The 141,608-nt window shown below is 39.0% G+C and overlaps 15 protein-coding genes, 1 long non-coding RNA gene, 1 other non-coding gene and 1 pseudogene across 25 annotated transcripts; 8 read left to right on the top strand and 10 right to left on the bottom strand.

Annotated features, from left to right (window-relative positions):
* Positions 1-5,285: 5,285 nt before the first annotated feature.
* LOC121746646 (chaperone protein DnaJ-like) lies at positions 5,286-12,196 on the top strand. Its single transcript, XM_042140555.1, has 11 exons — positions 5,286-5,812; positions 6,082-6,150; positions 7,041-7,130; positions 7,646-7,770; positions 8,018-8,213; positions 8,389-8,564; positions 9,297-9,426; positions 10,144-10,304; positions 10,930-11,021; positions 11,297-11,393; positions 11,841-12,196. The coding sequence occupies exons 1-11, from the start codon at positions 5,498-5,500 to the stop codon at positions 11,884-11,886; spliced, it is 1,497 nt and encodes a 498-aa protein (XP_041996489.1). The 5' UTR covers positions 5,286-5,497; the 3' UTR covers positions 11,887-12,196.
* Positions 12,197-12,799: 603 nt separating this feature from the next.
* On the top strand, positions 12,800-16,052 carry LOC121747108 (zinc finger BED domain-containing protein DAYSLEEPER-like). Its single transcript, XM_042141095.1, has 2 exons — positions 12,800-12,921; positions 13,919-16,052. The coding sequence occupies exon 2, from the start codon at positions 13,920-13,922 to the stop codon at positions 15,945-15,947; it is 2,028 nt and encodes a 675-aa protein (XP_041997029.1). The 5' UTR covers positions 12,800-12,921; position 13,919; the 3' UTR covers positions 15,948-16,052.
* Positions 16,053-18,193: 2,141 nt separating this feature from the next.
* Positions 18,194-18,838, bottom strand: LOC121747652 (VQ motif-containing protein 11-like). Its single transcript, XM_042141729.1, has one exon. The coding sequence runs from the start codon at positions 18,791-18,793 to the stop codon at positions 18,386-18,388; it is 408 nt and encodes a 135-aa protein (XP_041997663.1). The 5' UTR covers positions 18,794-18,838; the 3' UTR covers positions 18,194-18,385.
* Positions 18,839-19,627: 789 nt separating this feature from the next.
* On the bottom strand, positions 19,628-22,639 carry LOC121746806 (glycerol kinase-like). The gene is made up of 4 exons (XM_042140737.1): positions 22,409-22,639; positions 21,931-22,152; positions 20,578-21,544; positions 19,628-20,034 (listed from the first exon to the last, which is right to left on the bottom strand). Exons 1-4 carry the CDS (start codon positions 22,543-22,545, stop codon positions 19,789-19,791), a joined length of 1,572 nt encoding a protein of 523 aa, XP_041996671.1. The 5' UTR covers positions 22,546-22,639; the 3' UTR covers positions 19,628-19,788.
* A 34,891-nt stretch (positions 22,640-57,530) lies between these two features.
* Positions 57,531-62,145, top strand: LOC121746977 (pyrophosphate-energized vacuolar membrane proton pump-like). Its single transcript, XM_042140949.1, has 8 exons — positions 57,531-57,903; positions 59,083-59,657; positions 59,732-60,111; positions 60,331-60,417; positions 60,508-60,838; positions 60,960-61,370; positions 61,453-61,512; positions 61,599-62,145. The coding sequence occupies exons 1-8, from the start codon at positions 57,657-57,659 to the stop codon at positions 61,803-61,805; spliced, it is 2,298 nt and encodes a 765-aa protein (XP_041996883.1). The 5' UTR covers positions 57,531-57,656; the 3' UTR covers positions 61,806-62,145.
* A 305-nt stretch (positions 62,146-62,450) lies between these two features.
* LOC121746978 lies at positions 62,451-64,140 on the top strand (annotated as a pseudogene).
* A 136-nt stretch (positions 64,141-64,276) lies between these two features.
* Positions 64,277-67,105, bottom strand: LOC121746979 (prostatic spermine-binding protein-like). 2 transcript variants are annotated; one of them, XM_042140951.1, is made up of 4 exons: positions 66,878-67,105; positions 65,729-65,833; positions 64,886-64,938; positions 64,277-64,802 (listed from the first exon to the last, which is right to left on the bottom strand). In XM_042140951.1, the coding sequence occupies exons 2-4, from the start codon at positions 65,816-65,818 to the stop codon at positions 64,469-64,471; spliced, it is 477 nt and encodes a 158-aa protein (XP_041996885.1). In that variant the 5' UTR covers positions 65,819-65,833; positions 66,878-67,105; the 3' UTR covers positions 64,277-64,468. The 2 variants fall into 2 exon arrangements, with proteins under 2 accessions (XP_041996885.1, XP_041996884.1); XM_042140950.1 differs by having other exon boundaries at positions 65,729-65,856; positions 66,878-67,104.
* A 2,243-nt stretch (positions 67,106-69,348) lies between these two features.
* Positions 69,349-77,102, bottom strand: LOC121747551 (topless-related protein 1-like). Of its 4 annotated transcripts, XM_042141604.1 has the most exons (27): positions 76,969-77,094; positions 76,564-76,675; positions 76,221-76,359; positions 75,945-76,124; positions 75,738-75,851; positions 75,506-75,664; positions 75,099-75,276; positions 74,893-75,013; positions 74,365-74,471; positions 74,097-74,271; positions 73,890-73,999; positions 73,726-73,795; positions 73,566-73,639; positions 73,384-73,479; positions 73,213-73,308; positions 72,931-73,058; positions 72,617-72,851; positions 72,348-72,506; positions 72,169-72,243; positions 71,847-71,996; positions 71,652-71,762; positions 71,392-71,571; positions 71,171-71,299; positions 70,983-71,078; positions 70,655-70,843; positions 70,401-70,567; positions 69,349-69,806 (listed from the first exon to the last, which is right to left on the bottom strand). In XM_042141604.1, exons 3-27 carry the CDS (start codon positions 76,298-76,300, stop codon positions 69,596-69,598), a joined length of 3,390 nt encoding a protein of 1,129 aa, XP_041997538.1. In that variant the 5' UTR covers positions 76,301-76,359; positions 76,564-76,675; positions 76,969-77,094; the 3' UTR covers positions 69,349-69,595. The 4 variants fall into 4 exon arrangements, with proteins under 4 accessions (XP_041997538.1, XP_041997537.1, XP_041997539.1 ...); XM_042141603.1 differs by having other exon boundaries at positions 76,564-77,102; XM_042141605.1 differs by lacking the exon at positions 76,564-76,675 and having other exon boundaries at positions 76,969-77,096.
* Positions 77,103-81,193: 4,091 nt separating this feature from the next.
* On the bottom strand, positions 81,194-81,265 carry TRNAM-CAU. The gene has a single exon. It is a non-coding gene; the product is annotated as a tRNA-Met (tRNA).
* A 7,562-nt stretch (positions 81,266-88,827) lies between these two features.
* LOC121748581 (amino acid transporter AVT6E-like) lies at positions 88,828-91,062 on the top strand. The gene has a single exon (XM_042143032.1). It carries the CDS (start codon positions 89,185-89,187, stop codon positions 90,619-90,621), a length of 1,437 nt encoding a protein of 478 aa, XP_041998966.1. The 5' UTR covers positions 88,828-89,184; the 3' UTR covers positions 90,622-91,062.
* A 3,984-nt stretch (positions 91,063-95,046) lies between these two features.
* On the top strand, positions 95,047-96,139 carry LOC121748509. Its single transcript, XM_042142910.1, has one exon. It carries the CDS (start codon positions 95,216-95,218, stop codon positions 95,987-95,989), a length of 774 nt encoding a protein of 257 aa, XP_041998844.1. The 5' UTR covers positions 95,047-95,215; the 3' UTR covers positions 95,990-96,139.
* Positions 96,140-99,916, bottom strand: LOC121748508 (probable GTP-binding protein OBGM, mitochondrial). Of its 5 annotated transcripts, none has more exons than XM_042142907.1 (7): positions 99,760-99,907; positions 99,397-99,510; positions 98,847-99,085; positions 98,388-98,496; positions 97,753-97,835; positions 97,593-97,655; positions 96,140-97,491 (listed from the first exon to the last, which is right to left on the bottom strand). In XM_042142907.1, exons 3-7 carry the CDS (start codon positions 98,976-98,978, stop codon positions 96,310-96,312), a joined length of 1,569 nt encoding a protein of 522 aa, XP_041998841.1. In that variant the 5' UTR covers positions 98,979-99,085; positions 99,397-99,510; positions 99,760-99,907; the 3' UTR covers positions 96,140-96,309. The 5 variants fall into 5 exon arrangements, with proteins under 5 accessions (XP_041998841.1, XP_041998843.1, XP_041998838.1 ...); XM_042142909.1 differs by having other exon boundaries at positions 98,847-99,061; XM_042142904.1 differs by lacking the exon at positions 99,397-99,510 and having other exon boundaries at positions 99,760-99,916.
* A 670-nt stretch (positions 99,917-100,586) lies between these two features.
* LOC121749176 (putative UPF0481 protein At3g02645) lies at positions 100,587-101,553 on the bottom strand. The gene is made up of 2 exons (XM_042143768.1): positions 101,271-101,553; positions 100,587-101,218 (listed from the first exon to the last, which is right to left on the bottom strand). Exons 1-2 carry the CDS (start codon positions 101,551-101,553, stop codon positions 100,587-100,589), a joined length of 915 nt encoding a protein of 304 aa, XP_041999702.1.
* An 8,632-nt stretch (positions 101,554-110,185) lies between these two features.
* Positions 110,186-110,794, bottom strand: LOC121749175 (putative UPF0481 protein At3g02645). Its single transcript, XM_042143767.1, has one exon. It carries the CDS (start codon positions 110,792-110,794, stop codon positions 110,186-110,188), a length of 609 nt encoding a protein of 202 aa, XP_041999701.1.
* A 268-nt stretch (positions 110,795-111,062) lies between these two features.
* Positions 111,063-115,400, top strand: LOC121747242 (BRAP2 RING ZnF UBP domain-containing protein 2-like). Its single transcript, XM_042141247.1, has 12 exons — positions 111,063-111,330; positions 111,942-112,057; positions 112,150-112,258; positions 112,338-112,452; positions 112,653-112,750; positions 113,151-113,257; positions 113,373-113,604; positions 113,704-113,757; positions 114,000-114,149; positions 114,286-114,350; positions 114,859-114,913; positions 115,046-115,400. The coding sequence occupies exons 1-12, from the start codon at positions 111,118-111,120 to the stop codon at positions 115,208-115,210; spliced, it is 1,479 nt and encodes a 492-aa protein (XP_041997181.1). The 5' UTR covers positions 111,063-111,117; the 3' UTR covers positions 115,211-115,400.
* LOC121747244 lies at positions 115,352-116,077 on the bottom strand. Its single transcript, XR_006039161.1, has 2 exons — positions 115,781-116,077; positions 115,352-115,682 (listed from the first exon to the last, which is right to left on the bottom strand). It is a non-coding gene; the product is annotated as an uncharacterized LOC121747244 (long non-coding RNA).
* Positions 116,078-128,671: 12,594 nt separating this feature from the next.
* Positions 128,672-129,507, top strand: LOC121747792 (ethylene-responsive transcription factor ERF084-like). The gene has a single exon (XM_042141915.1). It carries the CDS (start codon positions 128,709-128,711, stop codon positions 129,294-129,296), a length of 588 nt encoding a protein of 195 aa, XP_041997849.1. The 5' UTR covers positions 128,672-128,708; the 3' UTR covers positions 129,297-129,507.
* Positions 129,508-131,438: 1,931 nt separating this feature from the next.
* On the bottom strand, positions 131,439-135,826 carry LOC121747831. Its single transcript, XM_042141964.1, has 5 exons — positions 135,310-135,826; positions 133,232-133,282; positions 132,876-132,938; positions 132,704-132,772; positions 131,439-132,193 (listed from the first exon to the last, which is right to left on the bottom strand). The coding sequence occupies exons 1-5, from the start codon at positions 135,622-135,624 to the stop codon at positions 131,942-131,944; spliced, it is 750 nt and encodes a 249-aa protein (XP_041997898.1). The 5' UTR covers positions 135,625-135,826; the 3' UTR covers positions 131,439-131,941.
* Between the last annotated feature and the right edge of the window lie 5,782 nt (positions 135,827-141,608).

Below are 141,608 nucleotides of genomic sequence, written 5' to 3'. Positions count from 1 at the left end.
TTTCGACGAGTACCTTCACATCGGGGAGACAACAGGCCAGGAGTGCTTGAAGAGATTTTGTAAAGGAGTTGTGGAGGCCTACGGCGACACATATTTGCGCAAGCCGACTGCCGCTGATTGCCTGGGCCTGATGAAGATGCACGAGACGGCGCACGGATTTCCTGGGATGCTAGGGAGCATCGACTGTATGCACTGGGAGTGGAAGAATTGTCTGAAGGCGTGGAGAGGCCAATTCACTAGTGGATACAAGGGCAGCCACCCGACTTTGATCCTCGAAGCCGTCACTGATCATCGGCTCTGGATCTGGCATGCGTACTTTGGCGTAGCCGGGTCGAACAACGACATCAACGTCCTCAACTCTTCCACCCTCTTCGCCGAGCAATGCAACGGCAACGGCCCGGCCATCGAGTTCACTGCAAACAGGCACCGATACCACATGGGGTACTACTTGGCCGATGACATATACCCACGATGGCCTGTTTTTCTGAAGACGATCAGCTGCTCAATGGGTGAGAAGAGGGTTTTATTTGCGCAAAAGCAGGAGTCAGTGCGGAAGGATGTCGAGCGGGCATTTGGTGTGCTCCGATCACGGTGGGCCGTTGTGAGAGGGTCGGCTCGTCATTGGTTCAAGGAAATCATCGCTGACGTCATGTATGCGTGCATTATCATGCACAACATGATAGTCGAGCATGAAGGTGGAAGCATCACCGAGTGGAACAATGATGACGGTGCATCTAGCTCGTATAGCACGGCGACCGAGCCCCCCGCTAGAGGATTACCGTTGGACTTCGACGAGGTTATAGCTAGACAAGCCTCAATGCGCAACCAACAAGACCATGCGCAACTCATGAACGACATGATTGAAGAAGTGTGGGCCCGTAACCGTCGTCGTTGAGTTTGCGTATTGTTTTTAATTCGTATTGTAATGTATTAATTTTTATATATGAAATGAAGTATTTTCCCAATTTTTTGTTATTTAAATATTCAAATAAAATAAAATGCATAGTGCGCGCCTTAGGGCGCCCCATTGCAGGTGGGGGTAGGAGGATAAAATTGTTGACGTGGCGCGCCATAGAGCGCGCCTTAGGGCGCCCCATTGTGGATGCCCTTAGGCCATTAGCAATGGGGCGCCCTATGGCGCGCCACGTCATCAGTTTTATCCTCCTACCCCCCACCTGCAATGTGGCGCCCTATGAATTTTCATTTTATTTGAATATTTAAATAACAACAAAAATTGGGAAAAACTTCATCTCATTTACAGAAATTAATACATTACAATACGAATTAAAAAAATACGCAAACTCTGCGACGGCGGTTATTCTTCAATCATTGCCCACTGTGCTTGGAGCACACCAAATGCCCGCTCGACATCTTTCCGCGCCGACTCTTGCTTTTGCGCAAATAAAGCCCTCTTCTCACCAATTGGGCAGTTGATCGTCTTCACAAAAACAGGCCACCGTGGGTATATGCCATCGGCCAAGTAGTACCCCATGTGGTATTGGCGGCGGTTGGCAGTGAACTCGATGGCCGGGCCGTTGTCATTGCATTGCTCAGTGAAGAGGGTGGATGAGTCGAGGGCGTTAATGTCGTTGTTCGACCCGGCTACGTCGAAGTAAGCATGCCAAATCCAGAGCCGATGGTCAGCGACGGCTTCGAGGATCATCGTCGAGTGGCTGCCCTTGTATCCACTTGTGAATTGGCCTCTCCACGCCGTCGGACAATTCTTCCACTGCCAGTGCATACAGTCGATGCTCCCTAGCATCCCAGGAAAGTCGTGCGCCGTCTCGTGCATCTTCATCAGGCCCTGGCAATCAGCGGCAGTCGGCTTACGCAAATATGTGTCGTCGTAGGCCTCCACAACTCCCCTACAAAATCTCTTCAGACACTCCCGGCCTATTGTCTCCTCGACGTTGAGGTACTCGTCGAAAATGTCCGCCGTGGTGCCGTTGGCCAACTGACGGAGTGCAACCGTTCACTTTTGCAACGATGTAAGGCTGGGTCTGCCGACGTCGTCTTCCCGATACGTGAAGTATTTATCTCGTGATGACAACGTCCGGACAATGCTGAGAAAAAAATGTTCTAAACTGACGGCGGAAAACAGCCTGTCCCCACTGTGGTTGATCGGCAAAATAGTCTGCAATCAGACGTTCGTGAGTTGCCGCGTGGTTGCGTCGGACAGACCTCCGACGTCGAATATGCCTATGGATCTGCTCCGCCGCCGCCGCCGCATCGCGCTGCAGTTGGGCTAAGCATTCCGCCATGGCCTCTTCAACGGCTGCATCTAAGGCTTCCGAGGTGGCCGAGGTCGAACTACCCGACTCCGAGGAGCTAGAACTAGTGACGTCATCGTCGTGGTTCATTCTGGTGTTTGAGAGAGGTAGAAATGTGACAGATGAGCGAAATAAGAGAGGTGCGATGTTCGTACGAACAAGAAAATAAGAAATGAGGTTTAAATAGCCATCCAAAACGCGTGCCATCGTCCGCGACCATCGTGTGCCGATCCCGCAATGGGGCGCCCGATGGCGCGGACGATGGCCTATCGTCCGCGCCATCGTCCGCCGATCCCACAATGGTGCGGACGATAGGCCATCGTCCGTGACGTAGGGCGCAGACGATGGCGGCCACACACAATGTGGGCATCGTCCGCGCCCGAGGACGATGGACGACATCGGGCGTGCCATCGACGCCTCATTGCGGGTGGCCTTACCCTTTACATGCTTGGAGGTTAAGTAATTTTGTTTTAATATTTTTTCAATTAATAAAATTCATAGATGGAAAAGTAGTCCTTATTTTTCCTTCTATTAAACTAATATTTTAATTATAGTTAATTTCCTTTTTAGTTATTTCTTTTCAAATAATTTTTATAAGTTTAGAATTTTCTTTTACGTAATGTGAAGGCCTCATGGTTGTATTACAAAGGCATGCCTTATGAATATTAATTTTATTATGTGTTTTTTTCTACTCTTGAGTTTCAATTCTTTGAGATTTTTTATCCAACTTAACAAACGATTTTTCACAATCATTTATGATTTCAATCATTACACTTCACAATTTATCAACTGCTCATTCATACCCGTTGGGGCATCATTCCTCCACAATTAGATGTCTTTTCGCCCTGTTTCTTCTCAAAATCCTTGTCAAGCGTCAAATAAAAAACGAGGATCATATTATTTGTTATACAAATATATTAACATGAAAAATAGTTGTTAGTTTTAAAAGACAATTGTGGTAACAAAACACACTACTCCATATTAATACTCCATCGTGTCCATGAAATAAGTTACCACGATTTGTTTTCCAATATATCCACTCAAATTTTGCTAGTACTTTGCACATATAAAAGTAGGGTCTTAGTAACTCACGATACTGGCGCAATTATTAAAACTTGTTTCGTCCATATTATGACAAAATTGTTTGTACATGCAGAGATAATAATTTTTTAACTTGGATGTGGTTTGGAAGATAAAAACGTTTTCAAATTTTCAAATAAAGTGTCCAAATTCTTAACTCCAAACCAATGGCGGATTCATGATTTGAAAATGGATGTTATGGGTTTTGTTTGGGCCAAACATCACTATTGTTTCAATATTCGGTGCGGTTGGAAGCAAAACAGAGGGGACGGATATAGAAATTTTACGTCCAGATAAGGGAAAATTGGTCGCACGAAATAAGCGGCCGACCCCTCCCGCCCCATAGATTCGCCATTGCTCCAAACATCTTTGTGTCTCTCTCCACCGATTGTATCTGTTGTTGAGAAAATAGACTCATTACGCGTTGGAAATGTTTGTACCAAACATGTGCCTAATAACTGGCGCTGTGATGGAATGTTCATGTGACTTGGACTAACTAGTTCAAACCCTCAAAAAGACGAATTAGACGAGACTGCTAACAATTCTTTGTTTTTTCATGTGAGATATATCATTATTAAATGAGATACCTGATTTCATTTCGTTGAAATTGAATAATGAAGTAGTGAAATTTGAATTATAATTTTTTTTATTGACAAGTCTAAACAACGATATCCATGAAGCACAACTAATGTTACATGAAAATATATAAGTTAGGTGAATCGGTACGGTATATCTACCTAAACCACCATATTGTATACCTTATCAAAATTTCGGTATTAGAAAATATCATACTTTTACATTACCATAATTTTTTATATACCAAAATTTCAACACGTATCTCATTCATGGTATGTTGTACTCCCTCCGTTCCCCATAGTTGAGGCGTAATTTTTCAGCATGGAGTTTGAGATATAGATGTTCAGTGTTTAAATAGATAGATAAAAAAGTAAGAGATGAAAAAAAAGTGAGAGAGAATAAAGTAGAAAATGAATAAAGTAGAGATAATAAAGTAAGAGAGAGTAAAGTAAGAATGAGATAAAGTGTTAGTTATTATTCCTATATATGGAAATGACTCAATTAAGAGAGAACTTTCAAAAATGGAAAAACAACTCAACTATGAGGGAATGAAGGAAGTGTCAAAATTCGGTATACTGTACGATTGGGATAAACTAGACTTTTAACATCAATGAAAATAGAATATTTGAGTTGTTAGAATATTATTTAAATTTTATAAATTAAAAAATATAGCAAGTATAAAATAAATTTTATACTATATAACTATATATTATACTCTGTTTCACAAGTAAAAAATGTAATATATTTTTAATATAATGGTATTTATAATTTACAGTATATATTCGGTTATATGGTAGTATAGTACCATATTCTGTATATGAAAATTCATAATGTTACTATACTGAAAATTTTTGATAAAGTATCATACAGTAATGAACGGTATACACAAAATTCGATATTTGTTTATATTTTTCAATAAAATAAGACATGTTTTTTGGTATTTTAATTTTTCCCTAACCATTTTCACTAATTACGCGCCATAAACCAACTTTGACATTAAAAATATAGAGAATTTGAAACTATTATCATAATCCTTTTTATGCCCCCTTTTACAATCATTTGCTGAAAACACCTATCAGAGAAGATGTTAAGAAAAAAATTATATACTACTGTATTAAACAAAATAAGAAAACACAGAATTGGAACAATGTTTTGCAGTTAATCCATGACAATAACAATAAGCAATTCAACTATTCAAGTGTTCAAATATTGTATAAAAAAAGAAAAAGAAATAAAAAAAAGAAAAAGAAATCTAGTTTACAAAACGTGCTATATAAATGTCGCCGAGGCGTGTCACCCCACAATTATTTCCACGCGACGCATCTCCACACCCACACATAAAAAGGCTTCGAATAGTAAAAATGAAAATAAAATGATTTATCAAAATTGGAAAATCTCAACAGCTAGCATCGGAGGAGCTGAACTTGAAAAATACAAAAATGCGATGAAAAGAAATCCAAAAATTCCCCACACTCTATCTGAACTTTCATCAAGCACATTCCGTTAGTGCTAAATTTTCATACAAATTTCTAGAGATTTCGCCCAGGAATCCGTAAACATTCTCCACTACTATGGCCACCGCCGCCTCCGCCACCTCGCCGTCACTGTTTTTCCCTTCATCTTTGAGCTCAACGCCCCAAAGGCAGAACAGCTTATTACCTTCTTCTTCGTCTTGTTTCTTCACCGGTGGGGCCCCAATGCGGGGCAACAAGACACTTCTGCAAGTTTCTGCCTCATCTGCTGTTCAATCGAACAAGAGAATGGCTGCTCGGAGGTTTGGGAGAGCGGTGGTGGTTGCTGCCGCTGATTATTATTCCACTCTGGGAGTTCCGAAGTCTGCTAATAGCAAGGAAATTAAGGCTGCTTATAGGAAGCTAGCTAGACAGGTACCTCGATTCAATTTTTTCTCAAAATATGTGAATATAGCATAAGGTTCTCAAAATGGTGTTTGGTTAAATTATTGGTGTTTGGCAGATTTTGTGATGTTATGTGATTGTGTGAAGGCCTTTGTTGTTCTGTTTAGGTTGATCGTGATAATACCTATTGAATTACATTCTAGATAACTTGTTCGTTTAGTAATTGTAAAATTGTTATTGTTTAGATGTTAATCATTATTTAGGAATTGACAATGATCCTTTTCTGTTTGGTTTTTTAGTTTCATCCCGATGTCAACAAAGAACCCGGAGCAACTGATAAATTCAAGGAGATCAGTGCGGCATATGAGGTAAGCATATGAGGATACAAGAATGTATGCGGAATGTTCAGCATGATTGACTGATTGGTAGTTGTTTTGCTGTGAAGTCACTTATACCGATTTGAGGGGAGTTTTGATTGTTACAATTAGAGTGGGATACAGTTGTCGGAACCCTATTATTTTTATTTTTGAGATTCTTGATCACAGCCAACATTTCATGTGATTGAGCCAGAATTGTTGAAACAACTTTTCAGTATTACACGGCCCTCCATTTTATGTGGTTAATAACTTTTGTTTCTGTTCAATCATTGATCAAGCAAGCAATCAAAGTTTAATTTGGTCAATGTCAACCATTTAATCATGTTTGTATGGCGATCAGATCACAGCTGGGTGTCTCTTTGTGCATATAGAGGGAGTGACCTCCAATGAAATGAGGTCACTTTGCGGGTTCAAGTATTCTCTGATTATGTATCTGTGTGCCTCAAAATGTATTTCTAAATTTACTTGCATTTTCCTACGTAGAAGCTCTGTTACTCGTATGCACTTATTACAACTTTCATATCTTTCGTTGCAACACTATTCTGCATCTTTGTCTCGAAATTGCCTTTTAGCTTCTTTGGTTGCTTTACTGAATGATTATCAATGGTTATCTCCTTTAGTCTCTGTGCAGTTTTGTATCTCAAATTGTTATCAAGTTATTAGGGTATCCCTGTCTTCTACTACTTTTTTTTGCTGCTCTGTTTGAGACTTACATTGCTCCGCATTGCAGTCTTTCTGATATTAATTTCATGATGTCCTAAATATTTGCTGAAGTTGAAAAATCAAGATTCCCATGGTTGTTGAAGAGTGTGTTAGATAGTTCTCACATGCTGTATGTGTACATTTATTATTTTGAGAATCCTGAAGTACAATATTGTCAGGTACTATCAGATGACAAAAAAAGAGCTTTATACGATCAATATGGTGAAGCTGGAGTGAAGAGTGCTGTAGGGGGAGGTGGTGGTTACACGGTATTTCCAATTTTCTATAGTATTTGCCTCATTTGTTTTCTTCCGTTCTTGCTCTTTGTGTTTGTGTGTACATGCTGTTTCGTGGTTAGTTTATTATAAGATGTAGAAGAAAGAGTTATAGACAATAGATGAAACACACCTTATGGGTGCACTAAAGATGCCAAAGACAAATGTGCTTCAGATTAACAGCTAACTTGTTTGGGAAATTTTTGCCCCCCCCATAAATCATCCCATTTTCCTGATGACTAATATTAGTCATTTTCTTAACTTCTTTCATTCCCTTGAAAAAATTCAAATACTGATGTAGGGATGTTATAAGGTTGTAATACAAAGCTTGATGTTATGTATTTTAAAGATAACTTTATACATGTAAAATCTTCAAGACAACTGTTTCTTAGCTAAATTATATAGATTTCGTAAGCATGGAATATTTATCATAAGTGACTTGTGCTAGTGACTTGTAATGCCACGATATATTGGCTTATGCTGTGCTGTTGTATATGTCTTTCCCATAGGCTACAAATCCATTTGATCTATTTGAAGCATTTTTTGGGCCTAGTATGGGTGGATTCCCTGGAATGGATGGAGGTGGATTTGGAACATCACGTCGTAGTACTGTTTCCAAAGGTGAAGATCTCCGGTGAGTCAAATTTGAGCATATTATTCTTTGACATGCCTGTCAATTGTCATTTTCATTAATGACCAAATTAATTTCTTCTTCTTGTCTATAAATATAAGAAGGTTCGCATAGTTACTCAGGTGAGGTTGGATCTTACTTAACTTCTAATTTGGGGATATTTCGGCCAAAGATATCTTCTGCTGCACTCATTTTGTGTTACGGGAATTTAGCCTCATCAAACTAACTTATTACTGAAAATGGATTTTAGTTATGACATGGTATTGGAATTTACTGCGGCTATCTTTGGAGCTGAGAAAGAGTTTGAGCTGTCCCATCTTGAAACATGTGACGTTTGTGCTGGCACCGGAGCAAAAGTAGGCTCCAAAATGAGAATTTGCTCGACATGTGGTGGCAGAGGTCAAGTCATGAGAACTGAGCAAACACCTTTTGGCATGTTTTCTCAGGTGCTTGTTTATATAGTCTGTTAAAAGGTCATTTCCATGGTTGTGAGTCCAATTCTTGCCTAAAGTTTATATGCTTCAATTTATTCGTAGTGATTACCTTTCATTTTTCTTAGCCACTTCATCCTCATTAAATTAACAAAAATGCACGTTCATGATGAAATATGGATTAACTTAGGTTTCAATATGCCCAAATTGTGGTGGGGATGGTGAAATGATATCTGAATCTTGCCGTAAATGTTCTGGTGCTGGCCGTACACGAATTAGAAAAGATATCAAAGTCAAAATCCCTCCTGGAGTGAGCAAGGGCAGTATTCTTAGAGTTGCAGGAGAGGGTGATGCAGGACCAAAAGGGTATGTGATACACTGTTCTAGTCATTGTTCTCAATAATAAGATTTCTCTAGTTAACCCAACTGATGAAGTGTTTTACTTTAAATATCTGTCATGTTAAACTGGTTAACTGCAGGAAACCAGGTGACCCTGAAGGCATTTGCATAAGAAATACTCTTGTGAGAATTAATCACAGGATATTCTATCATAACCAGTCCATGAGATAGAGTCATGTATTTGGTATTTTGGCAGCATAGACATTCATTTCTCTAGTTGCTGCTTCCGAAGATGCAGGCTAAAATTTGAAGCCTGTTAAAAACAAATCTATTCTCAAGCTGCCTTAATAAATGTCTAAATTGTCCAATTTTTAAGTGCACATATAAGTTACGATTAGAAGTATTCAGAAGCTCTGCAATGTGATGATGTCTTTGGAGCTCTTGTTTCAAAAGTAAATTTGTGGCTACTCATCATCTAAACTTGACAAGTTTTAACCATGAAGGGAATTGCGAGAATTATTGAACTTTGTTCACTTAATAGTTGGGGGGCAGAGTGCATAATGCTTTTTCAGGGGAAAAAGGGGTAGAGGTAGTTGGATGGGTATGCATGTATGGTGCTTATAAATTTAAGATTTTTGTGTTGCATAGTTGTTATAAACTTGTTTGATACATGTTCTTCTTTGTTGTATATAGCTGATGTAAAATATAATCCATGAAACACTAGGTGTTACCACTTCCTGATGCTTCACTTCTTTACAGGGGGGCACCTGGAGATCTTTTTGTGTATCTTGACATCGAAGAGATACCTGAGATTCAAAGAGATGGCATAAATCTCCTTTCTACTATTCAAATCAGCTATCTGGAGGCCATATTGGGAACTGTTACAAAGGTACACTTACTCTTGGATCTTGATCATATTTCCATGTATTTTCACAGGCTCATTAATTTCAATTTTCAACTTACTTGCATTTAAACTGCTTTTGGAAATATTTTATTTCTTAAAGTATTATGACGTTTCTTAAAACCTGCCACCTCTCTGATGTCTGGTTATTTCCAATTCTGCAGTACATGTATGAGCTCATCTTTTGTCAGTTGTTATTAATGAAAAACTATAACTCTACAAGTTTACCTTTGCACACTGCATTTATATATCTGCTCTATCAGAGTCTATAACCTGTATCTGCAGTAGCCATTCCTCTCAATGTCAACAACATTAAATATTAAGCAATCTTCATAATCTTACTAATATAACCATAGGGAATTCTTATATATGGAATGTTGGCATAGAAGGCCAGATAAACTGGATTTTATTGAGTTTTCGTATGTACCGTTTAACCACAAGAAACGAAAGGAAGGACAAAGTAAACTATACAAACTTGATTTCCTTATCTACAGGACCAGACATGATAATTTTCAAGGAAAAATATGTAACTTTTGTTACATGGCATTGTGAAAAACTACGGAAACACCTGTATACTAAATTATTTGTTGAGTTGCATGCAGATTGTATTGAACTCTTCTTTGTAACTAGGTTATGTTTTGCTGTGAAATATTCATGATATTTACTTTGTGTCAACATGACGATGCTGCCTGGTATCTGAAACAGGTAAAGACGGTTGAAGGAATGACAGATCTGCAGATTCCTCCAGGAACTCAACCTGGAGATGTACTGGTCTTGGCAAGAAAAGGTGCTCCTAAATTGAACAGGCCATCTATACGTGGCGACCATCTTTTTACCGTTAAAGTTAGCATACCAAAACGCATCAGGTAGCCAAAGGCCTTTCACTTTTATATTCCAAATATATCTGCTTGTAGCTTAAAAATTTGCTGCTTGTTAAATAGTTGCAGAATAGTCTCTTCTTGTTGGACTTACCTGTTTCATCTTTTTTGTGTACCATTGCTATATGATTATACACATTTAGTCTATCCCTTGATTTGGAATTTGAATTAATCATCTTTTTATGTCCAATACTTCCTACTAGGATAATCTTTTTCATATTAATCTGTTGTCACCTGTTTCTGGTGTTGCACTGCTGGAGTTAGAATGTGTCAGTTTCTGGTGTTGCACTGCTGGAGTTAGAAGTAACCTTTTCCTTCCTGCATCCAACCAACTCTTTCATATTGATTTTGATATCATGGTAGTGCCATTAGCACCGAGCAATAGTATTATATGATGTTACAAAGAAAAGGATTAAATAAATTATCTAGCTGTCCCCATTTTCATGCATATTGAAACAAGGAAATTCATCAAGAAGTATTTGTTCGTTGAGTGTTAGACATGATTCATATCTCAATTAGCATGTCAAGCCAATTCTAATCTTATCTTTTTGTAATGATTGATTATTTCTTCATGAACTTCATTAGAATTAATATACTTTGTATCCGTCTTCAGTGCAAAAGAACGTGAACTACTTGAGGAGCTTGCTGCTCTTGGCAGCGCCCCTGCAAGCCGTACAAGAACTCGCCCAAAAGTTCAACAACCTGGTGAGCACCAACATTCAGCTGGCTATGGCTATGAAGTCTTGTAAATTTGTGGAAAACCTAGTTAGTTTTTTCAGTTTTATCACCTAGACTATTGTGTGCAAGTTTCCCTACTTTAGTGTCAAGCTGGGAGGTTGTGGGTCTTATTTGGGGACTTGTTATTTTCGTATTGCACTGCAAATTAGAAGAGTGTTACAGACACGAGAGTATGCGGAAGTGGAACTGAAATTACAGTTTTACATCTAATACTGAAGCCTGATCTTGTATCTGCTTTGCAGATGAAAATACAGAAGTTGAAACGAGTCCAACCACGGAAAAGGAAAATGAATCAGAAAATGAAAGTGACGTATGGAAGCAGTTGAAAGATCTTGCTGGGTACATTCTATTTTCCTGTTGTTTTCCTACAAATTTTTGCTGGAAATACTGAGCTATCATCGAACTTAATTACATCACTCATGTCCATATTAGCATATAACTCATGCATATAGGAAGCTCCCAACTCAAAGTTTGAGATTTATCTTTTTCTTGGTGATCCCATTACATGGATAGAAATTACAGTTGTTGATTTTTATATTACGTATGTGCAATGGAGACTGAGTTTACATATTTCTCAAAAGGCACACCAACTTCTCCATGCCGATGCAGTTTGAAATTAACATGATAATTCTTATAGTATTTCTTTAGAGATGAAGTTTGAGATTATTCTTGAGCATTAGATTGATAACATTATCGTGCTCTTTCTTACTTTGAATGTTCCTATCACCGCCATCGCACTTTATTTGTCTGCACAGCTTCGCTTAGAGGATAATACCTTGGTTGCAGGTCTATTGCTAATGGAGCAATAAAGTGGTTTAAAGACAACTTATAACTCTACATACGGGTCTGAGTCATCCACGGCGAACACTGCAGCTTAGGCATGCTGGCTGTTTCTCGACTACAATCGTTACGCAGATTTCATGGAACATTTTGCGCTTCCAGCAATTGAATGCTCTTCAGATTAGCTGAGAAATTTGAATTATAATCCATTGTGATTTTTTTCACAATTTTTCCCTATGCTGTAAATTGTAGCATGAGTTAATATTCTTACTGCAGAGTGACCTCACTTTAATTCTTTTGTATGGCTGTGAATCATGTTAATCAGTGATGGAAAACATTAGTTAGAAATGTTGCCAAAATTACATGAATTTTCTTCCATCTTTGTACTACCTCATTAGTCATTAAGATAGTTGTGGTTTTTGTCTTTCAAATTGCACTTGGTTCAATGATTTGTGGGCAAATATGCATGGAGTAAATACAATAATATAAATCTTGTCATAATATTTAAATAGGGCTGGATCTGAAATCGTATCTTGATATTGAGATACGTATGTTTGTTATACGTATAATATAGTGTTGGCCATTAAATAATTCTAGAGAAAAATCTAAGATTGAAAAACTAGAAAATCACAAGTTTGGGGAGTAATCATAAAATCTCAAAAGTTTGTGCATTTGATGGCAAAAACTATTTGTGATTTAATTAATACTATATATTTAATCGAATTTCTGAAATAAAAAAGTTGGATTCATTGAGTTTACGTGCGTTGTTACTTCTTGCTATTACTATGATGCAACGACTCCCGAATAATATTACCTTACAAAATCAACGGCTACGATCAGATTAATAGAAACTAAAATTAGATCAGACGACTGGAATTTGTACACAAAAGTATTTCCTTAATTAGTGGACTAAGAATTAGGTTTATATATATGTCGTCCAAAATCCAAAGAGGCCGCCTTGTCAAGTCCATTAGGGTTTGTCAGCCCATCCTCTTTCCCCCCTCTCTCCCACTCTCCCACTACAGAGCTCGTAAAACCCTCAACCCCCGAGGTTCACAGCGGCGGAGACTCACGCTGCGTCGCTGAAGTAAGTGTTTCTCAACATCTCTTATCGCGTTTTCGATTCTCCTCTCTCAATTTCGACCTATAATGGAGTTTTTTCTGGTTCTTTATCTTGTTTGTATTCTTACCCTCTCTGTATTCGTGTGATGATTGGGGATGGATTAGGGTATCTGGAATTTGTGTTGATTTTGCGTGTTCAAGTTTAATTTTGTTATGGTAATGTTGTTTGGTTTGATGATCATGTGTAGTGAATCGAATTATTACTTCCACTGCGTTAAATTGGATGCGTTTTATCCGTATAACGTGTAGTCTTTTGTATGTTTATGTGGTTTCGTTTGTACTATTATGTTAAAAATCTGAGAGCGTGATATTTAAATGTTTATGGTAGTGTTTTCTTTGTATTTGATGAACACGACTACTATCGTAATGTTCTTGTAGATGTGACAATGTAATTACTTTACATTGTTTCCTGTTTATGCATCATTCTGAAGTAATTTGTTTAGGCGTGTGCAATAATATTTTATCAAAATGCCTAATTTTATCTTTTATCCGTTCGGTATATTAGTAGTTAGTTTTATGAATGATTTCTGGGCGGTATTTACTTTAGTAGAATCATATTATTAGCATTTTAATGATTTATTAATTTCGAGTACGTAGCTCATTCTTCCACAACTTATTGGATAGTAACTTGCAGAGTTTTTGGATAGTAAATATACAGAACTTTTTAGCAATGTAATGCAACATTTTATAATCTGAGATCATCATTAGTTTCTACATGTGATATTCTTATTAACATTCTGATGATTGGCAATATTATGTCAACTACAATTGGAACAATTATTATGTGTTAGTGGCATTCTATTACTTAGGACTCTTGAGCAGTACTGGCTTACTTTATCTTGTTTGTGCAATCAAGATATGCATCAATCGTTTATGCCTTATATTTACTATTGTAGGTATTTCCTTGATTCAAAAACACGTATGGTTGACTAATGATCCTCCTTGATTTTATATGATTGCAGGATGTATGAAATGGATATAGCTATTGATCAAAGTGCTTTCCCTAATGCAGATGCCCAGCCGAATAAACGAAGGAGGAAAAAATCCATGGTTTGGGATCACTTCACAATTGAAACTATAAATCCTGATTGTGTCAGGGCATTCTGCAACCAGTGCAGAAAATCATTTGCTTATATATCAGGCGCAAAGCTAGCTGGAACCAGTCATCTAAAGCGTCACATTTCTTTGGGAATCTGCCCTGTTGGGCGTAGTAAGAAGGAGAAAGATCAAATGATTTCACATGTTCCACCCCCTGTGAATTTCACTAACATACCAAGAAAACGTTGCCATGCTTCAAATGGAGTCCCGAGTACTTACTTTGACGGTGATAGCTGCAGCTACGACCTTGCAAAAATGGTAATTCAGCATGATTATCCACTTGATATGGTTCAACAATCTGGTTTTGTGGATTTTACAAGGAGTCTTCAACCTCAGTTTAATATTCCTAGCGTGAGCCTATTGCAAGAGCAGATTATGGGCATATACTTGAGAGAGAAGCAAAAGCTTATGGACCTTCTTTGTGGAATTCCAGGACGTCTAAACCTCACAGTAAACTTATGTACGTCAGATCAGAGTGTAGCTTATGTACTGGTAACAGGTCACTTTACCGATCATGATTGGAAGTTGCAAAGAAGGATCTTCAATGTTATTGCTGTACAGTCTCCTGATTCTGCAACAGCCTTCATGCATGCTGTTGCTGCTTGCTTGGGTGATTGGGGCATTCAGGACAAGTTATTTACTATCACTCTCAACCTCAGTCATGCTATTCCAAGTGCTAGAGAAACTATTAGAAATATGCTACCTGTCAAGAACACCATTATTCTCAAAGGTCAGATGTTGATTAACCACTGCTATGCACGTACAATGAGGAGTCTGGCTCAAGATTCTCTATATTCCATGAGGGAAACCGTTCAGAAAGTACGGCAGAGTGTGAAGTATGTGAAAACGTCAGATGATAATGAAAAAAGATTTAACAAACTGAGACAAGATCTTCAAGTTCCCAGTACAAAGAGCTTGATTATTGATGATTTGACCCAATGGAATACCACTTACCAAATGTTGGTGGCTGCTTCTGAACTGAAGGAGGTATTTTCTAATCTGGATGCTTATGATCCAGATTACAAGTTGTCTGTGTCCTGGGATGAATGGCGACAGGTGGAAACACTCTGCTCGTACTTGAAGATGTTTTATGAGGCAGCGAACATACTAAACTCCCCTGTTTACCCAACAACTAACTCATTCTTTGATGTTGTGTGGAAAATGTATCTTAAACTTAAGCATGATACTGAGAGCCAGGATTTCTTTGAAAGCATGCTGACAAGACCACTGCTGGATATGTTTACCAAATTCTGGGATGATTGCAACCTTGTTCTTGCAATTGCGGTTGTTATGGATCCAAGGTTCAAGATGAAGGTTGTGGACTTTAGCTTCTCCAGGATATTTGGTGATGATGCCGACTCTCAAATCAAGGTTGTCGATCAGGGTCTGCATGATCTGTATCTTGATTATGTTATGCTGTCCCTTCATTGCCCTATCATAGAAGATGACAACGAGCATCTGGTGAAAGCAGAGGTGGTATCTGAAGATATTCTTTGTGATGGTGATGATGATGATGATGGCCTGTCTGATTTTTATGTGGACATCTCAGAAATCATGGGCGAAGCACATGTCAAGTCTGAGATAGACCAGTACCTTGAGGAATCGGTTCTGCCCCGTGTGCAAGATTTTGATGTATTAGGATGGTGGAGAGTGAATAGAGAAAGGTATCCTACTCTGTCGAAGCTTGCTTCCGACGTGCTATCTATTCCGGTCTCGACTGTCCCTCCAGAATCAGTATTCGATTCAGGGGAGAGGAAGATGGATAGCCACTTGAGTTCCTTGAGACCTAAAACCGTTCAGGCCCTCGTGTGTGCAAAAGATTGGCTTCAGCATCCGCATACACTACCTAATGAAGTATTTCCCTCTGACACTTTTGTTAAAACAGAACTATAATTCTTTTTTATTGCACACTCATTTTTTGTAGAGTTTTTTTGCTAGGCTTTAGCTAATATTCTTTGTTCTTTGATGATATAAAGAAGAATATTTTCCCCCATTAAACCGTTTAGCCATTGTTTCAATTTTGCACATCTGTCTATACTTTTCTTCTATCCATGAAGTAGTAATTGTTTTTATTAAATTGATACTATTGTTTAAGAGTTGTAACATAAATATAGGGATATAATATTAACATAAATAGTACTATGTGATAAGTTATGAATGTGTAATTTTCTTTGGTTATACTACTATCTAATTATCCACAACTACTATTCATGAATATCTGGAGCTATAAAATGTTGATGTAACTAAACTCTTGATCTTTTTACTCACAACTAATTCCAATAAACTCAATGGGATAACGAACATTAGTGAAGATAGAATAGAAACCATATACTTTTATGATTGAGTTTTTGGGTTATTTTATAGCTTGAAACATTTTAATTGCAGCTTATGATTCGTGCTATTTTATACATTAAAATGTACATATTGAAATGTCTTTTCTCGTGAGTACTTGCTCAGAACGATGACAAAAGCTATGCGTTTCTTGCCATAAAAAAGAAACAAACACTCCATATAGCAAATTTATTTACTCTATGAGAAACCAAAATTTAAAAACAAACATTTTAATTAGATTTTGTTTCTCCCTCACCAAATGCGTTTCGGTAGGATCAGGTGCACTTTATGGCCTGAATTTTGGAGTGATTTAGTATAAAAATAGTCTGAATTTTTAAAAATATAAAAATAGCCTGAATTTTTAAAAATATAAAAATAGCCTTTATGAAGCCAATATTTATGTTTCCAATATTTATGTTTTACGAAGAGCGCCATAAACTACCATTGTTGATATGGACCTGACCAAATAAAAACAAATTCTAAAATTAAAATTAAACATAACTTAGTCATTAGACCGAGAAGATTTATAATGACTCATGACTTTGACGATGAATTAATATTTAATGGTCTTAGACTCTTAGGTTTGGGCGAGAATTGTCTTTATGAATGAATCATTTTTCACGGTCAATTTATCATGTTTCTCATAGAATATATTATACATATATATCCAGTTTGTGAGCAGCAACAAATCATTATTTCAGATATTATAACACTAAATGATACGAAAATGTCCACAACATGTATGGTAACTTCAAAGGTAAATTTGTGTGCTTATGATTACTGTATTTAAATAGTCGAAAACCTTGAATTTACGGCATTACAGACACAGTGGTCCTTTCCATATTATAAATGTTATCTTATCCCTATTCATACATTCCTTGCTTGCTGCACTTATTTTGGAGACAATTTCAAATATTTTTGAAAGTTTAAACACCGCATCCAATTAAAACCAACTATCCCAATTATTAAATACTACTACTTCAAAATTGGCGCCTTTCTTCATTTTTTGCAATTACTATCAACCATGGTGACATCTAATTATTTTTAGAATTAATTAAAAAATTCTACCGCATCCAAATGATATCACTATACAATCATACAACGTGGAAAATATATTAGTAAATCGCATGAATACATAGTTAATAACCACTATATAAAGTGAAAGCTACCTTGGTGGAATTGAATACAAAATCTCTTGTTGTTGCCTCAGTTTTATCACGGCCTTTATAACTTATTAAATTTGTAATTAAGTACGTATTATGCCTTGTATTTGTGAAATATGGTTGTTAGTCCGACATAATCAATGATCATGTCCAAAGTTTATTTTTCATTATTATTTGTATCTTGCCTTGTATATACACCATCAATATACAATTAACACATAGTAGCAAATTATTATCACACGCAAATATACTTTTAATTATGTCGCTCTCATTGAACTTTTTGTTGGCCTAAAGCAAAGGTCTTCCACGCACATAGTGTCACAATGTCAATAGGTAAATGCACTTTGCAATACACACCAACACCATAGTCCATATATGTGTGCATACAAGTTTTAGTCCCTAATTAATTGCACACAATTACTGAAGTTATTAATAATTTGTTGTTTTGAACAATCTATCAAACTAACAAATCCGTGTGACGATTTATTTTTTTAATTATTATTAAATCTCGTAATATCACAATTTATTAAGTACTCCATACCACAACAAAGAACATTGAAAGATACAATTAAATTAGTCACATTCTTCACTGTCTAAGCCCAGATAGAAATTAAATAAAGCACATAATTGAACCATAAACACTAATTGGAAATGCCACACAAAAATTTAAACCGACATCTTCTTTATACTACTAAAACCCAAATAAAATGGAACATAAAAAGTAAAAACTCACAAAACCTTATTTAAGCTCTTCTAAAACTAAAAATCACACAACACTACTAATACTGATCAACTAATCCACCAAAATTAACTAAAACTAAAACCATAAAAAGAGGATCAGTTAATAAGTGAATGGAGTGGAAACAGAGGCAGCAGCTCAGGCGGGTCGGATCCTGGCGGAGTGCCAAACGGGTTCGGGTGCAAGTAAAACCCCTTCTCCGCAATGGCCCTCTCTTCCTCGTCGCTCGGAGTCGCCGGGCTCCCCGCGTACTCCAGCGTGGAAACCGGCGACTCCATCACCGCGCCGCCGCGCCGGTTGCTTGCGCCGAGCTTGATCTTGAGCTTTCTCACGGTTGTCCTTCTCTCGTGGAGGTTGAAGGCGGCGGAGTCACGGCTGCCTGCGGCGGCGCCGGTTAGCCTTTGGACGACTTCCCGGAATGTTTCCGGGTCGGTTTGGACGAATGTGGTATCCGGGTCGTGGAATATGGATCGGTGAGAGGAATGGTTGGGAGAAGAAGCAGCCATTGTAGAGAAAAGAGAGAGAGAGTTTTGGAGAGATGAAAATTGTGGCGAGGGAAGAAGGATGCATTTGATTCTTCATTTATATCGTTCATGTTATATACTGTCATGTGTAAATTTATGATATTCATTAATATTTAATACATTGAAATAGTTATATTATTAATCGTAAATACCATATATATGCAACAAAATACGAAACGTAACACTAAATTTCTTGCCATATAGTAGTACTACTTTCTATGTATCTATTGTTATTTGATTATTTTTCGTTGGTAGCTATGATTTGCAACATATATTCATATATATTTCTTGGGTTAATTTATTTTGATTTACTAAGGAAAAATCTACAGGAGTTATTGACACTGGGATTCACATATTTTTTTCACACGTGTAAAACTAATATGCAAATATGGTAGCATATGATGTATTACTTGATTTACAATTAGTTTGCGTGGGTAAATCCATTATGAGTCATGACAATTCACAGGCAAATAAATCTTGCCACATCCAATCCCACTTATGTATTTATTATCTTCTAAAAAAAAGTGTTTTAAGAGTTGTTATATGACTATTAATCAATAAGCTTATCTTTGAGTTATAATCACAACTATTTAATTGAAAGTGTTGTCTATTTGGATAAAAATGCAATTTATACGAATGGTTAACCGCAAATTATTAATATGAACTATAATAATGCCATGTTTTCTCCAAAAAGTCCCCACCAGATTAGCTCTAACTTTGGGCCTTCGTAGTTGGTAAAAATGGTAGAATCACCACAGCTTTCAACGTTTACATTTAAAGAACAGTTATCATATAAGTAGAATCACCACAGCTGAATAATTCACAATTTAACACAATCCAAATTTCTGTAGGCTTTAGTAATGCATGTGTTTTTGTTGTGTTCAAAAACAGGAAAATGAAGGAATCCAAGTCAGCAATCTTACTTGTTACATATTGCTTCGAAAAACCTAAGGAATCCAGCATCAGAAAGATTCTACTTAAAGGGAAAGATCGGCCAAATCGAAGGTTCTGGAAACAGCTTTGCACCACGACTCGACCTTCTTCTTTCTCACTTGCTCCTCTATGACTGGACGGAATGTGGTGTCTTTCTTCATCTTCTCCCCCGGAGAGAATATCTGCTCCTCCGTCCACACCCCCACGGCTAGTCCAGCAGCATAGGCGGCCCCAAGCGCCGTTGTCTCTATATCAGCCGGCCTGACTACAGGATTGCCTAACAAGTCAGCCTGCAAATGACCAACATGTCAATTTGGTGCAATGCAGCATTCAAGCAAAGTATAGCTCGTTGAGTTGATGAACGAGAGGACATGAAATGGCACTAATGAAACACGACTATGATGAGTTAGTATACACTATATAGCATAGCATAGAGCATTCAAGATGTTGTTTGGTGTGATGTAGCTCGTATATTCACAAGCTCATTTAGATGATCAACGAAGCAAAGCTATTGTAGCTGTAGCACAGAGTATTCAATATGTGATTTGAGGTAATGCAGCCTTCTGTCGTTGTAGCTTGTGTTTCTCTAAGCTTGTTTAGTTGACAAACGAGAGCACAAGCAACGCTCCAATAAAACACGGCTGTGAAGAGTTAGTATATTGCACTCTAATGTCATAGCATGGAGCATTCAAGTCTCAAAATGTCATTTTGTGTGTCGTGGGTGTCTAAGCTCGTTTGGATGATCAACGAAGAAACGCTCCAATGAAATGCAAAGATAATGAGCTAGAATACAACATGGCATAGAGAATATAGATGGACAAAAAAAATCAGACCTGAATTTGCATTAGTAGGTTGTTTACGGTGGCGCCACCATCAACTCTGAGCAAAAACTCCCCCTTCTCTTTCTTGACCTCTCCCTTCTCGTGTGCATCCTTGTGCATCGAGTCCAACACATCCTTCACCTGAAAACACATGCTCTCGAGCACAGCACGAGCAATGTGGGATTTGTTAGTAAACCTTGTGATGCCAATGCAAACTCCTCTGGCATCATCGCGCCACCAAGGGGCAAAGAGTCCATTAAAAGCTGGCACGAAATAAACCCCTCCAGACGATTCAACCTGCATCGCCAACTCCTCAATCTCACCAGCACTCTTGATGATGCCGAGGCTGTCTCTCAGCCACTGAACGGCAGCACCAGCAATGGCTATCGATCCCTCCAAAGCATAATTGGTCGGGGCTTTAGGCCCAAGCTTGTAAGAAAGAGTGCTCAACAGGCCATGATTCGATTGTATGATCTCTTCACCAGTGTTCAACAGTATGAACGCCCCCGTCCCATACGTGCTCTTAGCTTCACCTTTACGACAAGCTTGTCCCACCATCGCTGCATGCTGGTCACCGAGGCATCCAGCAATTGGGATCCCTGCAATAGGCCATCCTTTGCCTATATTACCTATTACCTCAGCATTACTGACGATATTAGGTAAGATTTCTGAAGGAATCCCGAGAGTATTCAGAATCTTCTCATCCCATTCAAGTGTTTTCAAGTTCATCAACATAGTTCTCGAGGCATTAGAGACATCAGTGATGTGCAGACCGCCTTCTTTCCCTCCGGTCAAGTTCCAAATCAACCAAGTGTCGATTGTTCCAAACAACAAGTCTCCTTTCTTCATGGCCCCCTTCACAGAATCAACGTTTTCCAAGAGCCATAACAGCTTTAGTGCACTGAAATATGTGCTTATTGGCAAACCACATTGCTCAACAAAATGAGTTCTACCACCAGATAACTCCTTTTCCAATTTTCTGAACAAAAATATCAATAAGAACCATACATTTTGATGAGAACTCAATACTTGCATAAACAAATCAAGCACAACATCCTTACAAAATCCATAATCAAACGAAATTTTATTGAATAGAAAGCTAAACAAACCCCAGGAGATGCAAAACCAAAATCCAATGGGAAAAACACCGTGAAAGGAAATAGAGTAATCGTCTAAGTTACTATACGAGTAAAGAATCTTACCGAACATCAACTAACACTATTAACCCATACCAGCTTTAGATCAATTTACACTTAACAGGTAAATTCAAGGTACAAACACAACCAAATTCAGTCAATGCAAATTCAAGAATGAGGCATGAATAGTTCATAGAAGCCAAAAAGAATCAAGAGGGTGAGGAGAGACCTGCAGATGGAAGTGGTTCGGGCATCCATCCAAACAATAGCATTGTGAAGAGGCAAACCAGAGGATTTGCTCCAAACCACAGATGTCTCTCTCTGATTGGTCAATCCAATTGCTTTCAATCCGCTATCAACATTGTGCCCAGCAGCAGTGGCTTTGTCAACAGCTTTTGCAACACATACTCTCACACTCTCAAGAATCTCCATTGGATCATGCTCCACCCATCTACCAATACAACAAAGTCACATATCCAATCAAAAACCCACTGCCTATTACTATTGATCATATATACACATACACACACGCACGGTTTTACACTCCAATGATTTCATGAGATGACTAATCACGCAGTTGAAATACACAAACACCCACGAAAAAAGATTGAATCTTTCTTTCACATAAATAACGAATTTCAAGAACATGTTGAATATTTCATGTAGGGAGGAGAAAAAGCAAGGTTATATTGTGTATTGATTCATACCCTGATTGTGGATAGAACTGAGTGAATTCAACTTGGTGAGATCCAACCGATTTAGCAGAGCGATCATAGATTATGAATCTTGTGCTGGTTGTGCCTTGATCTATTGAACCAATAAACACTTCTTCCCCCCCTGACATTTTTCCTGAAACTTTTTCTTCTCAAATTTAGAATTTTGGTGTGGAAATGATGAAAACGGAGCAAATGAGATGATGTGGAAAAAGTCAACCTATTGGAATGCCTTGTGATTTGTTTCGGTTATCAACTGCTTAGACCATTCGCGACGCGGTCTCTTATCGGTCAGTTAACCGTCTCATCTCTTAATTATTCATGGGCTCCACTGTATTTTTCCCTCCATCTCTTAACTAAGAGACCGCACCTGCAACCCTCCATCTCTTAACCGTCTCTTAACCATCTCTTAACCATCTCATCCTTTAACTATTCATTCAATTTATTTTTATTTCCAACAAATTCAATTAATAAAAACACACTTCATTAAATAACATAAAATTACAACTTAAAATTAAAAAAAAACATAATTAAAATCCTAAAAAATATTAAAAATACATAATTTAATTTCTTCTGCGCACTCTATTGATTGCCAAAGTTTGCCCAAATGTGCTCCATTAGATCATCTTGGAGTTGGGCTTGGGCGGTAGAATCACGTGTCCTTGCCCGAATAGACAACCGATCTTGCATAGATGGATGCACTCCACTGCGAGGCGGACTACTTGCGGTAGAGCTTCCCGGGGTTTCAGGGTCGAACCAATTTCCCGTCTCAGGTCCTTCGTTGGCGACAGTCATGTTGTGCAAGATTATGCATGTATACATGATGTCGACCATATTCTCCATAAACCACGTACGAGCCGGAGCTTTGATAATGTTGAAGCGAGCTTGGAGAACCCCGAACGCTCTCTCCACATCCTTGCGAGCAGCCTTTTGCTTCTGCGCAAAAAGAGCATGTTTTTCATTCACCGGCCTGTTGAACGTCTTCACGAAGGTTGGCCACTTCGGGTAGATGCCTGCCGGTTGTTAGCGATGAAGTTGATGGCCGACGCTTTACCATTCAAAACTTCGGTGAAGAGGTCGGATTGGTTGAGTACGTTGAAGTCGTTGTTCGATCCGGGGACCCCAAAATACGCATGTCAAATCCATAGCCGGTAGTCGGCAACGGCCTCGAGTATAACGGTGGGGTGGGTGCTGATGTGAATCAAATTGTACATTTTTATTCCCCTAACTTTACATGATTTATATAGTTTGATGCTTGCAAAAGTATGTTTTGTGGTGTAGGAAGATGAATGAATGGTGAAAGAAGGAATGAAACTCAGATGATGAAAAAGTTGTGCGAAAATTCCAGCAAGTACAAGAAATTGGCCACCCGGCCGGGTGATTTTGCAATTGTAAAATTCTACCCGGCCGGGTAGCAGTTTCTCGGGCGTTTCATATGGAAAATGAGGCAGTTTCATGAAAAAAGTGAGAGAAAGAGAAAAGGCTGCAAAAAGGTAGAAAAAAAGGCTGTAGAAGGAAAAGAAAAGGGCTGGGGGCATTAAAAAGACATGGCAGTTGACAAAGTAATTTGGATGGGAGTATTTTAATGCCCAAATATTGGGTATTGGAGGGGGGACGAAAATTGCAGAGGAAGGAAGGGAGATTCAATCTTCATCATTCCGGAGGAGATTTGCTACCATCTACACATCAATTTCATAAGTTCTTTTTGTTTATTGGTTGTTGATGTGTAACTAAATTTTCACGTTGCTCCTAATTTGTGAAAGATGTAAATTACCCTAGGATTCTATGGTTTAATATTAATCTATGATCTTTTTCTATGGTGCTTATTACATTGAATGATAATTCCGGCCTGATTTATTATTCAATCTTATCTTTTAGCCAATGTCTCTTTAACTTGGTTAAAAGGTGGAAACGTAGATAAAGAGTTTGAGATTTGTATCGTGTTCAGCATATGAATCTTGGATAAGTTGATTTACATGTCGTTACAATAATTGTTGTACATTTACTATGCGTCTGTAGGAATGTTCAATTGATTTTGTAAATGAATTATGTACGTTGGAACTTAGAAGTTGGATTAGAGCTTACTATGCGTCTGTAGGAGTGATAATCTGATGAGTACGAATTTGATCTTAGTGTTCAGCAAGGTTAAATTCAAGCATCTACGAACATGTTCAGTGCAAGTAGAATGAACGAGATTATTACAACTTTCATTAGATTAATCTCTAATCCATAGGTTAATTGGTCCGTTAAGTTAATTCACATCTGGAGCATATTAGGAGCGACGTTCTTTATCTCTTGAGTTTCTCTACTTTCATAACCTTAGTTTGTAAATTTAGTTTATTAATTTTGTCAATTCTTGTTAAATAACCTACGCCTCCCTGTGGTTCGACACTCTTTTACTACAACTGCATCTGTACTCTTGCAGAAAGTTGTAATTTTAGAGCTAATTTATTAAACTTGTGTGAATCTTGCACTTGATATTTAAACTCGAAAATTACACATCAAGTTTTGGCGCCGTTGCCGGGGAGGCAACTGATTATTTAATTTAGGATTCTTTTTGTTTTTATTTTTTGTATAGTCTTCTAACATTTTATTTTTTGTAGCTAGAAGACTAAGTCGAGCCAACGACTTTAAACAAAGGCGCTAGTTGGGAGGCAACCCAATGAGTTTTTAGTTTTTTTTTTTTTTTAATAAATCGAGGGTTTTGTTCGCTCAATTCTTTCCTTCGATGTATTTTTATGAATTGAGTATTTTGTTTTCTTTTTGTTGTTTTTAGTTTTTCTTTTTGTAGGAGCAACATGGAGATGTGATTCACATTCGAGCCTATGAGGAAGCACACCGACAAAGGAAAATACACCCACCCACCCACCCGAATGCACTATGGATATCACACCTAGTTTGGGGGAGTCTTCTTTCCCTTTACTTGTTATGTTCTTCTTTGCTTGCATTGAGGACAATGAAGCATTCAAGTTTGGGGGGGTTGTGATTGATTTGTTATGCATTATGCACGTTTATTGGGTGTATTATATGCTAAAGTGTTGTGAATCATGTAATTGACGGGTGCATGCTAGATCTTCGGCTTTCTGGTTGGGAAATCTTGCTTGATTTTACTTGATCGTTGAAGCTTAGGATGGATGGAATTTGTGCATGTATTTATTTGAAATAGCATGTTGTGACTACATCCGATTTCTTGAGTTGAGGAGAGTATGAAAGTCATGTCTTGTGGAAATTATCTTGGATTGATTTGCTTTATCGAGTGAACCGCTTGTATTCATTTGTGTCAATGATTTGGGAGGATAAGGCACTAGGATGAACTCCATGGCCAAATGATCACATGCCTAGTCCATCTAATGATCCCCTATAAGCCACTTTGAGCTTAATTCCCTATTATTTGTGTAAACACTTAGCCAATCACTTAGTCACTTAAATAAGCCGCATTTTAGCCTCATCAATAGACCTTGCTACTATTTGGGTGCTAAAGACAAGTTTGAGCTTTGGTGATTTGAGTTTTGAGTGTTGGGTGGTGAATTGTAAAGTGTAGACATTTTTAGACTTGATGTAATGTATAGGTGAAAAGAATGAAGTTCTTAGAGAAAAAAAAAAGAAACAAAAAGAAAGAAAAAGACGACCTCCAAATTTGCAAAAGTCGAGGTCTTATCAAAATAAGGAAAAAAAAAAGAAAAGAAAAAAAAAAGAAGAAAAAGTTTGTGAAATAAATAGAGCTTCTATTTTTTACGATGTTATCTTGTCTAGAATGATCTCAAGTTTGGGGGAGTGAGAGTTTGGTTGTAATATTTTGATGTTTGATCTTTGGAAGGAAGTTGTAGGAGGAAAGAATTTGGCACTCAAATGTGTAACTTTTGAGCTAACTATCCATATTTATCCTACCTCATCCTTAGCCCCATTACAACCTGGAATTAAGACCTTGGACCTTATTGTTGATGCTTGTGGATGTTTTGTAAATAACTTGGTAGAGTTAATGAAGTTTGATTTGAAATCCGCGAGTCTATGTGGTAAGTAATGCTTGACGAGTCAATGATGACGGTTTGAGTTGTATGATCACATGTTTGGACTTACTTTGAAATGCACCATGACTTGAAGTTCTAGGTTGATGAGTGATGGTTCATGACAGTGGGAAATCTTGATTGGAAATGTTGGGGTTTAGATTTTGTCATTCGTGTCTCTATGTGATTCATTATTATGAAAACTTTTGTGAGCTGAGCTTTAAAGTTTTGTGTTTATTGTGATCTTGCTCGAGGACGAGCAAGCAAATAAGTTTGGGGGTATTTGATGTGAATCAAATTGTACATTTTTATTCCCCTAACTTTACATGATTTATATAGTTTGATGCTTGCAAAAGTATGTTTTGTGGTGTAGGAAGATGAATGAATGGTGAAAGAAGGAATGAAACTCAGATGATGAAAACGTTGTGCGAAAATTCCAGCAAGTACAAGAAATTGGCCACCCGGCCGGGTGATTTTGCAATTGTAAAATTCTACCCGGCCGGGTAGCAGTTTCTCGGGCGTTTCATATGGAAAATGAGGCAGTTTCATGAAAAAAGTGAGAGAAAGAGAAAAGGCTGCAAAAAGGTAGAAAAAAAGGCTGTAGAAGGAAAAGAAAAGGGCTGGGGGCATTAAAAAGACATGGCAGTTGACAAAGTAATTTGGATGGGAGTATTTTAATGCCCAAATATTGGGTATTGGAGGGGGGACGAAAATTGCAGAGGAAGGAAGGGAGATTCAATCTTCATCATTCCGGAGGAGATTTGCTACCATCTACACATCAATTTCATAAGTTCTTTTTGTTTATTAGTTGTTGATGTGTAACTAAATTTTCACGTTGCTCCTAATTTGTGAAAGATGTAAATTACCCTAGGATTCTATGGTTTAATATTAATCTATGATCTTTTTCTATGGTGCTTATTACATTGAATGATAATTCCGGCCTGATTTATTATTCAATCTTATCTTTTAGCCAATGTCTCTTTAACTTGGTTAAAAGGTGGAAACGTAGATAAAGAGTTTGAGATTTGTATCGTGTTCAGCATATGAATCTTGGATAAGTTGATTTACATGTCGTTACAATAATTGTTGTACATTTACTATGCGTCTGTAGGAATGTTCAATTGATTTTGTAAATGAATTATGTACGTTGGAACTTAGAAGTTGGATTAGAGCTTACTATGCGTCTGTAGGAGTGATAATCTGATGAGTACGAATTTGATCTTAGTGTTCAGCAAGGTTAAATTCAAGCATCTACGAACATGTTCAGTGCAAGTAGAATGAACGAGATTATTACAACTTTCATTAGATTAATCTCTAATCCATAGGTTAATTGGTCCGTTAAGTTAATTCACATCTGGAGCATATTAGGAGCGACGTTCTTTATCTCTTGAGTTTCTCTACTTTCATAACCTTAGTTTGTAAATTTAGTTTATTAATTTTGTCAATTCTTGTTAAATAACCTACGCCTCCCTGTGGTTCGACACTCTTTTACTACAACTGCATCTGTACTCTTGCAGAAAGTTGTAATTTTAGAGCTAATTTATTAAACTTGTGTGAATCTTGCACTTGATATTTAAACTCGAAAATTACACATCAGGTGCCTTTGTGGCCGCTCGTGTATGACCCCCTTCACGCCACAGGGCATTTCTTCCATTGCCAATGCATGCAATCGACGCTGCCAAGCATCCCGGGGAATCCGTGCACTTCTTCGTGAAGTCGGAGCATAAACTGACAATCTGTCGTGCTTGGCCTCCGGAGAAATTCGTCGGTGAAGGCTGTCCGGGCGCCTTTGCAGAAGTTTATCAGACACATTCTCCCCGTGCTTTCCCCAATGTGCAAATATTCGTCGAACACATCCGTCGTTTGTCCAGTAGCAAGCTGACGGATTGCTGCAGTACATTTCTGCAACGTTGTGTGACTGGGACGGCCAACGGCGTCGAACCCTTCCCTGGCTGCCAACGTATTTGCGATGTGCATAAATAGCCGTTTCCGCATGCGGAAACGGCGACGGAAGTAGGTCTCTCCCCATACCGAGTTGTCACAAAAATAGTCGCGTATCAACCTTGTGGCGGCTTCCTCCCGGTTACTAAAAGTCCAGAATCTAGACTCCATTGGATATAGAGTAATTTGTGCATTAAAAAAATAACATGTTTCTATTTTACGATATTCATCAAAATAAATCCTATTTCTGTTTAATTGAACTTTTTCATCACCTTTTCTCTTAATTTATTTATTTTCTTTTTTTATTTCATTAATTTGTATTGATTAAAATTCGTGTTATTTACAAATGAAATTAATTTTTTTTTACAGATGGAATATTACCACCAAAATGTGAACTATTAATAAATTTTCTTTTATAGTAGTACTTCTCTTCGGTCCATAAACTATTCAACTAATTATTTTTAGTACGTACGTTAATAAATTGCTTTAATATATTGAGTGAAATGAAGATGCCATTTTTACACTAGCAATTTTAGACTGTTTAATTTGATTGAATATTTTATTTTTAACTTCGATTCAGAAAGCAGATAATTTAAATAAAATAAAATAAACGTTAAATAATTAAGGCAAATTAACTAAAAAAGGGCACACAAATTAAATAGGCAAAAACGAAGCCTTCGAAAATTGGCTTTAGTTTGATGTGACTAAATAGTACTCCCTCCGTCGGCTAATAAGAATCTCACTTCTCCTCGGCGTGTATTTTAAGAAATGTTAAGAAAAATGAGTGATAAAAAGTTAGTATAATATAATTCTCACTTATATATTTTAGTCTTAAATGAAATGCAAAAGTAATATGTTAATGAAATGTGGGACCTATACCATTTATAGTAAAAGTGAATCAGGACTTTTATTCGCGGATAGACCAAATTGAAAAAACGAGACTCCTATTCGCAGATGGAATGTGGGACCTATACCTTTTATAGTAAAAGTGAATCGGGATTTCTATTCGCGGATAGACCAAATTGAAAAAATGAGACTCCTATTCGCAAACATAAAGAATATTAGGTGGAAAAGCTACGTTTAAATGAAACTTCATTTTCCAACCAAAAAACTCTACATGCATTTATTATGGTCTAGATCTAGCTAACAAAAACCACAATAAATGTTCAAAATTAATGAAGCAATGGGTGATCACAAGGCAAGTGAATTTTATTTTTTCTAAAAAATATGAGTATTTGGTTGATACGAGTTTTAATGTATAATTGGTAAAGTAAAAAAGAGATAGAAAGATAAAGTTTTTAAAGTATTATTAATGGAGAAATGGATCTCACCTCATTAGATTTGGAAATGAGTTTTCAAAATTAGAAAGTTCTACTTTTTAGAGATGGACAAAAAAGAAAAGAATTCATATCTTTTAGGATTGGATGAAGTATTTTGCTTTTGCTAAATCATGCATTGAGTGTGATATTGCACCCATTGCAAAACAATATGACATGCTTTGTACATTTAAGACTACCATTCTATTAATTTCTATAGTAATTAGTAGTAGTATAAAAGTTTTAAGTGGGACTGTTTGTTATTAAAAGCGATGATAAGGTAATGAATATGGATAAGATATTTTGGCAGTGGGTCTTTTATGATTATCGGTAAATCCTAGAGAAAGTGAAAAAAGAAATACTCCATTCTCGATGAGTCGATTGTACTCTCTCCGTCCCAGACTACTTGCACTTATTTCCTTTCTGGGCGTTTCAAGTTATTTGCATTCTTTCCATTTTTAGTAAAAATTATCACCTACAGCCGCAATTGTTGACTTTGCTATACATTCATTCCTTAATCTCTGTGCCGAAAAAGAAATGTGCGAGTAGTCCGGGACGGAGGAAGTATAATATTGTTATTTGCGAAGATAAAGGCAAAACTGGGCCCACTAAAGCCTCGTGGATAGCGGTTGGCAATGTCACCCTTGACTTTCTGGTATATAGTATTAAATTCATATCACGAGATTTTGCTGTTATCCTTCTTTTTGAGTGAAAGATAACTATAAAATGATTTTTATATTCGTCATATTTGATTTATTTATATTTTCATAATTATCCATGACTAATGACTATCAATATTACGGAAATAAGGTTATTTTCGTTTTTTTTTTATATTTTAGGTTCGAGAGCTCAGCTTTAATTGTTACTCTTTGCTCAACAATAACATAGACTAACCCACAAAATACAAACGATAATATGAAAATTCTCAAAAGTGTAATTATGCTATTCGAATATAATTAATACCGATTTTTAAGAGAATATTTTAGGGAAATGCTGTGCAGCCCCGTTAAGGGTGGCCATAAAATGACATTTTAGTAAATTTAGATAGTATGACTATTAATGTTTCAAATAAGTCATTTACTGCTCAAATCATTTTACACTATTACCCTTTTACTTAATTCTAGTTGTTTTTTATTTCATTTCTCTAATCCAAATTTTACACTTTTATACGTATTTCTTTTATTAGATTCATTCTTTTTTTTTTAATTTTATGTTTTCAATAATTTATTTTTACACTATTTTTTAATTTAAGATTAAAATTTTGTCCTTTTAAAAATGTTTTCCTATTATACCAAGTTGGAATCAATAAAGTTTTGACCTCGTTATGAAATAAATTTATTTGGAACTAATTTGATACATGCTCTGTAGTTTAGTGATCATTTATAATATTAACTCATGATTATTAATATAAATAAGTATATTGATCAAAGCTCAATTTTACTTATTTTTAAATATACAAACATATAAAGTATTTTAAGTAAATATGAAAAATAAAAGTATTACCACGATGCGTTGGTATTATAAATATAAGAAAGAATTAAATTAATTATCATGTAACCTTAATAATATTAATTTTTATTTATATAAATTTCATGCAACATGAGTTAACTAATGATCCAATTGAATAAATTCTAGTCTCTTTCATATTTATATTTCATAACTAAGGGTACAATTATACAAATAAAATTGATACTTTTTAGAAGTATTGATTTCAATGAAATGGCATTAAATACGCTATCTTTTATTATTTTTTTATTTTTATGGTTGGTCATAATGTGGCCATTTAGCACTACTCATATAATTAATACCGATTTTTAAGAGAATATTTTAGGGAAATGCTATGCAGTCCCATTATGGGTGGCCATAAAATGACATTTTAGTAAATTTAGATAGTATGGCTATTAATGTTTCAAATAAGTCATTTACTGCTCAAATAATTTTACATTATTACCCTTTTACTTAATTCTAGTTGTTTTTTATTTCATTTCTCTAATCCAAATTTTACACTTTTATACGTATTTCTTTTATTAGATTCATTCATTTTTTTTTATTTTATGTTTTCAATAATTTATTTTTACACTATTTTTAATTTAGGATTAAAATTTTGTCCTTTTAAAAATGTTTTCCTATTATACCAAGTTGGAATCAATAAAGTTTTGACCTCGTTATGAAATAAATTTATTTGGAACTAATTTGATACATGCTCTGTAGTTTAGTGATCATTTATAATATTAACCCATGATTATTAATATAAATAAGTATATTGATCAAAGCTCAATTTTACTTATTTTTAAATATACAAACATATAAAGTATTTTAAGTAAATATGAAAAATAAAAGTATTACCACGCTGCGTTGGTATTATAAATATAAGAAAGAATTAAATTAATTATCATGTAACCTTAATAAATATTAATTTTTATTTATATAAATTTCATGCAACATGAGTTAACTAATGATCCAATTGAATAAATTATAGTCTCTTTCATATTTATATTTCATAACTAAGGGTACAATTATACAAATAAAATTGATACTTTTTAGAAGTATTGATTTCAACGAAATGGCATTAAATACACTATCTTTTATTATTTTTTTATTTTTATGGCTGGCCATAATGTGACTATTTAGCCCTACTTAATATTTTATGTCTAAGATTGCCTATTCCATATAGAAATCGATAAGAAAAGAATGGATCTTGATCCAATTGCTATAGCTAGGTCCATAAAAGGCTGTGTTTGGTAGACGGAATTGGAGGTGTGGAATTAGAATTGAAGCCTTCAATTCCAAATCCAGTGTTTAATATTATAAAAATTCTTGAATTTGAAATTGGATTCCAATTCCACAATTTGAATTCCATATCAAAAGTTCCAAATATTCACACACACACTTCCAACTATACACACTACACATACTTCACACACTTCACACACTACACACACTACACATATTTCACACATTTCACATATTTCACACATTTCACACACTACACACAATACACAATTTCATACACTACACATATTTCACACACTATACATATTTCACACATTACACACATTTCACACACTACACAATTTCACACACTACACACATTTCACAGAGTTCACACACTACACAATTTCACACACTACACACATTTCACACACTACACAATTTCACACACTTCACACACTACACACACTACACAATTTCACACGTTTCACACACTACACACAATTCATACACTACACAATTTCACACATTTCACACACTACACACACTTCACAATTTCACACACTACACACATTTCACATATTTCAAACACTAACAGTGTCACATGCAAGTTGTACCCCAAAATTCATGGTATTAATAATATATTTAGTGGGAACTAACATAAAACCTTTGTGCTCTAGTGGTAACTCGCTGGTAAGGCCACCCGCAACGCGTCACGCGGGTTGCCCGGAACCCGTCACGCAGGGATGGGACGGCAGCGCGACGCGTTGCGGCGTCCCGTCTCGTCCCCAGCCCGTCACCATCTCGTCACGAAACCCGTTCCGCCGGGACGTAACACGGGACAACTCTCCACGCGCCGCGGTGACGTGGCGCGCTCCCAGGCCATGCGTGACGCCCACTCGCCGGCCCGCGAGTGGGCGTCGTCACGCTGACGCAATAATTATTTTTTAAAAAAAAATCGAATTAAATAAAAAAATTAAAAAAGTGAAACGGTAATGTTACCGTTTAAAAGAGCCGTTTTCAATTTTTTTTTATTTTTTTACTCTACAAATACTCCTAATTCATCATCATTTCACAAACAACTACACATCTATTCTTCCAAATTCATCTTCATTTCCTCTCCAATTTTCATCTAACATCTAATCACAAAATGTCCGGCGACGGAAACTCCGGCGGTGGCGGCTCCGGCACGTGGGATCTCAACGCGTTCGGCGACTGGGAGAGCATGTACAACACATTGGGTGGTTCCGGTTCGTTGACGCCGGGCACCCAGGGTTCGGGCATGCCGGGGGGTACCAACCACCCAATTTTGATGTTGATGCATACGCCCGTCCCTCCACCCCACGGTATTCGCAGGGATTATCCCAGATTCGGGAGGATTATCCGGTTCAACCCACTCCGGAAGAAGGCCGAGGCGGGGGAGGCTCCAGGGCGGAGGCGGAGACGGAGGAGAAGGATGAGGATCTAGGCCGGCATCCGTACAACCCTAAAGAAACGCTGGCGGTGTACAACGCCTGGATCAGCATCTCGTACGATCTCATCGTCGGGAATCAACAACTCCAGAAGTGCTTCTGGGAAAAGGTCACCGAGGCCTACCACGAGATTAAGCCGAAAAAGACCCGCCGTCGCACATATAAGATGCTCCGCGCTTACTTTGATCGAGTCGACAGAGAGGTCAAATGATTCTGCGACATCTACAAGAATGAAGCGGCTCAGTACTAAAGCGGAGCCACGTGAGCCGACATTCTGAGGTCGGCTTTGCGGGTCTACTACGAAGACACCGACAAACAATTCAAATATGCCGATGTTTGGGAGGTTGTCAGGGACGAGGAAAGGTGGGCCGGCGGTGTGCGGTCCAGCTCGGGCTCGACCTCGAAGCGCACGAAGCACACGACGAGTGGCCAATACTCGCCTGGTGAGGGCGGTTCGGGCATCGGGCCACAAGAGTTTGCCTCGCAGGAGGAGGAGACCCCGGCAGACGATGTCGAGGTGTCCTCCAGTGGGCGCCGTCGGCCGCAAGGGAGAAATGCGGCGAAGGCGGCTAGAGGGAGGAGGGGCCGAGCCGAATCAAGCCAGACGGGCTCGGGCTCGGGCTCGGGGGGACCCTCGAACTCTCTTATGTCCATGTACATGACCGCCACAATGGCGGACACTTCCCGCTTTACGCCCACCCAATACGAAGCCTGGCTTAATGGAGTTTTGTTTATGGCGGCACAACTTGGTATCCCGCCTCAAAGTGGCCTCAGGGCACCTCCACCGCCTTCGGGGGGATGATTCGCCGGCGGAGTAGTTTTTTTTATTTTCTATAAAATTGAATTTTAAATTATGCATTTTATTTTTTTAGGATTTTAATTATGTCTTTTTTTATTTTTTTGAATTTTAAGTTGTATTTTTATTTTATGTTGTAATGTTATTTTATTTTTAATGAAGTGTGTTTTTTATTAATTGAATTTGGTGGAAAAAAATAAAATAATTAAATTGAATGAATAGTAATTTAAGGGACGGTTTAAGGGACGGAAGGTTGTGTAGTGTGTGAAATGTGTGGTGGGTGAAATTCGTACCCCCAAATTAAAAACTCTAGATACGCCACTGCACACTACACACATTTCACACACCACACACTTCACAATTTCACACACCACACACTTACACACTACACACACTTCACACATTACACACACTTCACACACTACACATATTTCACACACTACACACACTTCACACTCTACACACATTTCACACGTAGTTTGTGAACTGTGTGTGAAATGTGTGAAATTGTGTAGTGTGTGAAGTGTGTGTAGTGTGTGAAGTGTGTGTAGTGTGTGTAGTGTCCGTAGTGTGTGTAGTGTGTTAAATGTGTGTATTGTGTGAAATATGTGAAGTGTGTGTAGTGTGTGAAATGTGTGAAGTGTGTGAAATATGGAAATGTGTGTAGTGTGTGAAATGTGTGTAGTGTGTGTAGTGTGTGAAATATGTAAAATGTGTGTAGTGTGTATATATTTATCAAACATGTCAATTCAATTTCATATCAATTCTTATTTTACCAAACATAGGATTTGGAATTGAATTAGAGCATGCACAACGGTGGACGTCGGCCCCGCGTCCGTCCGTGCCAACGGCAAGGACGAGGCTCGCCTCTGGCAAGGCGCTGCTCGATGCATCGAGCAGCGCCGTGCCAGCGAGCAGGCGACGTGGCGGCACGCGATTGGGCAACGACATAGCCGTTGCCTTTGAATATTTTTTTTATTTATTTAAAATTCGTTATTTAATTTTAAATAATGATAAAAAAATAAAAAAAATATTTTCCAAATCCCAAAAATATGGCCATTTTTTTTGCCCATTTTTCTGATTTTTTGAATTTTTTTTTATTCCCCCCCCCCAAAATCATCTATAAATACACACATTCATCATCCATTTATCACATCAAATCATCTCTCATTCATTTCTCATTCATAATTCTCATACAAACTATCAACACATTCATCCCTCACTCAAAACCTCAAATGGATTTCACTCATCTTATGGTGGAAGCGGAGCGCGAAGAACAAGAATACTACGAACAACATCGTGCCGCTTACGAAGCATATGTCGCGGCGAATACCCCCGCTCCTCCTCCTCAACGAACTAGATCAACTCGCCGCTACAAGAAGACCTAATCAAACACATGTGGGCGAAATTCGGCAACGAGTAGTGATTTTTTTAATTTTTAGTATTTTAATTATGTAATTTTTAATTTTTAGGATTTTAATTATGTCGTTTTATTTTATTTGTAATTTGTAATATTATTTAGGTTTTTTAATGAATTTTAGTATTATGTAACTGTTTTTGTTTAATTGAATTTTAAATTAATTGTGCTTGTCTTTGCGGAAGAGCACAGCTGTGGGTGTTGTGCTCTTGCCAGAGAGCAGGCAGAAAAAGTGGGCCCGAGCCCACAACCGTGCCGCTGGCAAGAGCACGGTTGTGGATGCTCTTATAATTCAATTCCTTCCAATTCAATTTCATAGAACTCCAATTTCATGTACCAAACATAGCCTGAGTTTATTGGGTTCAGTGCTAACATTTTGGCCCAATCATACCCATAAATGTTATGCAAATAATTTTGTCAGCATAAACACGATTGATATAATGCAAAATTGTTTTTTAAGATTGTAAATGTGTGGTTGTATAATAAAATGGCGAGCCCGATAAAATAAAATTCAACTTAAATATACAGTCAGGTCATATTTGGAATGCAGGTGTGATGTATGATTATGTCATTTGCGACATTTTCTAACAAATAAGACCTCAATATTATTTCGAACACATTTTGTATGATATACTATTTACTTTGTAAATTATAAGAGATATATATATATAGGTTTAACTGTCATGCTACAACTTACTGAAATTTATTAGCATTATCGAATATATTGAGCTCTCATATAGAGTTTAGTATGTACAGCGGGTCAATTGGTATTCTTTTCAAAACTATAAAATTTATAAAATGTCGATAGTAATTCAGGTTATCAATTGTTTATCATATATTTGTGTGCTGCAAACAATTATTGTGGGCTCGTTGTTAATTAGGCCCCAACTGTGGATTCACTTATAAGTTACTCAAACTTTAAAATAAAGAAAATAAACAATGGAATCACAATACTATGTTTTCTTTTCTCAAGCTAATTTATACTATTTCAGTATGTAAATATAAATACGATAATTGATTTGCAACTGATGGAGTACGGACTAAACAAGCCCAACAGCAGTGACGGCCCATCAGCCCAAAGCCCAAGGAAGAGTATGAGTTCGGCATTACCAAAGAGTTCGGCCTCAGCCTACAGCTCGGTAAAAGCCAACCAATCAAGCTCTGCTCTCAGGTCGGCATCAAGCTCTACTCTCAGATCGGCAACCAAAGCAGTTCGGTCTCAGTATTCGACCGAACAAGGAGTTAGTGGACCCATACAGGATTTCCACAACTTCCAACACACCCACTACCACGTGGTGTCAACTCAGGCCACGATCGTAGGCCATGACCTACGCTACATCCACGATCTTAGGCCATGACCTACACGACATCCACGACTTAGGGTGGTGATGCAAGCCACGATCTTAGTTCAATATATAAATAGAACTTAGATCTGATAGACGGGGGTTAAGCTCTCTAGAGATAAAATATCATATAGCAAGTCTGTGTTGTAAGCTGTAATCCCAGATCAAGCAATACAATCTTGCCCCCCCCTTCTTCCCGTGGACGTAGATTTACTTCAGTAAATCGAACCACGTAAATTCTTTGTGTCGTAGTCTTTATTCTCTACCAGCATTTACTAACATCAGAAATTCGCGGATTCATCACTGGCGCCGTCTGTGGGAAACAGAGAACCAAATTTGTGATAAAGCGAATTTTTGACCCTTTTTCCACCCCAAAAAAATGCATACCAGATCACACACTACCCGTAATACTGTTCGTGAAAACCATGAGGAAGCTAGTCCAGCCCGCAGGTCCGGAAAACAGCCTCGGGAGACAGCTACTTCCAGTTTTCACGATGAAGGAACAAGCCGCTCAAAAGGTCCACACACCGAGTCTTCCCAGCAGCCTGATTTGAATGAGGCTGTCAAGCTGTTCTTGGCTGAGAAGCAGGATGAGTTCTTAGCCTTCCTGCAAAAGAGCCAACAGCCGAAGACGAAAACGGTGGATTCTCCCTCCTCCTCCAGACATGAAAGTCACTACCGCAGTAGTGCCGTGTCTTCCAGGAGAAAGAATCCTCAACCCCGACATGTTCCTGTTCCTCCTCGGTACCGGAACCACAGGAGAACTCCATCTCCTCTGTACCGAAGAGATGTCGGGTTCGCCATGTACGGAGCATTGAAGACTCCGTTCTCGGACGATATCACCCGAACTCCCCTTCCACAGAACTACCGAACTCCGTCGATGACTTATGACGGGTTGGTGGATCCTCATGACTTCCTGGGACGCTGTCAGTATAATATGGCGAACCAGGGTCTCAATGAGGTCCATATGTGCAAGCTGTTCCCCGAGCTGCTTATCGGGAACGCGAGAAGGTGGTTCGATAGCCTCCCTCAAGGCAGCATTAGATCTTACCGAGATCTAATGGATGCTTTCCACAGGAGGTTCTTTCAGAAAGCGGAAGCCCGAAGCACTTCGGCTCAGCTGCTTTCTATACGTCAAGGTCGTGACGAAAAGATCAGCGACTTCATGACGAGGTTCCACAAGGAATGCCTACAAGTAGATTATCTCAATGATCTACTTGTCATTTCGGCATTCCAAAATGGAATCCTGCCCGGAGCTCTCTACAGAAAGCTCGTGGAATGCAGTCCGCAAACAGCTCAAGAGATGTGGGACATTGCGGACCAGTTTTCTCGTGCCGATGAGGCAGACCGTCGAAAACGGTCTTTAGACAGCTCATCTAGAGAAGACAAAAAGAAGCCCGATCATAGCGATCAGAGGTTTCCTCGCCGAACTCCTTCCCCACTAAAGGAGGGATAGCGGTCATCCGAAGTGATCAAAAAAGAGCAAGAGTTTGCAGATTGCGCTTAAAAGTGCCGAGCAATCAGCTCGGCACCATCAAGCATAGCAATCACAGCAGCCGGAGTCAGAGGCAGGCGAAATGACCGAAGTCACACCGGAGCCGAACTCGATGGTGTACGGCACTGAAGCCGTTATTCCGGTTGAGATCGGCATACCCAGTCCCCGAACTCTAAATTTCTCCTCAGAAATGAATGATGACGGACTGAGAGCCGAACTAGATCTGGCCGAAGAAAGAAGAGAATTGACCTGCATAAAAGCAGCCAAGTACAAGGAGCAAGTAGCCCGGTATTATAACCAAAGGGTGAAAAAGCTGCAATTTCAAGTGGGAGATCTCGTCTTGAGAAACAACGAAGTAAGCCGAGCAGAAAAGCTGGGCGAACTCGAACCCACATGGGAAGGTCCATATCGGGTGCCAGAAGTCCTCGACAAAGGGTCTTACAAATTGACTCACATGTCAGGAGAACAAGCACCCCGAACATGGTACGTTTCCAACCTCAAAAAGTTCCATTTGTAAGAGACAGTCCGGTCAGTCTTGTGTCTAGTTCGGTCCTAGGGGTATGTGCTTTCTTTGTTTTTTACTTGCGTTTTTGTTTGTCTATGTGCGTTTTGTCTGTCTATGTGCGTGTCGTCTCTTACAAATGTTGCTGAGGTATCTTGTTCTTCGAAGGCTGATCCCCTTTTTAGAACATATATAAGCCAACGATTGTGAGTCCAAGCTTCTGAAGAAGATACAAGACCACAATTCGGCTTAAAAAACAAGCAATTCGTCTGAAACGAACTGCAATAAGCCAACGATTGTGAAGTCAAAGCTTCTAAAGAGGATACAAGACCACAATTCAGCTTAAACAAGCAGTTCGTCTGAAACGAACTGCAATAAGCCAACGATTGTGAAGTCCAAGCTTCTAAAGAGGATACAAGACCACAATTCAGCTTAAGAATCAAGCACTTCGTCTGAAACGAACTGCAACAAAAGTCCGATTCACGCGATAAAACTTGCCTGAATTAGGACAAGGGAAAGTCCGATCCACGCGATAAAACTCGCCGAATTAGGACAAGGGAAAGTCCGATCCCCAAATTAGGACAACGGAAAGTCCGATCCGAGCGATAAAACTCGCCAAATTAGGACACAAGCTTAGTCCGGTCAAAGATGTTTATTTCATCAGACCAAAGACGAGTCCGGTCAAAGATGTTTATTTCATCAGACCAAAGACGAGTCCGGTCAAAGATGTTTATTTCATCAGACCAAAGACGAGTCCGGTCAAAGATGTTTATTTCATCAGACCAAGGACCAAGTCCGGTCAAAGAAGTTTACTTCATAAGACCAAGGACCAAGTCCGGTCAAAGAAGTTTACTTCATAAGACCGAGGACAAGTACGATGAAATTTTTTCGCTAAGCTGTAAATACACAGTGTTAGAAGCGAAAACAAAATTTCATTTTTCAAATCTTGTTCGGCATACAACTCCGCTACCCTACAAAATGGCGTTACGCTATTACAAAGGACTATTCTACTGTCCGGGGTTGCTAAAGTTGAGCCACCTATTCACAAAATCCTCGTGAAGCCGAGTTCGGGCGTTCTCGGCAGCTGAAGAATAAGCAGGTCGACGAGATGCTCTAATCGACCTACCACCTCTTCCCTGAGCCCGGGAAGCTCTAGCACCTCGGCGGCGAAGAGTCTCTTCACGAAGCATTTGTTGATCTTGCTCACTCATAATCACAGCTCCTCTACGAACTTCAGTCCGTCCTTGTCTTGACGTTTCCGGCTGTTCCTGAGTTCGTTGCTGACTTGGAGTAAGGTTTTGAGCAAGTGAATCAGGGGTTTGAGCTGGAGTGTGACCATCTGTTGACGGGAAATGCCTAAGGAATCTCTCGATTGAGGGACGCCGGGAAAGAATGATGTCGTACCGAGAAGCCCAGCGCCGCAATGATTTCACGACTTGTTGGCAAGCCGAGCTCTCCAGCGCATTGTTCCTCCGGAGTACATGATATTCCTCCCACAGTTCGTCCCCCACGCCTGCAGATGAAATCCTCATACGCAGTCCTCTCAGCGACGGCAGTGTTCAGCTCGGCCTCCAGATCCTTCTTTTCGGACTCTAAGTCCTTATTATCGGCCTCCAGCTTCATTGAACGAGCCAAGAGTTCGTCATTCTTCATCTGGTCAGCTATAGCTCTTTTCTCAGCTTCGTCTAAAGCCGAAGAGTACAGCCGCTTCCAGTGAAGTACCTCCAGCTCCTTGAGAGTTAAGAATACAAAGCAGCTACGTCAGTTCGGCATTTCAGCTTACCGAGCAGGTAGTAAACCACAACAGGAGTAAGAGAGTACGAAAGGCTATACGAAGACACAAGAGCAGAAAGAAGAATTTTTTCATTCATAAGAAAAAAATTTTTTACACAAGGGCTTCAAGGCCGTTTTACAAGAAGGAAGAAACTAAACTAAGAGAAGGAAGACGAAATCATACTCCGCTAGCTTCGTCTCCGCCTTCTCGGTGAGGTTCAGCTTCCTTCTCCTTGTCTGCTTCAGCTTCAGCCTCGGCCTCCCTGCTCTCCCCAGCCTGCTCGGCGCCACCGTAGCCGATCTGCTGCGCCTCCTGCTCGGCCTGCTCATCGCCGGTCTGCCGCTCATGCTGCTCGGTATCACCCTCTCCATGGAAAATTGGAGCGGGTGAAACTGACCCTATGGAGGCAAAGATAGCCTCCATGTTCTCATCGCGGTCAGCTCGGCAACTACGAACTTGGTCTGCAGAAAGCAGGACCGAGGACGAAGCAAGCTCCTCAAGCACCGGCAGACTCTGAAGCCGAGCTGCTATCTCTCGGCCGTACAGCGGCAGGATGACTTCAGGACCCTGCTCGGCTTTATCGGTCATCAGTTTCAGCAGATTCGGAGAAGATTTCAAAATCATCGCACCGTTTCGAATCCCACCTTTTCAGGATTCAACGGCCGGATTTTACTGTCGCATTTAATGCAGTCACGCGCAAGGCACGTCCCCTGACGTCAGCCTCCCCCGTACCTTTATCCAGAATGCCGAAGTGACTCGCTTCGCCGAAGTGATTCACTTCGCTTTTCGGGGGGGGTAGTGATGGAGTACGGACTAAACAAGCCCAACAGCAGTGACGGCCCATCAGCCCAAAGCCCAAGGAAGAGTATGAGTTCGGCATTACCAAAGAGTTCGGCCTCAGCCTACAGCTCGGTAAAAGCCAACCAATCAAGCTCTGCTCTCAGGTCGGCATCAAGCTCTACTCTCAGATCGGCAACCAAAGCAGTTCGGTCTCAGTATTCGACCGAACAAGGAGTTAGTGGACCCATACAGGATTTCCACAACTTCCAACACACCCACTACCACGTGGTGTCAACTCAGGCCACGATCGTAGGCCATGACCTACGCTACATCCACGATCTTAGGCCATGACCTACACGACATCCACGACTTAGGGTGGTGATGCAAGCCACGATCTTAGTTCAATATATAAATAGAACTTAGATCTGATAGACGGGGGTTAAGCTCTCTAGAGATAAAATATCATATAGCAAGTCTGTGTTGTAAGCTGTAATCCCAGATCAAGCAATACAATCTTGCCCCCCCTTCTTCCCGTGGACGTAGATTTACTTCAGTAAATCGAACCACGTAAATTCTTTGTGTCGTAGTCTTTATTCTCTACCAGCATTTACTAACATCAGAAATTCGCGGATTCATCAGCAACTTTTTCCAATTAAAATTTGAAATGACACGTACTCACTTAGATAATTGTTGTATTAATAATACTGTCTGATTTCCAATATTTCCTAAAACTCACGCACTCACTTAAACAATGTCTGGCTAACGCTTATACCATTAAAATATTTAAAATCTTCACGGGTTCAAACCCCGTCACAGGTTATGAGACTTTCGGCCTTAATTCGCAAATCCGATCAAACATGATTAATCAGATTTCACCAAACAGCCAAAGGCAAGTTCGGTACACCTATGTTGTACAACTAAAAAAAATAAAAATGTTTATAGTCTATCTTCTTTTGTCACATTCAGTATATGCATATGTAAATTTTTATATTAAAAATGACATATCATTATGTTATCATGTCACCATAATTAACTATAATATGGTCCCATCCAAATGAGGTCAGTGGGCTTTAAAAAGGGCCCATTTGACGTGCCGGTGGGTAAACAAATAATCATCTACTACTAATCATTTACTCCTTTTATTTTCTTTTTCATTTTCGAATGTATGCATGCAATTTACAAATTCACCGTTATAATAAAGACATGAAATAATAGATATATGAGCTCGTTATTTGGTGACCTTTGAGTTAGGTGACTGCCAATCCTTTATACATACATGCTCTATTATTAATGTGACATTAGATTGTGCGTGTGTGTTATGGTAAGAAATATTGGTAACCGTAATTTGAGAGTGCATTGTGGATACACTTTATTTATGTGTAATAATCTAAGATTTATTGGAAGAGCAAACTATTACTATAAGTAATAATAACAACACTACAAGAATCTCTAATTTATGCGTATATTCGTTCTAAAATACTACGTATTCCTTCACTTCAAATTCAATATTTAAATGTAACCTTTTTTTTTAACTTCCTAAAAGAAGAGAATATTTTAAAGTTTGGTATCAACTATCAAATCTCGACCGCGATCCCGATCTTGTAACTCAAATCTTATTGATCTTGTAACTCAAATCTTATTTACTCTTTTTTTTATGATTACTTGTTTTTTTGTATTTATATTGTCTTAATCAAGTGGTTTGATGAGTCCGCGAATTTCCGACGGTTAGTGAATGCAGGAAAATACAGATCACGACACAGAGATTTACGTGGTTCGATTTACTGAGGTAAATCTACGTCCACGGGAAGAAATGAGGGCAGAGTTGTATTGCTTGATCTGTTTTCTTACAGCTTACAATACAGACTTGCTATTTTGTATTTTATCTCTAGAAAGCGAGAGAGTCTATTTTTAACTTAACCTATCTATCTGATCTAGGTTCTATTTATACATTGAACCTAGATCGTGGCATGCAGCCATTTACTAGGTAGTGGATGTCGTGGAGATCGTGGCGATCTTGCATGGGTCCACTATCCTGCATGAGTTAATGACTGCTTGACACCACTAAATAGATCGTGGGTGGTGGAGGTGGAAATCCTGCATGAGTCCACTATCTCCTAGTTCGGTCGAATACTGAGACCGAACTGCTGAATTATGGCCGAGCAGCTTTTGCCGATCTGAGAGTAGAGCTTGATGCCGACCTGAGAGCAGAGTTTGATTGGTTGGCTTTTACCGAGCTGTAGGCTGGGGCCGAACTCTTTGGTTGTGCCGAACTGAACTCTGATACTCTTTAGTCATGCCGAACTGATACTCTTTCTTGGGCTTTAGGCTGATGGGCTTTACTGCTGTTGGGCTTGTTTAGTACGTACTCCATCACTACCCCCCCGGAAAGCGAAGTGAATCACTTCGGCATTCTGGATAAAGGTACGGGGTAAGTTGATGTTTGTCCTCGGTCTGATGAAGTGAACTCTTCTTTGACCGGACTTGGTTTGCGTCCTAATTTGGCGAGGTTTATCGCTCGGATCGAACTTTCCGTTGTCCTAATTTGGGGATCGGACTTTCCCTTGTCCTAATTCGGCGAGTTTTATCGCGTGGATCGGACTTTCCCTTGTCCTAATTCAGGCAAGTTTTATCGCGTGAATCGGACTTTTGTTGCAGTTCGTTTCAGACGAAGTGCTTGATTTTTAAGCCGAATTGTGGTCTTGTATCCTCTGTAGAAGCTTTGACTCACAATCGTTGGCTTGTTGCAGCTCGTTTCAGACGAACTGCTTGTTTAAGCTGAATTGTGGTCTTGTATCTTCTGTAGAAGCTTTGACTCACAATCGTTGGCTTGTTGCAGCTCGTTTCAGACGAACTGCTTGTTTAAGCTGAATTGTGGTCTTGTATCTTCTGTAGAAGCTTTGACTCACAATCGTTGGCTTGTATATGTTCTAAGAAGGGGATCAGCCTTCGAAGAACAAGATACCTCAGTAACATTTGTAAGAGACGACACGCACAGAGACAGACAAAACACACAGACAAAACGCACAGAGACAAATAAAGACCAAGTAAACCAAATAAAGCACATTGACTGAACAGGACTCAAGACTGACTGACCGGACTGTCTCTTACAAATGGAACTTTTTGAGGTTGGAAATGTGCCATGTTCGGGGTACCTGTTCTCCTGACATGTGAGCCAATTTGTAAGACCCTTTGCCGAGGACTTCTGACACCCGATACGGACCTTCCCATGTGGGTTCGAGCTTGCCCAGCTTTTCTGCTCGGCTTACTTCGTTGTTTCTCAAGACGAGATCTCCCACTTGAAATTGCAGCTTCTTCACCCTTTGGTTGTAATACCGGGCTACTTGCTCCTTGTACTTGGCTGCTTTTATGCATGCCAATTCTCTTCTTTCTTCGGCAAGATCTAGCTCGGCTCTCAGTCCGTCGTCATTCATTTCTGAGGAGAAATTTAGAGTTCGGGGACTGGGTACGCCGATCTCCACCGGAATCACGGCTTCAGTGCCGTACACCAGACTGTACGGAGTTTCACCGTTGGAGGTTGTGGGTGTAGTTCGGTAGGACCATAGGACTTGAGGGAGATTTTCTACCCATTGTCCTTTGGCTTGTTCTAACCGAGCTTTTAACCCTTTCACCAGGATACGATTTGTTACCTCCGTTTGTCCGTTTGCTTGTGGATGAGAGACCGAAGTGAACCGCTGTTGAATATTCAGCTCTTGGCACCAATTCTTGAACGTCTTGTCGGTGAACTGAGTCCCGTTATCCGAGATGAGGATGTGGGGTATGCCAAATCGGCACACTATGTTCTTCCAGACGAAATCCAATGCCTTCGAGCTCGTTATCGTAGCTAATGGTTCAGCTTCCACCCACTTCGTAAAGTAGTCCACGGCAACGATTAGGAATTTCATTTGCCGAGGAGCTTGAGGAAGTGGTCCCACTATGTCTATGCCCCATTGCATAAAAGGCCAAGGGCTCTGCATAGTGGATAGATCGGTCTGCGGCATCCTTGGGATATTTGCATGGATTTGGCACTTCGGGCAGGTCTTGACGAGCTGCACTGCTTCTTGTACCAAGGTTGGCCAATAATATCCCCATCTTAGAACTTTTTTAGCTAAAGCTCTAGCTCCGATGTGGCTGCCGCACGATCCTTCATGAACTTCTCTGAGGATGTAGTCCGTCTCTTCTGGCCCTACGCACCGCAATAACGGCTGGAGGTAAGACTTTCTAAAGAGGACTCCTTCATGAAGTTCGTACCGAAGTGCTCGGCACGTGATCTTCCGAGCTTCTCTCTTATCCTCGGGCAATTGTCCTTGATCCAGATACTGCAAGATTGGCGTCATCCAGTTCGGCGAGCTGGATACTGAACGTACCTCGGCTTCATCAATGCTTCGATGCATTAATTCTTCCGCCTTTGAACTCGGATCTGAGGCAAACTTACTTAAGGTATCTGCTCGGCTATTTTCCGCTCTGGGAATGCGGATTATCCGAAAATAGGAGAAACTTCGGCTGATGCTTTGCGCTTTGTCCAAATACTTCTTCATTCTCTCGTCACGAGCTTCACTTGTACCCAACATGTGATTTACTATGACTTGTGAATCACAATGGACTTTGAGAGATTTGACGAGCAGACTTTGCGCTAACTGGAGTCCGGCCAGGAGGGCTTCGTACTCGGCTTCATTATTAGTAGTGGGGAATAGGAACCGAAGTGAGTAGGTTACCTCGTGTCCGTCGGGAGCGACAAGTAAAATACCAGCTCCACTTCCCATCTTGTTTGAAGCTCCATCTATGAATCCGCTCCAGCAGTCCGGCGGCTCTTCTTCGGATTCCAAGGGCTGTGCTAGTTCGGCATTGGCAGAATTTTTCTGTTCGGCAATGACAGGGATTGCTTGATCGAACTTGGCCTCTGCAAGAAAATCTGCCAAGGCTTGTCCCTTGATGGCTTTTCGAGGTAGGTACTCGATTGAGTGTTCTCCCAGCTCTATGGCCCATTTGGCGATTCTGCCTGATGCTTCTGGCTTGGTCAAAACTTGCCGAAGAGGCAGATCGGTTAAGACGCATACCTTGTGAGCATAGAAGTACGGCCGCAGTCTCCTTGCTGCATTTACTAACGCCAGAGCAATTTTCTCCAGAGGTTGATACCTTGTTTCTGGACCTCTTAATGCTCGGCTTGTAAAGTAGATGGGAAACTGCTTTAGGCCTTCTTCTCCTACAAGCACCGCGCTAATGGTTTGATCGGATGCCGCTAAGTATAAGAAAATTACTTCGGCTTCGGTTGGAGCAGAGAGAATAGGAAGCTCGGCTAGATAACTTTTGAGCTCGTCAAAGGCCTTTTTCTGCTCGGCTCCCCACTCGAACTTTGGTGCCTTTTTCAACACTTTGAAGAACGGCAGTTGCTTTTCGGCTGCTTGGGAAAGGAATCTATTCAATGCGGCTAGACATCCAGTTAGTCTTTGCACATCGTGTATGGACTTCGGCATCGCCATGTTCTGAATAACCTGAACTTTTGAGGGATTTGCCTTGAGTCCGTCCTTTGAAACCCAACAACCCAGAAATTTTCCCGAATCTACCAAAAAGGTACATTTTTGGGGGTTGAGTTTGAGGTTGGCTTTTCGGAGCACGTCGAGAGTGGATTTGAGGTTGTCTTCGTACTCCGAAGTGCTTTTGCTTTTGACAACTATGTCGTCGACATACACTTCAACCTGTTTTCCGATTAGGTGCCGAAAAAGCTTGTCTACCATCCTTTGATAAGTGGCTCCGGCATTCTTTAAACCGAATGGCATCTTTTTATAAGCGAAAATGCCGAAATCGGTAATGAAAGCTGTTTTCGGAGCGTCACTCTCATCCATCAACACTTGGTGATATCCTTTGTATAAATCAAGAAAACAGAAAATTTCGAAGCCGATCAAAGCTTCTACTTTTTATCTATATTCGGAAGGGGATAGCAATCTTTAGGACAGTGCTTGTTTAGATCGGTAAAATCTATGCACATCCGCCATCCTCCTCCTTTTTTCTTGATCATCACAGGATTGGCCACCCAAGAAGGATATTTCACCTCGAATAGTACATCCGCTTTTAGTAATTGGCGGACTTCGTCATGGATGACTTGGCTTCTTTCTGCCGCAAAGAGTCTTTGCTTCTGTTTTACTGGCCGGATTGAAGGATCAATATTTAACCGATGAGTGATTACCTCGGGGGGCACTCCGGTCATGTCCAACGGAGACCATGCAAAGACATCTTTGTACTCCTTGAGGAGCTGAATGGTCTTTTCCCGGAGTAGAGGCGTTCCTGCGAAGCCGATCTTGACCGCTCTGGATGGATCATCTTCGTATAACTGAACGGTCATTGAGTTCGGCTCTGAAGTGACTTCGGTCATCTCGCTTGCCTCTGACTCCGGTTGCTGTGATTGCTATGCTTGATGGTGCCGAACTGATTGCTCGGCACTTTTAAGCGCAATCTGCAGACATTCTTTTGCTCTCTTTTGATCACCTCGGATGACCGCTATCCCACCTTTAGTGGGGATCTTGATGGTGAGGTGATAAGTAGAGCAAACGGCCCGAACTGTGTTGAGCCAGTCTCTCCCCAGGATGATGTTGTACGGGGACCGAGCTTTCACCACAAAGAACTCGATCATCGTATTGGAGCTTGTAGGCGCTTTTCCCACCGTGATCGGAAGGCTGATAATACCTTCAGGGCGGGTGTCCTCCTGGGCGAAACTTTTCAGAGGAAGTGGAGCCGGACTGAGCCGAGCTGGATCCACTTCCATTTTATCGAAACATTCTTTAAAAAGAATGCTGACTGACGCTCCTGTATCCACAAATACTCTGTGGATCAGTTTGTTTGCCACTCCGGCTTGAATGACAATAGCGTCTTGGTGAGGAGAGATGGCTGGGACGGGATCGGCATCTGAAAATGTAATCACTTCGTCTTTCTTCAGCCTTTTATGTGTTGGCTCCTCTTGATTGGAACCTCTGCGTTCTGCTTTTAGGGACGACTTAGTCTTCCCGGCAGGGAGAGCATCAATAGTCTGGATTACTCCATCATATTGCGGCTCGTCGTCGTCTTCGGGATCCTCATGCTTTTTCGGATCCTGAGGATTGCAGTTCGCACCTCTCTGCCTTTTGTTCTTTTTCGGCTGCTTGCTTTGGTATTTTTTTAACGTTCCTGTTTTCACAAGAACATCAATACCTGCAGCCAAATCTCGGCACTCCTCGGTATCGTGTCCGTGGGCTTGATGGAAAGAGCAATATTGATCCTGAGGTCGCCGCGCGGCCGATTTCGTCATCCGCCTTGGTTTTTCGAACATATCGGAATGTAGTTCGAAAATTTCCGCTCTTGACTTGTTTAAGGGTACGAACTGAGCGGGCGGCTTCTCAGGATTGAGACGTGGTCCCAATCTGCCTTGTACCGGTGCCCTTTGAATTCTTTCAAAAGGAGTTCGGCGAGGAAGCCTCTGATCGCTATGATCGGGCTTCTTTTCGTCTCCTCGGGATGAGCTGTCTAAAGACCGTTTTCGACGGTCTGCCTCATCCGCACGGGAAAACTGGTCCGCAATGTCCCACATTTCTTGAGCTGTTTGCGGACCGCACTCCACGAGCTTTCTGTAGAGAGCTCCGGGCAGGATTCCATTTTGGAATGCCGAGATGACAAGCAGATCGTTGAGATCGTCTACTTGCAGGCATTCCTTGTGGAATCTTGTCATAAAGTCGCTGATTCTTTCGTCGCGACCTTGACGAATGGAAAGCAGCTGAGCCGAAGTGATTCGGACTTCCGCTTTCTGAAAGAACCTCCTGTGGAAAGCATCCATTAGATCTCGGTAGGATCTAATGCTGCCTTGAGGAAGGCTGTCGAACCACCTTCTGGCGTTCCCGATGAGCAGCTCGGGGAACAGCTTGCACATGTGGACCTCGTTGAGACCCTGGTTCGCCATGTTATATTGATAGCGTCCCAAGAAATCATGAGGATCCACGAGTCCGTCATAGGTTATCGACGGAGTTCGGTAGTTCCGCGGCAAAGGAGTTCGGGTGATATCGTCCGAGAACGGAGTCTTTAATGCTCCGTACATGGCGAACCCGACATTTCTTCGGTACGGAGGAGATGGAGTTCTCCTGTGGTTCCGGTACCGAGGAGGAACAGGAACATGTCGGGGTTGAGGATTCTTTCTCCTGGAAGACACGTCACTACTGCGGTAGTGACTTTCATGTCTGGATGAGGAGGGAGAATCCGCCGTCGTCTTCTCCGGCTGTTGGCTCTTCTGCAGGAAGGTTAAGAACTCTTCCTGTTTCTCGGCCAAGAACAGCTTGACAGCTTCATTTAAATCGGGCTGCTGGGAAGACTCGGTGCGATGACTCCTGGAGTGGCTTGTTCCTCCTTCGTGAGAACCGGAGGTAGATGTCTCCCGAGGCCGTTTTTCAGACCTGCGAGCTGGACTAGCTTCCTCACGGTGATCACGAACGGTATTACGGGTGGTATGTGATCTGGTATGCATTTTTTTGGGGTGGAAAAAGGGTCAAAAATTCGCTTTATCACAGATTTGGTTCTCTGTTTCCCACAGACGGCGCCAGTGATGAGTCCGCGAATTTCCGACGGTTAGTGAATGCAGGAAAATACAGATCACGACACAGAGATTTACGTGGTTCGATTTACTGAGGTAAATCTACGTCCACGAGAAGAAATGAGGGCAGAGTTGTATTGCTTGATCTGTTTTCTTACAGCTTACAATACAGACTTGCTATTTTGTATTTTATCTCTAGAAAGCGAGAGAGTCTATTTTTAACTTAACCTATCTATCTGATCTAGGTTCTATTTATACATTGAACCTAGATCGTGGCATGCAGCCATTTACTAGGTAGTGGATGTCGTGGAGATCGTGGCGATCTTGCATGGGTCCACTATCCTGCATGAGTTAATGACTGCTTGACACCACTAAATAGATCGTGGGTGGTGGAGGTGGAAATCCTGCATGAGTCCACTATCTCCTAGTTCGGTCGAATACTGAGACCGAACTGCTGAATTATGGCCGAGCAGCTTTTGCCGATCTGAGAGTAGAGCTTGATGCCGACCTGAGAGCAGAGTTTGATTGGTTGGCTTTTACCGAGCTGTAGGCTGGGGCCGAACTCTTTGGTTGTGCCGAACTGAACTCTGATACTCTTTAGTCATGCCGAACTGATACTCTTTCTTGGGCTTTAGGCTGATGGGCTTTACTGCTGTTGGGCTTGTTTAGTACGTACTCCATCATGGTTCAATAATGATAAATTTTGGAGTTGTAAAATCACGTTGCCTGATCAGAAGAATCTAAAAATACCTTTATATATGAGGTGGTTTCCAAAGTTGATGGGACAAAACACCTAACATGATTAACAAAAAAGTTGGGAGAAATATCGAACACGTGAAATGGCAACTCTTTTTTAACCTATCGGTGTTATTTTTTCTTACAGGTATAATATACAACATCAATTAAAGCATTATAATGCATATAAGCAAAAATCTATAAATCATCATAATATGTGAATCTACACCATCATAATGTAAGAAATAAACACTAACGCAAGCAAGATGTATTCAAGTTAAACTAGTTCTTATTGGCACATAGACTTGTCTAATAATTATATACAATCATGACTGGCAGATCTAACTATTTCAATTTAAAATTAATTTAAATTAAATTAAATTAAATTAAATTAAATTATACCTATAGACTATGAATTTAGGTTCGATATGTAAAATTCCCCCTTACGCGAATAATGAAAATAATGGGTGTAGAAAAAGACGCAAGTTTTGGAAATAAGTGAACGGAATGGGGATGATTTTATTTTAACAATTATACTATGAATATTCGGTGGGATATTGCACGCCATTCAATACACGATAATAAATTCGTTGCACTTATATATATATATATATATATATATACTACTGCTACTAATAATTCGATCGTGTTATGGATTGTAACTTAAAAAATAATTTGCTTAGAATTTATTCATGGAGTGAAAGTAATGGAAATAAGTTGGCAGACAATTGAAGTTAGCCCTGCATCTTATAGATGCTCAAGTTGTTTGTTGTGAATAATAAATAAACGGCTAATTGTATTTTTTTTTTCTTTGAAAATTTATAAGTTAGATCTAATTAGTGGACGTGGTAACAATCTTGATATAGAATTTCGACAACCAACCATAATTAAATTTGTTCGACCATTACTTTTGTTTGAAATTCTTATCCACTTCATTTGTTTTCTCGTACTTGTGTTTCCCTTTTTCTTTCTTTTATTATTTTATTTCGGTTGAGAAAGTGTGAAAATGAGAACCGTAGCGTGTTGGTGTGACTTGAGCCCGTATATCCAGTGACTTTGTCAACGTGTTTCCAAGAAATTCTCAATGGTTAATTAAATAATTAGGCACCTAATGAATGATTAATTATTTATATATGTAAGTTACATAATGTAACTCCATGTCTCAAAATATAATAGGAGTAATATTGAGTTGGTCTCCAACTAAGGAGGACTGGGTGGTTGGCTTGTATTGGTAACCATTTCAATATTATACATACAAATGCAGCCTTTAATATCATTATAGTTACCAGAGTTTATTTAGTATGCTTTGCGATTTGAATTTTGTAGTATGTGCTTTAAAAAGATGCTCCATAAATTTTTATTTTATTTTTATAAAACCTCCACCTTTATAATTTTTCTACTACTTTGTTTGCGATCGAACGGCACGGAATTGTGGATAGAACTTCAAAATACACACAATGCTGACGTCAGACGACATTTGGATAATATAAAAGCAAACGGATAAATTCTAACGTAATATGCGGCGAAATTACGCCTTTGTATTCCCAATTTACCCTTGTGCACAATCTCGTATTCAAATTTGTAATCACCATAAACAAATTTATTTAGTGCGACCATAATATCGTGATTCAGTTCTACAACGCAACTACAACCCATATTTTTATATAAAAATGAAATGGTGCTCAATTGATTATTTAGAATGTGACATTATCGTTTTGAAATAAATAATGTAAATATTATTTACTTCTTAGGTATAAATCATTAGCCTAATCTTTTCTTATCCATTACGGTATTACTAATTCGTACGAAGCCTAAAATATGATGCGGACCCAACTAATTTTCAATTAATTGCAATTATGTCCATTTTAATATGAATGGAGGAAAATGGAATGACTGATACTACCACTCTTTCTATTTTATTTTAGAGTGAACAACATAAATGGTACATGATGTTTTTCACTTTCGCACATAAATGGTACATAGTCTTTATTTTATATCATTTTTTATACTTATAAATCACTTTTTTTTATACCTGATGCAATTTTCTCTCCAAAATACCCTCTAAACAAATTCATTTTTCCACTTGTGTCATAAATGATATTTTGGGCATTGACAAAACTAGTACCAAAAGTGATATTATAATATCTTCTCATATTCTCCTCACTCTTTATACTATTATTATTAATCAATATTAGTATTATTATTTTGATGTTATAAATAAATAATTAATTTAATTTTTAATATCATTTAAATATACTTAATCATAATTATAGTTATAATTATTATAATAATATTATTGTTATAATAGTAAAAACTAGTAGTAATTAATAAATAATAATTATTATTTTATATTAAATTAATAACTAATCAATATAGTCTTAATCAAAATGAAAAATTGTGAATTGTATTCATAATGATAAAGAGTTGAATATTTTTTTAGTTAGGTGTTTCAACGCTAAAATGAGTATAAATAATTTAATTAAAAATATTTAATTGATTTAATTACTTTAAATAATTAGTTTAATTAGGTGTTTTGTTATTGATTTATATTATGAATGCAATTAGATGTATGTATAAAACACTAAAAAGAAAGAAGAAAAAGAAGAGAAAAGAAAAAAGAGGAAACATAAACCAAGGAGAAAAAAGAAAGAAGAAATGAAGATAAAATACTAAAAAGAAAGAAGAAAATGAAGAAAAAAGAAAGAAGAATAAACTAAAGAAGAAAAAAAAAGAAATAAGAAAGGAAGAAAGAAAATTACATATTTGGTTCTATTTAATTAAAATTTCCAAAAATATCCTCCAAAAAAATCACATGTTTGGTACCTAGGGTTATTTTTATCATGAGACAAAAAAATATATAAAATAAAGATCATGTACCATTCATGTAGTTCACTCTTTATTTTATTGTTTAGTAGGAGTAGTATCTTTTTAATCATATCTATGTTATAAGGAAAGTTTCATTTGAAAATAAGTACTTCCATGTTTTATGTTATCTCATGGATCAATATGATATAACTATAATAAGATTGCATTTTATGAGTTCAAATCGAATGGGAAATTTGATAACAAAAATTGTTGAGGTGCTTGAATATTTGATACATGCCTGATCCAAATTGCCCTTTTCTATAAGGTGACTTGATTGAAAACTTTTACATGTCTAAGAGCATCCGCAATGGACGGACGATGGCACGCCCGATGGGGCGCATCGTCTGCGCCATCCATCGTCCGCACCCATTGCGGGTGCGCGCCATAGGGCGCGGACGATAGTCGCGCCCTATACTTCGGTCGCGGAGGATAGCGCGGACGATGGCCATCGTCCGCCCCATTGTGGAGGTCGCGGACGATGGCACGCGGTTTCATTTTTTTATAAATACCGTTCATTTGTAACATTTCATTTCACGCGATTTCATTTTCGAAACTTACATTTACATAATTACTACGAAATGGATTCAAGCCCCAATAGTCCTACGTTTAGCGCAGGGGCGCATTGGCCGGGTACAGAACCCTGCGATTATTGTTCGTTCGACACCAACCCCGACGAAGCCGAATATCTCCGGGCGTTACTCGATGAGCTGCGTCGGAAGTTGGGAATTGGTCCGACTTAGTTTTTTTTTATTAGTTCAATGATGTAACTTTTTTTTATTAAAACTTCGCCGTTTGTTATTTAGACCGTTTTTTATTTACTCGTTACTTGTTATTTGAAAACAGTTAAATTAATTAAACAAAACAATAAAATGATGATGTGGCGCGCCATAGGGCGCACCTTAGGGCACCCCACTACAGGTGGGGAGGTAGGAGGATAAAACTGCTGACGTGGCGCGACATAGGGCGCGCCTTAGGGCGCCCCCTTGCTAATGCTCTAAGTATATGCCTGCACATTGCCTTAAGGGCATACTCATTGTTCTATTTCGAAGATAAGAGACGGGGCAAGGACGTGTTGCAAGCATCCCGTCCGCCAATTAGTTCCCTGACCAAAAGATAGAGGGGAGGTTTTAATTTCAACATTATTTGTGAGTTTAAGGTGAGACAATTGGCTTTATGCTTAGAAAGTTTTTAATGTTTTCTCTATAAATTTGCTGGTAATTCAATAACAAAATAATGCTTATTTCAGTAATAAATGAATTTTGGTAAAATCTAAAGATTGGTGGTTTCAAAACCCAATTTCATAATCTTTTATGTGGATTCAAAACTCAATTCCATCATTTTTTATTTTTAATTCTTATTATATACTATCAGTAATATATGAATTTTATTAGTATAAAAATTGATATATGAATTTAATTAGAATATTAATTAATACACCATTTTACTTAAATTTAATGTGTTTGTGACTTTTATTTTCAATGCATCTCGTATTTTAATGAGAGAGAAAATAATAATTTAATTAGATTTTGTTATGTACAATTAAATTCACATAAGAAATGAAAATATAAAAAAATGGGACCATGAATGGTTATGTGAAAAAAAATTGATGAACCGTAGGTTTTAATTGTTGTTTCTTAAGTGATGAATATGGTAAAAATTGGTGCGAAATTAATTAATAATGTAATGAATAAGTAGTGATGGTAAAACTGTATCTTGTTTTATGGAGCAAATTTTGTTTTTAACATCAATTACATTAGACATACATGTCTTGGCCGAGCAATCATTATTATTTTATTATTTAATATATTAGTATTAATTATAATTATGAAAGTAATTCCATAATAATTTCATATCTTGAACAGTATGGTTTTTAAAATAAAATTCCATTTTAATAGTAATTTTTAATTTTATTTATATTTATATTTTGTCATTCGATTGTTTTTATATTTCCTGTCATTTTTCCAAAAATAAAATACATCACATATAAATAACTAATAGTGAATTATTCATTACTCCTATAATTTATGGTAATGAATATTTTTTATTAAGAAAAGATTGTGTTTTAATTAAATTAGATTCCTGATATAATTTTGAACTTACAAAAAGATTAAATTTCCCTAATCATATATATATGCTTATTTGTATTTGATTATGTATAATTATCCATTATCCATTACGTTTCATTGTCTTAAATAAATTCCAATAATCCACAATAAATGCAGTGGAGGTAAACTATCCAAAATTGGGTTTTATTAATCATGATATTAGTTTTCATATGAAAAAGTGAAAATAAAAATGAACTGATATAAGCTCGTCCTATAGTATCGACGTACCAGTTTTATTTATAGTATCGACGTATAGTATATTAACATATTTTCTAAAAGCCGTATACAATATTTGAACAAAAAAAAAAGATCTTCAAGAAATTTTTTTAAGAATCAAGAGGCTACAATACATTTAGACATTTTCCCTTAAACGTGAGTCAGGGTTGGAACGGTAAGGTATACCGCGCCGAAATGGTCATATCGCATATCGTACCGTATCCTGCGGTATGACCAAAAACCATACCTTTACCATACCGCTTTTGTCGGTATACCAAAATTTAGATATCGTTACCGTATCGCTTTTGTCGGTATACCGTACTGTGATTTCGGTATACCGCAATATGCGGTATACCGCGGTATACCGTGATTTTCGGTATACCGTGTTATTTGCGATATATACCGTACATTTGCGGTATGATGCGGTATAACGCGGTATACCGCAGTATATACAAAATGCATACCTTTACCGTACCTAAAACTGTCGGTACGGTATGATACCGTACCGAAAAGTACGGTATACCGAAAATTCGGTATTTTTTTGGTACGGTAAGTGCGGTATTTCGATATATTTTTCCAGCCCTAAACGTGACCATTTTAATTGTAACTAGAATTTTCGGTATTTTTTCGGTACGATAAGTGCGGTATTTCGATATATTTTCACAGCCATAAACGTGACCATTTTAATTGTAACTAGCTTAGAGTGATTTGTCATTGCTGACATGCCAATAAGGCTATTATTACTGGATGAGTTTATCTTATCCAAAGTAATATGCCAGCACTTTAATTTTCTTTTTCCTTTTCCATTTTTTTTCGAAGGGATAAACACCTCTTTTCTAAAGTAATGTCTTTTTGTAGTTGGGTTATTCTGCATAAACAACCACTAATCAACTAGTAGTACAAGACACCTATATGAATAAATAATTAATTAATAATAATGCACAAACTTACTGCGGATAATTTGACACGTCAACCTGCGCTACCGAAGGATCCATAGTAAGACGGTGCACCTTCAAGTAGAGTAGCAGTACCTTCGACTAGAAGAATTTTACTTATCCTATAAATATCCTTGACAGGCGTTGCTCGAAAACCTCCTCAAATTCGCGAGACCTCTTTCTGTCACTTTCATTCTCTCGCCGCTCTTTTTATTTCAATTTTTTGTTTCCTCTTTTTTCTTCAATTATTCCGGTATATTCCGGCGAGCTAGTTAGGGTTCCGAAGAGAATGGCATTGCTTTCAGATCTGGGGACCGAGATCGTGATTCCGGTGTGCGCAGTCATCGGAATCATCTTCTCGCTCGTGCAGTGGTTCTTCGTCTCCCGCGTCAAGGTCTCGGTGGACCGCTCGGGAGACGCCGCGGTGAAGAACGGGAAGAATGGGAACGCTGACTATTTGATTGAAGAGGAGGAAGGCATTAATGACCACAACGTCGTCGCCAAGTGCGCCGAGATCCAGAACGCCATTTCTGAGGGTGAGAGTTGCTACAGATCTCTCTTCAATTCGCCTAGATCTGTGTTTTGGTTAATTTTTTATGTTTCGTTGTGTGTAAGTATGGTTGTTTCTGCTTGCTTGCTTGCTACTTGATTTTGAGCTCTGTTTTTTGCTACTGACTGCTGATAAGTTGCAAGGATAGTGAAAGTTTATTTATTTTCAACTTTTTTTGCCTAATTATTTTTTGAGTAAAGCCGGTGTTTTGTTAGCTGTGGTTTCTAGAATTTTTTTTTTATATTTATGGTTTGGGTTGCTGATTTATAAGATGTTAAGTGATAGTATTGTTTTAGCTGCAAACGTGATTTTGTATCCACAATCATTTCTTTTGCAGATTTGCAGTTAAAGGTATTAGATTATTAGTTTAAGATATTTATGGCCAAATCTCCTTCTTCATTTACTAAGGAATTACAAAGTTATATTTTCACCCTTCAAGTTTCGTTTTTGGCTTGAAACTTCAGAGCTGGATCAAAATTTATGATCACCGACAGAGGTTAATATAGTTTAATAGAGGTTTCAGCTCTATCCTCTTACATTTAATATTTTGATTTTTTATTTTAAATATTTCTAGGTACTTTTCTCATTATGATTTATTATCGTGGCGGCGGATTTAAATCTTAGGGTTTCTTGGTCGCCGATTTATGATTTGTGCTCTATGGTTTTACTCTATTTATTGCTGGTATATATATGACGTGGCAATGAGAATCTAAACGGATCTTATTTTCCTACGTTATTACCTCTGCGCTTTATTTTTTATTCCTCTATGGTGCCAAAATCTTGGGAAGGTTGTATTAATTAATATACTAATGCACTCATCGTCCAGGGATAACTTGGGAGTTGGCTTCTTATTGTCTTACTCTTACATGAATTAAAAAATTCAAGTGGCTAATTCTTACAATTAGTAAAACAGGAATACTTTATGGTGATGCCTCTCTTGGAGCATGTGAGGTGCTTATGCAGCTATGCTCCTGGGTTGTTCTATGCAGTTTTTCTCTATTACCTTTTTTACTTGAGAAGATAACTTACTTCATTGCAAAGCATTTTTGTTCAATTTTGGGCTACCTAAATTGTTTAATTGACTTTTATGTGTTCCTTAATTGTTCAGTTAAACATGATAAATTTGCTTTAGCTGGGACTAATGTTTTTTTTTCTGGTTTTACAGGTGCTACATCCTTTTTGTTTACTGAGTACCAATATGTGGGAATTTTCATGGTTGCTTTCGCAATCCTCATCTTCCTCTTCCTGGGCTCAGTTGAGGGTTTCAGCACAAGTTTCCGGCCCTGCACTTATGATCAGGAAAAGCTTTGCAAACCTGCTCTTGCAACTGCTATCTTCAGTACAGTTTCCTTCTTGCTTGGTGCCATCACCTCTGTCATTTCTGGTTTCCTGGGGATGAAAATTGCAACCTATGCAAATGCAAGGACAACATTGGAGGCTAGAAAGGGTGTTGGGAAAGCTTTCATTGTTGCTTTCAGATCTGGTGCAGTTATGGGTTTTCTGCTTGCTGCAAATGGCCTATTGGTTTTATACATTACCATCAATCTATTCGAGATTTACTATGGTGATGACTGGGAAGGACTTTTCGAGGCAATCACTGGATATGGGCTTGGTGGATCCTCCATGGCTTTGTTCGGAAGAGTTGGTGGTGGTATTTACACCAAGGCTGCTGATGTTGGTGCAGATCTTGTTGGAAAGGTTGAAAGGAATATCCCGGAAGATGATCCGAGGAACCCTGCTGTAAGCACCCTATTCATCCCTGAAATTAATATTTTTTGCAAGAAGATTGTACTGATGTCTTTTTTTTCCCTCAGGTGATTGCTGACAATGTTGGTGACAATGTTGGAGATATTGCTGGAATGGGGTCTGATCTTTTTGGTTCATACGCTGAGTCATCTTGTGCTGCTCTTGTTGTGGCTTCGATATCATCTTTTGGAATTTCTCATGACTTCACTGGAATGTGCTATCCTTTGCTTATTAGTTCCATGGGTATCCTGGTCTGCTTAATCACTACTCTCTTTGCTACTGACTTTTTTGAGATAAAGGCTGTCAAGGAGATTGAACCAGCATTGAAGAAGCAACTAATCATATCCACTATTTTTATGACTATTGGAATTGCAATTGTTACCTGGACATGCTTGCCGTCATCATTCACAATCTTCAATTTTGGTGTTCAGAAAGATGTGCAAAACTGGTAAATATGCTCTTATTCTGCTACAAACATTAAATTTGTTCTTCTCTAGTGGACAGTTGCATTTCATTTTGTAGATCACCAACCTTTTCTGTCTCTTTAGTTGCAAGGCTCACAGATACAAATATTTCGTATTTTCTGCCTATTGTGCATTAATTTAATCCTGGCATCTGTCTGTGGCTTTGTTTGGAAGTTGTGTGCTAATTCAATGTAACATTGCAGGCAGCTATTCCTTTGCGTTTGTGTTGGACTTTGGGCTGGACTTATAATTGGATTTGTGACCGAATATTACACCAGCAATGCCTACAGGTGCAAATATGACTGTCTGTTTCTTTAAAAACTATTTATGATTTCTTTTGAAAATGGGTGTTTAAAACTTTTATTGATGTTTATGTGCAGCCCTGTCCAAGATGTTGCTGATTCCTGCAGAACCGGTGCTGCAACCAACGTTATATTTGGCCTTGCCTTGGGATACAAATCAGTCATTATTCCCATTTTTGCCATTGCAGCTAGCATCTTTGTTAGTTTCACATTTGCTGCTATGTACGGTATTGCTGTAGCAGCTCTGGGAATGCTAAGCACGATTGCTACTGGGTTAGCCATTGATGCTTACGGCCCCATCAGTGATAACGCTGGAGGTATCGCTGAGATGGCTGGCATGAGCCACAGGATTCGTGAGAGGACTGATGCCCTTGATGCTGCTGGGAACACCACCGCTGCTATTGGAAAGGTCTTGAAAAAGGATATTGTCATATGCCACATTTCCCTATCAAATCACATGCAACATGCTCTCTACATGTGCACTTGCTGGATGGTACACTGTTACTTAACTCTCTTAATTTTGTTTCCAGGGTTTCGCCATTGGGTCTGCTGCACTTGTCTCGTTGGCACTCTTTGGTGCCTTTGTGAGCCGTGCTGGAATCTCATCCGTTGATGTTCTGACCCCTAAAGTCTTCATTGGACTACTCGTCGGAGCTATGCTTCCTTACTGGTTCTCTGCCATGACCATGAAGAGTGTGGGAAGCGCAGCTTTGAAGATGGTTGAGGAAGTCCGCAGGCAGTTCAACACCATCCCTGGTCTCATGGAGGGTATTGGCAAGCCTGACTATGCTACATGTGTGAAGATCTCCACCGACGCTTCAATTAAGGAAATGATCCCCCCTGGCGCCCTAGTCATGCTCACACCCCTGATAGTCGGCACCTTTTTTGGCGTCGAGACCCTCTCTGGCGTTCTTGCTGGTTCACTCGTTTCTGGTGTCCAGGTATGATCTCTTCTTCTCGTGTTGATATTAATGCTTGATGTTTAAATGTTATCTCCTTCGACTCATCTATACCTACATACAGATTGCGATTTCTGCATCCAACACCGGTGGTGCATGGGACAACGCAAAGAAGTACATCGAGGTAGTGACCTGCTCTCGCGAGTTTCCTGTTCTCTCCAGTTTAGATTTGTATTTGTTGTCTAACACTCGGGCGTATGTATCTTGTAGGCTGGTGCTTCGGAGCATGCACAGACTCTGGGGCCAAAGGGATCCGAGCCGCACAAGGCGGCAGTGATTGGTGACACCATTGGAGACCCTCTGAAGGACACTTCAGGCCCGTCGCTGAACATTCTGATAAAGCTGATGGCTGTGGAGTCACTCGTGTTTGCTCCCTTCTTCGCAACCCACGGCGGTCTGCTGTTCAAACTCTTGTGAAGAGTCAAATGCCTGCTTACACTGTGTGGTTTATACCTTCTGCGGTTGTACGAGTTAGGGGGTAGTTAGATTGTGTTATTCCGATGAGAGGTGATGATAATTGTGGTGGAGGAGGTCATCCAAATCCACCACATCCTGTCGTAGTTCCTATTTTGTTGTGTCATTTCCTGACATATACTAGCTCTCTAGTCTTTTTTTGGTCGGCAACATGGATCCATTGAGCTTCATGAATTTTCTTTTGCCAAAATTTAACTGTTCTTTATATTTTTTATGTGTGATTTTTGAGTATGAAGTTCGCACCTTAATGGCGGATTGGAATGGATTTGGACTTTTACTTCAATTTTGTGAAGCATTCGTTTTTTTATAACACAATGATTAGTGAAGATTACCACTAAGTCATATAACACACAACATTCGTTTTGATTGTTCTAAATCCCGAGATCAGTCAATTAATGATAGAGGGAGTATAATTTTGTGGCTCAATCAAAAAATAATTACTACTAGTAGAAAACTAAATGAGGTGTATAATATACTAGGTCGCATCTTCTAACCCGGATCCACATAAAAGATCCGCACCGGTTCAATTCCAACCGTTTTCTCCTTTCCCAACCACCATTTCATTAGACTATTATCTCACTATTCAAATCCAAATAAAATAAAATGGAAATTGAAGTTAAGCTCCGGCTCCCGTCCTCCGCCGTTCTCTCTGCCTACCACCGCCGCACTCACCTCCAAGAGAACCTCTTCTTCGACGGCCCCAACGCGGAGCTCGCGTCCAGCTTCGCCGCCCTCCGCATCCGCTTCTACGACCTCGACTCCCGCTGCGTTCTCTCTCTAAAATCGAAGCCCCAAATTTCAGGCGGAATTAGCCGCATCGAGGGGCAGGAGGAGCCTCTCGACCCCACCGTCGGCCGCCATTGCGCCGCCGATCCATCGAGGCTCCTCCTCATTGAGCCGTCCGACATAATCAGGAGGGTGAGGGAGGAGTTCGGTTTGGGCGGGAAGGGTTTGGCCTGTTTGGGAACGTGAGAGGGGTTTACGAGTGGAATGGGGTCAGATTAGAAGTCGATGAGACGCTCTACAGCTTCGGCACGTGTTATGAGGTCGAATGCGAGAGCTCCGACCCCGATGAAGCGAAAATTTTGATTGAAGGGCTCCTGCAGAGCAATGGAATTGAGTATCAGTATTCGGAGAAATCAAAATTCGCCATTTTTCGATCAGGAAAGCTACCTGGATAACTTGAGGTAGATAAAATTGTTACTTGAATTTGAATTTTATTTATTTGATTGCTTTTCTTGTATCTGAATTTGATGAATTGCAATTTAAGATTTGCAGAACGATTCGATTGCCATTCAGCTGAAACTGAAAATTATCTTCATTTGCAGATAATTGAATCACTCGCTTTGATGGATTGATTAATTTCAAACTTATTTGCTCATATAAGCCTATGTTTTATCTATCCATCATATCACACAAAGTAAACACATTGATATGTAGATTCTTATGAAGTAGGATATTAGATGGATTGCAATATGCAGCCATATATATAATCATTTCTCCATGAGAGAGTCAAATAATATGTTCTACTACTAAATTCCTGTAACTGATTGATACTAAAGGGGGATGAAGGCGCTCAAATCTTTGCATGCTTTCTCTTTGTTTGGCATTGCTACGACTCATTAGCTTATACTATCACATTCTAACTCATCACTTTCCAGATCAAATGTACTACTAATATTTTCTGTAGTAGTATTATAGAGTTGACCTTCCAAATCTAACATGTTTGCATGTTTATCAATATGCAAGATAGTTTGATACTCCATCCACCCCTGAAAAATATAAACTTTTGGTTGGACAGTGGACACGGGTTCTAATGCATAATTGGTAATAGAAAAGAGAGGAAGATAAAGAATAGTGGAAGTAATGTTAGTGGAGAGTGGAGTCCACATTATTAGTAGTGTAGTTGGATTTCCAAAATCAGAAAATTCATACTTTTTGGCACGAATTAAAAAGGACATAGTTCATACTTTTCAGGGACGGATGGAGTATATTTCTGGTTAGTTTTGTCTATAGCCTCGTTCTTCTTTTCTCGGTGGTAGGTATTCAATTTACTTTTAGCACATCCATGGTTGTTGATTCGGCAGTCAGAATCGACCTCGTATCCACGATGAGTGTATCCTAAGCAGCAGAAGTTCAAGAACATCCAACAGTTGGGGAATGTGGGACTTTAGTCTTGAATGATGATAGTTATATTACAGAAATGAGCAAAGAGTTGTGGTGTATAACCTATTTATTTTAGTTTAATGGAAAATGTTTCAAGCTGCTCTTGACAAGATATGATGATTGGCATGAAATTTTCACTTCCTAACAGTCTTTATTGCACGTTATGAGTAGATTTATAGTACATATTTTAGTACAGTAACATTATAAGTCCTTTCACTGATGAAGATAAATTTATCAAACAAAAAAGATGAAAAAATGATAATTTAATTCATAGATAGTAACATGTCATGGCCAGTAACATGTTTCAATTCACTCTCCAATGAAATGGTGTAATGTCTAAAATAAACCAAACAACATAATTTCAGTCAATATGACCAAAACAGAGTACCATTTAAAAATGCTACTTGCTATAGCTGAAAACAGAACAGAAACCTAACATCTCACTTCTTCTTCTTTGATGGCCGTTTCTCGTCATCTTCTTCATCATCATCACTGTCATCATCGTCATCTCCATCATCATCGCTTTCGCCTCCATCATCATCTTCATCGTCATCGCTATCATCTTCATCATCACTCCCTGCATTACCATTGGGCTCAACCTCATCATCAGAGTCTACATCATCGTCATCACCCCCATCTCCAGAGTAATCGTCGTCATCCTCATCACTGTCATCATCATCACTGGCTTCGTCGTCTTCATCATCGTCGTCACTCTCACCAGCATCTTTGTTCTCCTCCGTCTCTGTGTCTTTTTTAAGATCACCGAATGGGAATCTGTAAGTGGAGCAAATACACACACCATGGCTTAGTACGCAATACAACTTCAAAAGTCTCAAACAAAGAAGAATTCGCAGTACCTTGTATTCGTCAGGGATGGTACAACGTCTGTATCAGCGAGCAGGGTCCCACTCTGGAGAGAAACAACTCCAATCCAACAATGTCAATCAACAACAGAGACGAATACAAGCACAATAAACTAAACACAACCAAAATCCATGCTTGCTTTAGATTTTCCATTTGTGATGTCAATCAACAACGAAGACGAATACAGCCAATTTAGCATTTGTGATGCTATATTTTCACAGAATATCAACAGAAAACAATTCTTAAAGTTAAACCAAAGATTTAACAAGAGCTACAAGTGAGTAAGAGATAAAATCCTTTTAGGGTTCGTTTATTCGTCCCAAGCCAAAACACCAGAGATATTTGAAGTAAGATAAATCGACCTTCGATATAAGATTCTTTCATAGTATCTCAACAGAAAATCAATTTGTTCGACCAGAGCAAGACTAATCAGAAGCATCAAAACAGACAGCTTTCATTTCATATGTATATACCAATTCAAATAAGGGTTGAACAAATCTTTGAATTCATGGATCAAATCTGCGTTCTCAATTAAATCAGGGACCATTTTCTGCTGCAGTTATCAAAACAAAACTCCATATAGCATCTTATCCTAGTAAAAATCAATTCTTGAGAGAAACATAAACTAGGCCAAATAGAGTCGCACAGATTTAAGCAATGATGAAGAATAAACTAAACTAATTCAAATGCAGATTCAATTAGCTACTTATTAATTTTTGTTCACTTAATGCCATTCCCTCTCTCAGTAAAGAACTTACAGAAAGCAAGAACAAACAAGCAACACAGAACAATTACTAGAATAGAATAATGTAGAGTAAAGGGGTGAGGGAATGTACCATTATAAGAAGCAAAAGGAGGCCAAGAATGGAACAGCACGTCATTTTGTGCAGAGCAGCATTAGCAGAAGAGATTTTTTCCACATCCATAACGTCAATTCGTATCTGCTTTCACTCTCTGTTAGCCTCTACGGAAACGAATACAAATTGAACAAAATTAGGGGAAAAAGCAAGATATTTAAAGAGGGATTTGAGTGCCAGTGTAGTGTATGTTGGCAAGGGAGGAACAGACAAATTCTAGGGTTTTGGTGATTAATACTCAAAATTATGTCAAACGGTCAAATAGTGGAGGAGAAAAAAGGAAGGGAGCCTAGCCTACCTCCCAAACTGGGGCATGTTTATGATAATATTCAATCGACTAATTTTGGAATATGATTTAGTAGTATTATTTGAATTCTGAACTATTCACTATTGGCATTCGGTTAATTTGGGAAAATAATTTAGTAAGGATCAAATTTACCTAAGAAAACTTCATTTCATTGTTAATAAACATTGCACTGAACATGTAAAATAAAACCACGTCGCATTGGGGCTGAAATTAACTACACAAAACATGAAATTTTTTGTATCTTAGGGAATTGGACCCTTGATGTTGTACTCCTCATGCTGCATTTACACAATTAAAAGACTAATAATGAATTGTCAATCTTATTTTTTGGATATAGATTCTCGGTTAAAACTATGAAATAATTTGGACCTCAAAACATATTGATCTTGTTTCAAACTATCCCTTGGTATTTTCAGTGTCTAAGTGGGACAATAAGTGGTGAGGGTGGTTGTTTATAGTATAAAAAACTAGTATTGAAGGAATTAGATGTGAATTTATTTTTCTGCCTAAGCAATTTGAATCATGGTATAGTGCTCTTAAGCATTAGGCAAATGCTCAATATCGATCCCATTGCTAGAAAAGTAGTACTAATACACTTTTAAAGATCTGGAGTAAATTATAGAATGATCAATACACATACATTGTCATGACTACAAGGACAAACATTCAGATGAAAAAATAGGGTAACAATTGTAATAATCATCCTTCTGTGCGAATAGATCCAACAATAAAACAACAAGAAATATTTTTTTAGTTTGGGAAATCAGGAAATAAATAAATAATTTACACAATTGAAATTAAATGAAGGTAGTAACTCACACCTTCGCCTTGCCTCCATTCTTTCCCTTTGAAATCCTCTTATTCTTTCCGCGTCATATCAAACAAAAATTTAGCAATCGGAGATAATAAGGTAAAGAGTGCGTGCCGTCGTTGTATGGTTAGATATGAGAGAAATATATCCGACGACCATGGTGATAGCAGCCTTGCTTTAGCTTGAGCTTGAGATAGAAAGCCGATAAACATCTGCGCTAAGCACAAAAACCCTAATGGCAAATGCGGCTATTTATTCTGCGTTCGGAGAGTTTCTAAAATTATTATTATTACAATTCTTAATAATGTGGCAGTTACAAATATTTTAATTAGTGTAATTGCGGATTCAATGATGAAATATACCAATATTTATTTAACTTCCGATGCAAATGAAGCAACAAATATTTTATTGTATTATTAATTGTGTAATCGTCATTCCAAAATAACAATAATACAATATGATATATGTTGTTTCATTTGCATCAATAGTAAAATAGTTTGGGGTATAATTCATCATTGAATCCACAATCACACTAATTAAAAAATTTGTAACTTCCACATTATTAAGAATTGTAATAATAATTTTTAGAAACTCTCCAAACCCGAAATAAATAGCCGCAGTTGCAATTAGGGTTTTTGTGCTTAGCACAGATGTTTATCGGCTTTCTATCTCAAATGCAAGCTAAAGCAAGGCTGCTATCACCATTGTCGTTGGATATATTTCTCTCATATTTAACCATACAATGACGCTATGCACTCTTTACCTTATTATCTTTGATTGTTTGAATCTTGATTTGATATGACGCGGAAAGTATAAGAGGATTTCAAAGTGAAAGAATGGAGACAAGATGAATTAGGCATGAGTTACTACCTTTATTCAATTTCAATTGCATAAATTATTTGTTTATTTACTACCAATGCGAATGAAACAACAAATATCTTACTGTATTATTAATTGTGTAATCATCATTTTGTGTTGTAAATAATGTGATATTTACAAATAATTAGTGTAAATATGGTGCTTATTATATTATTAAATATAATGATAATCCGCCAATTCAAACCTTCTAATGATAAATCATATGGTGCTTATTATATTATTAAATAAGTAGTGTAACCGTTACAAATATATAAATGTTTAGTACTAATTTATTTTTGAAAAATGCTTATATTAGAGGCTCAAAATTGGACTTTTATATAGTTATAAATAGGTTATATAAATTGAGTGTGAATAAGGTAAGTATTCCCAACATGAGCTCGAGCCCACTGTGGCGGACAAGACAGCCACATTGCGCGTCACCGGCTCACTAGGCTGATTCGCAAGGGCGAGAAACCTCACCAAACTCACGCCATAGCATAAGCGATGCTCGGCCAATGATTCAAAAGAAACGAGTGCAAATATGTATTGATTAGGGGTGAGCAAAAAAACAGGAAACCGAATATCCGAACCGAACCAAATCGAAATTTTGAAATTCGGTTCGGTTCAGGCGAAGAAAAAAACCGAATAACCGAATTTATTTAATTATTTATATTATATATATATGTTACTATTATTTAATTATAACTAAAAGTAAAACCCTAATTGGAAACTCAATCACTCAATGACTCTTAAAACCGAGCACAAATTAATTATTTTCAGTGGCCCAATTCAATTTTAAAAAAATGGCCCAATCTCCTACTATACCCCATCCGTCGGCCTACTCCCTCCCTACCACTCCAAAAATCCCCAAATCATCTCAAACCCTAGATCGCCTACATCTCTCTCATCCCTCTCGTCGACGCCGCAGGGCAGCCGCCCTTCCCGCGCCTCGCGGCGGCGTCCCGCAACCTCCGACACCGCCTTCTCCACACCTCCCTCCGTCTACTTCACCCCTCCTTCATTTCTCCCTCACAAATCAAAATCTCGGTTGAAACGAATAACCCTAACTTCTCTCTCTTCCTCTCAACGAGTAGAGTCAATCCATTGACCGTCGTTTCGGAGGTACCGTCGTCGAGCTTGGCTTGGAGCTAGCCGATCTCCGCCGACGCCTCAGTCGCCGCTTGCTCATCCCACGACCGCCATTGCGCGTCGAGAATCGCCTGCAGCCTCGACTCTCCACCACACGTGATGCTCCGCCGTCGGGTCGCCACTGTCTCGCACGTCGATTTTTCAATTTTTATATAATTTCAGTTTTTCGGTTTAATTCGGATTTTTAAGTTCGATTTTCGATTTTTCGGTTTTCAATTTTTCGGTTTCAGTTCGGTTTTAATTTTAGGCGAAATTCGGTTTTTCAGGTTCGGTTCGGTTAGGGCGAAAAACCGAACCGAAACCCAAATGCACACCCCTAGTATTGATCCAAAAAAGCTCAACATCAACTAAAATTTTTCTCGCACGGTCATCTCTAGCTATCAAAACATGATTAAATGTTCGATTAAATCTAAAGAGACTTGAACTAAGCAATAAACAACATCAACTAAAATTTTTAAAATAATATCGAAAAAATTCAATCAAAAATAGCATTATAAAAGCAACGAGCGGTAAAAAGTGCATGGATTATTAACATGATCTTCTAGTCCAGTCTGGAACATATTTTCTTGTCTTAAATGGGGTGCCAGATTACTTCTACTTAGTGTAATCACATAAACACCTCAACTGTCAAGTAAACAAAAGCAGTGTAGCAAAAAGATAAGATCTCACAGAGCCACTCTACAAATACCAGATCGAGAGCAATTCAAGGGCTACGTGTAGATCATCTTTGAGGCTGATCCGAGGATGAGGCTCCAACTGAAGGAGTGACAGGGGCATTGCTTGTGGAGCCATTTTCGGGGGGCGGAGGCACACCCCACTTGGCCTCAGATGCATGAGGTTCGATGACATGGACAGAGCCATCCGACAGACCTAATGCAAATTGATTCACTTCTTGTGGGTGTGCAGCTATCACCGTTGGGTGAATGCTGGAGCTGCAAGAGGACGAAAGTAGCACACAATTTTAAGAACAAGATTTCTTGCAGCAAACATATTACAAAAGAAACACAATGTCATTCTGTAAGAGTGTATTATCATGAACTTTATACATATTCTTGGCTCTTAACATGCCTTTTAAATTGGTTCACAAAAATACACGATACAAAATTTTGGCAATTACAAAGTCAATTCGAAATTTAGCAAAATTAAACACCTTCATACTCATGCAGATTAAAACTCTGGTTCTAAGACGGTTTATGTAGTCTTTCATCTTTCTATTTTCTCTCAGCTCTAAGAACTAGTCATACTATAAACCATGAAACACGCAAGTCATGCTTTTAGATGCAATTATTCCTTTTGTAAATTGAGTTGGTGCACTTTACTTGTTAAAATCGAGTTCCTCATACTTTCAAATTTATATCGTATTTAGGTTCTTGTATAAATTATATAAAGACCTAAATCTGTTTTTCGCTGCATCCACAGTCTCATACTTCCATTTATTCTGAATATAGATGACCTAGAGCTAAAGGGCAGATTGGAAGCCCTTTGGTAATGAAACACGAAAACATAGTATCATGTAAGAGACTTGCCTGACACTTGAAGGAAGATAAGCAGCACGACTGATACGGCACCGCAAGCGAAGGTGTGCAGCATTGAATATGCAGATGGTACCATCTAGCAGACTAGCATAAACCAGCTGGCTGTCGCACGAGAACGTGGCATGAGATATCGGGGCAGCAGATTCGGGCGGTACCCACTGCAAGGAGAAATATAGTTAGAGTGTAAGAGAATGTTGCCTCAAGCGATTTTCTTGATCAGTGCCTTCAATGGAATTTTCTTTTACCTGATGTATGCAGTCTAATTTGGTTGTTTCATATATGGCAAGTTGAGTCTCGTGTATGACCAGAAAATGCGTCTGGTCATGATGAAATTGCACACGTGTTTCAGACGGTGCCTCAGGCGACCTCCGGGACGGCAGTTGCAAGAATCTGGACTTCTGCATTTCCCATCCAAGAGAGCTCCACACACACAGCTGGAGTGGGGCAAGAAATTAAAATCAGCCGTCATCTATAAGAGATATGACTATACTCATCAAGAATCTTAACAACAAAATCATGCATTCTATCTGCAACAGCGTTGCAGCAAAAGATGAGTTTGATAAAATTGTAAACCTGGGCATCTGCACCCGATGAAACAAGCACATTTAAAGTGTTTGAGAAAGCAAGGCCTGTGATACGCTTAGAATGTCCTTTAAGCTTGCTTTTAACCTGCAAGAAGCGGATATTATCGATAAGCTACCTAGACTGTTTGGACTAGCCACAAGGACAATGTATGCTGATATTATGTGCTTATGAGATACCTCATCCACCCTAACGTTAAATATCTGGATTGAGGAGTCATCCATCCCAATAGCGATTATGTTGTTATCTTGAGGATGGAAAGCTAAGGATGTTGCTGCTGGTGGCGGAGGCATAAAAGTTGTCATAGTCTGCAATTATCCAAAAAAGTGAGGGGTGAACAGCCATGCACATGGGCAGGAGCACACCTAAACACGAAACATAATCTATTGCTGCAAGTCACCTTGAAAGTCATCATGTTAAACAAAGAGATTTTTCCCCCTGAGGCTGACATTACATAAGAGTCGTTTTTAGACAAGGCAAAGCAAGGAACAGCTTCCTCGGGGTTCACATCAGGCATATCATTGGTCATCAAGATTCCACTTGATGGCTGCCATAACTGAGGTGAAACACTAGTGGTTGCCTACAGAGAGCATCGTTTCAAAACGATTAGTGATTGAAACTCACAGTTAAAGAGGGAAGTAGCTTCAGTTCTGTTCTCACCTTTCCACTAAAATTAGGGTCACTCCGTGGCCATTTCCAAAGCAAATGGATCGCATTTGAAGCTAATGCAAGTATGGCATTGCCTGAATTCGTATATGTCAACCTAGATATCTGTTGCAACGAGACCAACAGCTTGAATATGTTAGAGCTCCAATACAAATGCATTAGACGCTTACATATTAGTGAACATTATACCTTTGTTACTTTTGAATGTTCGGGAAGTTTTGATGACCTGCACAGAGATGGTTCGTTGATTTCACTAAGCTTCCAATTCTTTAATTTGTCATTAGCATCCTCTGCTGCTATTCTAGGTTTAACATCACCATGGTCTCTCGTATCACGATTCTAACAAAAACCAAAGACTAAGCTTTCAGCACACACAAATTGCAAATAGTAAGGCGAAGCGCAGTCCACCAAGAACGAAATTCAGAATGAGTGGGTGTTTAAAATTCCAACTAATGGTCTAAATAATAGCACATCATTTGCAGCAGAAAGGAGAAAACCGCGGAATACCAACCATTGCAGAGGCCGCCACCCTCTCTGCAAGTTCCATGTTACTTGTAGCTGCTGCAGATATGGGGCTTACAACGGGCTGCAGGTAACAATACGAAAAGCTTTAGTCATTTTTTCCATCTTTTTTTTTCTTCACAATCTCCTTTCACAATAAGTAGTTGGAAATATGTCTGAAGAAATTACCTTGGCGCCTTCAGATGTTCTCGAGGCATCGAAAGCCAGATTCTCAGAGGCACGTAGTACGCGGAAACCGTCAGTGTTTGCTAATATCTTGATCCCATTGTCATTGGCAGAAACAGCTAGCAGTGTCCCATTCTTGCTGAAGCGGATTCGAGGACTTGCCTGGCATTGGTGAAAAAGCAAATTTGAGGCACAATGCGCAGTGCTTTTCGCATAATATATATGCAAGGGTGTGTGTGTGGGTGTATTACGAAGCTATGATTGAAACTCACAGGAAGACCTCCATCGGTATCAATACAGTTCAAAAGTTGAGTGTTATCCATATCCCAGATTTTGATGGAAAAATCATCACCCGCTGCCAAAAATCTGTTTTTAGCAGTGTCGAACTGCACTACTCCCAACGATCGTTTTCGGAAGCCTTGATATATTCTCTTTACAGCTCCTTCACTTTCATTCCATTCCACGATATGGGACTCTCCCTCTTTACTCGTCCCACAGGAGAAAAGCCTGAGAGAGAAATTGCCAAATTATAATATGGCTGAGTGACAATTTCACAATAAATCAAAATGCAGCAACAGGGTAAAACCTTTTTCCGTCAGCACTGTAGGCCAGAGTTGTACACCATCGACCAGGAGCGTCATAATCAACTCGAGAACCCAGATTATCATACAGCCATGCCTTAATTTTTCCATCTAAAGCTGTAGAAAAGATAAACTGGAAAATGACACAGAAATTAGAAATCATAACCACTACAAGATCTTAATAAACCCTACAGCAATGCTATAGATATTCTTAGTCATGAGGGGGCTAAAGATTGGCATGATATTTTCAAGTTATATAAAAATAGAATGGTATAATGCTTTATTACCTGGATACTGTCTTTATTGTGAGGGCACACCGAATAAACAGGGGCTTCATGACCTTCAAAAGTATATTGTTTTGCACCAGTGGTGGCATCCCAGACCTAGAAATTAAAGATAATGAGAGTGATATCACATGGCGCTGTTCGATTCTTTCAAACTAGTGTATCTTAAACAACCTTGATAAGCTTGTCATCCCCACAGGTTATCACCGAGAGCTGCTTATTGGGATGGGAGAATGCAAGATCGTTTACTGCACCAACATGAGCATCGATCTGGAACACAAGTACTCAGTGGCAATTTCTCAAATAAACCATATACTTTCTAGTAAGTAAATAAAGGTCGAATGATCATATAATACCTCCAAATGCTGACGAACATCATTCTTCCCATGATATGAATAAATCTGTACGATGTGTCTAGAATATGCAACACCTATTAAGCATAAAATTAAAGATCACAAATCAGATAGCTTCCTCTAGGATTTCTTGTATTGGAAGATATATCATCTAAACTCATACCAAACAAAGATCCATCAGGGCTCCAAATAACACGATTTATTGAGACACCAGCGTCTTTTGCCACACTAGCCTGAATTAAACAAACAAGTCAAAACCTTGTTGAAACTAAATGAATTCTGTAAACACCATTGCGGTATTTTTCATTCAAGAAAATATGTGGCAACCTGAAAAGCCATGGAACATTTGCTCAGATCCCAGACTTTGAAGTTTCTCTGCATGAGCCGCTCCCTTGAACCAACCTCCCACAGCCCGATATCTCCCACATTTGTGCCAACTGGTTTATACATACATAGACTATGGATTCAACATTTTGGACAAATAAAAAAACAACAACAAAGTATCACAAATATATCTTATCCAGTTAACTCAACCTAGAAGTAACGTTTGTTGGGCAGGATGAAAATCCATGCTCATAGGAGTTGATCCTTGGCTAAAAGTCCATGCTACAGATTTTGGAAAATCATCCAGAGCGCTGAATGTATGGCTGTGAGCAATCCCAGGAAACGAGAGAGGCTGTATATTCACAGGAAGACTAGCCTGACTTGCCTGCATATGAAAGCACACATAATATAACCAGATGAATGTACCAAAAACGAATTGTCTCATCTGAAGAATTTGATCTTCGTAACATCTAATTACCTCATCAGAAATCCCCAATGGCCTGGTTCTTCTGTTCACATGATCAGAATCACCAGATAGGAAATCGATAGATGGGTTTGGTGGAGTCCTAGGATACTTAAATCCAGCTGTACAAAAGTCAACAAGAAATACACTTAGATCTTGCAAGTTTTGTGAGCACAAAGGTTAAGGGGTGTTTTATGAAACATGGAACAATTTAGGACATCTAATTAACTCGGTTTGTCCGACCCATATATATCACCAATAAAACTTGCATGGCAATTGCCATATACTTCTCTGTGCGTATCATACAAGTGTTAAAACTTCAGATAAGAGATCTCCAGATCTCTCGATATAAACCACTCTACTGCAAACCATACTGACAATCCTTCGACACAATATGCAATTCAAGTTTATTGATATTAGAATGTTCAACAAATCAAGCCAGACAGATTATAGTGTCTTGCGAGGCACAAAACTTAGCAAGCATCGCGAGATTTGAATCTTAAATAATCTAGATCCTCGTCACTGATAAAGAGAGAGTGCTACCTGGAATCGGAGGAGAACCAAGAAGAGGCCCACCAGAAACTGCTGGATGAGTTCCAGCTGGTGGATTGGACATCCAACTAGCAAGAGGTGTTGGGACTGGTACAGGCATAGGTTGGAACGGCTGGTATCATCAATCATGGGCCAGTAAGTATAACAAGTCACAGCAAGAAAACTCCATCAGTTAAATAAGATATACAAATTCAAACCACATGTGCAGCAAGAGGGAAGCCTCCAGGCTTTGGTACTGCTCCTCCAAGCAGGGGGTTGTTTGCTTGAGAAGGCGTGCTTGCACCGTTTGGCTGTCCGCATGAATGATCCACGAAGAGTGTTTTGATATCTGGGTTCGGCTTGGGAGCTTTACAAAGCTGGTGCTGCCAGTTCAAGCTGCATATGTAAATATTATTAGTACCTCCTCTATCCAAACCGCTGATCTCCTAAACACCTTGGGCTTCAAGATATTAATTCAACAAAACATGGGGCAAAGCATAAATCCTACCCATGTTACCATTAAATACTAAACTACATCAGACATATCAGTCCATAGCCAAACCTCTTGTAATCATTAAAAATATCATGTAGTTACGATTGATTCACGTGTCAAATTGAAGTCTACCTTTGATTAATGAGCGTCCTGAGCCTTGAGTTCTTGAGGTTAGGGAACTGCAGCTTGTCACGAAACAATGGATTTGCCTCGATAAGCTTTTTCAGTTCAACTAGCATAACAGCTCGTGCAGATCTTGTATCTCCATACTTGGAGAGCTGCTCGTTGTCCCTGAGACATATTCAAGCAAAACATATTCAACATCTGTCACAATGATTGCCAACAATCACAAAAGAACAAGTACCTGAAGTTCTCCAACGTCAACAGCTGAGTTATCTCCTTAAAAAGCTCTTCATTAAAAGACGAAAACACTTTAAGATCCTTTACAAGAACATCAACAGCTTTGGACAGATCATGCCTACACAACAACACAGATACAATTGATAAATCTACCCACTCTAATCTCTTAATGGCTAATTCAGATTCTAAATAATGAGTGTTAGAATCTCACTTATCCAATGCTTCAAGGTACTTCTGCTTTCTAATCTCAAAAAACAGCTTCATCGAATAGCGATTGTCGTCCACTTTCGTGAAGCCAGAGAGGTATCTTTCGACCTCCTCCCAGTTCCCATTGTGCACCTCATCCTCAAAATGCTTCATGTTAAAGAAGAACCCCGATTCCTGCTCAAGCCTATGAGTAGACGGGTAAAAAATATGAAATGCACAATTTACAGACAGAAAAAAAAAAGAACCATACAAATGTAAATCACTAAAACAATAAACCTACTTGTGAACAGTCTCCTTAAACTTCTCTTCATCCAGGAATTGTAAAATCAAGAAAACAAGTTCTCTACTCAGAGAAGACATCTCAATCAACTATTCTTCAGTCACAGCGCAACTTTTCAAAAGCGATTACAGAAATAGATCTGCAAAAAACCCAAAAGCAAAATCAAGGGCGAATCAGAAACAATCCCTTCATTTAATTTTGCTTCACATGAACTGCAAAAGAACTAGTAGTACAACATAACAGAATACAAACAAGAAAAAACAAAGCAATACAAAACAAACCCTCCCCCAAAAAAAGGGCAAGAGGAAAAAAACACAGAATTAACCTAGATCCTTTAGATCACCTCAATTAAGGGGAAAAACTTGAATTTTTTTCTGGAAGATCAGCATAGGATGTAGGGTTTCACGCTTGAGCATGCACCGACAATATGTGGTCGAAATTTTGATAAAGAATTGCTGCATCCGAGGTTAAATAATGGAAAAGAATCACACAAACGAAAGTGGCTTTAAATCGAATCCGAGATGCAAAGGAAAAGGGAACTTAAAGGAAACCCCAAAAGCAATTTCAAGATTACCATCTATGAGCTAATAAGTGAGGAAAAGTTGGAGCTTAAAAAATGCGAAAAAATAGAAAATATAGCCCTTCAAAATAGAGATTCCAGAGTGTGGTACAAAAAAAGCACACTCCCAATTTCATAAGTATTTATTAATATTACATGTAATTAAAAATAGAAGATGAAGAGTTTTACAAAATCAACTGAAGCAGAGAACACTGAACTCAAGGTGAGAGTAGGGTTCAATCTCTCACAGATATGCATACAAAAAACCAATGGGTTTCTCTCTCTAAACTATATCGACGGAGGAAAGGGGATCACAACCTTGATTGCAGCACAAATAAATGAGTTCCTTTGTTGGAAGGAGCAAAATAGTGATGATGATAAGCAACAATGCGTATCAATTAGTCGATGCGCTTATCACGATAGGTACAGTCATGTGGACCCCAACTGAGCCGGCTTGATTTTGCTACGAGTAATCGGCTTGATATCTTTGGCTCCAAGCTGGGTTGCGATACCCTACATTTCGCGCACGGTGCACAGTAAGACACGAAGCTTTTCGAACCGCTGAATGGGCTGGGCTTGGGAGAGTGGGCCCCTGTGACGTAGTCGTGCGCTGCATTCAACGGCTGTGATTGAGTTTTTCGTATGATATGATTGTTGCTGGAAATATGAGAGACGGTGATATTCGACGCTTTAAATTGACCGGCTTTTTTTGGACAGCGTATTTAATTTTTAGACAATCCTATCTCTTTATTATTGAAATAATTATAATAGTATGCACTTTTAAACTTTTATAACTTTGAAACTTTTATTATGATCATTATTCTTGGCAAAATTAGTTTATGATGGACTAAGAATATTATACTTTTCCTAAAGTTATACTCCCTCTGTCCCATTAGAAATGAAATGTTTTCCTTTTTTGTCTGTCCCATTAAAAATGAAACGTTTCTAAAAATGGAAACAATACTCTCTCTACTTTTTTCTTCTCTCTTACTTTACTCTCTCTTCATTAACTCACAAAACAACACTACATAAAATCTTTTGCTGAAAAGCAAATGTTGCATATTTAATGAGACGGAGGGAGTATTTCTCTTGTTCTATACAAATATAAATAAATAAATGGGTATGAGTTTTAAATAATTATAATGTTGTACTATGTACTACTAAGTAATTATGAATGAATAAAATGACCGTGAATAAATTGTGATGACAAATAAATTTATGGTTTATGGAACGGCTGACGAACACAATCCATATTACTCCATTCGTTCCAAGGAAGATGACTCATTCCTTGTGCGACATGAGAATTTATACAACTTTATTTTATGTATAAAGTATAGAGAGTAAAGTAAGAGAGAAGTAATAATTCAATGGGATGGATGGAGTACTTACTTATGATGGGATTGACTATTAGGACAAAAATATTGATGATTAAGTAATATAATTATATAAATATGTACCATCACAAATATAAAATAAATCAACCTATGAATTGTTTTCACTACAATATGCATCTATATCTGGGGGCAGTGCTAAGTCAAAATTTTCACTATATAAGTACTCCATTTGGATGTAATTTACAACAAATAAACAACTCTTATATAAGAAATATAGAGAACTCTAATATGAAAAATACTCCATTTGGATGTAATTTACAACAAATAAACAACTCTTATATAAGAAATATAGAGAACTCTAATATGAAAAATAAAACAAATTCATAGAAAATACTATATTGCCTAAAATAAATAAGGCTTTACACCCAACATTGAGCACGCATAGAGTATGAGCTAAAAATTGGGAAGGATTTATAATTTGATCATTGATCACTAGTTTATGTCAGCAAGACGCTCATCTTACCAACTCAAATAATTTTATTGTAATATCAAATTTTTCATGAATAATTAAATTTATCTACAATCTTCTAATCGAAAACATTATTTAGAAATTAGAATCTTACTCAAATTTTAAATTAGCGATTTCCATTTTTCTACGTTGACCACCACATAACCCAAATATTTTTCAGTGTTCTCTCCCATTTGGAATTGTACAATTATTTTTCTCATGTTTTTTTTTTACGAAGACAGTGGCGGATACAGAAATTTTACTCTGGGGTACAAAAAATGTACGGCAAATAATCACGTCACCTATTAAAAATAAAATAATACTAACTATAAAAAAAATCTGTCCACCCAATTTAGTTGAGTCGTATTCCTTTTTAAGATGTCCCGACTTAGTAAAGTAGTTTTATTAGTAAAGAAACAAAACATATAGTTGCTGTTACTTTATTTTATATATCATACTATAATTGCTATTAACTCTACTTTATTCTCTTTTTTATTTTATTATATCTTCATTTATTTTGTATGACACAAATTTTTAATATTTATGCCCAAAAGAAACACTTTAATTAAATTAGGACGGAGAGAGTAGTAGTGTAACCAAATTAACAAGCTATATTCGTAAAAATGGCTACTATATCCGCAAAACGAAATAATAAAAAATAAAGTACTATAAAAATATACACACATACTAGAATTATTTTAAAACAATCATACTAAATCATTAAAAATATTATTGAAATAAAAATTAAATTACAAACTATCACATAAGAATATAATTCAGCTAAAAGAAAAATGCTATAAACCGCAATATAGATCAGATCAATTAAGCTCGAAAAAGAGGTGCAAAAGCTAATTGGAAAGAAAGTTACAGCAGGAGGAATTGAACACAAGTTTGAAGGAAGGCAAGTGGAGCACTAAACCACTGGACCACTAATGCTGTTGTTTATTACTACTACAATTATATATTAAGACAACTAAATATGGGGGTACAGTCGTATCCCCTTGCTCCCATGTGGCTCCGCCACTGTACGAAGATGCTATCGACCGAGAGAGAGTAATGTATGTATATAGGCCGTATAAATAGATGAAACATTGGTAGATTAAAACTCTAGCCTAATTACACATAAATACTCTTTGTCCCTCATCTCATTACATAGGTTATAAACTATATAATGCGAATAATATGCACCGTATAAACACGTGTATTTGAAGATTACATGGTAAGTCAATATGATATAATAGTAGTACTGTATTTTACTATTGCGATCTTATTATGAAAAAATAAAAATATAAGCACAGTTAGGGAGATATAATCAAGCATAAATAAAATAGTAATATAGTAAAATTAATCAATCACATAATGATTTTTTCCAAACATTGTTTTTTGTATTTTCTGTCTTGACCTAAAAAATGCATTATTTAATTGCTCTATTAATGGAATTGTACTTGAGATAATAGAGAGCGTACATTTCGCCATCAAGAATGTGGTCACGAATAGGGATGCAAATTGTGGATTATGATTTATGACTAATTTTTTTGAGAAAACAATACAACGAATCATTTATGTAATCGCGGAATAAAGCAATACAATCATACTACACGCTGTTTGGTAATTTGATAGAAAAAAAAAACGAAAGCTATGTTTTGTGGGCCCAAATAGGGGTGTCGAAGTATTAATAATGGGCATAGAAAATGCAATTGTTTGGTGAAGCTTTTGATTTTGAGTGGTTGGTATAGCGACTATGCACAATTGCAATACTACACACTTCCATTTTAGTTCATGCCATTATTGAATTATAAGTACATACAACCTAATCGACTCAATAATTTCTTTTATACAGTACTTTACAACCTTCATCTTTTGATTTTGTAATATTTCGGTCTCTTTCGTCCCTCACTTTGATATACTCCCTCCATTCGCCACTAATTGAGTCATTTTATTTTTGAACTCATTTTTTAAAAATGACAATAAATAGTAAAAATAGAGAGAGTGTAAATTGAAGCAAGTGACAAAATAAGGTGACTACGTTATTCTCTCTTATTTTAGTTTTTCTCTACTTTAATTATGTATTACTATTATATTTTTAAAACGAGTGCAGAAAATGAAATGAATTAACTAATCGTTGAACGGTGGAAGTACTAATTTATATAGAGTTAAATCACGTGCCATGCATTTACTACTTAGTTTAGATACCACATATTCTGGTCTTCACAACAGTAGTATATTTGAAAATAATTGTTTTTAGTTATATCTTCACATGTGGATGGGTCAGACTATATTCAATATACTTTATTCAGTAGTCAGACTATATTCAATATACTTTATTCAGTACACAAGCAATTATAATAGACATTTAAAGACGAAATGTTAAAATAAAGCATAATTCGATATAAATTTGTCGTGTTCAAAAATCTATATTTATAGCCTTATAATAACTTTGTGACAATATATTATATACTCTTGTGGACTATCCTATGAGTATTAATTGTTTGTACATGAAATCATACTATTATTGGTAAGAATTTAAAAAGTTATTTTAAAAAGTGGAATTGGAAGCATCTCTGTAAAAACTTATCAGAGCCAGGTTTCGATCCTGGGACCTGTGGGTTATGGGCCCACCACGCTTCCGCTGCGCCACTCTGATTGATGTTAAATTTAAGATATATTTGCAAAGATATGTAGGAGTTAGGACTAAGGTACACAAATAACTTCGATATTTAAGAAATCGTCTAATGCTTTAAGTCACACCGTAATATTTCGGTATATTCCCCTTACTTATTAGTGTACCTGTAACACCCCGAAAAAAAAAGAGAGAAAAAAAAAAATCAAATTAATCAAATTAAATCTTTTCCTAGTTGACTTGGTCACCAATATGCTTTAATTCAAATTTTAAATAAAGATTCCGCAGAGATTTTCCGCCTTCGTAATCTGCAAATAAAATACCAAACAAATCCAAATTAAACCAAAATAACGTAAGATAAAAAAAAGAAGAGGAATTCGAATCCCACTCTTATTTCCACGTTGAAACCGCCCCTCCTCACTCCCTAAATCTCTCCCATATCTATCAACCACCCCTCCCTCTATATTATTCACTTCACAATCAGTTTTTCTCTTATTCGTTCTCTGCAACAAGAACACAAGCTTTATTCTTCTCAACTTTAATTCAAGAAATCGAGAACTGAGAGATGATGGGAGATATAGGAGACGGAGAGGAGAGAAATCAGAGAGCAGCAGCAGCAACTAGGCGACGATAATTCTCAGCAGCGGAGGCGGAGAACGAGGCTGCTGGAGAGGACGGAGGCTGCCTGAACAGCGAGGAGTAGGGGCTGACCGCGACTTCGATGCGGTGACGGCGTCGGGTGCGAACGGCAGCGATGCGTTCTGACCGAGGGAGCAGCGACGCTGTCATCCGGTGTGTGAACAACAACAGCTGCTCAAAGCGGCGGCTGTGCGGCGATGGCGGCGGCTTCAGTCTTGCATCACGACCGAGCAGCAGCGGCGACGTGACCTCGGCTTTGGGCTGGATCGCGCACAGCCACGGCGGGAGAAAAACAGCAACGCTGAGAGAGATGTGAGATTGTGCTCTGATTTGGGAATTTGATGTGATACCTAACATGAGACGACAGCGATGGCGAGATCTGCTGGACGCCGGGGACACGAAGATGAGGAGCTTGCTGTTTTCTTGAAGAGAGATGATATGCGGCAACAGCTGCAGCATAGGGTGATGAAGATGAGGAGCTTGTTGTTTCTTGAAGAGAGAATTTGGTGACTTTTTTTTAGCGTGAAGAGAGAAGATGCGTCCGCCTCTTGAATAATCAAAATGGGTGTGACAAGTTTTGGGTCAATTAATTAATTTTAAGAGGCTTGGGCCTTGGTAAAGAATAAAGGGGCTGCCCAAATTGAATAACTAGAAAGTGGGCTAAGGAGAACACTCATGATGACGAAGGCTTTTTACGCACGCTTTTCGAGAACGGAATGAAACACAAGTTAAAGCTTTAAACGAACGAGGTGGGCTTTCAAACTAAAGTGTTTTCAAGAGCTTTCATTTTAATATATATTGGTTTGAGCATCATTTTATGTGACGAAATTCCTGAGATTACGATTATTACATGATTATGTGATTTATGTGCTTAAAGTGAAAGTGATTGTCATGTGTTGCGTTGTATAGCTTTTTTTGAGTGGTTGTGAATTGCTCGACTTGTTGATGTGATGTGAGACGATGCTCGACCTATGCAGAAAAATGATTTATGTTTCAAATACGTTTTTGAGGAAAATAAAGTTTGCAAAGGGAATATCATGCCATGTTTTTATTTTGAGAAATGCCTATCTGTTTGTTTAGCAAGAGAGTTGTCCCTACTAGACCTATTGAAATCGAATTCGGGTCTGACTAGGGAGTGAGTCCCTACTCAGGCTAGTGTACACCAATGGGGATCGTGAGCCATCTTTTGGGTCGGCCGGTCTAGTGATCGAGTTTGCGGCCACATTCTCATTCACAGGATTTTGATGTTGTTGAGATTGATGTTGATGTTGATGTTGATGATTGCTTAGTGGGGAGTGAGTCCCTACTATGAGTTTAATTGAATTCGGGTCCTAGCAAGGGTGTGTCCCTGCTTGGGCTAGTGTACACGATGAGGACTGTGAGTCATCGAACGGGTTGGCCGGTTTTCGTGCTCGTGGAAAGTGGCCCCCTTACACGGCACCCTAAAGAACAAATATGACAGTTTCTTAAGTAAATCAAGGGGAAATGATTGTGTTTTGAAATGACGAGGAAAAATGATTTGAGGATGAGTTGAAAGTTTGTGTTTGAGATATTTTTAGTGTCTCGGGCCTTTTCAAGTTAAAACTCCGAGGTCACTCAATGGTGGCATGATATAACTGTTTTTTTAAATTGTTTTGGCATTTGTTCACTGAGTACATCAAGTACTCAGCCCTGCATGTGTTTTCCCTATGTGCAGGTTGAGCGGTGACGAGCGCGATGGGTGTTGAGCAGAGCAGGTGAAGATTTGTGTTTGCTTTTAAGTGTTCCGAATATATTGTGTCTTCATACGTAATATTATTCTTCTCTCGAATGCTTCCGCTAAATATTGTTTCTTTTGAGTTCGTGTATTGTTGAGATATTTTCATTTGGAGTTGTTGATTGTTGAAATGATACTCTGATTTTATTCGGGCTATTCCCATTTGTTTCGAGCTATGGTCGAGTTGTGTTGTTTTTCCCTCTCTTCCCCGCTTCTTTAATCCTCCCCTAGTCGCGATCAACCGTGTTTTCTATCTTTAGAAAATGCGAGCGTGACAGTACCACAAAGATATCCAATTCTAATTTTTTTTCGATTATATATAAATAATCTAATGTTGCCAAATTGTTCACTGCACGTCAATTATTTAGACGAAAAATTAAGAGTGCAGCATTTTGTGAGTCTAAATATTGGTTTTATTAGAATACTATACGATTTTAAAATTGGGATATTTTTTAGAAAATAAAAGCTTTAGGATTTGGGCAATATAATAAGTGAGATAGTAAAAAATTTATTGATAGAAGTATGATTGTTTTGCATACTAGTAGTAGTAATTAAGTACTAGTAGTACTATTTAGCATTGAGAAGTTAGTGGCTGTAGAAAATAAAATTAGATTGTGAAGTGAAACGGTATACCCATCTTGGCAGTCGCCTAACTAAACAATATTATAAGAGCATCTCCAATGCTGACGGACGTCAAATAGCCGTCAAATAGCCTTCACACTGCCACATCATCAGCACTACAATTCTCCTGCCACATCAGCTTGCCACATCAACTGGACATCAAATAGCCATCAAATAGCCTTCACACTACCTATCCACATCACTAATAACAATTATATAATTTAATTTACACTTGTATCAACATACGGAATTTAAATTACGAGACAAATACGGAAAATTCGAATAATAATATTAAAATTTTTTTATTACATTAATATAAAAAAAAGTACAATAATTAAAAATATTACATTTAAAAAATTACATAAATTTGCATAAAAACTACCGCCTTGCAGTCCTCAGCGCCCACAACTCTTCAACTAAATCATTTTGCAGTCGAATATGAGCCTCCGTCTGACGCATGTCGGCATGTGCTTGGAGGAGGGCTTCTTCATCGTGCGGTACCCCACCTCGTACGTTGGCGGTGATGACGCCGTGGCTTGGACCTGCTTCATTATCGTCGGTGGCCCAATCAGTCAGTTGTACACCTTCATCTTCGACGATCATGTTGTGCATGATAATACAGGCATACATTATATCAGCAATGCAGTCGACATGCCACAAACGCGTTGGTCCCTTAACTGCAGCCCATCGAGCTTGAAGCACACCAAATGCGCGCTCCACGTCCTTTCGCGCCGACTCCTGCCGCGTCGCAAAGTAGACCTTCTTCGGCTCTGATGCGCACCGGATCGTCTTCACAAAGACGGGCCACCTAGGGTATATCCCATCCGCCAAGTAGTAGCCCATATCATGCTGGTTGCCGTTGGTGACAAAACTGATGGCCGGACCGACGCCCTGGCACTGCTCGTTGAAAAGGGGCGACGAGTTGAGGACGTTTAGGTCGTTGTTCGAACCGGCTATCCCAAAATACGCATGCCAAATCCACAACCGGTAATCAGCCACGGCCTCGAGGATCATCGTGGGATTTTTTCCCTTGTAGCCGGTCGTGTAAAACCCCTTCCAGGCAGCGGGACAGTTCTTCCATTCCCAATGCATACAATCTATGCTGCCTAGCATTCCCGGGAACCCGTGCTGATCCCCGTGCATCCGCAGCAAATTCCGACAATCTTCGGGGGTAGGCTTTCGGAGATACTGATCACCGAATACTTCGATCACGCCCTGGCAGAAATACTTCATACATTCGATGGCAGTCGTCTCACCGATGTGGAGGTATTCGTCCCACATGTCTGCCGCGGTGCCGTAGGCCAACTGCCTGATTGCCGCAGTGCACTTTTGAATAGGGGTGTGGCCGGGTCTGCCAACCGCATCGTGCCTGAAGCGGAAATACAGATATCGCTGCTCCAATTCGTTAACAATACGCATAAATAAGTCCCGCCTCATCCTAAAACGACGCCTGAAATGGTTGGCGTCAAAACGCGGCTCCTCTGCGAAGTAATCTGTGAACAGGCGCTGATGTGCAGCGTCATGATCACGATGCACCACTTGTCGACGGTGGACAACTGGTCGTGGGCGAGGTGCCGCCGGCTGCATATAACTCTGCATCCATCGATCAACCTCACGGCTCGTATAGGCATCAAGCTCTTCGTTCATCATACGCTCGTACTCATCCGCATCCCCACCACTACCACCGGCATTACTCATTTCTTAAATTGATCTTGTACAGAAAGTAAGGTAGAGAGAGAGTACTCGTTAAAACAAGTGGTGCGAATGAAAATGAGGTTCAACGCGCGTATATATAGTGTTTTGCGAAAAAAAAAAAAAAATATTTAAATCCGACGCCGGTTTGGCGCCGATCCGGGAGCCACAATGGCGCCCGTGAGGATCGGCGTGGGAACCGGCGTCAGCGCGGGAATCGGCATGGCGACGCCGATTTTGACGCCGATTTCGCCCACGCCGGTTCCAATGGTTCGGCGTCAAACCGGCGTGGGCGAAAAATCGGCGCTCCGGTGGTGACGCCGACCATTGGAGATGCTCTAACTAATACATGTTCGTTTTACTTTATTTTGCAGTCTGCACCTTTTTTTTAATACGGAGTACTATCATTTGAAGATGTTTAATTTGAAGAAAAGTACTCCAAAATATTTGATCACCAAGACTTGAGACTTCAAATTAACATCAATTGGTTGAAGTGTTAATTTTAGGTTTTCCGTTAAAACTTAAAATCCACTACTTACAAAGTATTAATAGCACACATATACTAGTATAAATTATCTTCAAGACTTCAACAACAAAATTTACCAAGTACTTACTATTTAAATTCAGTTATTATATCAAGTCAATTACTCCATTCTTACTGAACTTTAAAGTAGATAAATACACATCGATTGGTACTAACTACTAACCATGGCGGATCCAAAATAAAAAATCATGGGGTCGAACTGAATAATATGAGATATATAATTGAACAAAAATACATAAAATATAAATACCACAATCTTATGCTTGCGAGATAGTTGGCTTCTTCGGATATGCATTTTTTGGAAATGACTCAAAATCATGTCATTGGTAATAGTTGCAAACACCTCATTCTCGCTATACCATCGAACTGACGTTCAACCAGTCATCTCTCATCTTATTTCGCAACTCTAACTTAACAAATTTCTTTGCAGAAAACACTTTTTCAATAGATGTTGTTGCTACTATTAAAATTAAGTCCAATTTTATCAATCGATAAACCAATGGCAAAATCTTATCTTTCGTTATTTCAACCACCACATGAATTCCAATTATTTGTGGTTCTTGCTCAACATTAGCATTAAAAGAGCCAATAGAAACTCAAGGTATTTTCTTAAGAAATTTATCCATTAACCTAAAAATAAAGTAACATGATCAATACTTTTTAAAGTCGAACTTCTAATTTTTTGCACAAAACCTTTTGTATTCTCCTCTAATTGAATATACGAAACATATTACAGAATAAATGGTTTAATTACTGCTGTAGAGAGGCCCAATTAGTAAAGCCCAACTAGTGGTATTAAAATTTGTGTTTCTTTTTTTTTTCTGCGTAAAAGCGGCGACTGTCTGGTTTGGGGCAGGATCTTGGCGGCGTGGGGTCGGTGCTGAAGAAGGGTATTATCCGGCGATTCACCGAGGATGGCGGTGGGGTCGGCCGACCCCCTCTGACCCCACCTGGATCCGCCACTGACTACTAACCCCGTCCCATGCTATTCACACTTTTTCTTTTTTGGTGCATCCTAAACTACTTGCATTATTTATATTTTAATTAAGTAAAAATGAAGGTATTTAAATAAGATATTCAAATTAATTAAATTATTACACTTAATATATTAATTTAATTATAATAATTATTCAATCTTTAATTTACTATGAATAAAAAAATGTGAGTATCATGAGATAGAGGAAGTAATAATTTAATATAGACTACAATATTCCGGCACACATATTTGAATGTATTTCTTTCATACAAAAGTTCAATTGTCGGAGTCCTAACGTTGGTATTAATAATATTTACATTGTTTTCTACATATTTAAAGTTCATATTTAATAAATTAATACTTCATCCACACGTGAGATAACATATTTTTGTTCAGCATAAGCTTTCTATAGTTATTTTCTTAACAAAACTTACACATTAGAAGTCATTACTAAGATCATATTCGACTTCAATTATACACCAAATCTCAATTTTGGTGTAGAAAACTTTTCCAATCATAGTGTAATCCTAAACTCATTTTTTACATTTTTCAATGAAACAATATCAAATATGGGTTTACTATAAAAATTTTGTGAAACATATAGCAGAACTCAAAAAATGATGTAAAATTTAAATATTTAAATTTAATATTAAATGATAGATATAAAATTACTTTTTAATATGACATACATGTACTCAAAATTTAAATTTGAGCTTGATTTAAATGATTAAAGATGACCTAAGAGCATCTCCAAGGGAAGAGATAAATTGAGAGGTAATGAAAAATAACTACCATATTTACCTTTTCTATATAAAATTTCATTCTTCAATAGAAAGGACATTTGAGAAGGTATTATACTTTCTTTTATTTTGAGAAAGTATCTTTACCTCTTCTTAGAACACAAGGTAAAAAATTAATAGTTATTTTTATTTGCCTTTTTTATTTACCTTTTTTTTCTTGGAGTCCACTATCTTTTGAGAAGGTATAATTACCTTTTTGAGAAGGTAAATGAGAAACATACCTTCTCAATTTACCTTTTTCCCTTGAGATGCTTTTGAAATGCAGTAATATTACTTGACCCTTAACCCTAAAAACAATTAAAAAACTTCTAGAAGTTTTGACTAAAAAGAAAGAATTAGTATTAAAAAGAAATCAGCCGATGCTATTCAACACGCGAATGGAAACTAACTTGTAATTAAATGAAATTTAGGACAAAAAGTCTTATTAATAGATTAATTAGAATAAAGTGAAAGGCCAAAAATCAAACTTGGAAGTAGGGTAAAGTGAAACTCCCCCTATACTAAGCATCTGAAATTAAAATTAATAATTTCATGAGCCCCTTATAAAAAAAAAAAAAAAAAAAAATTTGAAAATCAGCCAAGTCCGACCTCCAACCTTCTTATACCGCAGATATCAAGATTCAACTCCAAATTCCATAAATCTTCTCTTTTACCTATTCTCATTGGTTGTTCTGCCGATCCAGATCAAAATCATATAAATTTGCCGCTGAGATCTGGATCTCCTTTTTCCAAAACCAACCCATTCTTGAATTTCAAGAAATCCCGCGTCAAATTATTACCTAAATCCAAAATATCTGTAAGTTTCGCGGTTTCCTCTCTGGGTTTTTACTGGCAATCTTTGTTTTTGCTTTTGAATTATATATTTAGAGAAAGGTATAGGTACATGTGTGGGTATATGTAGATTAAGAAACACAGATGGATAGCAATTACTCGAAATTAGATGTGAAAGATGAAAATTTTCTATTGAAGACTCAAGCTTTCCGATTGATTTCACCCGATCATGAAAATGGGCATTCAAATCGATCTAATACAGATGGCTTGGACGATGAAGATGACCTTGATTTTGATGATTTGTCCCTTATTTTTGGTGAAAATAAATCTGGGTCTGGGATTTATGGTGCTGTCTTTAATCTCACCACCTCTATCATTGGAGCTGGCATCATGACCTTGCCTGCGACAATGAAAGTTTTGGGGCTGTTTGTTGGGGTAATCTTGATATGTTTCATGGCTATTTTGTCTGAAATAAGTGTGGAGTTGCTAGTGAGGTTTGCTGTCCAATGTAAGGCAGCTACATATGGTGAGGTTGTTGAGGCTGCATTGGGTAGGACTGCTAGAACCTTATCCGAAATCTGCATAATTGTGAACAATGCTGGTGTTTTGGTTGTGTATTTGATCATCATTGGGGATGTGATGTCGGGATCCCTTCATCACATGGGAGTTTTTGACCAGTGGTGGGGTAATGGTTTTTGGGATCATAGGAAGATAGTGATTCTAATAGTTCTAGTGCTGTTTCTCGCACCGTTGTGTACCTTGGATAGGATTGATTCCTTGAGCACAACTTCAGCAGCTTCTGTAGCGCTCGCAGTCGTGTTCGTTGTTGTTGTGTTCATTGTGGCTCTTATCAAGCTTATTGAGGGGAAAATAGAACCTCCTAGGATGATGCCTGATTTTGGATCCAAGAAGGCGATTCTTGATCTGCTTGTAGTGATTCCTATCATGTCAAATGCTTATGTGTGCCACTTTAATGTCCAACCAATTTATAACGAGCTTGAAGGGCGCTCACCAAGTAAAATGTACCGTGTGGGAAGGATCACGGCTGCGATTTGTGTTGCTGTGTATGCTTCTACTGCTATAGCTGGCTATTTACTCTTTGGGAAGGATACTGAATCTGATGTGCTCACTAACTTTGATAAGGATCTTGGCATCCGGTTTAGCACAGCTTTGAACTACTTTGTTCGTATAGGATACATTCTGCATTTGGTTCTCGTGTTCCCAGTGATTCATTTTTCCTTGAGGCAAACAGTGGACACACTAATTTTTGAAGGATTGAATCCTCTCTCGGAGAGCAGGAAGCGGTGTCTGGTCTTAACCTTTGTGCTCTTAGGGCTTATATATTTAGGCTCGACTATGATCCCTAATATTTGGACAGCGTTTAAGTTTACAGGAGCAACAACAGCGGTCTCATTAGCTTTCACCTTTCCACCTCTCATTGCATTGAGGTTGAGCAAAGTAGGGAGCGGGCTGAGCTTTTCCGAGAGGTTATTGTCTTGGTTCATGTTAACATTGGCTGTCATAGTTAGTATTGTTGGAGTGGTTGGCAATATCTATAGCCTCAAGGGTAATTCTGAATAACTCAGCCAGTGGAGTTCTTATTGAGAAGGCCCAATACGTTGAATGATTCATGGAGTAATATAAACATTTGTTGTATTGCTGCTTTCATCATCATTACATGTGATGTGACGAATTTGGCGATTGTTGTATCCTAAAGGAGTTTCAAGATTTTGTTCTGCTAAAAGCTGGCGTGTTTTCTTGTATCCGGGTTTTCTCTTGACGGGATGCTGCTCACAGAAAATTGCAGCCAGGCAACCAGCGTAGAATGGGATACTTTCTATACTCCTTTTCCTCCCCTTATAGAGAATGTGAATTTATTTTTTTGGCTATTCTTGTCTGTACAACTAGATTATTAAAATGCCACTAAATTCATCGATTTACTGCAACCATATCATTATATTGAGCTGTTGTATTATGAGATCTTGGTGACTTTTTATATTATGAGCTCTTTCTTCTTCTTAATGATTTGTTGCACACACACGCCCACACACACACACATCATGTGTGGTTTGTATGTGATTTGATTGAAATTGTTGAGGAAGTATGGATGTGATAATTCCAGGTGTTGTTCACTTAGATATCTGTTTGATCAGCAAGGACAGATGCAGACAGAGAATCTTGATTTGGTAATTATGTATTCTATTCTCTATGGATGTTGTAGACCATCCCTGATGCTTGAAGCTCATTTTTTTTCGACATCAGAGGGATAAAGGTACTTACTTGCACCTTGTTGGAGAGAGAGAGAGAGAGAGAGAGCATAGCTCATTTAGCTATAGTGATGCAATGTCTGTGGTTTTTACTTCTCTCAAAAACAAAACAAGTCAACAACATTCAGGTTAAAATTTTTCTGGTGGCCTATGTGTACAAATTTTAATGACATGATATACGAGTGTACTAGTAATTTGTATGATGTGATATGATGTGTGTGTATACTATAAGTAAAAGCCATTTAAAAAGAAAAATACTTGGCACAAAAATATAGAAAACTCTACATTTTCGTATATCTTTAATTTAAGTTTGATTTTCAAGCTCATGTGGAATTTATGGTCCCATGGTAGTACAAATGATTATCAATGAAATATGATACTGTGAATATAAAAAAAAACAATTGATACTACAAATGATAACCAATGAAGTATGATATGTGAGCAAAATAGTCCTGTTAATACAAATATATGTTCGTGCAGTAAAGAGTAAATCGATTGATATTTTCTGAAGTTTAATCACTAATTATTTGTTGAAAAACCAATTTTCGATGTAAAAGAACGTTTGTGTAGGTGATGCTTCATTGCGGCCTTTGTTTTGTCATCCCTGTCATAGAGGTTGTTATGTAAATAATAATTTTATTTTCCTTTTTCATATAAAATTTATCATTGTAGTATTTGATTTGTAAACATTGTAAACCTAATTGTTCAAGAAATCAAGTGTAATTTTCTAATTTCTCTTGTAAAATCCAATTTTTCATAGTCCTTATCATATATAGAGGGAACATCTTTTTTGGTCCACCAACTTTGTCAAAGTATTATTTTAGGTCCGTGAACTTTGAAAATATCATTTGAGGTCCGTCAACTATGTGTTAATATCAATCGAAGTACTTTTTTACTATTTCTAATTTTTTTGGACAAAAATGCCCTCAATACCTTAAATGGTACATATTTTTAATAAACTTATCACATACTCATATTTTTTATAAATATATTTATTATATATTTTTTGACGAATTTTCTAAATATAATTTGACCTTTAATATTATCACTTAATTTTGTGATATGCAAGAAAAGTTCCTTCTACAACTTTTTATAATTAAAGAATTTTAAATATTTTTGAGATATATTGAAGGTCAAATTATATTTAGAAAATTTGTCAAAAATATATAGTAAATATATTTATAAAAAAATATGAGTACATGATAAGTTTATTAAAAATATGTACCCTTAAAGGTATCGAGGGTATTTTCGTTTGAAAGTAGTAAAAAGTACTTCGATTGATATTAACTCATAGTTGACGGACATCAAATGATATTTTCAAAGTTTACGGGACCTAAAATGATACATTGACAAAGTTCATGGACAAAAAAAGATGTTCCCTCTTATATATAAATGCGTTAATTCATTTTCTAATTTCTCTTTACTTGAACAATGATACTCCTTGTTATCTTAAATAGTAGTATGAATTATCATTCCAAGTTTAGGTTTAGAGAGTTAGATTTCTCAGTGATGCGGGAGTAATAAAATTGTCTCTCCTGATTTTGAATATAGGTCTACTTTGGAATTTGAATCTTTGCCACATCTTCAATTTCTTCTCATGTTTCAGTTTTCATAAATATAATAACTAGATCATTCATATGCTCATAAAATTTCAAATTTCGGTTTGTATGATACCAAATTAAAATAGCACCCAATGCAGCATCTGCACACCTAACCTTATCGATATCTTAAATGCACAAGATTTTTTTTTGTTCCTGATATTTGTCCCAAAAGAAATAAAAAGAATTATTGGCGAAGAGTAGGGAAATTAAAAAAATTACTGTAACCACATGAGGTATTAATTGTGAATATTCAGATACATTGAATATATTGAGGGATATGATCCTCTGCATTGTGGAGGAAACACAGCACCCTGCTGTGCAAATAAAACGACGCCGCTTTACTCTTTCATGCTGCATTCTTTTTTTTATGTGTTTCTTTTCTTCCTTTTTATATTTCTGTTTCATTGATAATTAAAGTTGTGTTGTACTACTTGTTACAAGGAAATGAAAGCTTGTTTAATAATACGTGCATAATAATATCTTCTCTTGATTATACTATATGTTTACAATATTTAAGTTTAATCAACCATTTTACAACATTTGTTTATAATAGAAATTTTACAACATTTGTTTATAATAGAGAAATGCAAGCTAGTAAAATAGTTTTTTTAATATATTAAAATACTAATCTGAAATTTAAATTTAATAAATTAAAATCATAGAAAAAGAATTGGATCCCCTAATTCCATAATTGCTTTTTAGTTTTAAATCCAGTTTAGTTTTTTGGTATATTAAAAAAATACTATTATCACCGACAATGTTGAGCTGTGGAGACCTTAAGATCACGGGTTCAAACCCACCACCCGCTAGAAAACTTTCGGCCTTAATCCGTAAATCTAATCGAGCAGAATTAGTCGGATTCCGCCAAATGCGGGTTTAATACACATGTGATTAAACAATAAAAACTATTTCGTAGGTACTACTATTAAACTAACTTTTGTTTTTTTACAAAATATATTAAAATAACTAATTAAAATATTAATTATCAAAGAATCACTAATTAACTATTAGTATAATGCACTAAACTAACTTTGATTAATTCAAGTTACCGAGAATCGCTACTGTGTTTCCTCCCCACGGCAGAGGATCATATCCCATATATTGATAATGCTGAGTATTATTTATCATTCCTTTTGTTGCATCTGCGGCTATTTTTTAATAAATAATTCAAGAATTTATTTCTCCACACTGCGCTGGACAGATTAATAATTACTAGAAATACGGTTTGATGAGCAAAGATCATAAATGAGATGAGCCTCCAAATATACTCACTGCATTTGCAATCATTTTTGCAAATTAAACCGAAGAAAATATACTACTCATTTAGCTCTATAATTGACTCAATGGTAATTTTAGCTTCAACTTGATTACTAAATTATTTCAACCTTCATTAATTAATAGTAACCATAATTGATTTTCGGCGACAAAAGTTCAATTTACAGTTGGATTTTATACATGACTTTTTGTATATATTTAATGATTTAAAAAATCAAGATGTTTCCAATAGATTTTTCCCATTGAATTAAGACCTCCATGGGAAGATTTTATTTATTCGCATCGAACTTCCGTAATTGACTAATTATCGACTTAATATATTTCGAACAATTTCATTTTATGTAGTGAAATTTTAAATTTTTTTTCAACGTAGTAATTTTTATTAAATATTACTACACGTGGAACATCTTCGCACTGACAACAAGTCAACACTAATTGACGTGTTTAAACAAAGAATTAGAGAAGTAGCTTAAATCCTTTTATGACATTTTTCTTTAATAATATAATTTGTCTTCTGATGAAAGCTAAATTGAGACAAATTAGTTAGATTTTAAATAAGATAATATATGGAATAATGTGACTTATTTTTTAAAAGTAAAGTATAGAGCATCTACCTCCAAAGTAGGCAGATGATCACGTGATACTCTCTTTTGCCAGCCAAAAACTAGTTATCATTTTATTAAATTGTCAAAACTAATTTAAGAAATTACGACCTTCCTCCTTTGATCTCACATAAATTTGTCTTTCCATAGCAAATCCTACATCATATACCCACAATGCTCGTAATTTCACGTATATTTAACCATTTATTTAACCATTTTGGTCATACGAATTACCAAGTGTGGGCCCACATAGTAACATTTTTTCTCCAAGGAATGCCTTAGCCTACACTCCTATGGACATAAAAGTGTGACAAACTTACCACAAAATATAACATGGCCTTAAATAGGGCAAAACTAACTTTAGTCTTTTGTCACTCTCAAGTTCAACTACCACCCCACAATAAATTTGGATCAATAACACACTACTAAAATGGTATTCACATTTTGCCATCTTCTGCATCATCTTCTTAATTCAACTAGTACAGTTATACACTTATACCTCTACAGAAGAATGGATTGGTTCAGTTGGCTATCGAAAACTGACCTCGATCCTTGTCTTGTTTACGAGTACGCCCTCACCTTCACCCACAATGAGCTCGGCCAGGACGACATTGCCTACTTCAGCCACGAGTTCCTGCAGAGCATGGGCGTCTCGATAGCCAAACACCGGTTGGAGATACTCAAGCTATCGAGGAAGAACAAGGGGATGAGGACCATACACCCGATTTTGTGGCTCATGTTCACAGTCAAGCAAACCAAGAAGTATGTTGTCAAACACATTCAGGCACTGCTGCATCGCCAACACTCGCCTCTTTTGGTCGTCCCGTCAAGAAACCACAGCCTCAGATGGAAGGTGTCAATGCTGCAGAGGAACAAGAGGCTGAGGGCTTCCCTGGGCGAGGGAGAGTGGCCGAAGATAGGGATTGACAGTCCCAGATTCGTGTCTGACCCTGGGATTTTGATGCTGACAAACGGGAGCCCCATGGCTGGCTCTCAAAGCTCAGGCTCAACTCAGAGCTCAATTTGGATCGAGTCTGAGGCCAATGCTGAGTCGGGCCATATCACGACAGCAGAAGCACTGCCTAACCCTTGGAACAGCAGCTTTTCAAGAACTACTATACATTCTCCAGATATGGATTATTGGTCGAGTAGCACAGAAGAAATCAAGTGGGATTCGATGTTCAAGAACTTGAAGCCGACGTGAATGTAAGGTACCTTTCTACTGCAGCAGAACGTAGCTTTGGGCTTCTGAAACCGATCCTCCTCTGTAATAAGAAAGATCCATGTATGGCGAAACGAGTGGGATATATGCATACCCAACATTTTATATATATGTGTAACTTCAACCTTCTCATATCAGATAACAAGTTCATTTTTGCACATATAATGAAACCGAATAATTAAGTGATGAATATCTTTATCTCCAAACCAGTAATTAGTACTATGTACTATATCAAAAATTTCCTATGATGATATCTGCTTTAATAAAAATAACAGAATGAAGATTTACTGAAACACGCTGGTCTAATCAATCACAATGCCGTCCAATGTTAGTGGTGGCGACTTTTCTCCATCCACAAGCATCTTCAAACCAGCTTTCAACTCCGATATTCCCTCTTCCAGAACCGCACAAACTGGAAAAATATGAACACCATGTACTCTTTGCCTCAACTCTTGATACACTTGTTCTGCCCCTGCCTCATCAATTTTATTTGCCACGACTAAGGATGGTCGGCCGGAGAGGCCCTCGCGATAGAATTCCAATTCCAACATCAGTTCCTTCAGCTGTTCCCATGGGGGTATGCCCTTTCGACCATCTATGGCTGCACCTAAATCTACCACATACGCCAACACTTTGGTGCGTTCAATGTGGCGTAGGAAGGCATGCCCAAGACCACGATTCTCATGTGCTCCCTTTATAAGACCCGGGATATCAGCCACAGTAATGGAAAGATCATCGAAGTTTATGTTACCTAGATTAGGTCTTAGAGTGGTGAAGGCATAGTGGCCAACCGTAGGCTTAGCCCTAGATAATGCCCCAAGAAGAGTGCTTTTACCGGCATTTGGCATCCCGACAAGGCCCACATCAGCAATACTCTTGAGCTCTAACAAAAGAACAGCTTCGGTGCCAGGTGAGCCGATGTTAAGTGCTGCATAGGCATCATCATCGGAAGCATCCTCTGTTTTTAAGTCAGGCGGATATTTGCTCATCTTAGAACCTTTTGCCAAATGCAGATTTCCCAGGCCACCATCACCTCCTTGGGCCACAATGATTTGTTGGCCAGGCTCTGTTAGTTCAGCAACGTTGTACTGTATTTCATCTTCCTCTTCCATATCTTCCTCGCACTCAGATCCAGACATGCTTACTTCGCCATCCATATCCTCCCACTCGCTGTAGCCATGGGGTTTAGGGAAGAAATCGGATTCAATTTGATTCCGGGATTTACCTGTAGAAGGTGAAAATCTAGGAGAAGGTGCTCTTTTAAGGTCTTCTTTACTTGAAGGAGCTGAGTCCTCACTAGCATTGTCTGTCTTCTCTACCTTTTCTCCCGCGTACGTAGATTGTAGGGAAGATTTAGACGAACCAAAATCAAGCGTACCAGGGATATCCCAAGGATCCAATATTCCAGAAGACTTCTTCTCAACATAAGAAGGAAATTCTCCCTCAATAAGATGAATAACAGTGCCAACAGGTACCAGAACAACCTACAAAAGAAAATATTTTCAGCAACTTAAGAGTATACTGAATAGGCTACGTAGAGACGATGTTATAGTACTGAATTGTACAATTATAAGTTAAATGCAACCTTGTCATCTCCTCGGCTTCCTATCATATTTTTGGAAACCCCATTCCCTCCTCTCTTTGCATTCTGGGAACATGTTAGAATCATTAATATAAATATTTGGAAGCACAACTGGTGTCAATAATATAAAATATCAAGTGGCATTACAGAAAGGGTAACCCACAATATGATGTGGCAGACCTCTGAAATCCCAAACCGCCGCAGAACATTCTAAGATTACATCACCACCTCTGCCACCATCACCACCTGCATTGTGCAATTACTCAATATAAGGAAGGGACATAAGTGGAAGGGCAATGGAAGCAATCATCTGTTTTCTACTTGATTCTAGTAAATGTGAAATAATTTAATTCTAGGTTTAGAATACTAATCCACACTCGGATAACAGAAGGGGTTCGTGGAGCTCAATTAGAAGCAACGAAATATCTAACTATGTGCTTAAAAGTCAAAACTGTATTAGCATATACTCCCTCCGTTCACAAAAAAATAGTCTCATCTTTCAATTTTGGTCCGTCCACCAAAATTAGCCTCATACAAAAAATGGAAAGTTACCCCCAATTTTATTAATCATTTTTATCTTTCGCTCTCCTACTTTATCAACATTTTCTCTTTCTTTTTTTTACTTTATTTATTTTCTCTCTTTCTCTTTCATACTTTACCAATTTCGCATAAAAACCTGCCATCCACCAACGGGACTACTTTTGGTGGACAAAGGGAGTATATTTAACGAAGAGGGTTCATGTGTTCTAGCAGAAAAGGGAAAGGATGACAAATATCCAGGATAGCAAAAAAACTAACCATCAGGTCTACCACGTCGGTCATGACGGCTGCGACGAATGCTGAAACAACCATTTCCTCCATCACCTCCTTTAGCACATAGCCTATGTTGATCTATCATTTTGCGCTCCTGAAAAAAGTAGAGGATAATGAGATAGGTATTAACCACTAAAGATCCATTTGGTACGTAAGATGTGCTAACTTGATAGTACATAATACCTTATCCTGATTTAGTTTGTTAGTGTAAAAAATGGATGTTAGAGCCACCATGATGTTTAACTTAACTGTGCTACCAAATGGTTGTTGATCCATATAACTCTTCTATCTTGGACTCATCTACTCTACCAAAACAGAGCCTAATATAACATAGTTCCCTATTAGTGTGCGGGTAGCTGGGCAACAAACTTAAGGTTACTACAGAGTTTAAAATACCAGTATGATAAACAAAATGAAAAAGAGACCAAAAAAGAGATTATTTACCTGTAAAGGTGCAATTTTTTTTCTCATGGAATAGCTGCCTGAATAAGAACAAGATACAGAAAGCCATGGCGAACTTGAGAATTTTGTGATAGCTTCCAAATATGTGGTTGTTTTTTGGCTCCACGACCACATCTCTGATCAACGTCTCGTTCCTCAGAAGATCACCGTCCTTGGTGTTCTCGAATCTCGATAGATGCCGAGTCATTCAACAGAGACTGAATATCACAAGGCCAAGCTCACTGAAGTCACACAGATGAATCTTTAGATAAACAGAACTTTTAACATACTATCAAGTTCACTTTTTCTTAAATCTGAAACTACCTAGATAAGGGGATGGGGGATAGAATGGGTAAAGATAATTTGTATGATTATGAAAAGCAAGGGACAATAGGATCCACATATTAGCAAAGCAGAAAGATCATCTTTATCAACCGGAGAGAAAGCGGTGTCAACAACTCCGATGCGTAATTTCAAATCAAGTCATCCACATCATTAGTGCATTTCGTCGAACAGGTAACATGCATCATCAATACATTTAGTAGCTACATACATTTTGCAGGCTAGAGCTCATTCCAGTTTCTCAAGGGAATATCCAGATAATAGAGGAAGAAGAATGTTTTCCAGCCAGTTGAAAATGGAAGGGATGAAGTATGCAAGGCATGGGCTACAAAACAAAGTGCATAAGGTATAAAATATTTCATCATATCCACACCAAAGAATTTCGATCATGCATTGTAACTCTCAATTATCATGGAAACATTAGGAAACAAACCATTAAAATACTGAACAATATCTTCGTTATTACTTTTGATGTTTTCCGAAGCGGCGAGGCTATATTATGATACGACAATTGATCATGAGCGGAGAGGTTAAGGAAAAACGCCGAGAAATAAAGAGATCGGTTTCTGATTACCTCGCCCTACAGTTTCCAACACACCGGAATCATCAGCGGCTAGAAACTCACCCGATTCATCAGAACCAACGGAGGAGCTGGAGGCGTCTAGGTTTAACTGAGGTTTCTCTTCCCAATTTAGTACTGGGCCACATTTAGATAATGGAGAGTTGCAAATGGGCCGAGATCTGTTCTGTCACTTTGTGTGCAATTTGTAAATACATTGGTGATTCGAATATTATGATTCAAACTAAAATTATTGTTTTATGAAAAAAAAAGAAATAAGTAAAACTTTGCAATCGTTAATTCATAAAAATGGAAATATTTACTGGCCTTAATCATCGATCATTCATATACCATTAGGAGATGCTACTCGCAACTTGAATAACAAAAAAGGACCAAAAGAAGATATAAATAAATTGAGTTTTTTGACATGTTAAAACTTGAAACACTAAATATTATAATGTTAAAAAAACACATATTCATTTATACAATCACGAAGAATAGAGTTTGTATTTTGCATTAGGTACATTATCATAAAATTACTGAAATGTGCATATACATTATATACACATTTTAGAAACAAGCATATGTTCCTCATTATCACGAATTTTACATACTCCATTTCTTAGTAGTTAATGATACTCTTAAATGATTTGTTTACTTAAATATAATTTTTTAGTTACCTTGGATTGGTTGGCTAACAGTACATAATTGAGGAATAAGATGCATAAATAATAGTATGAGTGTGTGAGTTGACAACGGTAAGGCCAAATGTATAAGATTCAAGTATAATTATTACAGTATTATTTTTAAATTCAGCATCAATTTATTCTATCAATGGATGATCAGTACGTCCTCGGACGACGAAAAAACAGACGACCACAGCCGAACAAGGTGCAAAAGGATTGCAAACTCACAAAAAACAGCAGCATAGAAGCAGCCATGAACGTGATCGACTGCCATGATCCAAAAACATACCTACTCACAAACTTTCCTATCCTAACCTTCCATCTACCGTCGTAATAACTGTTCACATCTTCAATGATTCTATCCAAGAAGGGCACTTTAGTCATTCTAATCGACCTGCTCATGCCATTCCACAAGTCTGCCACATCTTGATCGCCCTTCAAGTAGTTCCAAACAATCCCCTTTTCCCTCAAGATCCTTGCATCATCCTCGCAGTCGATGATCCCGTTCATCAATTCCGCGTATCGCGTGAAGATCAACGGCCGTGATGCGTCGCCACAGGCCTCGTACGCGACGAGGTTCCTCATCACCACCTCAGTGTTTACATCGACCGAAAGCGACGGGAGATGGAATGTAGCCGTTTCCTTGTCGAAATCTATGCCTGGAATGCCTTTATCCGTCCCCGCGAATTCAATTCCCGCGTTGGAGAGCTCAGTCACCGAAGGGATTGCGATTTCCTCCATCAGTAAATGACTCTTGTCATTGTTGTTGTTGTTGTTATTCTGGTCTTCTGGATTTGGAGAGAAACAAAAAGTACTCGACCTGTTTCAGCATTAGTATGCCTGGAAGATTGGAAATGATTTTCCAAGGCAATGTGAGGATGATGGTGACCGGTTTCGACAACACCAGCCTCTTGATCAAACTAAACCGGCCTGTTTTGGCGGGAACAGCCTTATTCGGGCCTTCTTCGTCGTCGTCTAGTCCTGTTTCGAATGATTCGTGGAAGCGTGGGAGGATCAAGCTGTATATGAATTCTAGGAGATGAGCGGATTTATTGATCTGATCAACGTCATTCGGTTCTTGGATCATCAAAGGGGAGGAGTCTCTGCAGAGCCCGGCTGCCATGGCGTTAGGGATGTCAATCGGGCCAACCCGTTCGGGTTCGGGCCAACCCGTTCGGGTTGTCGGGCCATTCGAGTACGGGCTATTCGGGTTATGATTTTTTCGGGTTATAAAAGTTCGACCCTAACCCTAACCCTTCGGGTTTCGGGCTAACCCACCGGGTTATTCGGGCTAATGCGTATTTTTAATTTTTTTAATATTTTCAAAAAATAATACGTATTTTAAATTTTCTTTAATTATATACATATTTTTAATTAATCATTCAACAATGAAATACATATTTTTAATTTTCTTTAATATTTTTAAAAAAGATTAAGTTATTTAAATTTAAATAACTTATTCATTACATAATTATTTACAAAATATCTATAAATAGTATGTTTATGTTTATGTATTTAAAACATAAATCAACACTTTGTTTCAAAATTCAAACATAAATCAATTCGTAGAAAATTAAATAAATTGTTCATAACGTGAGAGGTGCATCGTAGATGTAACAAAAATATTTTGAATTGTTAAAGAGTGAATTATCAAGATGCTAGCTAATTGGAGTAACTCTAAGTTTTCTTGAATTATGATTGGTCAAATTTAATTTATTCCAGCTGTAAATAAGTCAAATAATAATTTATCTTTGTTTTAAGAATCATCAAAGTACGCATTGTTGGTTTCTGGGATTACAAGATAACAAAACCGGGCGTAATACAACCCAAAAGAAGGAATACAAAAATGAACTGAAGTTACAACGAAAATGGAACAACTAAACCAGTATGCAATGACAGCCGAGTCGAGGAGGCCTCTTCCCGCAAGACGAGATACGCCCCGGTAGTGCTCTCGGTTTGGCGTGTCGTCCCCAAAGGTAAAACGGCTATGTCTCTTCTGATGCAGCACCGCAATCAGCAGAGCTCCGGCGAACGGGATGGAGGAGAGGGCAGAGCTTCGACAGAAAGACAATGCAGGGAGAGGGAGAGAGCTTATGCAGAGAATGCTTGTAGGTGTGTGTATCCTAATGCAGTGGTATGGCTAGCCTATTTATAGGCCAACCACCATGCAGGGTCAACCAGCCATTGAAGGCTCATCATGGCAAAAACGTAACCGACGTCGGTTACAGGCGTGTGGCTGGAATGTGCCACCCGTGTGTGGAGCGTGTGGATTTCTCACGTGGCAACCGTGACTGTGCCTCGCTTGACGACGTGTCAAGCCACTTGGATTGCTGACTCGGCGGTGGTCCAAAAAGAATAGTTTGGGCCAAGCACCAAGCCCAAAGACCACCCAAAGACCAATTGCCAAGATCCAAGTCCAAGATCAAGATCGAGATCGAGATCGAGATCGGGCTCGGGCCCGAGGCCCGCGGCCCGCGGCCCGCGACCGCGAGCGCGGGCACGGGCTCGGGCTCGGGCGGGCGGGCGGCGGCGGCGGCGCGCGCGTGTGCGCGCGTGTGGGCTCTTTCACCCATCTTGGTCCACTATAATTATTAAGTAACATAAAGTCACTTAATTTATACACATTAAAGATGTGTTAATCCTCCAATGTGGGATAATTAACACTAGTTAATTATTCCCTAAGCTCCATCTCCAAGCTTTAATTAAAAGCTAATTATGTCCAACTTTAATCCACTATTTCTCACTCACCGGAAATCGGATTTGAGAAAGTGAATATACTACATTTACCTACGTAAAATGTAGATCGACGCTATGTCATTTAATTTCACAAAATTAAATGTCTCGTCACATTTATTATTTGGTCAAAATCCATTGACTGGGCATATTTAATCCATGATTTTTTACAATCCCCCACATGAGTGGAAATAGCCGAATGCATATGCATGCAGACACAAGCTCAACCCTCGCGAGGTATATAAGCATAAGGATAGGTAGTTGTTGACTTTGAACCCTCCATAGTCGACACCATCGGATACACAGGCGGCTTAGTAGCGCGATGCTTTGAACTAATCCCCCACGGCGTGCACCGAGACAATGGTGTTAACACTTAAACACCTCAACCTCATCCGTTCTCACGTTTTGTGTCCATTGCGGTCTTGGACACCACTTTGGATTCATAAGTGCGTTTTTTATGAAGCGACCACACTTCGCACTTACGTAGGTGATTCTTAGTCAAGTACCTTGCCATACTTGGTCTCTTTGAGAATTCCATCTCTTTGAGATCCTTAAGAACCATTAAAAGTCATAGACTTAGCCTTTACCACGAGGCAAGTTCTCCAACACTCTATTGCTCTCTAGGGAATAGATATAGTTTGAGTGTTTTTCCATGAACTCTCATAGCTTAGTTCTCCCTTTGAACCAAGTTCTTGGGATCTCCAGTCATCATGGTTGGGTTACCACTATGACAATTCTTTAGTTTGTGGATTTCAAACCCATTCCCTCTAGCAACTTATTGATTTGATCACGGTTTAACCCTTTGGTTAGCGGATCCGCTAGATTATCTATTGACTTCACATAGTCAATTGTAATCACCCCTGTTGTGATCAAATGTCTCACGGTGTTATGTCGTCGACGTATATGTCGAGACTTACCGTTATAGAAACCATTGTTTGCCCTTCCAATAGCCGCTTGGCTATCGCAGTGAATCAGCACTGGTGGCACTGGCTTAGACCAACATGGAATGTCTTCAAGGAAGTTCTTAAGCCACTCGGCTTCCTCACCAGCCTTATCCAAGGCAATGAACTCCGATTCCATTGTTGATCGGGCTATACAGGTCTGTTTTGTGGATTTCCACGATACAGCACCACCCCCAATAGTAAAGACATATCCACTTGTTGAAAGTGAGTCTCTATTATCGGATATCCAATTGGCATCACAGTACCCTTCAAGCACCGGGGGGTATCTCGAGAAGTGTAGCCCAAGATTTTGAGTGTGTTTTAAATATCTCAAAACCCTCACAAGAGCTCTCCAATGCTCTTTGCTTGGATTGCTCGTGTAACGACTTAACTTGTTCACGGCACAAGCAATGTCAGGTCGAGTGCAATTAGTCAAGTACATAATGCACCCGATGACCTGTGCATACTCTTCTTGTGCAACGGGCTCGCCTTTGTTTTTGCTCAAGTGAACTTCGAGTTCAATTGGAGTCTTAACCGGCGCGCCATCATAGGCTTTGAATTTATTCAATATCTTCTCAACATAATGTGATTGTGTTAAGATGATTCCATCATTCGTTCTTAGAATCTTCATTCCAAGAATTACATCGGCTAGACCCATGTCTTTCATGTCAAAGTTTCTCTTTAACATGGCCTTTGTATCGTTAATTACTTGAGTGTTGCTACCCAAGATTAACATATCATCAACGTAGAGACACACTATAACATGACCGTTATTAGTGCTCTTGATGTAGACACATTTGTCGCACTCGTTGATTTTAAACCCATTTGATAACATCACATTATCAAACTTCAAGTGCCATTGCAATGGCGCTTGTTTCAATCCATATAGGGATTTCACGAGCTTGCATACCTTTTTCTCTTGTCCAGGTACTACAAACCCTTCGGGTTGTTCCATGTAGATTTCGTCTTCTAGTTCACCATTCAGAAACGCGGTCTTTACATCCATTTGATGAATCTCGAGATTGTGCAATGCAGCAATAGCGAGAAGCACCCGGATAGATGTAATCCTTGTTACAGGTGAATAGGTATCGAAGAAGTCATGTCCTTCTTTTTGTTTAAAACCCTTTACTACTAATCGGGCTTTATACTTATCAACTGTTCCATCGGCCTTAAACTTTCTTTTAAGAACCCATTTGCATCCTAAAGGTTTAGCACCTTCGGGCAAATCAACCAACACCCATGTGTGGTTTAGCAAAATTGAATCAATTTCGCTTTGAACAGCTTCTCTCCAATGCAGCCCGTCTGGGCCAGCAAAGGCTACTTTTATCGATGTTGGTTCTTCATCCAACATGAAAGCAATGTAGTCAGGACCAAAAGTTTTTGGTGTTCTGACTCTATTACCACGTCTTAGTACTGTATCTTTTGGATCGGGCCTTGCACGCTTGCGCGATTCAGGTTCCGCATCTGTTGATTTAGAACTAGTGGCTTCTTCTTCCACTTGTTTAGAACTAGTGGCTTCTTCAATTCTTGTCTCAGAATTGGTTGATACCTTTTCCTTATCTTTGCAAGGAAAGGTATTTTCGAGAAATACAGCATTCCTCGACTCAATTGTTGTTCCTACTGTGATAGTCGATATTTCAGACTTGTGAACAACAAATCGATATGCACTACTGTTAAGTGCATATCCAATGAAGATGCAATCAACCGTCTTAGGTCCGATTGTAACTTCTTTGGGCGGAGGAACCATCACCTTTGCCAAACACCCCCACACTTTGAGGTATTTGTAGGATGGCTTCCTTCCCTTCCACAACTCATAAGGAGTAACATCTTTTCCTTTGAGAGGGATTTTATTCAAGATATAGTTTGCTGTCAAAACAGCTTCCCCCCACATGTTATGTGGTAATCCTGAACTGAGTAGCAGTGCATTCATCATCTCTTTTAGAGTTCGATTCTTGCGTTCTGCAACACCATTAGATTGTGGTGAATATGGAGCAGTTGTTTGATGAATTATACCACTTGCGTTGCATAACTCCTCAAACGGGGCTACATATTCGCCTCCTCTATCGCTTCGAATCATTTTGATTTTACAACCAAGTTGATTCTCAACTTCGTTCTTATAATTTTTGAACGCCTCTATTGCTTCATCTTTGCTTTTTAAAAGATAAATGTAGCAATATCTTGTGCAATCATCTATGAAAGTGATAAAGTACTTTTTACCACCTCTAGTTTGCAACATCTTTAAATCACATACATCCGTGTGAATTAATTCAAGGGGTTTTGTGCTTCGTTCAACCGAGTGAAACGGCAACTTAGTCATTTTTGCTTCAAGACAAATTTCACATTTATCTTGGATATCCAATTCATTAGCCTTTAGTAAATCTAAATTTACTAATCTTTTAATGGCTTTTGAATTTACATGTCCCAATCTACAATGCCACAAATTTGAAGACTCAATCAAATAAGAGGAAGTAGATGCTTTATTCTTATTGGCCAATGGCTTCGCAACACTTCGAGTTGCTACACTAAGCTTGAAAAGCCCATCGGTTACATAACCTTTTCCGATGGATTTTCCAAACTTATACAAGACAAACCTATCGGACTCAAATACAAGTTTAAACCCTTTATTAACTAGTATTGATCCTGACACTAGGTTCTTGCGGATGTCCGGGACATGCAGCACATCCTTCAAAGTGATAGTTAGGCCAGACGTCATCATGAGAATCACGTTGCCAACGCCGAGGACTTCGGACGATGCTTGATTCCCCATGTTGATCTTCCTCCCTTCAACAGCAGTGTAGGAGGCAAACTTGCTCCTGTCGGAGCAAACATGAGCAGCAGCGCCGGTGTCGATGTACCAGCCTCCCTTGTTATCAACAAGGTTAACCTCTTCAGTGACCACTGCAATGAGGTCATTCTCATCCCAGTCCTTGAACTCCTTCTCAACGACGTGGGCTGCCGGCTTCTTCTTCTTGCTGCGGCAGTCTTTAGCAAAGTGGCCTGGTTTGCCACACTTGTAGCAGTCGCCTTCAAACTTCTTTGAAGGCTGCTTTCCCTTCCCTTTGTCGTTTGGACGGTTTGGGCGAGGGCGTTTGTTGGAGGGACCGCCCCGCTCCAACAGGTTGGCTTTGGCTTCATTTGGGGTGAAGCCCTTAGCCTTTTGATCACTTTTGCGCACGTCGGCCTTAATGCGCAACTTCACGATCAAGTCTTCAAGGGTCATCTGCTTTCGCTTGTGCTTGAGATAACTCTTGAAGTCCTTCCAACTTGGAGGGAGCTTGTCAATGATCGTGCACCTTAGGAACTTATCGGGCAAGGTCATCCCTTCAGCCACTAAGGAGTGGATGATCATTTGGAGCTCTTGGACTTGCTCCATGATGGGTCGAGAGTCGACCATCTTGTAGTCCATAAACTTGGATGCTACAACCTGTTCAGTCCCTGCAGCATTGTCTATGCTATATTTCTTCTCTAGGCTTTCCCACATTTGTTTAGATGTGGTTACATTGGAGTATACATTATAGAGACTATCATCTAATGCACTTAAAATAAAGTTTTTACATAGATAATCCCCTTTTCTCCAAGCTTCATAGTCCGCCATGACTTCGAGCCTAGTCTCTTGGTCGCTTGGCGCGGGCGGCTCGTTCTCCGTGAGGAAGTTGGCGACGCCCAATGTTGTCAAGTAGAACAACATCTTTTGATACCACCGCTTGAAGTCAGATCCTCCAAACTTTGGTGGTTTCTCGGCAGGTGGCATCATTCTTGGTGCCAAAGGTGCCGCAGTTGGTCCTTGGAAGGAACCAATTCCGTTCATGTTGGGCATAGAGCCCGCACCATTCATGTTGGGCATAGAGCCCGCCATGGTCGTACCAGCCCCGAAGGGACTAGCACCCGCATGAGACCCGAAGGTCCCAGCATTCGTGTGAGACCCGAAGGCCCCAGCACTCGATCCGTTAAAGGACCCGAAGGAACCACTAAAAGTGGAACCAACCGAACCACCAAAGGTGGAACCAGTGGACGCCCCGAAGGGGTTGTCCCAAACCCAAGGGACGGTGGATGAGGCAGCTGGGAAGCCGGGAGTTGGCATCATCGAGGGAGCCGATGAAGTGTTGACCGGTCCAGTGGTCGCCATGGTGGAGGGAATGGCGGCGGCGGTGGTGGCAGCGGCGGTGTTGGAGTCGGTAGACATCTCCAGCAAAGGTGTTTAATATTTCGAAAGTTTTAGTTCAGTTTAGAAGTCCAAATTCCTTCAAAGGCAAGGTATCTCGTCTTGCGATTGTTGGTTTCTGGGATTACAAGATAACAAAACCGGGCGTAATACAACCCAAAAGAAGGAATACAAAAATGAACTGAAGTTACAACGAAAATGGAACAACTAAACCAGTATGCTATGACAGCCGAGTCGAGGAGGCCTCTTCCCGCAAGACGAGATACGCCCCGGTAGTGCTCTCGGTTTGGCGTGTCGTCCCCAAAGGTAAAACGGCTATGTCTCTTCTGATGCAGCACCGCAATCAGCAGAGCTCCGGCGAACGGGATGGAGGAGAGGGCAGAGCTTCGACAGAAAGACAATGCAGGGAGAGGGAGAGAGCTTATGCAGAGAATGCTTGTAGGTGTGTGTATCCTAATGCAGTGGTATGGCTAGCCTATTTATAGGCCAACCACCATGCAGGGTCAACCAGCCATTGAAGGCTCATCATGGCAAAAACGTAACCGACGTCGGTTACAGGCGTGTGGCTGGAATGTGCCACCCGTGTGTGGAGCGTGTGGATTTCTCACGTGGCAACCGTGACTGTGCCTCGCTTGACGACGTGTCAAGCCACTTGGATTGCTGACTCGGCGGTGGTCCAAAAAGAATAGTTTGGGCCAAGCACCAAGCCCAAAGACCACCCAAAGACCAATTGCCAAGATCCAAGATCCAAGATCCAAGATCCAAGATCAAGATCAAGATCAAGATCGAGATCGAGATCGAGATCGAGATCGAGATCGGGCTCGGGCCCGAGGCCCGCGACCGCGAGCGCGAGCGCGAGCACGAGCACGAGCACGTGCACGGGCACGGGCTCGGGCTCGGGCGGGCGGGCGGCGGCGGCGGCGCGCGCGTGTGCGCGCGTGTGGGCTCTTTCACCCATCTTGGTCCACTATAATTATTAAGTAACATAAAGTCACTTAATTTATACACATTAAAGATGTGTTAATCCTCCAATGTGGGATAATTAACACTAGTTAATTATTCCCTAAGCTCCATCTCCAAGCTTTAATTAAAAGCTAATTATGCCCAACTTTAATCCACTATTTCTCACTCACCGGAAATCGGATTTGAGAAAGTGAATATACTACATTTACCTACGTAAAATGTAGATCGACGCTATGTCATTTAATTTCACAAAATTAAATGTCTCGTCACATTTATTATTTGGTCAAAATCCATTGACCGGGCATATTTAATCCATGATTTTTTACACGCATAATTCAATGAGGAAGCGGCGCCAAAACACTTTGCACTATTATATTGGAAATATACTAAAAGAAAGCTTTTATATACGAGTATTTATGAATCCATGAACCACATGGTGATTTTTTTCGTGATCTTATATAGTCGGTTGACGTATTTGGATTTTGCATGGTTTTAGAGGGTTGTTATGGATGATTTTGATCATATTTCTATATTTTGGTATGTTTATATGTTTGTTGAGAAATGATAGAAAATTGATTAGAAAATGTACACAAAATATGTGGATGTGCAGCAGCCTTGTTTGAGTCAATGTTTCTCGCGATTTTAAAGTCTGATAAACCTCTAATACATATCATTCTCTTCCTCTTCGAAAGAGCTTCGCGTGGATATATTACACGCCTCAATCGGAGCTTTGTAGAGAAAGTTATGACCGTTACAAAAACTGTTCGCTGTGCAGAAGCCTTCAACCCGACGGGCCAACCCGTAACCCGAACGGGTCAGCCCGCCTAACCCGACAACCCGAATGGGTCAGCCCGAATGGCCCGATTTTAAATTCGGGTTGCGAAATTACAACCCTAACCCTGTATTTTTATCGGGTTATTCGGGCCGGCCCGCGGGTTCGGGTTACATTGACATCCCTACATGGCGTAGAGACGATCATCCGCACTATCCGTTGAGCCCGAGATGAATTCCAGCGTTTTCTTCAATGAAAATAGTGGGATTTGATTCTCCAACATGACAATATCTGTAAGGATAGCATCATGAAGGCCCGTTTTACGGCCCGAATTAAGTGTCGGGCTTCCTGATTTTCTCTGGAGAAAATCCAGCAAGAAGCAAGAGTCCACGGCCATCATCCAAGCTAAGGTTTCGCCGTTGAGATTGAGAAACTTGTGATAAGAGGCCCGAAACATGTGCTCGGCCAGGGATAATTGGTCGACGAGGTTGTGCAATTTGAGGCCCGGGGAAGCTTTTTGCGATCTTTTGGCTGTGGAGAGCTTGTGCATTTCCATCTCGTATAGTTCGGGCCGAGAGTGGTGGTACGGGCCTAACGCTACTAGCTGTGGCACGTAGGATTCCGGGCTGGTGCACATAAGGAATTTTGGGACGTTGAAGATTGAGACAGGGATGTGGGATTCTTGGTCGAAATCATCTTCGTGGTCTAGTGCTTGACGAATGTAGATGATCCAACGTTGCTCGTCCCAGATTGGATTCGGGTTCGGGCTTTGGTGAGGAGGAGAAAGTAGCATTCCTTTTTTGTGTGATTCGATGGTTATTCAAACAATTTAAAGGGGTTTATTAAGTAAATTAAATTGGCGAATTGTAAATGTATTTATATCGTTGGTATAAATGAATGCGTTTCTCATTTGACGGGGGTTACTGTAATTCAAATTTATTGACTTTAATATATACAATAATAAATTAACTCCGGCCGAATTTTCAATAATCGAATTATAATTTCTTTATTGGTTTAATACACGTGTCTTTGTTGTATATATTGATATAAATTAATTTTGATTCCACAAGTAGAGAGGCAATCTTCCATTTCCGCGAAATTGACACGCAAGCAAAAATGCTGGAGAAGACTTCAACGAGTTCGAGCGCCGCCACCGGAGCTCCGGCGGAGGATTTGTTCCGATCGACGGAAGATGTGGACTTGACCGGAGATCCCTCCTGGTCTGCAACTGCTCAGGCGTTGAATTTCTCTTCTGGAAACCCTAGAATCGAAGAGATCACAGGCGTTATGCATCTCTTCAAAAACGACGCATCATCCGACCAACTTCCGGTAAACAGACTTGATTCTTAGAATCAAGATTAATCGTTGCCTAGTAACCATTTTTGAACTAATCGCTGCCTAGTCTGCTGAAAATTGAGTTATGGCCTTATTGTATTTGTGTTGTGGAGATAGTTTTTGCAATGTTATCTACTGCTTAAGATTATGATTATGATTATGATTATGATTATGATTATGATTATGATAATGATACTGCGAAATGCGAATGGATAGGTATGGACGAACTGAAACAATACTGGTATAGAGATGTGATCATTAAAAATAGTAGTAATTTGTTTATAGCTAGCTGATGTTAGTCCTTCATTAGTGTAAATTTCCTCGTTTTTATTGAAATTATTGAATTCTACATGATGACATGTACACTGCACTCATATTTGTAGGCCAACCTTATGTTTAATTCACTTATAAAAAACAACACTTTCAGTATGGAAATTTGTTTGTACGATTAGTAGAACTTTATGTTAGAATCAAAAGATGATTGTTTCATGGATATTGTGTAAAGATAAAACACAAATGTGTCTCCCTATACCTCATTTTTCCTTTTGTCTTGTTGTTGCTTTGAAAGTTTTGCACCTACATTTAACTTTTTTAATGTCTTTCAGGTTGAGAGAAATCCTCTTATATGTGTAGTTGGGGTCCCCAATCACACTACCTATGCTGATTTCTGTCAGTTCTGTGGTCCATTTATTCAGAACATGTTGGAAATGCGAATTGTGAGGTTGGTTGATAATGGCAGATTGTTTGGTTTTGTAGGGGAGGAATTGACCTATTGCTTTCCACTGATGATCTAGTCTGTCTGTGCTAATGCAGGACTGAAGGATTGGAGGATCGCTACAGTGTGTTGATCAGGCTTGATGATCAAAAAAATGCAGATTATTTTTACAAGCAGTACAATGGAAAGTGTTTTTCATCACTTGAGGTGATCCCCCCCCCCCTCATGGTTGTGTATTCCTGTGTCGTGCTCCATATCGTTAACCTTTTTATTTCCTTGTATGCAGGAGGAGACCTGCCGCATGTTCTTCACTGTAGATATACAATATACTGGGTCAATTGAGCACTCACAACCTTCCTCTGCAAGCTTTACAGAGCTGCCTACTTGTCCAGTTTGTCTTGGTACTGTTTTTCAAACATCATTATGGATAAGATGTAGATGTTTACTTGCAATACTAGAGGGAATTGGCATCCAAAATCTTAAGATTTGTAACATATGTAATCTGAAACTGTCATAGCTTTAACGGTTTTGTGAATGATTTGGCTAATCTTTGAAGCTATTGATTCTGACTATGGTTTACACCACTTTCCAATGGCTGCAGAGAGACTAGACCAAGATACTGATGGGATTCTCACTACAATCTGTAACCACTCCTTTCACTGCTCTTGTATGTCTAAATGGACTGATTCTTCTTGTCCGGTGGGTGCTAATGATCCTACCGTGAAGTTATAGGATTTATGATTGTCGTGCCTAAGTATCTATAGAAGTGGAGGGAACAATTCTGTTGTTTGATTATATATCTATTTAACTGTTGGTAGGTGCTTCTGGGATTAGGTGTGTGAGTTGAGTTTAAGACAAACTTGTATCCTGTGGGATGAAACATCACAATTCAAAGCATTTTTAGATCATGTGAAATTGTGAATTAATTTACTTTCGTAATTAACTAAGTGTGGGTAGACATAATAAGCACATGGTATTTAATGGAGTATATGGGGGAGAATGTGCTCTATTTTAATTTATGTGGTGCTAATCACATTCAAGCTGTGGACAGCTTTGTGACTTGGATCTAGACTAATGTCACTGATTGTGACTTGAACAGGTATGCCGGTACTGCCAGCAACAGCCTGAGAAATCAGTATGTTATGTTTGTCAAACTTCAGAAAATCTTTGGATGTGTCTTATTTGTGGTTTTGTTGGCTGTGGGAGGTACTAAGTTTGTTTTCCATTGAAGGGACTCTATTTCCTAATGTATACACGTATATTGATTTATGACTCTTGACCAGAAAGTTTGATATTTTCTGATGCATGTATTGTGTTATAGGTATAGGGAAGGGCATGCCATCGGTCACTGGAAAGAAACTGAACACTGCTATTCCCTTGAACTGGAAACACAACGTGTGTGGGACTATGCTGGTGACAATTATGTTCACCGATTGATACAATCTAAAACCGATGGAAAATTGGTTGAGCTAAATCACCACTGTGCCCGGCATTATGATGGTTCGAGTAAGTCTGCGGGACAGAATGACACTTTGGGTGATGAAGTTGAATATGTAACTTTCATAACTTTTACATTTAGACTCTTGTTTAATCTTTATCTTATCCATTTGACAGTTTTTAGTTTCTCCATGATTATATTATTCATGATGCAGATAAAGAGCGAGTACAATGAGCTTCTTACTTCTCAACTTGAAAGCCAGAAAAATGTGAGTCTTCTCCTCTTTCTAAGCGGCATGGTTTTATTTTCCAGTGAAACTCATTAGATATTTTTATCTCAATTCTCAAAGTGAGAATTGATTTACTACTAAATTACATTCGAGGCGTGCATTCGTGGATTTAGCATGCTGCAAAACAAATGTTTTGGTCTATCAAATATCCAGCCTACTGTTTCCATTGTGGGATGTTGCATATCCACTTACTCTTCTAACACTTTTCACCTTGGTCTCAGTATTTTGAGTCATTACTGCAAGAAGTTGAAGAAGACACTGAAAGAGAATCTTCCTTAGCTATTGAAAAGGCTTTGAGCGAAAACACAAAACTGCTGAAATTGCAAAAGAAGCTTGATAAAGGCATTGAACAAAAGAGATTTCTTGACGAGGTGGGTAATTTTGACATCTATCCTTGTGTATCTAGTATCATATTTTAATTTGATGACATATTAACAAAAGCAAATGCAGATGAGTTGTTTATTAAGATCACCTCTCATCTTACTCCTAGTGATTTTTCCCGTTCAGATCAATGATAATCTTCTAAGAAACCAAAGCATTTGGGAATCTAAGATAGAGGAGACCGAACGAAGGTAACATTTCCTTCATGCAATATATGAAATACGTCGAAAATGATTAACCTGATTTTTGGTCAATTCTGAGTGATAGCGGGTTTTCCTTCAAATGCATCTAAGAAAAGCACTCCCACTTCATCACTGCATTTGCTCGCTTGAATTATCACTTGACTTGTATTTGGAGGATTATTATGTTGCAACTAATTAAGAAACACTAGTTCCACTTCCACATAATGAGACAAAAAGAAGAAAGATCTAAACTAGTCATTTTTATTTTGTAGCCTTCATCACTTCCTTAACTTTGTTAGACCTAGGAACTGGTGATTCACGTTGATTTACAAAAGTTCCAGAAACTGCAGTACATCTGTCACCTACTGGCAATTTTTTCCATAAGCACCATACTGCTCCCAGTATTTCCTACAAAGACTAGTCGCCCATCTAAATTCTTACCACGAGCCTTTTGTATATGTTTTTGTTTTCTGTCCATATGCTTTGGAAGTTGTTTTTAAAAGAAAATATATGCCAGGGAGAAGAAACTTTTGCAAGTAAAGGACAAAAGAATTGAAGTGTTGGAGGAGCAGGTATGCTTCATTTCAATTGCTTTAGTCTTGTTACTTTAGCTAAGTACAGTAGTTAATAGTAGTATATCTCAAAAGAGAGAGAAAAGTAAACCACTTAATGACCAGACTTCCTTGCTTATTATGCACTTGCAGTTGAGAAGCTTGATGGCATGCCTTGAAACTCAGAACTCAGCGCAACATTCAGCAGTTTCAGATGAGCCAACCGATAGCAACTCGGAGGCAGTAGTTGCAGAGACATCTTCTGAAAGTGGTAGCAGACGGACCAAAAAGACGAATAATCGAAGAAAAAAGAAGTGATTGCTTAGATGCTGCTTGTTCAAATCAGCAAGTGAAACATCATTTCTGCACATAACTCACTTTTGATTGTTTTCTATAGATATCGCAAATAAGTAGGAAGCAAATAGTGCATATGAGAGACTGGATTGGTGGGGATGGATGTTTTTGAAGAAATAACCAGCTAGGATAATTTAAACTGAAGAAAACAAAACACTCCTCTCCGAGGCCACAGTTACCTTCATCCAAATATGATTTTCTCCAAAGCTACACCTATCTAAATGGTGATTAATTATAGGAGTTTACACAAGTTAAATAAGAAATCCTAAAGATAATTTATCTAGTAGTGCATCTTCAAGCTCAAGGTTTGTCGGAAATTATGATGACCTTCTTAATCTTGGGCTTGATCTCATCCAGGTCCAGACCGAAAGAAAATAACCGACTGTCAAAACTCGGGCACGCCTTTGTGGTAGTGGGCTCTTGCCAAGGGATTCAACTACAAATAATTAACAAAGTGGTTAGTGCCTTCATTCTCTTACAAAATTCAGATAAATGGAATCCACAATGTTTTCGAACTAGCATGAATAAACCTACCTCGAAAATGTGGCTCCAAACATTGTCCGGGTGCCGTAACAGTGTTTGAGCAGACGTCCCAGAAAGTACCGGGAACGGCCACCACCTTTTTGAAAGTCAGGTAACGACGCTCCAACATCTGTAGCCGCCCATAAAGTTGGAAGGGAGTGAAATGCAAACCAATGGTCAAGCTGAGCTTCAAGTAAAAATTCCATAGGAATAATAATACCACTCCAATTTTTTCATACGCACAACAGTAGTCAGCAGTAGTGCATCAATCTCCGCTGTCCAATTCGACTCGTACAAGAAGCTGCTTTGTTCAAGGATGTTTAGAGGCATCGTTGAGGTTTTTGGTTGTTGTAGGTAATGCTTCTGCACTATTTATATGGTCACACCTCCATTTAATAGTTGTAGTTGGGGGTGTGATAAATGCGGTTATTGTAAAATAGCTACATAATTACCAAGATCTTGGAAATAGAGTATATTGGTGTAGTAGGTTGTTGGGAATATTAACGAATGAATTGTTCATGCAGATATGAAATCTAAGTTTTCCTAGAGATCAAGGAAAGGAAATAACTCCAATATATTTTTCTGGGATAATTGTAATTCATTCGTCCCTTAAAAATATGAACTTTTGAAATAGTACAGGTTTTTAATGCACAATTGTTAAAGTGCATGAAAGATAGAAAAAATATGATTAAAGTATTGTTAGTGAAAAATGAGCTACACTTTATTAAAGAGAAAAAAAAATTCTTAAATAGAAAGTTCATATTTTTAAGAACGTACTAAAATGAAAATAATTACTACTATTTTTAAGGGAACGAGGAGTATGCGATATTTCTATTGGTAGTTATAACGTCATAAACAGATATATTACCCAAAAAAACACAATGATACATTTTTCGATATTAACATTTGATGCAGTTTTCAATAGTATTTAAAAGATTTAACGGTTACGGGCCAGAAATTATAGTGATGATATTTGTAATATTATTTGTAGCCCATTTATTTTAGGCCCACTACCCGAACCCAAATACGAAATCCCTTTTACCTTTAGAATCTACTTATAGAAAATGTCGGCTATATCCTTAGCATCATTGGTATTTTTGTGGAAAATGAAATGACTCATCTTAGAAAACCTATCTATCATCGCAAAAATACTATCCATGATCCCCCTTTGAGATGTTGGCAAACCTTGCACAAAATCCATTGATTCAGAGCATCCGCAACGGTGGCACCATAACCCGGGTCCTTTCGCGCTGCTGGCATGGACGTGTCTCGCCGCCACTGCGCTCGCGCCGTGCCAGCGAGCAGGTGACGTGGCGGCACGCGATTGGGCAACGGCATAGCCGTTGCCTTTGAATATTTTTTTATTTAAAATTCGTTATTTAATTATAAATAATGATAAAAAAAATTATTTTCCAAATCCCAAAAATATTGCCGTTTTTTTTGCCCGTTTTTCTGAATTTTTTGGATTTTTTTTATTTCCCCCCCCAAAATCATCTATAAATACACACATTCATCATCCATTTATCACATCAAATCATCTCTCATTCACCTCTCATTCACCTCTCATTCATAATTCTCATACAAACTATCAACACATTCATCCCTCACTCAAAACCTCAAATGGATTTCACCCATCTCATGGCGGAAGCGGAGCGCGAAGAACAAGAATACTACGAACAACATCATGCCGCTTACGAAGCATATGTCGCGGCGAATACCCCCGCTCCTCCTTCTCAACGAACTAGATCAACTCGCCGCTACATCCATCGGGACCGGGAGGGAGCCAACGAAAGGCTTGTTGCCGACTACTTTGCCGACCAGCCGCGGTTTTCGGTAGATTACTTCAGCAACCCGCACGACCTGAGACGGGTTCTTTTTGCGCAGCGTCAAGAGTCCGCGCGGAAAGACGTCGAAAGAGCCTTTGGGATCCTTCAAGCCCGATTCAACATTGTGAAGGCCCCGGCTCGCCTGTGGTACGTGAATAATATCACCGACATCATGTTCACGTGTATTATCTTACACAACATGATTATAGCCGACGAAGGGCCGAGGGCGGCTAGCTTCTACGACGAGGATGAAGCCGGAAGCTCAACAGCGAGGTCTCCCCCACGCCGAGGTGAGCATACGACGGTTGGCCAGAGGATCGAGACAAGGAACACAATGCGCGATACCTAAACCCACATTCAGCTACAAGAAGACCTAATCAAACACATTCTATTCTCTTTAAAATACACATTCTATTCTCTTTAAAATGGAACCCAAAAATTTCTTAAAAGAACATTTCTCGCAAGCAACAAAGATAGACGCAAGATCATGACCATGTACAAATAGAAAGCATTTGCATCCTTAATTCAAGATCAATCATCAACCACCACATTATCATTACCCTTTTGTACATAAATCACATATAGGAAAAGTCTATAGAAAAATACTCCATTTAGCATGTTTTTTGTCAAAGTTTATATTGGCCACTTAAAACTGGATAGACTCCTTGTTTGTTTTGCATATCTTTTTGTACAAATTCCATGTGCATAAGATAATGTTGTCAATTATGTAATCTACCTGAAGAAAAGAAATCGGTGACGCTTCGATCCTCTCGATTGTTTTTAATTATGTAATTTAATTATTTTAATTATTTAGTTCAATTATGTAGTACTTTTATTTTAATTATATATAATTTGGATTAGTTGTTTTAGTAAAATATTTGTATTTTTATTTATTCATAAATTAATTTAATGAAAAAATATTAAAGAATGAGAGTAATAATATATATTGATCAAAGATTATACTAGTACTAATTAGAAGAAGGGTAATACTAGTAGTATACTTCTAAAGGCTCTTGGACGATCTGAAAATCATTATCAAATACTCAATGTCTATAAAATTCCAGAGAAATATCCATGTGGGTTTATCTACGCAGTACTTAAAATTTGATTGAAAGTTGGAAAAATATTTAGTTGGGAAGATCTACAAGCAAAAGACCATCAAAAGGTCCCTTTCACTTCACTCCAAAAGATTACAGTGTCATCATCAACACAACACTGCCATCTTAAAATCTATATACTCTGCCATTACTAACACTGTCAAATCTGCGCACCATGTTGTGCCATTAACCTAATTAAATACCCACTTAAATGGTGGCCGATATAAATTGACCACTAATGTTTTAGCTTAAATGGATTGGTTGGTGATGGTTGGACGAATTTTTGATAGTAATAAATGCGGGTAAAAGAAAATATAGATCACGACACAAGGAATTACGTGGTTCGATTTACTGAGGTAAATCTACGTCCACGGGAAGAAAGGAGGGCAAGATTGTATTGCTTGATCTGGTTTTCAGCTTACAAATACAGACTTGCTATATGATATTTGATGTCTAGAGAGCTCTCTTTTTTTAGTCTATCTGATCTAAGTTCTATTTATACATTGAACTAAGATCGTGGCTTGCATCACCACTAACTAGGTCGTGGCTTGCATCACCACTAACTTGGTAGTGGATGTCGTGGAGGTCATGAGATCCTGCATGGGTCCACTATCTCTTTGTTTGGTCCGCTATCCTGCATGAGATCCTGCATGAGTTGACACCACTAAATAGATCGTGTAGTGGAGGTCGTGGAGGTTCTGCATGAGTCCACTATCTCCCAGTTCGGTCGAATACTGAGACCGAACTGCGGAACTATTGCCGAGCAGCTTTTGCCGATCTGAGAGTAGAGCTTGATTGGTCGGCTTTTACCGAGCTGTAGGCTGGGGCCAAACTCTTTGGTAATGCCGAACTGATACTCTTCCTTGGGCTTTGGGCTGATGGGCCGTCACTGCTATTGGGCTTGTTTAGTACGTACCCCATCACTACCCCCCCCGAAAAGCGAAGTGAATCACTTCGGCGAAGCGAGTCACTTCGGCATTCTGGATAAAGGTACGGGGGAGGCTGACGTTAGGGGACGTGCCTTGCGCGTGACTGCATTAAATGCGACAGTAAAATCCGGCCGTTGAATCCTGAAAAGGTGGGATTCGAAACGGTGCGATGATTTTGAAATCTTCTCCGAATCTGATAAATACGTCCTTTCTTCATCATTTGAACACTTTTGCTATTGCTTCTTCTGCATTCTCTCTCTTTTGCGTAAAAATTTCCTTCCGCTTTCAAGAATTTCTTCAGAATTTCTTCAGACTTTCAAAGAGTAAGAACCATGTCTTCTTCTTCTTCTTCTGAGTCAGGTAGCGGTAGGAAAGGGGGTAAGGAGTCTTCTAGCCGGAAAGAATCCGGGGAGAAGACCATAGAGTATTTTCATAGCATCTTGAGTAAGGATACTGTGATATCCCTACACGAAAAATATTTTTTTCCTGGGGGGAAGGTTGCGATTCCCGACGACCTTCATAGGGCTGACTCGCCGCCGGAGGGTTACGCCACCGTTTATGAAGCCGGCTTGGAATGCGGGCTTCGTTTCCCTCTTCCCCCTGCCTTTGTAGAGCTGCTTGATTTTTTCCAACTCCCTTTAGGTCAGGTGACTCCGAATTCTTGGAGGCACTTATCGGCCTTTGCTGCCGAACTGCGTAGGCTAGATAAGGATCTGTCTCTGAGGGCAATCCTTAATTTTTTCCAGTTTAAGAGAAAAGGATCTTGGTTTTACTTGATCCCTTTACAGCCTTTTAGGGCCTTCTGCAAAACCAAGTGGCCAAAGTGGCAACATCGTTTCTTTTTTTATAATAGGACAGCGGCTCCGGGCTTTCCCTGGAGAGGGCCGAAGTCCGTGATTTCTCATCCTCGGTTAGAACCGTTGAACGAGCTCGAGGGCGAGCTCAATAAGATTCCTATGATTAGGAAGCAGTACCTGGAGTCTGAGCTCGTCAAGGGCGACTTCGTGTTCGACTCCTCGTCTTCGGACGAAGAGACTGAGGGTGAGGACTTCTTTTTTGTGCCTTACTGCTTTTGTGGCGAAAACTAACCTTGCTTTCTTGCTTTTTGGCAGTGAACTTGCTAAATAAGATTAGCCGCAAATCCTCCGAGCTTAAGGAGCCGGAGAAACAGAAGGCTACCAGCTCGGCGCCTGATGCCGAGAAGAATCCGAAGAGGCAGAAGACCTCTTCTTCGGATCCAAAAAAGCCGGAGTCCACTTCGGCAAAGGGGAAGGGGAAGACCCAGAAGCCCCCAAGAGCGCCGGAGAGAGACATCGTCTTGGCGCCCCCTTCGGAGCATGTCTGTGAGCCTTTTGCATGGCCAACGGACTTTGCTGAGGTAACTTCTCTTCTTGATTCTTTGGCTTTGCTTCTTTCCTATGTTTTTTTGGTGGCCCCTCTGTTGACTCTTTCATTTTTCCATTTTCAGAGGAATAGCATGCTCAGCAAGCTCGTCGCAGTCGAACTCTCTAAAGCGTCCAGCGACTATGCTGAGATGCAGAGGAAGTTGGCGGCTGCTCGTCACCAGGCCGAACAGGCTAAGGCAGACTTTGAGAAGGCCAGAGCTGCTAGGATCTCGGCCCAGGATGAAGCCCAGTTTGCCAAAAACCAGCTCGTCATCCAGCGAGAGCAGACGAAACGGAGGGATGCTGCCGCCGTGGTTGCCCAAGGGGAGGTTCTCCGTGCTTTCGCGGAGAAACTCTTTCTGAGCAATCAATTTTCGGCCTTTGTCGGTGATCTGCTGAAACTGATGACCGATAATGCCGAGCAGGGGCCCGAAGTCGTCCTGCCGCTGTACGGCCGAGAGATAGCAGCTCGTCTCCAGAGTCTGCCGCTCCTTGAGGAGCTTGCTTCGTCCTCGGTCCTGCTTTCTGCTGACCGAGTTCGTAGTTGCCGAGCTGACCGGGACGAGAATATGGAGGCTATCTTTGCCTCCTTAGGGCCAGTTTCACCCGCTCCAATTTTCCACGGAGAGGGTGAGACCGAGCAGCTTGATCAGCAGACCGGAGACAGGCAGGCCGAGCAAGAGGTGCTGCTGATCGGTGATGGGGGCACCGAGCAGGCTGGGGGGAGCAGGGAGGCCGAGGCTGAAGCTGAGGCAGACAAGGAGAAGGAAGCTGAACCTCACCGAGGAGCCGGAGACGAAGCTGGCGGAGTATGATTTCGTCTCCCTTCTCTTAGTTTAGTTTTTTCCTTCTTGTAAAATGGCCTTGAAGCCCTCCTTGTGTAAAAATTTTTTTCTTATGAATGAAAAAATTCTTCTTTCTACACTTGTGTCTTCGTATAGCTTTTCGTACTCTCTTTTACTCCTGTTGTGGTTTACTACCTGCTCAGTAAACTGAAATGCCGAACTGACATAGCTGCTTTGTATTCTTAACTCTTAAGGAGCTGGAGGTACTTCACTGGAAGCGGCTGTACTCTTCCGCTTTAGACGAAGCTGAGAAAAAAGCCATAGCTGACCAGATGAAGAATGACGAACTCTTGGCTTGTTTAGTGAAGCTGGAGGCCGACAATAAGGACTTAGAGTCCGAAAAGAAAGATCTGGAGGCCGAGCTGAATACTGCCATCGCTGAGAGGACTGCGTATGAGGATTTCATCTGCGGACGCGGGGGAATGAGCATATCTGAAGTTCAGAATCAAGTTGATGAACTGTGGGAGGAGCTTCATGTACTCCGGAGGAACAATGCGCTGGAGAGCTCGGCTTGCCAACAAGTTGTGAAATCATTGCGGCGCTGGGCTTCTCGGTACGACATCGTTCTTTCCCGGCGTCCTTCAATCGAGAGATTCCTTAGGCATTTCCCGCCAACAGATGCTCACACTCCAGCTCAAACCTCTGATCCACTTGCTCAAAATCCTACTCCAAATCAGCAACGAACTCAGGAGCAACCGGAAACGTCAAGACGAGGACGGACTGAAGTTCGCAGAGGAGCGGTGACTATGAGTGAGCAAGATCGGCAAATGATTCGTGAAGAGACTCTTCGCCGCCGAGGTGCTAGAGCTTCCCGGGCTCAGGGAAGAGGCGGTAGGTCGATTAGAGCATCTCGTCAACCTGCTTATTCTTCAGCTGCCCGGAATGACCGAACTCGGCTTCACGAGGATTTTGTGAATAGATGGCTCAACTTTAGCAACCATGGACAGTAGAATAGTCCTTTGTAATGGCGTAACGCCTTCTCGTAGGGCAGCAGAATTATATGCCGAACAAGTTTTAATAAATGAAATCTTCATTTCGCTTCTATCACTGCGTATTTACAGCTCAGCGAAAAAATTTCATTGTGCTCGTCCTCGGTCTTATGAAGTAAACTTCTTTGACCGGACTCGTCCTCGGTCTTATGAAGTAAGCTTCTTTGACCGGACTCGTCTTTGGTCTTATGAAGTAAACTTCTTTGACCGGACTTGGTCCTCGGTCTTATGAAATAAACTTCTTTGACCGGACTCGTCTTTGGTCTTATGAAGTAAACTTCTTTGACCGGACTCGTCTTTGGTCTTATGAAGTAAATTTCTTTGACCGGACTTGGTCCTCGGTCTTATGAAATAAACTTCTTTGACCGGACTCGTCTTTGGTCTTATGAAGTAAACTTCTTTGACCGGACTCGTCTTTGGTCTTATGAAGTAAATTTCTTTGACCGGACTAAGCTTGTGTCCTAATTTGGCGAGTTTTATCGCTCGGATCGGACTTTCCCTTGTCCTAACTTGGGGATCGGACTTTCCCTTGTCCTAATTCGGCGAGTTTTATCGCGTGGATCGGACTTTCCCTTTGTTGCAGTTCGTTTCAGACGAACTGCTTGTTTCTTAAGCTGAATTGTGGTCTTGTATCCTCCTTAGAAGCTTGGACTCACAATCGTTGGCTTATATATGTTCTAAAAAGGGGATCAGCCTTCGAAGAACAAGATACCTCAGTAACATTTGTAAGAGACGACACGCACATAGACAGACAAAACGCACATAAAGACAAATAAAAAAGACGAAAAACAAGTAAAAAACAAAGAAAGCACATACCCCTAGGACCGAACTAGACACAAGACTGACTGACCGGACTGTCTCTTACAAATGGAACTTCTTGAGGTTGGAAATGTACCATGTTCGGGGTACTTGTTCTCCTGACATGTGAGTCAATTTGTAAGACCCTTTGCCGAGGACTTCTGACACCCGATATGGACCTTCCCATGTGGGTTCGAGTTTGCCCAGCTTTTCTGCTCGGCTTACTTCGTTGTTTCTCAAGACGAGATCTCCCACTTGAAATTGTAGCTTTTTCACCCTTTGGTTATAATACCGGGCTACTTGCTCCTTGTACTTGGCTGCTTTTATGCAGGCCAATTCTCTTCTTTCTTCGGCCAGATCTAGTTCGGCTCTCAGTCCGTCATCATTCATTTCTGAGGAGAAATTTAGAGTTCGGGGACTGGGTACGCCGATCTCAACCGGAATCACGGCTTCAGTGCCGTACACTAGACTGTACGGAGTTTCACCGTTGGAGGTTTTGGGTGTAGTTCGGTAGGACCATAGGACTTGAGGGAGATTTTCTACCCATTGTCCTTTGGCTTGTTCAATGGTACGAACTGAGCGGACGGCTTCTCAGGATTGAGACGTGGCCCTAATCGGTCTTGCACCGGAGTCCTTTGAATCCTTTCAAAAGGAGTTCGGCGAGGATGTCCCTGATCGCCAAAAGGAGTTCGGCGAGGATGTCCCTGATCGCTATGATCGGGCTTCCTCCTGTCTCCTCGGGATGAGCTGTCTAAAGACCGTTTGCGACGGTCTGCCTCATCGGCACGGGAGAACTGGTCCGCAATGTCCCACATCTCTTGAGCTGTTTGCGGACTGCATTCCACGAGCTTTCTGTAGAGAGCTCCGGGCAGGATTCCATTTTGGAATGCCGAAATGACAAGTAGATCATTGAGATCATCTACTTGTAGGCATTCCTTGTGGAATCTCGTCATAAAGTCGCTGATCTTTTCGTCGCGACCTTGACGTATAGAAAGCAGCTGAGCCGAAGTGATTCGGGCTTCCGCTTTCTGAAAGAACCTCCTGTGGAAAGCATCCATTAGATCTCGGTAAGATCTAATGCTGCCTTGGGGGAGGCTATCGAACCACCTTCTTGCGTTCCCGATAAGCAGCTCGGGAAACAGCTTGCACATATGGACCTCATTGAGACCCTGGTTCGCCATGTTATACTGATAGCGTCCCAGGAAGTCATGAGGATTCACTAACCCGTCATAAGTCATCGACGGAGTTCGGTAGTTCTGTGGCAAGGGAGTTCGGGTGATATCGTCCGAGAACGGAGTCTTCAATGCTCCGTACATGGCGAACCCGACATCTCTTCGGTATGGAGGAGATGGAGTTCTCCTGTGATTCCGGTACCGAGGAGGAACAGGAACATGTCGGGGTTGAGGATTCTTCTTCCTGGAAGACACGGCACTACTGCGGTAGTGACTTTCATGTCTGGATGAGGAGGGAGAATCCACCGTTTTAGTCTCCGGCTTTTGGCCCTTTTGCAGGAAAATTAAGAACTCTTCCTGCTTCTCGGCCAAAAACAACTTGACAGCCTCGTTCAAATCGGGCTGCTGGGAAGACTCGGGGCGATGAGTCTTTGAGCGGCTTGTTCCTTCTCCGTGAGAACTGGAAGTAGATTTCTCCCGAGGCTGTTTTCCAGACCTGCGGGATGGACTAGCTTCCTCGTGGTTATCACGAACGGTATTATGGGTGTTACGTGATCTGGTATGCATTTTTTTTTTTTGGGGTGGAAAAAGGGTCAAAAATTCGCTTTATCACAAATTTGGTTCTCTGTTTCCCACAGACGGCGCCAGTGATGGTTGGATGAATTTTTGATAGTAATAAATGCGGGTAAAAGAAAATATAGATCACGACACAAGGAATTACGTGGTTCGATTTACTGAGGTAAATCTACGTCCACGGGAAGAAAGGAGGGCAAGATTGTATTGCTTGATCTGGTTTTCAGCTTACAAATACAGACTTGCTATATGATATTTGATGTCTAGAGAGCTCTCTTTTTTTAGTCTATCTGATCTAAGTTCTATTTATACATTGAACTAAGATCGTGGCTTGCATCACCACTAACTAGGTCGTGGCTTGCATCACCACTAACTTGGTAGTGGATGTCGTGGAGGTCATGAGATCCTGCATGGGTCCACTATCTCTTTGTTTGGTCCGCTATCCTGCATGAGATCCTGCATGAGTTGACACCACTAAATAGATCGTGTAGTGGAGGTCGTGGAGGTTCTGCATGAGTCCACTATCTCCCAGTTCGGTCGAATACTGAGACCGAACTGCGGAACTATTGCCGAGCAGCTTTTGCCGATCTGAGAGTAGAGCTTGATTGGTCGGCTTTTACCGAGCTGTAGGCTGGGGCCGAACTCTTTGGTAATGCCGAACTGATACTCTTCCTTGGGCTTTGGGCTGATGGGCCGTCACTGCTATTGGGCTTGTTTAGTACGTACCCCATCAGTTGGTATGAGAGTATAAACTATAAAGTCGATATTTTGGAGGGCAGTCTCCAACTCTTTACAACAAATACAAATTTAATTATACTCATTTTTCAGTAAATATTATACTCTCTCAGGCCTCAGTCCTTTTTCAGTAAATATTACCCTCTGAGCCTCAGTCCCACTTTAGCAGTCCTGGTTTACCATTTTTTGGATGTCCCACATTAGGAGTTCTGGTTAGAATATTCCATAAAAGGTAATAGGCCACACATCTCACTGACCTTTTTCACCAATTTTTCTATACATTTTTTTAAAACTCGTACCAAACTAAAGTGGAACGGAAGGAATATTAAATAAGAGTAATAATTATACTTTAGTTGTTTATACTACTACTATTACACTCAAATTTAAAGAATATTTTACTCACTTTTTATACTTTTCAATTATTCTAGTACTCTTCCGTCCCATAAAAATATGAACCTTTGGAATAACACAAGAAATAATGCGCAATTGAAAAAGTAAGAGAAATAGAAAGAAAAGGTAATTATAGAATTTATACTAGTATTGTTAGTGGAGAATGAAACCCACCTTAGAAAGTTATCAAAAATGGAAGGGATTATTTTTATCGGACATCCTAAAATGAAAAATGTCCTTATTTTTATGGGATGGAAAGAGTATATTTTATTTAAATTACAAAAACATAAAATTATAATACATTAAGCATATTTCTATATTAAATAAATAATTTATTAAATAAAAATGTACACAATTTTCAAATTAGAGCATATTATGATATAATTCAAATTTAAATTAAAATTCTTTTAAATTAAAGCATATTACGATAACATTCAAATTTGAATGCTATAAATCAAAATGTGAAACAGTGATTTTTTTTAAGGTATCATTGGAGCTATTTTTTTTTATTCTATTTCGGATTGTAGGGCATTATTGGTGATGTTTTAAGAACGTCTACCCTCATTTACACCAAACTTAAACATATTTTAGTGTAAATGTTATATAAAATAGTGATTTTATTCCATCATTTACACCAAATTCAAACTTGAAAGAATATTATCTATCTACATTTTTATACTACACAAAATAGGCGATTTAGATTTGTTTTGGTGTAAATTCAAAAATAAGTAATTTAAAATAAGTATTTTAAATTTTAAAGTACTATTGGAGAATCGAGATGATCCAAGAACACATACTCCCTCCATCTCACAATAAGAATTACATTTTGCCATTTCGGTTAATTCCACAATAAGAGTTACATTTCACTTTTACCATAAATTAAACGTTAAGTAAGTTTCACATTCTACTAACTCAATTTACTCACATTCTATTATAAAATCAATATAAAAATGGACTTCAAATTCCACTAACTTTTGAATCCACAATTGTTTATATTTTTTAAAAATCGTGCTCACCCCAAATGAGACTCCTATTATGGATGGATGGAGTATTATTAACTACTCCACTACTATGTTATTTTGTCATTTTTGTACGTTTCATAGTAGTGGAGTTATTTCCTTTTTTTTTATAAAAGTCAACACATATCTTCTCACTTACTCTACTCTCTTACTTAATTTTCTCTTCCCCTCTCCACCTTAACTTAATTAATTAGAATAATTTTTATTAAATCACGTGTAAAAAAAGAAACGTCTCTACTACTATATAGAACGAAAGGACTAATAAATTTGTATAGGTGATTGAAAATTAAGTGATTGAAAAATGGGTGATGCATTTCTGTCATTAAAAAGAGAAGTATATCCCGTCTGCCAAGCATGCAATCTTCCTACTAAATGCCATTGTCCCATCAACACAAATCTTTTACACTTTTTCAATATCTTCTCCAATAAATTTCATCTGATATTACGCTCATGACAATTATTATAAAAGCAAAATAAAATGTCGCAATATTTCTTTGGTTTATTACGTAAGTAACTCATCTTTCCAACTTCCTACTGTAGTAGTAGTAGTAGTACTGTACTGGTACCCCGATTAATCTATAAATCGTTGTTTTTATAATTAAATGCTCATGCATGTAACAAAAATATTTCAAATTGAACTCATCAAATTTGAAAAATGGTCAAATATGCGCTCAGACAAAAATATTATAGGAGTAACTCATCTAAGTTGAAAAATGGTCAAATATCGCATTGCACTCGATTTTAATTTTTTTGGATAACTCATCTAAGTTGAGTCATTTTAAGTAAAAAAAAACACTAATTATTTTTATTTTCTCTTACTTTATTCTTTGCTTAACTTCTTTATTTTACTTCCTTTCTCCTTTCCCATTTAATTCTTTAAATAATAGTACTACTATTTTTAAAAATCTTATGCTTAAGAGAAACGATTTATTTACTTGAAAGACTACAGTCCTATTTATTGACATGGATTAGTTGATAAGATGTTTTTCAATAAGATTATTTTTGAAAAAAATTAGGTAGAATTTTAAGTACATTAAATATTGTGATATTCACTCAGTTCTTTAGTTAAAATATTATTCACACACACCTATTAATACCACTACCACACTTTCCAGTTCTAATATCCTTCTTTGAAATCTCTACCACAACTCCAAAACAAGAAAACTAATCTTTTTTAAAAAGATGAAAAACGGCAATTTTGATCTGTCCGAGAACGGCCTAGACCATAATGACTTGCACTTTCATTCTTCCTCATGCTCGGAGTTTGACGGTCGGAAGCCCCCTGCTCTGGAAGGGATCGCAGCGGTTGTTGGAGAGAGAGTCCTCTTTGGAGAGAGGAAATTAGAGGGAGACAGTATTAGTATTCAGAGAAAGGGCAGTAGTTATCGAGGAGTGAGGAGGCGCCCATGGGGGAGGTGGTCGGCCGAGATACGCGACCGCATAGGCCGCTGCCGCCACTGGCTCGGCACCTTCGACACGGCGGAGGAGGCAGCCCGCGCCTACGACGCCGCGGCCAGGCGGATGAAAGGCTCCGCGGCGAGGACCAATTTCCAGATTCCTCCAATCCTGCCATCGCCGTCGCAATCGCAATCGCAGTCAAGCTCTTGCTCTGATCGGAAAATTAGGGGTAACGGTAGAGGGAAATGCTCGGTGGTAACGAGTGCTGCTCATCTATTCAGCCCTAATTTCGCCGATGATGCTACAGAAGACGACGACGTTGGTTTGGAGCTCGAAAATGGAGGTTTCAGCAAAAAAACAAGGGTTTCTTAATTAATCATGCTCTATGTAAAAACTCCAACCCCCTTTTCCCTAACTTAAATTAAACCTCTACTAATTAATTTTCCTTCCTAAGTAATTTCTTTAATTAGTAGGGATTATCATGTTATTATGTAGGAGTGGGTTGTGGTAAGTATGTATATGATCTCATGCAGGTTGTAATATAATCACGAAAATGTGGTCGACACGTTTCAATGAAACTTCACTAGGGATTTGCATTATTACTCCATTGCAGTGTTGTTCGTGTTTGCCTACTGAATTTCCAGAGTTTGTAAGGTATGTCTGTTTTATGGCGTTGGCCTAGCTAGCTAGTGTACTCATGAGTATATATTCAAGGGTTGTTTTTTTCATAATTTTAGTACTACTACTATAGTTTAATCAGATCGAGCCTAGTCGACTGTTTATTTTCGTTTGAGGACAAAAATATGTCATAAACTACTGTGATTTGTGTGTAGATCAGTTTTAGTATTGGATATATTTCTAGAAAAAAAAAGGAAAATACTATCTCCGTTTATGAAAAATAATCACATTTATGGATGGTACAAGTTTTAAATAGAAATTGGAATAAAACAGTAAAGAGAAAAAATAAGAAGAGAATGAGAAAAAATAGATAAAAATGAGAGAAAATTTTCATTTTAAAATGAAATTATTTTTTTAGACATTTTAAAATGATAAAATGAAATTATTTTTGGGTGAATGGAGAGAGTATAAGTATTATTGTAAGTAGATAATTTAACCTAAAAGAAGATCATTTGCCATGTATTTGCATGGATATACACTACAAAAAAAAATTGTTACTGACTATGGTCAATCCCTCGGCAATTATCGACAGAATTTTCATAGTCTGTAGCTAAATAAGTTACCAACAAAATTTTCGTTGATAATTTGTGGTAACACTTAACGACGGAAAAATTGGAATTACCGACTGAAATCCGTCAGTGAATTTGTTGTTTTTTAAAGTGTTATGCAGCAGTATTTTGTTTTATTGAAATATGCGTACTATGTCATGCTTCTTTCGTTCGAATTAATATTTAATCTATATTTACTTGGAGTTAATGTGTAATAATTGACTAAAAGAGCTCAACTTTACCCAACTAAATCAGAGATCAGAGCTTCGTGTGACAAAACTGATGGAACACATGCACTATCATTTACCAACAAGGGTTAGTGGATTAGTTTTTCATTGTTGAGAATATAACAAATTAAAGGAGAAGAACCAATTTTTTTTTGTAAAGTTGCAGATATTCATTTTTTTAAGTCACACTCCCAATTTCTATTTTAACAAGAATTTTTTTGTTTATGCGTAAATGACATGCATGCAGATATGTGGCCTACTTGTTTAAGTTAAACATAGTGGTTAACTGGTTATGTACGAACAATGCATAATTTGGAACTGATTGTACATGAGCATAAGCAGCCAATTATAATCACACAATAATCACTGTCAACTCAAATAATTAACCCACTCAAAACATAAAAAAGAATATTGATCAAAATCGATTATGAATTACGGAAAATAAACAAGGAGCAAAGGAAATAAGAGAAAATAAAAAGGTAAAAAAACAGATTTTTATAGTACACTCAGCGTGCGGCAGCCCTCCCTAGAGCCGAGTCTCGTTCGCTAGTCTGGCACCACTCCGGGTGCTTTTAGCTAAAGCCGGAGCGTGCAATGAGGTACGGGTGGGGAGGAATTAATCGGAGTTTCCATTGGGCAATACACTCATTTCAGGATTATCTTGGATTTTCATGATCTTGTGTAAATTGTTTAAATTTTGGTTGAATTGAAGTAGTATAAATTGTATAATGAATTGGTGTATTGGAATACATTGTTAATTGTCATACCCACAACACGGTATCATACAAGTTTAATGTTGATAAAGAAAAATATGGATTTCATCAAATTAACATATTGAGCAAAGTCAGGCCATATGTATACTTGTTTAATCCATCCACAAAACCAAGATTTTCACAAGTCCTCATTTTTCATTTTGTAGTTTTATGTAGGTCTAAATTGTGAACACAAATGATTTGTTGAGTCAACTATATATCTCAGTATCATGGCATTGACAAACAAAATCTAGAGAGAGAGTATCATGTACTTTTCCTACATATTTGTGAACCATTGGATATAAAAAGTTGAGTAAAAAAAGAGCTGCACTGAAAATATTCATGTGTCCAATATCTCTCTCTTGGATCTAAAATATGCTTCAAGAGGGCTACAATCTCATAAGTAAAGACAACATATGTGAGTAAACTGCTCCAAAGTCTTCCCTAGAAAAGACAACCTATGTACATCTAACTATTACATGAGATGTTTACATCTCATCTCCAAACGTCCCTGAACAGGGGACGGGTATGCTCTACGCAGCAGATAAGGAAATTACAGAACCAAAAAAATGGCTCGATAACAAGACTTGTGATTTAAACTTAACCTCAGGCCTTCTCTTCATACATAAGTAAACAAAAAAAAGAATTGATCCTAACTACAACAACACACTTCGGTCAAACATGTATTGGTTGATTGGCACTATCATACAGTTACATTACACTTTGTCAAGGTTAGCCCTTATTCAGTATAGATGTCACTTGTTATGTTTTTTTGTCTGGCTTAGTAGGGGAGTATAATCTAACCGTCCGGTTTAGCTGACACTGCAGACTATATCAGGGCAAGCATCCTCGAAGGGCATGTTTAGATCAGGAAGCATAAAAGCATGAGTAGTTGTGGCATCTTTAATAGGTGATGTCGGGCAGTCATTTGAGTGTAGCGCCGCTGCTTTGTCTGAGATTAGTGGTGGCGTAATGGCGGGACCGGCTGGATGCAGCTGGTTGTCTGAAACTGGTTCCTTGGTTGAAGATGCCGTTTCTCTATCAAGTAGGGGTTGCAACTCGATCTGCATAGGCAAAGGGACGTTAATTTTTTGAAATAAGAAAACAGTTAATGCTGTCTGAGACAAATACAAGATTCAAGAATGAGTTTCATTTTTTAATAAATGGAACGTGTTAGATGCAAAAACTATGCAATTTTGAAACCTACATATGTTAATATTAACTTGTCAAAAACGTAGTTGGAATAGTTTTTGAGCTCTCAAGATGTTGAATAAAAACATTAGGAGAGAAGGGGAGGGATGTTAGAGCTTTTTCTCAAAAAGACAGAAAGGGATATGGGAATAAATTGAACTTCAACAGTCGGAGTCACCAACATGACATCTGGAATTCTGTCTCATAACGACAACAAACTTAAAAAGTTATACGTGAATGATCTGTTTGGTTGCACAAGGTCATAGATTGATAGGTTCAGCTCAAGTTTAAGAAGCAGAAATCACCGAAAACACAATGAACCAACATAACAGGTTAACAGTAGACAGAGACGAGGATTGAATAGGTGAAGAATGTAGATGCACCTTTATTCTCTTCAAGTTCTCATTTTTAGCTATTTGTTTCTCCAAATTAACGCATAAAGCAGCAATATCCTGAGAAGCGAATAATGGGGGCAGATGTGAGCATTGAGAAACAAACATCAACAAAAATTTTAAATCTCAATCATGGGGACTAAGTTGGGTACTAAGTACTTACTCTCTTCAAGTTTCTTCTCTCCTTTAGCAATGAGTTCTCTTCGTCTTTTAGTTCCGTTAAGGTCTGTGAACAACAGGGGAAAAAGTAAATTGGTTAGAGCCACACAGAAGGGCCGGCACTATTATTGATTCACATATTGTTCCATGTGTCCACAATTAATACAATATGCATGTACTAGTAAATGGAACATGTAATCGTATCAAAAAGTGAAGACGCGCATAAACCAAGGCTGTTTCTTGCCATGGAGTTTTAACATTTATGGTAGCTCATGTTGTGTAGGCAAATCATTTGACAGGAAGATGCAGGTTTAGTCACTGCATTCCCTTTTACAGATTAATGAAACCCAATATGTTTACCTTCTTCTTTCTTGACCTCTTTGAGATGGCTTTGCCACTATCGCCATTAAGCTGCAAAAGACACAACACAAAACAATCAGTTCAAAATTAAAGATTGCTGATGACTGGATACAGATATTCAGCACATATGATGAACAAGAATCAAAGGACAGGTAAAGATGGAAATATCCTAAACAAACAAGGATATTGACTCGAATCGCAAGTAATCCAAAATATTTTTACCCATTCCAAAACAGATGAGTATCGGAAATAACCTTTACTTGTTGGTAAAAAGTAATGGAATAACAGTACAACTCAATGACCTCCGAGCTAGTGCACAGAAGGGGGAAACATACATCATATTGTTCGACAAACCTAATGCGTCAACTTTAGCCGAGATGGCTAAGTTTTTTATAGCTCAATGCTCAACTCAGCACGCCAGCCGTCAAACTACTAAACAGATCTACAACCAAGAAAATAGGAGGAAGAAATATGATACTCCTATAATAGAAAAAGAGTAAATGCCAAAATAAAACTAGTCCTAAACATATGCCCATTTTATGATTTTGGTCATATACTTTACTTATAGAAAAATAATTGCAAAGTTGAATGTGGGAGTGAAGTTGAAGAGAAACCAGTACCCAACAAGTCTAGTTCAATACTTTGATTTTCTATTCCAGTATAAGCTAACAGAATCTGAAACCGGCGAACTAACTAACTACTTATCTAAACACACACAAACCCCCAACCACAAACCTAAACCCATCCATATCATCCATCTTCTTACAATTTTTCTACACCAATTCATACTTTTCACACATAGTGTTTTCCAGACAACATAAAGATTCAAGTTTATATTCAATGTGGAGCCATGATTTCCACGAGAAATAACTATAGTATAGTAGGTAGTTTAGTTTGTTTTCAAGAAAATATTTATTGTAGAATAAATATTTAAAATTGGAGGCGGCAAATAAAAGAGACATGACACAAAGTACAGTTGTGTGGTGGTGCCTCGGGAAGTTCGCTTTCCCAGTACAATTGGCATAAAATGATTGGCTGTAAAAAGACAAGAAGGTCTGAAATGGACACAATGCTCCCGCCGCACCAAATTGCAACCCCCTTTCCCCTAATTTTACTTATAAAAAAAGGGCTTTTTTACATAAAGTGCACAACCACTAACAACGCTCTCACCAAACTTCAAACGCAGACCTATTTGCCACGAAAACACGCCACCGCTTAACAAGGGGGTGGGGTACCCCCCCCAATCACCCGAATTGACCGATATGCCCCTCATCCGTAACTTTGCTAACCGAAGCCTAATTAATCATTTGACCAGAGAAAATTGCTGACTCTAAATAGTAAACACAGACACCCTCAATCAAATGGAGTAAGATAACAACAACAACAACAACTATTTCAAATCGCAATCGATCGATCCGCACAAACCCTTAAAAATAGACAGTAAAAAGGTGCGAAATTGACGGAACTGCCCCTTAAGGTAGAGGGTCATTTTAGTAAATTCATGGACATGATCAAGGTGTTCCGATCCGACGACAGGCATAATAATGAGGCGAGGTGAAAAATTGGAGGAGAGTTCAATCTTCGTGTGGGCGTCACGCGTTAAAATTGGAAATGCAAGTTTAACAACGATGCCTATTTTGATCATTTTCTGAAAAATCCAAAAAAGAGAAGATGAAATGGGGAAGAGTCCAAAAGATGGGATCCTGACCGGTGAAAGAACCGGCACCGGGAGGAGAATGAAATGACAAAAGTACCCCCGATGGGCACACTTGTCAATTTCCGAAACCGAAAAAACGGTGACAGGTGAAGTGGGAAGAAGCCAACAATGGGAATCAAAGTCGTTCTGACTTATTCCAGAAGCGTGGCAGTAAATAACCGTATTCCACAGGGGTAGCGCGGTCAATTTACTAAACCCACCGAATGGCAACTGCCACGACGACACACTACTCCTCCTTTAATAAATACCGAAACCGCAGCCAATCGCCGCCGGCTGCCGGTAAACTGGACATACAGTATTAGGAATTCAAACCATTTAGCAATGCGCGGACGGCGATGCATCATCGGCATCGTATACAAACCTTAGATCTCGCGTCGGTGGAGAGTTTCAGGGTGTGTGGCCGGCTGGACTCCTCAGAGCCGCCACCGCCGGCTCCGCCAGATCCGCCGCTGAGGGATGTGCCGCCGCCGGTCCACCAGAGCGGCGTGCTAGGGCTAGCTCGCTGGCTCTGAGCTGGCTTCCTGGTGGCGGCGGGCCTTGACCGGCGCTGGCGGACGGGCCACTCCAAGGCGGGCGGAGGCGACGGCTCGGAGGCGTGGAGGCGCACCAGGAGCTCCACCACCATCGTGTCGTCGGTCATGGCGGCTTTGACCCACTCCTCGTCGGCGCCACCCATGCTGCTTTACTTTAGAGAGAGAGAGAGATGGAAATTGGAAAATATGGAATTGTGGTGACAAAGAAAATCCGAGGGCGAGGTATATATTTATATATAAAGAATTAATTAATGGTATATATATCTATATAGATGAGGAGCAGAGATATGACATGAGTGTGTGTGTGGGGGGGGGCGTTGAAATTGAAAGCGCCCGGTGTGTGACTGTGTGTATGGATGGAGTGATGATTTTTCTTCGTTTGTTCATTTTTAATTATATATATATATGAGATCGTTATTCTCCTATTCATCCCTTAGATCTTTTATTCTTCTTAATATGAGTCGTTAGATCTCATTCATCAACGAGCCGTTAGATCTCATTCATCAACGGTCCAGATGATCTGCATTATTACACTATAATGATGCATTATTAGTCGGTGTGCATTATTTAACTAAAAATCTGCATTATTAAACTATAATGGTGCATTATTAGTCGGTGTGTAATATTCAATTGAAAATCTGCATTATTAAATGACATGTGACACTAATCTAACCGTCGGATGACAAAATCGTGGGGCTGAGATTAAAAAGAATAAAGAACAAAAGATACAAAAAGAAAATGAATACATCCCTTATATATATATATATATATATATATATATATATATATATATATATATATATATAGTAGTGATCAATGTATAACTAATCTTAAGTGTATAACTAGAGAACAAATCTCAACCACACATCTTAATAGAACAAATATTATTTTTTTAATAATATAAAATAGGCCAAGGGTATTTTTGAAAATTACATCATGAAATTTAAATCTGCGGTTTCCTTTCTTTCTCCTTCCAAATATCCGATCAAATCTCCTTTGATCTTAAAGTCGTTGCATTGTTTTGATTGAATGCGTTAGTTTTTTAGAATTTGATTGTTGCTGCTGCGAGGAATAATCCAATTTACGTCTGGACAAATGAAACAAATGTTTGTGATTGTTTAATATAGTACTCCACTGTGTGAATATAAGGAAGACGAGATATCGCTTGCAATTTCAATCAAATGAAATTGTGAATTGGTAGCAACCCTAGGTCTACTTGTACTAGCATGGCGTCTGATGCCTGAGAATCGAAGTTCGATGAGTATTCCGGCGAGAAATATCCTCCACCGGAGGAGATAATACTACTGGAGGCCATGCCGCAGAGGAGGTCGGAGAAGCAGTCTGAGCACGACGACAGTGACATGGCGAAATCGAGCGCCGAAGATGACTCGTCATTCTCTTCGAATCATATGTTGTAGAAATTGAGCTTTGTATCGCCGGATTGGACGATTTATTCGCCGGAAAACGTGAGTGAGAGAGATGATAGGTGAGTGAAGAAGAGAGAGTGAGAGAGGGAAAGACTGTAGGTTTTGGTCAGTGGAGACTTGAGATTCACTAAACATGTGATGCTTTCAATATATAAATAGCTAAAAATTAACAATCACTCTTATTCTGATTTTACTTCACTCTTGTTTACAAAATACATCACTCTTATTCTGATTTTACTTCACTCTTGTTTACAAAAAACACATCACTCTTATTCTGATTTTACTTCACTCTGGTTTACAAAACACATCACTCTTATTCTGATTTTACTTCACTCTTGTTTACAAAACACATCACTCTTATTCTGATTTTACTTCACTATTGTTTACAAAACACATCACTCTTATTCTGATTTTACTTCACTCTTGTTTACAAAACACATCACCCTTATTGTGATTTTACTTCACTCTTGTTTACAAAACGCATCACTCTTATTATGATTTTACTTCACTCTTGTTTACAAAACGCATCACTCTTATTCTGATTTTACTTCACTCTTGTTTACAAAACGCATCACTCTTATTATGATTTTACTTCACCCTTGTTTAGAAAACACATCACTCTTATTCTGATTTTACTTCACTCTTGTTTACTAAACACATCACTCTTATTCTGATTTTACTTCACTCTTGTTAACAAAACACATCACTCTTATTCTGATTTTACTTCACTCTTGTTTACAAAACACATCACCCTTATTGTGATTTTACTTCACTCTTGTTTACAAAACACATCACTCTTATTCTGATTTTACTTCACTCTTGTTTACAAAACGCATCACTCTTATTGTGATTTTACTTCACTCTTGTTTACAAAACACATCACTCTTATTCTGATTTTACTTCACTTGTTTACAAAACACATCACTCTTATTTTGATTTTGCTTCACTCTTCTTTACAAAACACATCACTCTTATTCTGATTTTACTTCACTCTTGTTTACAAAACACATCACTCTTATTCTGAATGGATCTATCGTGGTTATGAAAATCTCTTCGATCCCAAGGCAAATGGCTCCGACAACGTGAATATCGATTGCGGCAAAAATCGACTGTGGCAACAACCACATACGGGAATTTAAAAAATAAGCTTATTTCATCACGACCATAAGAAGAAATTCACCGTTATAAGATAATTAGTGAGCTCCTTATCAAATATTGCAAAATTGATAATATGTGACTATATTCTGAAATACTAGTTGAGACATTTCAATCGAGATGTGGATTCATTGATAAACCGAAATGCAAAACATAAGCAATTGATTTTTGAAGATGATTCTATCAACATAGTTAGCATCACTATTTGCTCAATCCATCATTCTGAGTTTGAGCAGTTATTAAACACCAGCTCAAAATTGCAATTGCAATTTCTTTTCGTTCGTGCAGCAGGAGATCTACGAGGGGGTGGTTTCGGCGCTGGCGAAGGCGATCGACGGGAAGAAGACTACCGATCCGCAGGGGACTTTTGGTTTATGCTACCGAGTTTCGAGCGGACAGGGGATTCATTCGCCGCTGGTGACGGTGCATTTCGCGGGGGCGGATTTGGTGGTAGAGGCGGTGAGCTTGTTTGTGGAGGTGGGTGAAGGTTTGAGCTGTTTGACGATGGTGGCGACGCAAGATTTGGCTGCAATGACAATTATACCCCCGCCTTATTATTATGGAGTAAATTTATGATTGAGGGAACTAATTTCTCCTTAAATTAAAAAATTACATTTATTAATACTAGCCCTTGATTTTTTTGATCTTGTGGCTATTATTTGTTCTCTAGTTATATGGTTAAGAGGTGTTTGCCATAGATCACGACCCTATATATATATATATATATATATATATATATATATTCCTACGATTGCTTCAGGATTATTTTAGTAAGAGCATCCACAATGAGAATAGTCCCGCCATAGACTAGCCACAAACGCCTCCTGTCATATCATCAGCACTAAAAATCCTGCTGCCACATCATCAAAATAAGCAAATAGCCCAGCAATAGCCTAGCCACATCACTCAAAATTATATAAAACAAATAATTAACCATCACACAAAATACGGAATTAAATTTACGACACAGATACGGGAAAATTTAATTATATTATTAAAATTTAAAAAGTATATTAATTAAAAAAATTAACATTAATTTTAAAAAAAGAAGGTACATTAAAAAAATTACATAATAAAAAAAACTAACGTTGTGCAGTCCCCCGCTCCCACAACTCTTCAATTAAATCCTTTTGTAGTCGAATATGAGCATTCACTTGGCGCATGTGCTTGGAGGAGGCCGGCTTCATCGTGAGGTACCCCACTCCGTACGTTGGGGGCGGCCACGCCGTGGCTTGGACCGGCTTCATTATCGTCGTTGGCCCAACTAGTCAGTTGTACACCTTCGTCTTCGACAATCATGTTGTGCATGATAATACAGGCGTACATTATATCAGCAATGCAGTCGACATGCCACAAATGCGTTGGACCCCTAACTGCCACCCATCGAGACTGGAGCACACCAAATGCCCGCTCTACGTCCTTGCGCGCCGACTTCTGTCGTGCCGCAAAGTAGGCCTTCCTCTCATCTGATGCGCATCGGATTGTCTTCACAAAGACGGGCCACCTAGGGTATACCCCATCCGCCAAGTAGTAGCCCATATCATGCCGGTTGCCATTGGCGACAAAATTGATGGCCGGACCGACGCCCTGGCACTGCTCGTTGAAAAGGGGCGACGAGTTGAGGTCGTTGTTCAAACCGGCTACCCCAAAATACGCATGCCAAATCCACAGCAGGTAATCAGCAACGGCCTCGAGGATCATCGTGAGATTCTTTCCCCTGTAGCCGGTCGTGTAGAACCCCTTCCAGGAAGCGGGACAGTTCTTCCACTCCCAATGCATAACATTCGCGGGAACCCATGCTTCTCCCCGTGCATCTGCATCAGATCCTGGCAGTCTTCGGGGGTAGGGCTTCGAAGGTACTGATCACTGAATATTTCAATCACGCCCTGACAGAAAAACTTCATACATTCCAGGGCAGTCGTCTCACCAATGTGGAGGTACTCGTCCCACATGTCTGTCGCGCCTCCGTAGGCCAACCGCCGGATTGTCGCAGTGCACTTTTGAATAGGTGTGTGGCCGGGTTTGCCAACCGCATCGTGCCTGAAGCGGAAATACAGATATCGATGTTCCAAAGCGTTAACAATACGCATAAACAGGGCCCTGCTCATCCTAAAACGTCGTCTGAAAAGGTTGGCGTTGAACTGCGGCTCCTCTGCGAAGTAGTCTTCGTATAGGCGCTGATGTGCAGCTACGAGATCACGATCAATCATTTCTCGGCGGTGGACAACTGGGCGAGGTCGAGGTACCGCCGGCTACAAGGCTCTTTGCATCCATTGGTTTATCTCGCGGGTCGTATAGGCATCCAACGCTTCGGCCATTCGACGTTCGTACTCCTCAGCATCTCCCCTACCACCCGCGTTACTCATTTCGCGTTGTTGCTCTTGTACAGAAATTAAGATAGAGAGAAAACTCGTTAAAACAAGTGATGCGAATGAAAATGAAGTGCAAAGCGCGTATAAATAGTTTCGAAAATTAAAAAAAAAATAAAAAATCCATTGGACGATGCGCTCTGCGATCCGGAACCTGCAATGGCGCCGAGCGGATCGCCCATTGCCCAAACATCGCCTAGCGCTAGGCGATTTTTTTTCCGGAAACCGGCTTGGCGGTTACAGTGGTTCGCCGAGCGCACCGCCTAGCGTCGGGGCTCGGCTAGGCGGTGCGCTAGGCGCCATTATGGATGCTCTAATGAGCGGGGACTGGTCCCACCGTCTCTAAAAGGGCTCGGCTAGGCGGTGCGCTAGGCGCCATTGTGGATGCTCTAATGAGCGGGGACTGGTCCCACCGTCTCTAAAATTGTGAATTTGTGGGATGCTTTTATTACTTGTATTGTATGCGACTTTGTAGATGCTCATGCTTTAATGTGTACTTGCTTTTGTTATGCTAATAATGGGAGTATGGTACTCCAAAGCATAGACGGATAAGGGTTGACCTGACCCACTCTATCGCCAATCTATCAGAGTGCCGACATGTCCATATTCGACCTAACTTGATCTACAGGTTATGGGAGAGTTCAGATTTTGGGCTACAGATTTGCATTGTTTTTTTGTTTTTAAAGTCGTAACAAAAGTGATGATACATATAAAGAGGATTTTACTTTACTTTGTTGGTCTTAAAATTAGATTGGTAAAATTTGGTTCTAATCTATAGGCTTTGAATAACATCGTTTATTTTTCATCAGCAACGTCAATTTCTCTCTATATAATTATTGAAAGGAGAGATTAGTGACTGTTGAATTATCATTTTTAAACACAATTAGTTGTCCCAAGCTCATCATCTCAACATCTTAATTCACGGTGGGTGGTTGAATGCACATAGGATGTCAATGGGAAAGTAAATCCTATTAACTATTCTTGGATTATTTTACCGTAAATGATGATGCTAAGGAAGACTAGTGTAAACTTTTTATATAAAAATAAGATCTTTAGTATGGGATCAAAATTTGCACTCAAATATACAACTCAAAGCTATGAAATCTTGGCAGTATTCAATAAGAGAGGAAGATATTGTGACATCCCTGACCCGAAATATGCATTATTTTGCATATT

The sequence above is a fragment of the Salvia splendens genome, chromosome 9 (genome assembly GCF_004379255.2).
Source record: "Salvia splendens isolate huo1 chromosome 9, SspV2, whole genome shotgun sequence".
Taxonomy (NCBI): domain Eukaryota; kingdom Viridiplantae; phylum Streptophyta; class Magnoliopsida; order Lamiales; family Lamiaceae; genus Salvia; species Salvia splendens.
This window is presented reverse-complemented; position numbering and strand designations above follow the sequence as displayed.

Bases quoted from the DNA above. Each gene is read 5' to 3' on its own strand.
- LOC121746646 (XM_042140555.1), top strand. From the start codon at position 5,498: ATGGCCACCGCCGCCTCCGCCACCTCGCCGTCACTGTTTTTCCCTTCA. The intron at 6,151-7,040 runs GTAAGCATATGA...CAATATTGTCAG, and splicing joins AGATCAGTGCGGCATATGAG to GTACTATCAGATGACAAAAA. The intron at 7,771-8,017 runs GTGAGTCAAATT...AATGGATTTTAG, and splicing joins TCCAAAGGTGAAGATCTCCG to TTATGACATGGTATTGGAAT.
- LOC121747108 (XM_042141095.1), top strand. From the start codon at position 13,920: ATGTATGAAATGGATATAGCTATTGATCAAAGTGCTTTCCCTAATGCA.
- LOC121747652 (XM_042141729.1), bottom strand. From the start codon at position 18,793: ATGGCTGCTTCTTCTCCCAACCATTCCTCTCACCGATCCATATTCCAC.
- LOC121746806 (XM_042140737.1), bottom strand. From the start codon at position 22,545: ATGTCAGGGGGGGAAGAAGTGTTTATTGGTTCAATAGATCAAGGCACA. The intron at 22,153-22,408 runs GTATGAATCAAT...TTGTATTGGTAG, and splicing joins CAGTTCTATCCACAATCAGG to ATGGGTGGAGCATGATCCAA. The intron at 20,035-20,577 runs GTCTGATTTTTT...GGTCATTTGCAG, and splicing joins ACCTACTAATGCAAATTCAG to GCTGACTTGTTAGGCAATCC.
- LOC121746977 (XM_042140949.1), top strand. From the start codon at position 57,657: ATGGCATTGCTTTCAGATCTGGGGACCGAGATCGTGATTCCGGTGTGC. The intron at 57,904-59,082 runs GTGAGAGTTGCT...CTGGTTTTACAG, and splicing joins CCAGAACGCCATTTCTGAGG to GTGCTACATCCTTTTTGTTT. The intron at 61,371-61,452 runs GTATGATCTCTT...ACCTACATACAG, and splicing joins CACTCGTTTCTGGTGTCCAG to ATTGCGATTTCTGCATCCAA.
- LOC121746979 (XM_042140951.1), bottom strand. From the start codon at position 65,818: ATGGATGTGGAAAAAATCTCTTCTGCTAATGCTGCTCTGCACAAAATG. The intron at 64,939-65,728 runs GTACATTCCCTC...GTTTCTCTCCAG, and splicing joins TCCTTTTGCTTCTTATAATG to AGTGGGACCCTGCTCGCTGA. The intron at 64,803-64,885 runs GTACTGCGAATT...CTCCACTTACAG, and splicing joins CCATCCCTGACGAATACAAG to ATTCCCATTCGGTGATCTTA.
- LOC121747551 (XM_042141603.1), bottom strand. From the start codon at position 76,300: ATGTCTTCTCTGAGTAGAGAACTTGTTTTCTTGATTTTACAATTCCTG. The intron at 76,125-76,220 runs GTAGGTTTATTG...GTCTACTCATAG, and splicing joins TTTAAGGAGACTGTTCACAA to GCTTGAGCAGGAATCGGGGT. The intron at 74,472-74,892 runs GTAGCACTCTCT...ACTTTTGTACAG, and splicing joins TGGTTCTCCTCCGATTCCAG to CTGGATTTAAGTATCCTAGG.
- LOC121748581 (XM_042143032.1), top strand. From the start codon at position 89,185: ATGGATAGCAATTACTCGAAATTAGATGTGAAAGATGAAAATTTTCTA.
- LOC121748509 (XM_042142910.1), top strand. From the start codon at position 95,216: ATGGTATTCACATTTTGCCATCTTCTGCATCATCTTCTTAATTCAACT.
- LOC121748508 (XM_042142904.1), bottom strand. From the start codon at position 98,978: ATGTGGTCGTGGAGCCAAAAAACAACCACATATTTGGAAGCTATCACA. The intron at 97,836-98,387 runs GTTAGTTTTTTT...TGCACAATGCAG, and splicing joins CCGACGTGGTAGACCTGATG to GTGGTGATGGTGGCAGAGGT. The intron at 97,492-97,592 runs GTTGCATTTAAC...TTTCTTTTGTAG, and splicing joins GAAGCCGAGGAGATGACAAG to GTTGTTCTGGTACCTGTTGG.
- LOC121749176 (XM_042143768.1), bottom strand. From the start codon at position 101,553: ATGGCAGCCGGGCTCTGCAGAGACTCCTCCCCTTTGATGATCCAAGAA. The intron at 101,219-101,270 runs GCATACTAATGC...CTCCAAATCCAG, and splicing joins AATCATTTCCAATCTTCCAG to AAGACCAGAATAACAACAAC.
- LOC121749175 (XM_042143767.1), bottom strand. From the start codon at position 110,794: ATGCTACTTTCTCCTCCTCACCAAAGCCCGAACCCGAATCCAATCTGG.
- LOC121747242 (XM_042141247.1), top strand. From the start codon at position 111,118: ATGCTGGAGAAGACTTCAACGAGTTCGAGCGCCGCCACCGGAGCTCCG. The intron at 112,259-112,337 runs GTGATCCCCCCC...CCTTGTATGCAG, and splicing joins AGTGTTTTTCATCACTTGAG to GAGGAGACCTGCCGCATGTT. The intron at 112,751-113,150 runs GTGGGTGCTAAT...TGACTTGAACAG, and splicing joins GGACTGATTCTTCTTGTCCG to GTATGCCGGTACTGCCAGCA.
- LOC121747792 (XM_042141915.1), top strand. From the start codon at position 128,709: ATGAAAAACGGCAATTTTGATCTGTCCGAGAACGGCCTAGACCATAAT.
- LOC121747831 (XM_042141964.1), bottom strand. From the start codon at position 135,624: ATGGGTGGCGCCGACGAGGAGTGGGTCAAAGCCGCCATGACCGACGAC. The intron at 133,283-135,309 runs GTTTGTATACGA...TGTCTTTTGCAG, and splicing joins CCACCGACGCGAGATCTAAG to CTTAATGGCGATAGTGGCAA. The intron at 132,939-133,231 runs GTAAACATATTG...TGTTGTTCACAG, and splicing joins AGAGGTCAAGAAAGAAGAAG to ACCTTAACGGAACTAAAAGA.